Below are 144,179 nucleotides of genomic sequence, written 5' to 3' on the forward strand. Positions count from 1 at the left end.
TGAATTCATAATACAAAACACCACCCTAACATAACATGATAATAATATTGTAGTAATGTGACCTTCAAAGTTGTTTGGGGCTAGAGGCCAAAATATACAACGTGATATGTTTTTTTTTCCCTGCTAGCATTTGCTTCAAGCTTGTGCAGGTGTTTCAACTTTTGTGGTGACAATGGTTGACCGGTGGCTGACATCGGCTTCCCTGATTGGTAGCATCGGAGGCTCAACCCCTTTTAAAAAGCAGACCTGTGATGACGACAGGGGGGAAATTTCATCTCTCCTTCACAATTTAGAGAAATGTACTTAACTACCACTGCGACTTGAGACTTCAGGGATTTAGGGCCCCCCGGTTGTGTCATGTTGTGTCCTGGAATCCCCCATAATAACAGTGGCCATTCAGAATGTGACAGTGATTTAAGAGAGCTTCAAAACTAACGGTAACATGATAAACTCTAGAACAAATATAGAAGCAGAAAAACAAAAACATAATTTAAAAAAAAGTAGTACGCTTTTATTATTGATTCAGAAATACCAGATAAAAAAAAAATCTATAATACTGATTCTGTTACATGACATGAAACAATCTCTCTGTTGGATACATATTGCAGAGGATTCCAGTAACAAGGTCACTCTTGGTCTATGGTGCTCTGAGAAACACATTAATAATTAACTGAGGCTCATATCACGTTATTTGAGCAGCATGTGAAACAGTGTGTGTCATATTATGTATGTGTGCATGTGCCTGCTGAATATTTACTATCTGCAAAGGAACATATTCCTGTTCACACAAAACATCCTGCCGGGTTCAGTGTTGCAGGGCAGGGAGGATGACCCCAGTGCAGGACCCAAAACCCACCCTGTAACCGTCTCTTTCGCAGTGACCTGGTAAGAGAAAAACGCATCTGATGATGAAGCCACTTCATGTTTCCCTCCATCTATTCTATCTTCATCTGACCCCAGTTATTATAACTATAGAAATCACATTAGCTGTTATATATATGGATGTAATTTAATCTTCATTAGGCTTATTGATCTTCGGCCAGGCTTTGGCTGACCGAAACCAACTCATTCTTTATTTTAACCAACTGATAAGAGTGTCTATTTTGTTGTTTCCTGATCAGTATGATGATTTGTTACTTCTAACCTGTAATGGTGATTTCATCTCCATCCCGTAGGAAGGTTCTGGTTTCTCTTCCACCAAGATCAATGCTCTTGGATCCCCTCCATGATAGTTCAAGCATGGAGCCAAAACTCTTTGGATCCTTTTGGGAGACAGTTTATGTGCACTGTATATTAAATGGATACCACAAATGTACCACAAGAGCAACGTTTATGATATACTTCAAGGACCCTATTAGGTCCTTTCTAAAATTCTTATTTTGTGCATAGTATGTAATAAACATAAAATGCAATTTATTAAGGGACGAAAAACATTGAAAGCTATGAAAAGTTCTGAGGGAACCCTGCTCCTACCCTGGCTACCTGGTCCTTAGAAACAAAGATTTCCGTTTGAATGATAATATATATATATATATATATATATATATATATATATATATATATTATGTGAGTAGTCCTTATGTACAAGTAAATTATGAGTAACAAAAAAATATGTACTATTGAACATTTAAAAAATTTAAACTTTCAGCTTTGCTCTACTATAGCCTATAATTTTTAAAGTGAAGCAACAGAATAACTGCAAAACACAACAAAATTCAAATTAGAATATGTAAAACCGAAAGAAAAAAAATCAGCATTCAGATACCGGTAAATATTTAATTGGCAAGATTGGTTTCTTCGGTCTGACATTATCTGCCCTGGTTTTGTGAAGATTCTTTCTAAGAGGACTGATGTTGCTACAATATATAGTCATTGTAGGCTACAGTTGACAAATCACGAGCGTGCACACTGCAGTGCACACAGGAACTGGAGCTTGTATTATTATGTACAAAACACAATACTGTAGTGATATTTTCCCCCCAATTAAGAGCTTGTTCTATTATTTATTTTTATTTTTTTACAAAATTGTGAGTTTTATTTTTTTATATTGCCAACCTCCCCACAATATTGTGATGATTATCATATTTTGAGGTTCATATCGTGATATTTATTGTATTGTGACGTTTGGATATCATTACTTCCCTAGTTACGATATATACAGGTAGCCTATACGAACGAAATGCAACGTCTGTGTCGTCAGACACTTACATGTCCACTAATGGTGCCAGAAGCCAGCAGGTCTCCAGGTCTGACGTTGCAGCCATTGACTGTGTGATGAGCGAGCTGCTGCTTCATTGTCCAGTACATGTACTAAAAACATGGAAGAGATGCGCATTTTATCAGAAGCAGACGTAAAGAGAAGCGTTCAGGATTCACAGGATGTCATCACTGCTTTCTTGACTGGTTTCAGTAAGAGACCTGACTACCTGTCAAATAATCATTTTGTTGCAATATTAGGTGTATCTCTGGCCATGTTTTGGCTAAAGGTTTGTGGTGGTCTTTTTTTTTTTTAAATAGATAACTATTAATGTATGTAGGCATGTAATGTATTTAGGATTACAGTACTGTACTCATTTTAATTTTGGATTTAGGCTTTAGTTAATATCAATAGTTATAGTTAATTTAACATGGAAAATATTACCTTGAAGTTTGAATTGCAGATGTTCAAAGATTCTTTCATAAGTTGCCCTGAAGGAGAAAATTTTTTTATGACTAAACAAGTTTCGCTACATAATACATATAACATATACCCACCAGACACAACATGCACAATCTAATGATGAGTTACGTATGAAATGAACAGTGTTATCATTTTCAGTAGATGTAAAAATGCTTTTCAACCAATTCAGAACATGTGTGCCTGTGTTGGAAAATTATGTGAGCAGAAAGGGTTAAAATACTTTTGGTAAAGAATAGGATGAAGCACATTGTATAATATGAAACCAAGTGTATGAAAGACAGGAAGAATTGTGTAACCCGCAGTGTACAGTACGTGAGTCAGCTCACAGAGCGAAAACAAACTTTGTGTCTTCCATACCTTTTAGTGATACAAACAGATTAATGTTGAATGTGTATGGATCTTCATGTCGGAGGTAGGGGAGTGGTTGTGGGTCCTGCAAGAAGGGATGGTAAATTATATAGCAATCATAAAAAGTCATTCTAGACTTCCGGCCGACGTGTTCGATGTAGGACGTGTGCAACGGGACGTCTTGGGGAATTTGATAATAAATACGTTTATTGACATCATAGCTTGACCACAGTGCGCTGTTGTGAAGTGTTGGGATTGTGACTTGTTACTATACGTCGGCCAAATTGAAATTCCAAGTATGCCGAGTCTTAGAATGAAGACTGACTCCGCCAAGTCTGGTCGCGGTAGGCCGGACCCGCAGCCTGGGTCCCCTGAGAAGCCGAAGGCTAATGAGGAGATGCTACGCTGCATCAAACTAATGATGGACGAGCAACGAACGCCGATTGTCTCCAAATTCGATATCTGTGTCAGTTAGGAAGGCTCGAATCACGACCGCTTTGAAACCGATGGAAGCTAGCGTGCAAACTGAGGTGGGTAAGCTAACTGCGCGGGTCGACTCCCTGAATTAAAAGCGCGAGGATTTGGAGGCACGCTCCAGGTGGAACAATATTCATTTGGTGGGCCTGCCTGAAGGATCTGAAGGACTGAAACCCACACAATTTGTCGCTGAACTTTTACAAGGTTTATTGGGACTCGACGAGAAACCCGCACTGGATAGGGCCCACAGCACACTACGAGCTAAACCGAAGGAGGGCAAACCATCGCGTCCGATGGTCATCAGGGTGACGAAGTTCTTTATTTTGTGAAGTTGAAAAAGATTAGACTAACTTTACCTAAAAAAGCATCGTCATTTCACAAGGTACGAACAAATTTTTTGTCTTCTGTTAACACTGCAAATTGTCAGATTATGCCTCAGTAAGGCCTTTCAGTTCACCTTAATTTCTATTTGTATTGTTTATTCATGCACATGTTTTCTTTATTAATGGCCAGATGTGCATTTGTTTTGTCTGAAATCTGTATTTTATGACTGGTATTTAACTTTTATATGTCCAGGTTTGCCTAGAGTAGGTGGCGGGGTGGGTGATCTGGGATATTTCTCATCTGTTGTGAATACTGTTGGACATTGGCATTTTATTCTATGTGAAAACTCAATAAACAGACGGTTACATTTTTTTAATTCTATTAAATAATTTAACGAACATATAATAATGAAAACATACAATCTACCACAAAATATTAGAAATCTGGCCCATGCTACAGCACACACATCATTATACATATCTATCCATCCATCCATCTTCTTGACCACTTGTCCTCACAAGGGTTGCAGGAGGATCCTTTCCCAGCTGGCTTCGGGCAGTAGGCAGGGTACACCCTGAACTGGTTGCCAGCCAATCACAGGGCACACAGAGACAAAGAACCATCCACACTCACAATCACACCTATGGACAATTTGGAGTGTTCAATTAACCTGCCATGCATGTCTTTGGAATGTGGGAGGAAACCGGAGTACCCGGAGAAAACCTACGCAAGCACGGGGAGAACATGCAATTTCCACCCAGAAAGGCCGAAGCCTGGACTCACGTCCTCTGCACTGGCACGTGCCTAACCAGTCAGTCTGAGTTTTACATTTTTGAGGCGGGATTTAGAATGTAGGTCCAAATGTCTAATTGCGATTTACAACCTATCTTAACCTATTTTTTTCTTTGATTGGCTGTGTTAATGCCCACAATTGTGCAAACTGCCCGTTTCTAACTGTGCCAAGCTTTGTGCATCTGTAAAAATACCAACACTTGGTGTAGCCCGGCCATTGGCACAGTTAGAATTGCGCTGGGCATGAATATAGAGCCTGTAGTGTTTGCATCCACGGTTATGACCTGAATGGGATTCTGCTCCGCAAAGGGTAACAAGGCCTCCATGGGGACCACCCAAGGTGAGATGGTTGTTCCAAAATTCTTCCCCAGGAATGGACCCAAAGGAACATACTCCCAAGCTTGGATGTCTCGAGCTGGAAGAGATTATACATGAGCATGAATGTTTATGGTCTTTTTACCCGGATAGCAAGCAGGCAGGTCAATATTCTTTACATTCAAACCTCATTCCTCATTGCCTCATCTATGAATTTATTGGAGAGGGGAACTAGAAATTGTGTTTGTGTGTGTTTGATGACTAATCTCCAGAAGTAATTGGCAAGCGGCAGCCCCCGCCCATACTCGTAGTGACCCAATTTTTTAGGGCCCGAGCAGCTACTGTTGCGAGGTCCCTATTATTCTTCTTCGTCGTCTTTGTAATTGTATCTCATTTTTGGGGACCTAAACATTTCTGAAAACTCACCAAACCTTGTACACTCCTCGGGGTCCGCGAAAAATGTGATATTACGAAGTTGCCATAACAATATAATAACAAATAGCGCCCTCTAGCGCTAGCGTGGAAAAATATGCACCAATCCCGGCACGTTTGACCGAGGGCTAGAAAAATTGGAAGGCATGTGAAGCGCCCAGGGACACACAAAAAAGTCAGCAGAAGCCATATCCTAAAATGTACAGGAAGTGAGCTATGGATTTTTGAATGTAAAATTTTGGCCCATTTTTGTACATTCACTGTGGTCATTCTTTTTGCCCATTTGCCAACAGTTTTCATCCGATTTACTTCTAACTTGGCATACATCATCTCAAGACCTGGGACAACAACTGGGGAGAAAATCTTGACTTTTTGAAATACTATATGACGGGGCCTCAATTTTTGCCTTTAATATTTCCTTCATCAAAAAAGAGGAAATGCTTAATAACTCCGCTGTACAAGCTCCAAAAAATCTCAAACCTCCCATGCATTTTAATAGCCACGGCCTGAAAACATCTATATGATAATATTTGGTTATACATGTAGCGCCACCGAGTGGTGACAAGAAATGTCATACTTTACATTTTTATCTATTGTGCCGAGCCCGTTAGAGGGATCCAGTTGAAATTTTGTCAGGAAAACCTTAAGATGTTGATCATGCCCAACACAACATAACAGCGTAACATTTCGCCAAAGGGCGTGGCCATTACGGTGCCGTGAAGTCTGATGATTCACCGTAACAATTAAGATGCTTGACCCAGATGATCCTATCTTCTCAAAATTTCACACATTTGATGAGAGTCTAGGTCTGAATACATCTGCAAACTTATATTTATTCGTACTGATAGCGCCACCTACTGGCAATTTAAAAAAAAAGTTTTTTCTTCAACGTTTTTCTCCAACCACGTTAACTGGATCTACCTCATATTTGCTCAGAAGAGTGTTTAGGCCTTTATGATGTCATAACACGAAGATTGTGAGTTTTCGTGAATCACTGTGGGCGTGAAAAGGTACTGTTCGCCAAGAAAACAACGCCAATTTTGAGGGCCTAAACAGGCACAGAAACTCATGAAACTTGTCACAACTTGACCTTGCAAAATGAGCAATATTTTATCATGTATTGTGCTATTGTTACAAAAAATTACTCACTAGTGCCCCCTATAATTGTTTTTATGAAGCAGCCCCGGTTGTACGTTTAAGCAAGATCTACGAAAAAAAATTGGTATTTGAGGGAGCCAAAGACAAAAAAAGAAAAAAAATTTTATGAGCTACAATTTTTGAATGTACGATTTTTGCTTATTTTTTAACATTTACAGGGGGCATACTCTTGCTCATTTCTCCTACACGTTTGATCTAATTGACTTCAATCTTGGCCTGGACCATGTCAAGACCTGGACCAGCAACAGGGGGAAAAATCTTGAGTTTTCTAAATACTATATGACGGGGGTGGGGCATCATATTTTGTGCTTCATATTTCCTTCGCAATGAAAGACAAAATATGTAATAACTCCCCGGTATGCTCCAAAAAAATCCCAAACTTCCCTTGCATGTTTATAGTACTGAAGGTATCTCTATGACAATAGTCAGTTATAAATATAGTGCCACCTAGCCCTTGGGTCGACAAAAAAAATAAATTACGACACCTAATGTATTTTGTCCCAAATTTGGATATGATAACTGTCATTAATGATTTTTTTTTTTTTTTTTACTTTCCACCACTCAAAATGTTCAGTGACATCAGAACAATCCATATATAAAATAACTTTCATTTATTTATTTATGATGCCCTTAAGGGTCTTATCATTGACCAAAAAGCTTTACACACTCATCACACCTGGCAAAAAAAATTCCATATGTAAAGGTTTATTATGCCATTTTCAACGAAATTCTACTTCCAATGTGCTACTAGCCCAATGTGCCACTACCCCAACCTGCAAGTACCTCAAAGTGGCCTGGGCCCTTCATAGATGCCCGCAGCTCTATTTTTAATTAGTTTTTTATTATAAAGATGTTTCCGTACTTGATCAAATTTTAATTGTAAAAACATTATTTCTCTCTAGTAGGGCTGGGCGATTTTGCCTGAAAACAAAATCTCAGATTTTTTAACCCAAAAATTGATTTATGAACCCCCCCGATTTTATATTATTCTTTTTTTTATTATTATTATTATTATTTTACATAAACCAAGAACTTTAACTCTTTCACTGCCAAGGACGTTAAAAGACGTCATCCATTTTTTAAAAAATTCTTTTTTTTTTGAAACGGGTGGAGGAAAGCCTTGGCCAGCTGTGGTGAAAGTTTCAAGCAGATCTCGTTAGCCTAATGACTATTTTTGGCCCCTAGATGGCAGCAATGACTCTCTTTTGACAAGATTGGGTAGGCGTCAGTAGAAGACGTGAGGCGGAGCTAGAGGGGACAATGGCTGGGGAAGGGAAGAGAACATGGCGACCGGTTGCAAGCAGCTCACGCTCGAGCAGTTTTTTTCAAAGACGAAAAGCATCGACCAACGCTAAAGAGCACATTGATGACGACGATGATCATCATCGATGATGATGATGGTGACTCCGAGGTTGGAAGCATTGACGCGGCAGTAGAAGACGTGAGGCGGAATTAGATGGCTGAAGAAGTGAACAATGGCGACCGGTTGCAAGCAGCTCACACTTGGGAATTTTTTTCAAAGACGAAAGGCATCGACCAACGCTAAAGAGCACATTGATGACGACGATGATGATGATGATGGTGACTTCGAGGTTGACGCCGAAGTTGGAAGCGTTGACGACGTCATAAAGGTTCACAGGCTAGCGATGCTAACACCGGAAAACGCGGAGCACAACCGAGCACGCTCAGGCGGACGCTCAGGCGGACGCTCAGGCGGACGTTCAATCGGACGACGAAGAGTGCCCCGAGTCCAATGCATATTCATCGGAGTAGTGGGTACAGTCTGCTACTTGCTATTCCCCGGAAAAAAAGGCCGTCAAGAAAGTGTAACGTCTGCACGCGAAACAGACAATCGAAGTGAAACGTATCTGTTGTGCAAATCCTGCTCCGTCTCCTTGCACGCAGGGCAGTGTTACGAAAAGAAAAACTGTATTTGAAACATCCACATAATTGTAAATAGTACCACAGTTGCACACATTTGTAAATAGTTTGCGAAATTTTTTGTCAAATTGTTACACTGTTGAATGGAAATAAACGTATTTTGCAATCTAAAAACACTTTTTCATTGTTGTTGGTGGTGTATTACAGAAGTAAAGCACTATTTAGGTGTTTGTGGCATCATTCATGGACAAAAAGAAGTGTAGAATTCACTAGAGTGCATGAAATAACATCGTTTCACAAAAAGCTCTTTTTCTGCACTTTTTGTTTCAAAACAGAGCATTTCGGTGAAACTAACCATTTTCTATTGTTGATTACTGAAGAACGGAATAAGGTAGAACAAACTTTTTTTCTGATGAAAGATTAGAGTTCAATCTTTCATTTGGTAGTATGTGTGTTTCCATAGTCCAAACACAACATTTTCTGTGGATCTTGAAAGATCAGTCAAAATGCTTAAATCGGCTGGCACTGGCGACATCCCGTTTCTGAAAACGTCTGGCAGTGAAAGAGTTAAAAAGTTTTGCTTTCATTTTATCAGTTAACAAAAGTAACCATATTTCTTCTCTTGGAATCAATGTGCAAAACTTCTACCTTGAATCAAATACTTCTGGAAATGTAAATCTATGTGTTGATAAAGTAGAAAAGTACAACTTTTTTGGTCAACTTTGTTTTATAAGCTAAACAGTGTTACTTGTGTCCCTCAATGACACAAATAAACATCACATTTTGGCTTTAATGTAGGAACCGAGGTCTGAGCTTTGTCATGCCCTCCAACTGTCTGCTGATTTAACAAGTACAAGTACTGTTATGTAAATTGAGGTGGCTGTTTTACCATGACTGGCAAATTTCCTTTTAGCGTTATTTGATTGGCCAGTCCCCGGATTAAGAAAGTCTTGGCCTGCCGTAAATCGGCTATTTTACCGTGATTAGTCCGCTTCACCAAGTTCACCCCATCCCATAGATCTCCTTTCACTTTTTTTGTTATCAGCATTACCAGCCCACTATACTAAATTTCATAAGGATTTTATGTCGTAAACAACGCAGATGCTGATAAGCGTCACGGGCACGGCGAGTGAAAGTAAGCTTGTCTTTCATACTGCTGTTAGTGCTTGCAAAGTGAGTCCGTCTTGGCGAGATAGCGTACATGTAGCGACCACGCAGCGGCCTAAACGTGCACATTTGTGCTATTCACATATGCTTGTATGTGCACATTTGTGCTATTCACATATGCTTGTAAATGTCTATAAGCAATCAGGATAAAATATCCAATTACAGCAGACTAAAGATTCCTTGCTACGATGATTGACCAATATTGGAGCCGTTAAGAGCAAAACTATCGCTAGCATTTGAGTTACGGCAAAATGACCAATGCCTAAACAAATGGCGTGGGGCAACTTGAGCAATGCACTTGCGGCTAGGTAGCATGAGTTGCACATATCTGGCTTCTCCCGTTTTCAGCAAGTGGTGAAATTGAGTCTTATTAGCGAGGTGCAACGTGTCCGCTTTGGTGATCGCTCTTATTGTGCCCCTTTCTTGTCATGCATGCTTCCTTGTGTTAATGACTCCTCCACGGAACATGGTATACTGTTTGTTTGTTTTTATTTTTTAGCGGGAGTTTGTTTGCTCTTGTTGAGTTCCTCCTGTATGGAGTGTGTGAGGACACGACTAGCAGAGCTAAAGCTACGGAAGCGCATGGGAGCGAAAGCCACGGGCACAGCGCAACGAAAGGGGGAAAAAAACTTGATGTTATAATTTTTGTAATCGTCCACAACAAAACACTCGAACTAATTCAAAAAATAGATTTATTGCCCAGCCCTACCCTCTAGATTGCTCTTCAATCAGAGAGCACGAGAGGCTGCGTCACATCAGCACCAAGAGCTAATCAGATCAAGAAATCTGTGTCTTTCAAGTAAAATAGGAAGCAGGTTTTATGTTCACCAAATAAAAATGCAAATCGATGTGGTTAGTGCATTGAGATGCTATTAGCCATGAAAGATTTTAACCTAAGTCTCCATTGTTTACACTTATGCTCATGGCTTGCTGCTCATTCGAGTTTCTTGTCTTTCAATTTCCTTGGGTATCGTTTGTGGACGGAGTCTGCTGATGTGTACCTGCAAACTATTGTAATCTTTGAGGGTTTATTTGCCCAGCAGCGGTGGTGCGTGTCACCTTTTGGAGGTTTTCCAATTCATAGTAGTTCCCATTCCACGCTTTCATTCTAGTACTCCTATATTGACAAACGGATAACTTGAAATCAGAAGTAAAGGGAAAATAATGACAAGAAGTTATTCAATACTCATGCCCTTAACTTATTGTATGACTGTTTAAGTTACAGATTAGACTTGTGACATCAGCAGGGTTGGGAGGGTTACTTTTAAAATGTATTCCGTTACAGTTACAAGTTACCTGCTAAAAACTGTAGTTAGTAGCGCAATCCAAGTACCATAATATTAAAGTAATGTAACTTGATTATTTTGGATTACTCCAATACCAAGTATGCTCATGAAGACAAAATAAAAATAAACGCTCAGAAAGACAGACAGAGGGAGAGGGAGAGAGAGAGAGACAGACAGAGAGACAGAGAGACAGAGAGAGAGATGGTAGATTGACCACATTCAATATGGCGGAGAGGCTGACGTATGGTGTAACAATTGTTCAACGAGGTGTCTATGGGCACAAATTCAGTAGCCGTAGCCGGTCTGAGGTTGCGTTTACGGTGAGCGCCTCAGAGAAACGTTTGCTGACCAACCGCATGCATTTTATAACAGTTAGTAAGCCAATGACGCCAAGGATGTTGAAATCACTTCTGTTTCAGACAACTGAAACATAGATGAAATAGACTGTATTAAGTCTACAGATGCATAATGGCCGCTATGGGGCTGCTAAACAAGCGCTTAGGAAAGAAATAAGGTGATGGGTTGCACTCTTAAGTCAGCACGAAAAACACCGACAGTCTTTAATCGTTTGCCAAAAGGTGAGAGAGAGAGAGCGAGAGAGCGAGTCACTGAATATAAAACTGATTTATAAATCAATTAAATTGAAAGGTTAGTGCTCATAAGGGGTCTAATCGTCATTTCAAAAGTAGAGTAGAGTAACTGATACTGATGTCCAGGCTTGGGGAGTAACGGAATAAGTACCGCCATTACGTATTCAGAATTTTTAAAAAATGTATTCCGATACAGTACAAGAAAAATCTGATTACAGCAGATACATTTATTAAAAATGGGGATTATTTCGGGAGATTGTAATTTCAACGATGAGAGAGAGATAGATAGCTAGCTAGATAGATAGCTAGATAGATAGATAGATAAGTAGATAGATAGATAGATAGATAGATAGATAGATAGATAGATAGATAGATAGATAGATAGATAGTCATCCAATGAGTTAAAGTAAAGCTTTGTTCGCTAACAAAGCTGTTGTTGCTGACACTTTTGATTGACTCACATACATGCCTCTACCCTGGCCCGTTTTTCCTCCTCCTCCTTTCGCCGCTTCCTTAATGCAGTACCTGAGAGCTTGGACCTTTTCATTGTAAAGGTTTTTGATGTATAGACAACGACATAAGCGAGCCATCCATCTATCAATAGCGCTAACACTCGATACACGACCCCTCCCCCTACCCTTCACTGTAAACAGCAGCAGGTCAGATTCAGGTTGCCAGGTCATGATCTCATAGTATATACTAGACTAGAAGTCATAAAAAAATAATTATTATATAAAATATATATGCAGTATAATATAGCATATATAAATAAAGTAATCTAATAATGTAAAATAAATAAAATATATATGCTCTATAACATTTTGTAGCATCCTCGGTTGAAATAAAGGTGGTCTCTCCAACTGATGGTTCAAAACTTTTTTTTAAACCTTCCTTTGTGTGAACACACTGTAAGAGCTACAGTACAAATAAACAAAAATTGCCATTAATAACTCAAACGGTATGTTTTATGCATCCTTTTACCGTATTTAAACCATATTTTAGGGCGACCATATTCCAATTTCCAAAAAAAGAGGACACTTGCCCCGGCCTTGAAATTGTGGTACCATTTGCAGTTACACAGTGTACTTCACTTCCTAGTATTCACGCAATACCAACCGGACATTTTCATGAATTTAGAAACCCACCAGACGCCCCAACAGGATGTAAAAAAATGATCAGCCCCCTCAGAGGAGGTTGGTCACCCTACCATATACTATAAATTAATTGCCTTAAATTATTACCTTTTATAGCCTTGACAATCTCTTGAGTAGAATTTATATTATAAATAAACATTTTAACCTTGCCCACTGCCTTTATAAATACCTTAAAACAAAAATAAGCCATACAAAAATACACTCTTAGTCAAGAATCTTGAGCAATAGCATTGCTAAATATTTACCAAGGAGCGTTAGCACACTCCAGTGGACGAAAACTGTAACGTTTTACTATGCAGTAAATTACACAATGTACATGAAATATAGCAACATTAGGTAAACAATGAAACATTGCTCCAATACAAACGGTGCTAAAGAATCGTTCACTGAATTAGTTGTAAATTTCCGTTTTCTCTGATTTCCTGTGGCGCGCACACGTCTTCCCTGCACTTGGAAGACGGCGCTACTAAGTACGTAGGTTACTTGTGTCAATTACTACCGGTTTATGAGACCTTTTTCTGTATCCTTCAAAATAAAAGTCTCAACTATATTATAATACCACAATAAAACAACGCAATTCTGCAATACAAAATTGCAAAAACTAAAATAATAGCAGGGTCATTTACATATTTTAGTTTAGAAAACCTGAGGGGGGGAAATAATATTTATCGGGGGTTTTTTTGCCCTGCATTTTGGCGCCCCCTCTACTAAATGGCGCCCTAGGCGACCGCCTAGTTTGCCTATGCCCTGGGCCGGCCCTGCACAAGCACACTGGAACAATTCAAAAGCACTTTTTTAGACTTGTTGTGTTTGCAGTTCACACTTGCTTATTTTTTTACACTTCGGGTCAACCTGCAGCCATCCTTAATGTGGCAATTAGTCATCATGGTAATGAAATCCTCACTCGTCATTGGCCCAGCTGTTTCTGGGAAGGGGTGGCCAATGATTCACTTTCATGAAGCAGGGCTGCTCTCTCAAAAAAGGCTTATTTCAACACGGATGCGTTAAGTGAACTACAATTCTTGATCATGAAGCTATGGAAAAGACAATTTGTGAGAATACATGAGGACTCTTTTAAATTGTAAATAATACAATATACAAAGTGTATCCGTAGACAAGCTTCTTTGACTAAGTAAAGCATTATTCCACACATTAAACGACAAGGCATTAGCAATTTGTTTACTTCTTGATTTAAATATGTCATATTATGTAAAACAATACAGTACAAGATGTAACGTGGAGCACTTTTGGTCCATCTGTCCATCAATTTTCTATTCCACTTATCCTGTTGCGGGTCATGCAGTTGCGCACTCATTTTTACTAAATCCAACATAATGCACTTAACTTACTGCACTGCCCTCACCTACTTATTATTGTGCATTTAATGTTGATGAGTGATAGATGTGCATTCTTACCACTCCAATCGTTCATGAGTACCATGCCAAAGATGTGTTCATGGGCTTTCTCAATAGGGATTGGCTCCCCAAGCAAATTCCTCCCTCCAACAAAGAAAGCCTACACACAGAATAAAACGTGCATATTTTTAGATATTAAAATAAATTTCAATTTAAATGAAGTGAGCGAGAGATTTACAAGCATGCAAGTGATTAGATGAGCGAAAGCTATAATCACCATCTCCAACTCAATGTCCAATTGCTTTGATGGGCCAAAAACAGGAGGTTTTGCTGCGACGAAGGAAAGTAACATTGCTGTAAATTCAGTCTGTATGTTTACTTGTACTGTTCTGTGTTCATTATTCATTTAGATAATGTAATGTAAAATGTAATAATATATTAAAAGGTGAAGGCTTTTTCTTGAACCAAACTATTACAATCTACAGTAAATATTTAACTACACAAACTCACATTGATGGACATTAGTGTGTATGTGGCTCATTTACATTTGGTCAACATTTATCAGCAAAGTCAGTGTAATGAATTTAAAGATACTCTGATCAGGTCTCATCTGTCCCAACGGTCGCCGAATGGGGGTGCCAGAAACAACCACTGATGATGCTCTTCCATGATATCCCACAGGAAGGCTCAACCTGAACAAAATAAAGTGCTGATTAAGAGAAAATAATAAATAATTAAGTTGTTTTAACTGATGTTTTCAATATCATAATAATCTGAGGGACATTCTGAAATATGATTATACAAGTAGAACCAGGTTCTTTAGTGCAACATTAATGTCTGACCTCTGATTTATACTGTTTGGAAGAGATAAAACAGTTTTGTCAAGCACGGATAAAAGTATATAATAGTAAGCTCTTAACTACGTAAATGTTGCACAATTATTGAATTAAAAAAAATGACAGAATGACCATAAAGCAGATGAGAATACTATCCTGTTAAGCATCTTCTCTGCATTGCATTGTCGGAACCCAAGAGAGAGTGATGCTTGAGCATGCCTCCCATGAGAGCCTATGAATAAATGAAGGATGTTTGTGCTTCGCAACTGAGGCAGCCAAAGGCTACACTTATGCTGCTGTGGTACAATGCCCTTGTATTAATATGGGCATCGGCTATATCAATAAAATGAACCTTGGATTGTGCCTGTACATATCATTGATGCAAAGAGCACTGGGCAGTTGGTTCCACTGTCCACACAGTCCTCTCTCGAACAGCGCTTGCCTGCAGATGTTATACCATTGAAGTTATAATAAGTTATAGATTATTTATAGAAATAAAAAACATGAATAGTCCTTGCTACATCCTAGGAGTAATTTATCGACCACCAAATGGAAATTATGTAGACTGCTTTTGATAATCTTTTGGTCAAAAATTTTGACCAAAAGTCAATTGTGTATTTTGTAAATATATCTATAAGAGTTAGTAATTAAGTCATTCATTATTTATTATTTAAAAAGCTGCACTTTGCCATGTAAATCGTAAATTAAATCTTGCCCAGGGTGGTGGCTTGGACTCCTATAAGTTAATAGCTTTTTGGGGCGTCCTTTTTCACAAATTAAAACTAAAATGTATATTCCGTCGTGAGACTTTGTTGATCGCACGGATGTGAGATTGTATTTATGAATTATGTGATATTGTGAAATAAACAAATAATCAAACAAAACAAACAGGAGTATTAATATTAGTTTACCAGTTTGGCATTAGAGCATTTTCCTTTCCACGAAACATGGTGCCAACATTAGTTGCATGATCCCTGGATGAATAGAAGTCAGTGTAATCACCTGTTAAAAAAAAATTCTAAGTCACATAAATCACAGTGATTAACAGGCTGAAAATGTAACAATTAAAGCAAAATGTAATGTTATTTCATCTAGCAGAAACCAGATACAGTATCATGAATCATTTTCTCCCACATTAGAAGAAAACACTGCCACCTAGTGCTAATAAGTGTTAATGAATAAGCCACTCCTAAAATCAAACAGCCCTGCTAATTCAGCAGCTATGTCATTACATTGCATTCATATTTGACCCAAGGTCTTATCTTTTGGCTCGTGACATGTTCGATTTGCCCACTAAGTAACTTTTTGCCCTCTGTTTAATAATGTTCTCCTTCATTTTCAACACCTCTTTGGATTATTAACTTCCACAGAGAGAATCACATGCAATTTGGATTTTTTTTGCTTTTGTGTAAGTTGACCAAATAGTATCTGACACATTTCATTAAGGCACCTGGTAACTGTTTTAAATTGTGAACACGCACATTTTATCTTTTAATTGTTTAATTTCAAATGTAGCCATCCATCCAGCCATTCATTACCTGAACAGCTTATCCTCACATGGGTCGCAGGCGTACTGAAGTCTACCCCAGCTGTCTTTGGGCAGTAGGCGGGGTACCCCCTGAACTGGTTGCCAGCCAATTGCAAGGCATTCACATACAAACAACCACTCACACTCACAATCACACCCAAGGACAATTCACAGTGTTCGTTCAATTAATGCAGGCTTTTTGGAATGTGGGAGGATACCAGAGTAGCCGGAGAAAACCCACGCACGGGAGACCATGCAAACTCCACTCAGGAAGGCCGGAGCCCGGATTAGAGCTCATGACCCATGCACTAGGAGGCCAACGTGCTAATCAATCGACCACTGTGCCACCCTAATTTCAAATCTCCCTGAATTGTAATAATTCTCTGAGATAATTTTCTATTTAGCCAAGTAGTACATTTATTGTGTGTCTGTGTTGATTTTGTGCACATGTGTGTACTGTAGACTTACCAATATCTGCAGGAAGATGCATAATGGCAGCGCTCTGAGGGACAAAAGCTCTGCAGACAAAAAAGAAAAAAGTTACCAGTAAGTTAAAACAAGAACATAATATACTGAGTAACCATAAAGTAATTAATTTAATAATGCATCAGTTTTATATAGCGCTTTTCTAGACACTCAAAGACGTTTTACAATGGAATGGATACATTATTCACGCACTCACACATTCACACTGTGGTGGCGGTAAGCTACTTAAGTAGCCACAGCTGCCCTGGGGCAGGCTGATGGAAGCGTGGCTGCCACCACCAAACATTCGCACCTTCCATATACCAGTGTGAGTAGCACTGGAGGCAATGTGTGTGAAGTGCCTTGCCCAAGGACACAACGACAAATGACTCAGAGAGAGCGGGGATCAAACAGCCGACCTTCTGTTTACTGATTGACCGTCTCTACACCCTGAACCACGGCCGCCAAATTAAATTAAATTAAATTAAGAAACATATTTGACGGCAAAACAAACAAACAATTGCCTAAGAAAAAAATAATACTTCTCTTTTGCATATACTGTGCCAGAAGAAGAGGGGGTGGAAGTGGAGAGTATGAAAAGTAAAAACAAACTAAAAAAAAAAACGACAGAAGAACAAAAGAAAAAGAACAAGCAAACCAAAGTGCACACTCAAGGTGACTAAAACCAAAGTAGCTTACAAAATTACTAAATGAACATGCATTGATAGCGTTTTAAAACATTTCAAATTAAATCAATAGTGTAGGGAAAAAAGCAAAGTTTTTAACCTGGATTTAAAAGCATTTACACTTGTGGCTGACTTCACTTCTGTTGGCAGCTTATTCCATTTGTGTGCAGCATACCAGCAAAATGCAGCTTCACCATGTTTACTTAGAACTTTGGGCTCCACTAAAGAGCTCAGAGCTCTAGTGAGTTTTATATTCAATTAGCATTTCTTTAATGTATTCGAAATTTAGGATCCAAACCAGTCAGTAATTTATAGACCAGTAGCAGAATTTTGAAATCTATTCTACAGCTGACTCAGAGCCTTTAGGAGTGGAGTGATATGTTCGGATCTCTTTGTTTTGGTCATAACTCCATCTGCAGCGTTCTGAATGTGCTACAACTTTCTAATGCTCTTTTGAGAGAGTCCAGACAGAAACAGTCATTTTCACTGAAGCAACCAACCCCCTTCGCTTCCGGCTGGTCTACTGGATTTTGACTGATTTTGCAAGGTCCACAGAATATTCTGTTCTATTGCTATAAAAAAAAAAATATATATATATATATATATATATATATATATATATATATATATATATATATACCAAAGGCAAGCATAGAGTCTCTTCTTTCATCAGGAAAAAAAGTATATTTGTATCTGTTGTTTCCCAAACCTATTGGAAACATTGTAGAGAAGAGCTTATTGCAACATAGCCTTGGCTGATCTACTGTAGTATTCTCTGCTGCCACATGCTGGCCATTTTTTGTAATAGCTACAGTTTTTTTGTAACTACCATTGCTTTAAGCGACCTCTTCAGGTCAGAAGCTGCATCAAAGCCTTTTGTATGCTCTAGCATAAAAAAACAACAACATAAAAAACATATAAATAAGTTTTTGGGGAGTCAAGGACAAAGTATTAAAAAACATATTTATACGTTTTGGGGTTTGAATGAGTTAAGTCTACTGGAGACAAAAGCGTAGATAAGCTTCTCTTGGTCTGCTTGGAGAATGCAGACCTTCAGTCTGGAGAGGTTTTTCAGCTGGTAAGTAGTGATTGATTTGATATTGCTGAAAGTCAGCTATCCGCAATCCGAGATTTCGGGTTTGGTCTTTGGTTTATACAGACAGTGACTGTAGGTGTTTTCTAACAGCAATTCTCTTTTCTTTATTGCCAAAGACAATTGCCCCCATTTTGTTTTGGTTTAGCTAAAGGACATTTAGGTTCAATTCAACCCCACCCAAATTCCCAGCTTTTTCAACAGTAGGCTATATTATGATCAACTGTATCAAATGCTGCACTGTGGTCCATTTAGTCAATGTAATAGTGAATGCATTGGGATTTTGGCCGGTCTTGCCCACTGTGATTTCACAAGTTGTCTGACTTCATAAATATGAAACACAATACACATTTTGAAGGTACAGTATGTGACACTGTTCTGGCTGCTGTGATGGACACGCTGACTTGTTTTGGCACCGTCAAGCATGGCAGGGATTTTACTGCGCTTAATGCCTTGTGGTATAATGTTGTATGTTCACAATCGTACAAAACAGTAGCTTGGTGAAAAAGATTAACTATATAGACTCACCTTCTACATAGAGTGCAGTCATCTCTTAGAGTGCTTTCATTGGCTGAGAGCAAAAACTGCAAAGTGCTTCTCGTCTCCTTCCATGCTTCATATCCCAGACCCATGAAAGCATTTAGTGTAGACTGACATATGGAACATAATATCATATTTACAGTCAAACACAACATTATGTATAAGCATGCAGAATTGGACAAGTCCTACAGTATGTAACATTGATTATTGTTTTAGAGTGTATAATATTATAAGTATTCTGCTTACAGTATGTACTGCTTACGCTACAACTATTGCAAGGTGTACTCATGCTAGGGTTGAAGAATGATTTAAAGAAAGATTACGATGCAACTTGAGAACCCTGTAGACACAGCAATATGTGTTATTCTGCCTTATGACACACGCAGTATAATAGCACTGGGAGTCATACGTACTTGGTCACAACTCCACAATGTTTTTTTGTGAAAATGTTGATCATATAATTTTTAAACTTGCAAAAGTAAAAGGATAATGCTGTTTAATTCTGACTCCAGTAATACTATGGCAATCTTAGTGACATGTTGAGGAAAATACTAGGGCTGGGCAATAAATATAATTAATTAGATTAATCAACATTTTAAAAATTTAATCGTTGAAAATGTGCTAAATCATGAAATCGAGGTGCATATTAACAAATTAGGGCTGTCAAAATTAAAGCGTTAACTCTGGAGATTCATTTAAATTCTTTACATCGTTTAAAAAAATAACTCAGTTAACTCAATTTCATTTACTTGCTGTTAGGGCCACCAGGGCGAAGATGGACAAACACAAACTATAGGTTAGTTTTCCTTTCAGTTTTATTTGCTTGACACTTCTTGGAGAAATCGCAAGTAATTTGTGGACTTTACAAAGCCAAATTCAAATAGCATATTAGTTGTATGTCTCTGGTGTATCATCTCAGAGCAAAATACCCTGATCAACCCTTCTGAAGTGTGCTGCTTGTCGGCAAAACTAAACCTGGAAGCGTTTTGGGAATTCTCTCTATGGGAAAAAAGATGCCGTGAAAAGCTGAGCACATTTGGATTGTTTTGTTCAGCAGCTGTATTTTACAAAAGAATTCTATTCGGCAGTAAGTCAAATAAGTTTCCCGTGAGGGTTGGACTCAGCCAAGGTTGCCCTTTGTCACAGATTCTGTTCATAACTTTTATGGAAAGAATTTCTAGGCGCAGTCGAGGCGTTGAGGGGGTCCGGTTTGGTGGCCTCAACAGTGCATCTCTACTTTTTGCAGATGATGTGTAGCTGTTGGCCGTGATCTCCAACTCTCGCTGGAGCGGTTCGCAGCCGAGTGTGAAGCAGTTGGGATGAAAATCAGCACCTCCAAATCCGAGACCATGGTCCTCAGTCAAAAAGTAGCTAAACCGAAAGGCAAAGCTCTTGATTTACCGGTCGATCTACGTTCCTACCCTCATCTATGGTCACGAGCTGTGGGTTGTGACCGAAAAAAACAAGATCCCGGATGCAAGCGACGGAGTTTCCTCCGCAGGGTATCCGGGCTCTCCCTTAGAGATAGGGTGAGAAGCTCGGTCACCCGGGAGGGACTCAGTGTCGAGCCGCTACTCCTCCGCGTTGAGAGGAACCAGTTGAGGTGGCCCCGGGGACGACCCAGGACACACTGGAGAGACTATGTCTCTCGGCTGGCCTGGGAACGCCTTGGGATCCCGTCGGAGGAGCTGGTTCAAGTGGCTGGGGAGAGTGAAGTCTGGGCTTCACTGCTAAAACTGCTGCCCCCGCGACCCGACACGGATAAGCGGTAGATAATTGATGGATGGAATTCTATTCAAGGATCAAAGAAAACTATCAGAACAGTCTTTGATTCTAAATATACTTTCTATTTGATTATTTTACATTAATTCCAAGATTTTACTATATATATATATATATATATATATATATATATATATATATATATATATATATATATAATAAGCAGAAGTAGAAAAATGTGATTAATCGCGATTAATCATGGAAAATTGTGCGATTAATTAGTTTGAAAATTTTAAACCGCCTGACAGCATTAAACTAAATACATTTTTGCCTTTTCTGGATTATTAAAAGCTGTCATTCTTATGAACTGTTACATCCGAATGTTATTGTGAGTTGTAATTTTGCACAAGTGGCAGAATGCTTTATAGGTGGTTTACAAGACATGTTTACGCTAGATCCCAACTACTTCTGATTCTGAATCAGTATACAGTACATAATTGTTGTCTGATTTATTTTTGAATAAATGAAATCTTTAAATAAATGTTTGTTGGGTTTGTTAGATTAAAATCGATTAAAATCATAATCTTCATCAATCTTCTTCATAATCACCCAGCCCGAAAATACTGTCCTTCACAATGCAAAACAATTACCTTTTGAAAGGCATCTTTATGTTTGGACATTATTGGTCCTTGAAACAGTGAGAGTATCACACCCAGGTCCAGTATCTGGTCTCCAATGGCCACACCAATGCGACGTTTGGGCTGAGGAAATAAAACATCTCAAATTAGCTCTGTGAGTCCTTGAGGACTCATTCTCACATTTTAGCATATACTGTAACAAAGCGTAATCATGCAAGAAAGAAAGTATTGTGTTCAAATTTGAAAACCATGTTTGGTCCTTTCTTGTTTAAATGGTAAATGGGGTGCACTTAAATGCAAGTCCATAGAACAAAGACCAAAAGCACTTACATTGTCCAATGTGGAGAATATGCCATATGGTAGGTTGTGGAAGGAGAAATCAGATGATGGTTGTACTTTTATAAAAGACATTTTCACTCCAGAGTTAGTATTAGTTCAACCTTGCTGAGTTACTGAGTGAGCACTGAGCAACATCTGCGAGAGTTTACAGATGTTGCAGCCTTTGGACCGGCCCGCCTGCTACCGCACATCCAATCACAGGCAGGCAGCCGGATCCACCCTAACTTGGGCCCTCTGAAGTTAATATAAACCAGTTTGTGGAATGACTTAGCACCCCCCCCCCCCCCCCACACCTTCACATTTAAGGAGCTGTGCATATAAATTAAGATAAACACATAAAGTAAAAGTCGTGCATGAACAACTTTACATTGTGATGTTATATGAACAGTACATTAAATGTACGTGCAAGTGTTTACTAAATTCATTATTTAGGTTGACTTCCAACAAATATAAGATGTGTTATGGTTAGTTATTTGTTTGCGAAAGTTGTAACACGTAATGGTTTGAGCCGAGGACAACATGCGTTGCTGGAGACGTGCGAAGTTGGCGAATTTGGCGTTACCACGCGTCAGGGAAAAGTGTAGCGGTCTTGATTTATGCATGTAAAGTTGCAACAGCGCGTTGCCGTGTAATCTCCCCCTAATATTTAAGAAATCCATTCATTTTCTCAATTGCTTATCCTCACTTAAAAAAGAAAAGAAAAACTTTCGAGTTCATCCTCCGCGTTTTTGCGGAAGTTGAATTCGGACATCATAATCATGCGTCATGTAGGTACACACCATACTGCTTGTAAATTGTAGCACAAAATCGTACACTCACTTCGTCGCCATATTTGATGTGTCAAAGTGAAGCAACCGTTTGAGTTCGGGATGCCTCATGCTTTTTTGTTTTTGTTTTGTGGTGCACTCACACGCATATATGTTCTCCCAGGCGAGGAAGCGAACTCACGCCAACCTCCACCCGGAGCCCTGGGATGCCTTATGCTTTTGGAGATGTGCGTTGAAGTTATGACGTAGATCGGATTTGTCAATTGACATTTCTGATATTCCCGCCATGCAACGCAATGAAAATGCTTCCTTTGCACAGTGAAAACGACAGTCGATTGCGTTTGCCTGTGACTAGCATACAAACCAGGAATATTGTTATAGTAGTCAAATGACATTTCATCACATTTTTAAATCAATATATTCCTCACGAATCAAATTACACTGATCTGGAGTCCAATGCTTTTCAATGAGTGGAGAGCTTCTTTTCACCGAGTTGACCACCATTTTGACATGCGACATAAGATCAGAATTGTCAATAGTCAATGCCATTAGGTTGATTAATTACTTTTGATTGTACTTGGCCATTATATCACTTTGCGGAAAGTGAACATTGTCATTTAATTATTTGTTAAATTGTTGATGTAAGTCACTGAATATAAAACTAATTTATAAATCAATTAAATTTAAAGGTTAGTGCTCATAAGGGGTCTAATCATCATTTCAAAAGTAGAGTACAGTAACTGATACTGATGTCCAGGCTTGGGGAGTAACGGAATAAGCACCGCCATTACGTATTCAGAATCCAATTTTTTTTAACAGTATTCCGATACAGTACAAAAAAAATCAGATTACAGCAGATACATTTATTAAAAATGGTGATTATTTCGAGAGATTGCAATTTCAACGATGAGAGAGGGGGGGGGGGGGGAGCGAGAGAGAGAGAGATGGTAGATTGACCACATTCAATATGGCGGAGAGGCTGACGTATGGTGTAATGGACACAATTGTTCAACGAGGTGTCTATGGGCACAAATTCAGTAGCCGTAGCCGGTCGGAGGTTGCGTTACGGTGAGCGCCTCAGACAGAAACGTTTGCTGACCAACCGCATGCATTTGGTAACAGTTAATATTTAATAAGCAAATGACGCCAAGGATGTTGAAATCACTTCTGTTTCAGACAACTGAAACATAGATGAAATAGACTGTATTAACAGTCTACAGATGCATAATGGCCGCTATGCGGGCTGCTAAACAAGCGCTTAGGAAAGAAATAAAGCGAAGGGTTGCACTCTTAAGTCAGCAGGAAAAACACCGACAGTCTTTAATCGTTTGCCAAAAGGTAAGCGAACCCTGACACAAACGTGAAAGCGTTGTTTTATTTTGTTGTTGTTGTTTTTAACAGTGCCGTAAGATTATGTGCGAAAACCGAACACATGTTTATGATTGTAATGCAGTGCCACGGTGGAATTACACATGAAATTCGTATTTTCGTTACACTGACGTGCACTTATTGCTTGTTTTTTCACGATGTTTTGCAACTTCCATTGGCCACTTTTAAACAGTTTAAAAATAACAAAATAAAAAACAATGGCAATTCCATTCATTATTAAAAGAACAACATGGAAAAAAATAAGATAGGTTAAGAAATAAATAGTGGCACATAGATAGTGATACGGGTGGGGATGGGGAATGAGACGAAAACAGTACACTACAAAGGAATAAGAATGTGGTCAAAATAAATCATTTGCCATAAAGACATTTTTTAATGTATACTTGGGAGTTGTTTTTTTTTCCCAATTCCTGACAGCATAATAGAGCATAACTCAATACTGTTTGATTTTGTGGACTTTGTGTGGAAACAGTAATGCCGCCAACATTGAGGGATTTCTAGACTACCCTGCAATAAGTGAAATAGTGATAAGTGATGTAGAAATACCTCATTTAAATATTCTATAGGCATTTTTTTTATAGCATTTACAGCACCTAATGTTTTAAAGGTCTTTAAACACATTTTTACAATCATACAAACACATTAAACATTGAAAATATATGGATAACACATTCATCCATCCTTTTGTCTACAGATTCAGTTTTTTCCAAATTAACAAAATTAACTTATTTTACAATATCTGCTATCTAGTGGTCGAAAATTTAATTATACCTGATTTAAACAAGAGTTATACCAACATAAAAGTCAAATAATTAAAATGTAACAGATCGTGAACCCGGAACTCGCAATGGAAGGGGGGTTACTGTATATTTTCCCTATGATGTCACACATGTTGGAGGTCATTTGAATAAAGAGTCCTCCCGATCTTAACTGTGTTATCATGGTCGACAAACAAATACTGATTACATATTAGTAGAGAGGATGAGTGCCCCACCACAGAAAGACCAGAGCCAACACCATTTCAAACCGAGCAATTTCTAATTGTGAGGCATCAATGGTAAACACTCATCCGACTGTGCAGTTGAGTCTGATTGTCTTGCACTGTTTATTTATTTCAGTTGATCAAACACCCAAAGTATGTGGCTTGCAAACGTATTGCAGTGTTTCTCAGCATGGATGATGAAGTGCACACTGAGGAAATCATCAAAGACGCTTTTAAAGTGGGTAAAAGCTGCTTCGTCCCAAAATATGACCATAGCAGCAACCACATGGACATGCTGAAGCTCAACAGTATGCAAGACATGGCCACACTACCCAAGACGTCTTGGAATATCCTACAGCCTGCCGAAGAGGACAAGAGCAGAGAAGAAGCATTGTCTGCAGGTAGAGTCACTCTGCAAATCTTCCTCTTCCTCATCCTCTATGGATAATAACAATAAGATTTGGTATTGAAAAAAAAATATATCATTGTGGAAAAAGCTACATTGACATTGAAACAAGTATTGGCATTGTAAAACAAGTATTGGTATTGTAAAAGGTTGTATTGAAAAATAAAATACAATTAAACTTTTATTAAAGCCAGAAAAAAAAAACACCCTTCCATCAAGTTACCGTCCGATTTCACAAATTAACACTGATATTAAAATTATCACTAAGGCTTTCGCATCTAGACTAGAAACAGTAATCTCGACAATCATTCATAGCGACCAAACAGGCTTTATTAAAGATCGTCACTCTACTAATAATTTTAGGAGGCTCTTTAACCTTATTAGCATGTCACAGTGGCATGATAAAAAGGCAGGTATTATATCATTGGATGCAGAAAAAGCTTTAGACAAAGTTAACTGGTCCTTCCTCTTTGCTGTTTTAAATAAATTTGGCTTTGGGAAGTCATTTATTCACTGGGTGTCAGTATTATATGATTCTCCTAAAGCTACAGTTACTACTAATGGGATTATATCGCAGAGTTTTACTCTACAGAGAGGCACAAGACAGGGATGCCCACTGTCCCCTTTATTATTTGCAATATTTATTGAGCCGCTTGCATTAGCCATACGCCAGGAAAGAAGGATTCAAGGAATTCACTCTTTACTTTATTTCGAAAAGCCTGCTATTTCGTTAGGGGAAGTATTTAACTTAACTCTTTCACTGCCACTGACGTTTAAAGACGTCAAGTAAAAACCTACCGAGCACTGCCAATGACGTCAAAAGACGTCATCCAATGATTTTATTTTTATTTTTTGAAACGGGTAGAGGAAACCCTTCCGCATGTCTGGTGAAAGTTTTCAGCCTGTCTGTTGTGCCTAATGACTATTTTTGGCCCCTAGAGGGCAGCGATGACTCTCTTTTGACAAGATCGGGTGGGCGTCAGTAGAGGCGGAGCTAGAGCGTCGAGCAGGAGATGAGAATGGAAGACAAAGGAAAAATGGCGGCCGGTCGCGAGGAGCTCACGCCCGAGACGTTTTTTTCAAAGACCAAAAGCATCGCTGAAAGAGCACATTGTTGACGACGATGATCATCATCGATGATGAAGATGAGGGTGGTGACTCCGTGGTTGGGAAGCATTGACGCGGCAGTAGAAGACGTTTGATGGAGCTAGATGGAGGAGGGAACGGGCAATGGCGAGCGTTTGCAAGCAGCTCTACACTTACAAGACGAAAGGCATCGACCAACGCTAAAATAGTACATTGATGACGACGATGATCATCATCGATGATGATGAAGGTGAATCCGAGCTTGACGGCGAAATTGGAACCGCTGACGCGGCGGCTATGACGGTGTCGTAACGCGGAGCGCAACCGAGCATGCACAGGCGGACGTTCGATCGGACGACGGAGAGTGCCCCGAGTCCAATGCATATTCATCGGAGGAAGTGTGTACAGTCTGCTACTTGCTTTTTATTCCCCGGAAAAAAAGCCCGTCAAGAAAGTGGAACGTTTGCACGCAAAACGGACCAATGCGAAAGTGAAAGTAAACTGTTGTGCGAATCCTGGCGTCTCCTTGCACGCAGGAGAGCGTTACAAAAGGAAAAACTGTATTTGAAACATCCACATAATTGTAAGTAGTACCACAGTTGCACACATTTGTAAATAGTTTGCGAAATTGTTTTGTCAAATTGTTACACTGTTGAATGGAAATAAACGTATTTTGCAATCAAAAAACACTTTTTCATTGTTGGTGAAAGCGTTTTACAGAAGTAAAGCACTATTTAGGTGTTTGTGGCATCATTCATGGACAAAAAGAAGTGTACAATTCACTAGAGTGCATGAAATAACATCGTTTCACAAAAAGCTCTTTTTCTCCATTTTTTGTTTCAAAACAGAGAATTTCGGTGAAAGTAACCATTTTCTATTGTTGATTACTGAAGAACGGAATAAGGTAGAAACAAACTTTTTTTTTTCTGATGAAAGCTGAGAGTCCAATCTTTCATTTGGTAGTATGTGTGTTTCCATAGTCCAAACACAACATTTGCTGTGGACCTTGAAAGATCACTCAAAATACTTAAATCGGCTAGCAGTGGGGACAACCCGTTTCTGAAAACGTCTGGCAGTGAAAGAGTTAATAACTAAATTCTCACATTTATCAGATTATTCTATTAACTGGACAAAATCAACACTACTACCTATTACAGAAAATTCATGTTGGCTTGAACTAGAACAGAAGGATTGTAATAACCTCAGACTTCTAGATTTACTCTTCATTACAACATCGATTAAGCAACATAATTGTTTTAAAATCCAATGATTTACGCCACCCTGACTGCCTGGTGGAAGGCACTAGAAATTACAAAAGCCCAAGTGGAGCCCTGCGGGCTTTCTCCCCTATGGCATAACCCCGACTTTCAATTTAACAACCAATCGTTTTATTTAGGTGTGTGGGAGCAGAAAGGAATTACACATCTCCACCATCTCTTCTCATATGATATGTTTATCTTTGCAAGTTAAAAGTATGATAAAGAAACAAATTCCAACACTTCGGGTTACGCTCCAACCGCCTGTTTTAGCTAAAGATATTACCAATCTTTCTCCGACAACAACAAAAAAACTCTCAAAAATATATGTTACTTTCATATACTGATAAAATGTCTTTACCCATCTTGAAATGGGAGACAGACTTGTCTATAGCTCCGGAATCTGATTTTTGGATTCAAGTTTGTGAAAACGTATTTAAAATGACAAAACACACAAATTTACAACTTATCCAATATAAAATTATTCATAGAACATACATTACTAAATATATGATGAAGAAAATGGGACTCTCAGACTCCGACATTTGTCTCCAGTGTTTACAAAACACTACAGACACTTATTTTCATGCTTTATGGTTATGTACTCCGGTTAAGTATTTCTGGACTAAAGTCTTAGAAAAACTTTCCGCTATCTTGGACTGTAGGATACCTTTATCTCCAAACTTGTGTTTGCTAGGTGACCTAACAACAACTGTTACGGTTTTGGGGGTTTGAGTGCGGCTGGGGCTGGGTTGGATGGCGGGGGTGGATGGGGGTCGTGGGGGGAGCGGAGGCTGTGGACCGGTGGGGTGCCTGGCGGGCCTGCAGTGCTGGCTAAAGACAATACTCATGGATACAAGTTCACCAGAAAGTCCTAAACTGTAAGCCACAAGTTTATATGTGGTTATATAATTTACTTGTGGCGTTAAAACCACCATGTTTGAAATGACTTTATGCATCATGTCATGCTAATTTAGCTAACGTGCTAACTGGTTTACTACAGAAACATTAACACTGACACCACAAGGTTGTAGGGAAAAAAACAGATGTACAGGCGGTTTAGGAGTTTCTGGTGAACTTGTATTCATGAGTATTGTCTTTAGCCAACAGAGGCCGCTCTCTCCTCTCCTAAAAAGCTGGAAAGTGTTCTCGCGCTCAAAGCCCCGCCACCAACCACAACCCCGCCCCCCACGTCACAACACTGTCAATAAGTTGAAACTGAAAAAAAGAGAATTGAAGCTGAAAACCGGAGAGTTGAAACTGAAAACCTGTGACACCTGGAAAAAAAAAGTGTAAAAAAAATCTGCAGATTGGCATTGAAAAAGACATAATACAAAAAAATATGCTTAAAGAAAATAGTGGTTTTTAATGCCTGTATTTTATTTTTCAATACAACCTTTTACAATGCCAATACTTTTTTTTTTTTTTTACAATGCCAATACTTGTTTCAATGTCAATGCAGCTTTTTCCACAATGACATTTTTTTTTCAATACCAAAACTTATTGTGGCTCCATACTCCCCCAATACTACCCCAAGACACGTTTATATAAAATCGCAAGATTTGAATGAGAAACAGAGAATAATGAATGATACTTTCTGACCCTTTTTAACAAAAAATATAAATCTGTAATAATCACTATTAATAATATATATAAAAATCACTAATTGAGAGTGTGAAATGATAAGTCAGGCTGGAGCGGCTTCTTTCTTTTTTTTTACAAAAGGTAGAAATCACTGCGTTCTTGTTAATAGTCCTGGCTTTGTTCTTTTCATAAATAAATTTGTGTTTAACTACTAGCACTACCAGAATTTTAAGACAACGAGATCTCCCAGAGCCGTCATTTAGAGTTGAATATAGTTATTACTCGCTGTTATAAAGTAGCTAATAAAATCCCTCTCTTGCTTTTCCGGTGGTGGACCTTTATTGATTTTGATTATCAGGCTTGTACTGCCAAAAATGTCATGACTCCACATCTAGCAGCCTTTTTTTCCTTTATTTTTTTTATTTTTTACTATAAGCCTTTAGTATACCTTGAAATCATCGGTCTCCTGGAGGTCTTAGCCGTATCTCCCGAACCGTACGTCCTACCGGAGACATAAGGGCATCCACAGACTCGTCTCGACGACATTGCGTTCCACCATGGTGCTCTAGCTTGTAGCCTCCGTGATGAATGGCAGTTGCGGCAGCGGCAGCTACTACGGAAGCCCAGCGGCGCAACCCCGCGGGTCCCGGCGAGGTGAAAGATGTACATTGAGAAGAATAGAACTGTCAAAATAACGGCTCTGGGAGATATAAGTACAAATAAGTTTGCCTCGTTCTCCTGGCTGTGCTGCACCTGCGTCCATGTCTGCTGTTGTCAATGCTCGTAGTGGCTAGTAGTGCTACCCTGTAATGGTGCGCCTCTGCCGCCTACGGGTACCTTGAGCCAAATTGCGCATTGACTTGCCACTTGCGATCAATTGCGTTTTTTTTTTAATGCACTAATTTGCTTGTAATTAAATAATCCAGATTAATGCGTTAAAGTTGCTTTAGTTTTTATTTTAACATCTGAATTTTTTCCTTGCTACAAACATTATTTTTTTTTTATAATTTTGACTGTTTAACGACATTTTTGTCGTTATTGTTCTCAGCTTTGTACAGCAAGACAGATAGTGTGAAGAATGAAGCTCCAGAAGCTTTGTTGAGGATTCATGTTGATTATTTATTTTTTCCTTCACAAAGGCTGGCCAGTCGATAAACACACAGACGATAAATTGCCTCATTAAGTAAACGAGGAGCCACTAAAAAAACTTAAAACATTAAATTGATTACTTACAAAAAACATTTTTACATTTAGGCCACTGCGCGGCCGCAACGTGCAAGCCGTCTCGTCGAGACCACTTAGTGGCCGGTTAGCATCACAAAGTCATGTCAACTAGGTGGCGAGTTGCCAGTCACAGCAAATAAACCACTGCGAATTGTATCTTGACAAAACAATATGCAACCGCTTCATATTATCCAACCAGTCTGCTCTATCATATCTGACCTCTTGTAAGCAAACAACCTCCACACGACAAATGTAGCTCCCACTTTAGGCACTATAAATACAACAGTAATATGGTAGAAAGTGCACATCTTTTATTAGAAAGGATAGGAATGAAGACTAAATCAAAAATGTTAAACTTGCATCTTTCCCGTTTGCAGTCGTGTCACACTCTTGGGACCGATCCATTAAGTTTAAACATGTTGCAAATCCAGCTCTGAACAGGCTTTCACTAACAAAACAGTCATTTGAAAAATGATGTCGGTACACGTCCTTCAAAAATAAAATTAATCCAATGTCTCCTCAAAGACTTGGGACGAAGGAAGCAACCACTTTTTCCTGATCATTGTTTACCCTCTCCACGGAGCATTTGCAAGCAACGAGAGAAAAAACAGGTGCAGCCAGCTTCTCAAATTTCAGTAGGCGTGACAAACCTTTACCAGAGGTGGTGCCACTAACCCGAGGGGGCTGGGTCAAGTGCACTTCCGTGTCTTTTTTACGTCACCAAGTCACGGAAGTTTAATCTGCCCATTTGAAGCACACATTTTAGAAAGGGGGAGACAGCTAAAGAAGTCGCGGACAGACACATTTTTTCGTACCTGGTTGGATTGTAGACAGGCCGGGGATGCATATTATTGATAGAAAACCCCACTAAACTGCATTTTCATACTATGGGACCTTTAAGGTGTTTTTCTTTCTTTTTAAATAGCGTGTCTGCCATCTCGACCATTCAGTAAAAGTATTTTTGTGTTGTGCCCAAACTCCACTCAACGTGTAGTAAGCACTCGTAAGCAGATAAACGGGGCTCGTAGCCCTCGATGCCGGTAGAATTAAAGCATACGCCTAAGTCCATTCACTTTCTTCACTTGTCTACTTTTCTAAAATTTTGACAACACTATACTTCATCACGTTTGTCGTGAGAATGTGTGTGCCCCGATAAACAAAACAAAAGTTTGCGATCTTACCGGAACCTGTTGTCGGTACCAGATGAGATCGGGCTGCCAGATTGTATCGGGGTCGCCTACCAATGGCGTCACGCTACAGGATGGCTGGAGATTATCCGTTTACAATTGTTTAATAAAGTTATTTGGAAAAAAATCCGGTTGACGTCAAAACATTGGAAAGAAAATATTAAAGATGTCATTTAAATAACAAAATGTATGAACTGAAATTGTCAAAACGTAAATAAACCTAAGAATATAAAAGCAGGATACTTGAAGATTAAAGAAAAAAAATAGATTAAAGCTCCGTCGAGCTTGCCGATTGCACGATTCAGACGTGTTCACTTCCGTTTGGTTTCTTTTTGAGCAGTTCACAAATCACAATACATCACAAAAATTGTCTTAACTCTTTGACTGCCAGATGTTTTCAGAAAAGGGATGCCGTGGGTGCCAGCCGATTTAAGCATTTTGACTGATCTTTCAAGGTCCACAGAAAATTTGGTGTTTGGACTATGGAAACACAAATACTACCAAATGAAAGATTGGACTCTCAAGTTTGTTTCTACCTTATTCCGTTTTTCAGTAATCAACAATAGAAAATGGTTAGTTTCACCCAAATGCTCTGTTTTGAAACAAAATATGGAGAAATCAAGCTTTTTGTGAAACGATATTATTTCATGCACTCTAGTGAATTTGACACCTTTTTTTTCCATGAATGATGCCACAAACACCTAAACAGTGCTTTACTTCTGTAAAACACTACCACCAACAATGAAAAAGTGTTTTTTGATAGCAAAATACGTTTTTTTACATTCAACAGTGTAACAATTTGACAAAACAATTTGGCAAACTATTTACAAATGTGTGCAACCGTGGTACTATTTACAATTGTGTGGATGTTTCAAATACAGTTTTTCTTTTTGTAACACTCCCCTGCGTGTAAGGGGACGCAGCAGGATTTGCACAACAGATTAGTTTCACTGCGATGGCCCCTTCGCGTGCAGACGATACACTTTCTTGCTGGCTTTTTTTTCTGGGGAAGAGCAAGTATATACTGCAGTGTGTGTTTGGCCATGTTGCCATCAAGTCTACTCCCAGGATCATGATACGGTGACGTTACGGTGGTGTTACGTCTGGCTTCCTCATGTCCTTCTGTTCCTATACCGGGTGGTAAGAGATGCTCTGATCCATCGTATCCACTCCATTCATGGTGGCATCGTAGTCCATAACCAGTGTCTTCTCCGTGATCAGACTGTACCCACTCCTCCGATGAATATGCATTGGACTCGTCGTCCGATTGAACGTCCGCCTGTGCAGAAGTGCTCGGTTGTGCTCCGCGTTTTCCGGCATTAGCATCGCTAGCCGGTGAGGCTTTATGACGTGATCATAGCCGCCGCGTCAACGCTTCCAACTTCGGCGTCAACCTCGAAGTCACCATCATCATCATCATCGTCGTCATCAATGTGCTCTTTAGCATTGGTCGATGCTTTTCGTCTTTGAAAAAAATGCTCAAGCGTGAGCTGCTTGCAACTGGTCGTCGGTTGTGCTCCGCATTTTCCGGCGTTAGCATCGCTAGCCGGTGAGGCTTTACGACGTGATCATAGCCGCCGCGTCAACGCTTCCAACTTCGGCGTCAACCTCGGAGTCATCATCATCATCATCATCGTCGTCATCAATGTGCTCTTTAGCATTGGTCGATGCTTTTCGTCTTTGAAAAAAATGGTCAAGCGTGAACTGCTTGCAACCGGTCGCCATTTTCGCTTCCCCAGCCATTCTCCCCTCACACTCTAGCTCCGCCTCACGTCTTCTACTGACGCCTACCCAATCTTGTCCAAAGAGAGTCATCGCTGCCATCTAGGGGCCAAAAATAGTCATTATACTAACTATATCTGCTTGATACTTTCAGCACAGCTGGCCAAGGCTTTCCTCCACCCGTTTCCAAAAAAAAAACAAAAAAAAAAAAACATAGTGAACGTCTTTTAACGTCTTTGGCAGTTCGCCGTAGGATTTTACTAAATGTTATTTAACGTTGTTGGCAGTCAAAGAGTTAATGATAATAGGACCACATTAGCAAACTGACAATATTTGTCACATCTCAGGCAATTAATTTGTGTATTTATAATTTATTCAATCTACCTTATTCAATATATCTTGCTTATATATTATTAGGTTTATTTATGTTTTTACAAATTCATCCCGTACATTTTGTTATTTAAATTGCATCTTTAATATTTTCTTTCCAATGACGTCAATTGGATAATTTTTAGCCAATCCTGTAGCGTGACGTGCTAGTTAGGCGACCCCGATACGATCTGGCAGCCCGATCACATCTGGTACCGACACCGGCTCTGTCAAAGGACCCCGGCTCAAAAATCGTCTATCGGTAAAACTTAATATATTCCCCTTTATTAAGTGGCAAATTTGCAACTTTATAAAGCCACGAATTTGCGAGTTGTTTCTTGGAATATCGCCCCCACCCTCTAAAAAAGTATATATTTATACGTGGCCCTAATACTCCGTCGTAAAAGGCTCTTATGTTAACTGCCTTCTTTTCTCTTCTTTTTTTTTCAGTGTATGACTCCATTTGCTAACATTCATTTCAAACCAATACTTTCTAGGAGGTCTGGATCTCATCTTGATGCCAGGTCTGGGGTTTGACCTGTCCGGGAAGCGTCTGGGCAGGGGCAAGGGTTTCTATGATGCCTATCTGGAGCGCTGCTTCCGACACCCCAAAGGGAAGCCCTACACCATCGCTTTGGCCTATAAACAGCAACTGTGTCAGGACATCCCTGTTGACAATAATGATGTACTCATTGATGAAGTCCTTTATGAAGATGAAAATTAAATATTATGGTTATTTATGCTGCTCAGCACTGCCACAGCATATTTTTTCATTTAAAAGTGTCACAGAGATTTACAGCTGTGAGTCAGCAGGTCATAGGTGTTGAATCTTAAAAGTGTTCTTAAATTCACAAATGAAAAGTGTTATGCCATGACTCGATGTACATATAGGCAGGTTAGGAAGAGTAAGATGTAAACAATAAAATTATTTTCAATCTTCTCTGGTCTATGCTTTACATTTGATTTGATTTTTAAGTACAATATTAGTCTGATAGTGAAAATTGCTGAATTTGTGTTTGGTCTTCAAATAAATAAGCGTTAAAGACCTCCGCCGTACAGACGGAAATCCGTCATTTGGAGAAATTAAGGGGCGGGGGGTTTCGCTCGGGCGGTGGTGGGAGTCAACCAGGCACTATACATAGTATTCACTGACATTAGGGGATTGCGAGTCCGCCCCTCATGGTGGGTCAACTTTCCACCGGTGTCAACTTTGCTTCTATTGTATTTAGACCGAATGTTCTTTTATTATTGATGAATGTCACCCCCAGCTTCCTGTAACGCTACTTGTCTAAGCAAGATGTATGCGGAAGATTTAGCTCAACATTCTTTACTGCGGTACACGTTGAAACGTTTGGTTTGTGGGATCAATTGGATTACAGACATTTGCGGACCGGACTACATGGCAATGTATGCTCTAAGGTAGGATGGCTCGGCTCTCAAATCGCGAACATTCTTACGTCTTCTGTACTTTCGGCTTTTATTGGTTGCTATGTGCATTTATCATTTGTGAATTTAAGGTGAAGAATCTTGGGTTATTTTTAAACCAAGTTAGCTAGTTCCCCGAAGGCGCTAGCTACTTGCGCTAGCATGTTACAACAACAATAACAACAACTTTGTTGATTTACATTGATTTTATTTTTAAGTACAATATTAGTCTGATAGTGAAAATTGCTGAATTTGTGTTTCAAATTTATTTTATTTTATTTTCGTACACTTTAACAACAGTTTCAACTTTTGGGCTGCTGGGAAAGAAAAATAAGAGACCTTAAGGAGGATATTTGGAGAGATTTCAAAATCTAATATCTTTGACCACAAATCTATTTTTAGCCAGAGCTAGCCTCGGCTAGCGACTCGCATATCACAATCGCATTATGGTAAAAGCATTTTTACCACCTTACAATGACACTTACCTTAATCAAAATGGTCACAACACACTTTGGTAGACTTTGTCGGTTGGAAATTCTTTCGATTTATTTTGCAATCCCGGACACTTTGTCGTTCCCATTCGACATTCCATGGACCAGTGTACACACAGAGCCTTTGTCACAAAGAAGTCGCATCTCCAATTTTTGGAACACGCAAAAGATGACAAATTATATCATCATTTAACAAATGGTGAACCCCGACGAAAAAAGGACGTTTTGCGAGCTGGGCGTTCACGGACGGGTAGAATTCCAGGCCATATTAATTACGGAAAGTGGACATTTTATCCACGTTTTAGGAATTCTGTCTGTTTGGGGGCGCTGCAGCTGGTATCGTCTTGCAAAATTACATTGGAGATGGAATCTATGTGAGAAAGGTAGTGGTGAATTTTGAAGTCGTTTGGTTGGACGCGAAGTCTCTGATTTTGGATTTTACCACGGTGTTTGAACTGTACACGTACGTTGTGGCGGAAGCATTGTTTACGGAAATGCTGTCACGTTGGATTATACGCAATTGCTTAGGAAGTCAGTTTGGGAAACATTTTGTTTTTACAAGACGAGAGATACTTGGAGAATTGATTTAGAATCCTTGTATATGGGTGTTATTATACGCAATTGCTTAGGAAGTCAGTTTGGGAAACATTTTTGTTTTTACAAGATGAGAGATACTTGGAGAATTGATTTAGAGTCCTTGTATATGTGTTAAGATGAGGGGAAAACAGTTTTTAACGAGAGGTTCTTGGATGAATTTGAGGTTAAGATTACAGATTTCCATAGCGGTTAGTACGCCCGCTGTTACGGAATCGTAATAGGTCCTTGAATAAGATATATTTACTCAGCTTTTGGAAAACAGATTGACATGAGCGGATTTAATACGCCGCTTTGAGAGCAATCAAGAGGTCTTAGAGTGATTGGATATTAATATTCTTAGACAAGATTGTTCAGCTGAAAGGAAAACAATCATCCGGATTTTTATTTGTTTTTGTGTGTCGCAAAAGGGACATTTCATGTTTGTTTGTCTTTTGTACAATAATCGGACGTCATTATTATTATTATTTTAAAGGGAGCGCGATGAGCTATTTTGTTGACTAATAATAGTGTATTATAAGTGAGACGTCACTGCATTTATAACTATTAATACGACTTAAATATGATAATGACTATAATATAATAGGCTATAAACTACAGAGGTCAATAATTAATATAAATTATGAAAGCTCTTTTGACCGCGACAAAGAATGTTTTGCACTTCCAACTTCATGAAAACAACATGAAGTTGCTAACGCATGCGCAGTAGCTGTCGGAGCCATGCCTACGGAAAAAGCCGTGAAATTAAAGACGAATTAAACGAGTGGATGCACAGTTGCTGTGAAAAAGGTTTTTCCCACCGTTACAATCTACGGTGTGTTTAATATTGATGAAAGCCATTGAACTTGCATGTGTAAAAACGTCATGCGCTGGACGAACTCATACGAGACACATCTGTAATTTCTTCGAGTGGAAGAAAAGCGAGACATTATCGTGGATTCGTGGATAAAATGATGAATAATGCTAGAATGCTAGCTTTGGGTATTTCTGTGAAGTTATAACTATTTATATAACTTTAATATAGTAATAACTAGATAGGTTAATGTTTAATATAAATTACGGGGGCGCTTTTTGTCTGAAAAACCGAATGGGGTGACCTGATAGTACTTCCGCTATACGTCTTGAGAAACTTCCGGGTTAAGTAATCGTCCGTCAAATAATGACTTAAAATGTATTTAATATTGAACCACTGGATTTAAATTTATTGTGGAAAAGGTTAGTTTACTCCAATAAGATCTGGGGTTTGTTTGATGTCTTTAAAGGCGGCAGTTTAACTGTATATGTACGTAAACGCCGATCGCTGGTTAAAAAAAAAAAAGTGTTAGAGATATATGTATTTTTTATATAGAGGAAAAACCCGGACGTAACTGTAAGAAAAGTGTATTAAATGATGATTAATGCTGAAATGTTGACTTTGGATGGTTTTGTAAAGAAAGCTTGTATGGTTTTGATTATATCTAAGTAAATAGCTTTCAAATTTTCTCGCTTTACAAATAAAAACAGCTGTAGACGACGAATTTACGTAATAAAATAAATAAAACCGTTTAGTAAAAGCTGAACGGGATAAATTGATTGGGACGGTAATATTACTAATAAAAATCTCCAACGCGACTCTGTTGTACAGGCTGCGAACGTCAGTGCCTACGTTAAATAATTAGACGACGTTACATAAATTGTGGCCGTAACTGATTTTCTAAGGCCCTCAATAACATCTCCTAACGACTAATGTTGATTATCTGGCTTCACAGCGCACATGCGTCATATCTAAATTATGTTTAATACAAATCGAACGAATAACAGCACATAACATAGATGTACAGTGTCAAAATATTACAGTCCCTGAGACTGGACAGACCATTCCATGAGGGAGCCATCTGGGAGAATCACATTTTTGACATAATTTGAGGTGATATGTAATTAAAAATAATCTCTGACTTGATGTTTGACCAAAAGCTGACAAGGGGGCTGCGGCCTTCATTGACCATGCTCTTGTGGAATATTCATTGAAAACTGGACACTTGCCAATTGACTCTGTATTATATTTGTAAATTTTTAGAGCAAAGCTGTCCTATCTCATCTTAAATATTATTTACAAAGGTATGCAAAACATATTAAATTAAATATTGTAAAACATAACAATACTGAATTATAATTAGTAAATATTTAATTGCAAACTTTTAGAATTTTATTTTTTTAAATTTTTTTTTAATTATTTTTTTTTTTATATAAAGGAGGATTTTGTTCTTCCGACTTTTTACTGATATGTCATCACCTAATAATGTTGGGGCAGATTTTATTATGTTTCAGTCAGGTGCCTTTCATTAATCAAGATCATTGTCTCAACTAAGGTCAACTGCCTACTGGACAAATGACTGTAAATGAATGCAGACAGCAGTCCCGGCCGCCACCTGATGAACAGCAACGGTTCCTGGCGCCACCTGGTGGACAGTTACCACAATCACTGCACCCTGAACTCACATGCAAAAGTCTTAAATGAAAACAAACTACTCCAATACACAGTGCTCCACACAGAATTCCTTGCATGCATTCCTGCGCCCCGAACTGTCCTGAGAATCCTATGGGAAAGGATCTGCTCATAAAAACATCCACTGCACTGGTGACTCCGCCCCCACCAAGAATGTTTCTTTGAGTTAGTGATCTCAGACCTTATGATGCGGTATCTGACTGTGTACACTGCACTCTATTTTTTGACAGGTATAAGGTGATAACATAAACGGTGAAACATTCCGTACACAGAAGCAACTGATTGGCAACGCTCTATACACACAGATTTATTATATTCTAAAACTCTTGATGCCTATTTTGATTTAATCTGATTTGTTTGTCTCTATGTCTATTTTAGAACAATCAGTTTTTTGGACCGACATCAACAAGGGGGACTAGCAAGCTTGATGGTGGCATGTTAAAACTACAAAACTAAACTAAACTGCGGCACTATTGACCCAACTGATGTGGGCCTGTCTAAAGTGGCTCTAATAACTTTTTAAAATTAATACCCCACTCCGTTTGGGTGCCTCATTATTAATGATAAATGAAGGGCGACTTCATATCTTAATAATAATTGATGGTTGGCTAAAAAGGGGGTTCTTTGTAAATTTATGGGCTTAAGCTACAATATTTCAATTTTTTTTTATAGTAGAAAAGATAATACTGGTAAATTTCGTGTGGTTTCGGAAATTGAAAACAGCTTATGTGAATAAGGATAGGATAAAATTTATTTCAATCTTAATTATTATATTTTCCGTTATTTGACCCTTGTTAAATTTGGTCTTCTAATATTTTCCCAAATTCTCTTTTGAAATTTAAACAATTGCTTGGGCCTCTTTGGCGAATTTAATGGTTAAATTAAAAAAAAAATTCCCCTCTTTTTAAAGCAAAAATTTATTTACTGCTGCAGTTCTATTTTTATATATTAGTCTGAAAATGATCTGAGTCGATCTTTTTCAGATGGGGGAATTATTGGTCTGTCTGGGTATATCGTCGCGAAGGACACAAACAGTCCATGTTGAATTGAATTAAATATAGAATTATAAGTTAGTCTCAATGTGATAATTATATAGTCCGTGAGAATGAATGAATTCACAGGAGGACAATTGAGGATTGGTGATTGGACCTACAGACATGGAAGAGAGTAAGTTTTGGCAAAGACGGCGAAAATAAGGTGAATATGTTCTATTTTATCTCTCCCTAGGGTTCTCACGGTCCGGCCGGACGTGGCCCTGGGGTCAGATGTTATCTTATGATTTTACTTGCTGGTGATAGTTGCATTTATTTTATGGCTGGAAGCACATTCATGCCATATCTATAACAGCAAATATTATGGTAAAACATTTCATTAATCATTATAAGCTGTAGACAAAAATTGGCCTCGTCAGATTTAAATTGGCTATAAGATTTTCATTGTTGCATTAATGAATGTGCTTAGGTCATTAAACTCAGCCAAAGGCTGGATTTTGATTGAATGTCACAACAAACAGAATTTTTCCCCAGGACGGACCTACAGAACTTCACTAACATTTACTAACTCCAAACTAATAAAAAACTACCAGATGCTCTTTCAAAAAGAAGGGATGTGAATATGTATGTTTATTAGTGACTAAATGAAAATGTTCTGCACCCAGATGAGGTGAAGGAAAGGTCAATCTGGTCCAGTTCACTGGGGGCACATCGTTCCACATCTTGCCTATCAGACCTGCCGGGTCCGCCTTCTACTCAACCCCCACCAACGGGAACGACCTGACGAGCCAACTGGAAAACCAGCCAACTGCTTCCAGTGTCCACCTGACGAGCTGAGGACATCATTCAATGGAGCTGCTCTCGCTGAGGACATCACTCAATGAAGATTGGAGGCACGTGTCCTTTTCCGGGCATCATTCCACAAGGGTTGAGTCACACCTTGGGAAGACAAATCCCGGTGATCCATCCTTGCATCTCTGGCAGTTGACGTGGGTTCTAAAAGAGCTGAAGGACCCATCCATCCATCCATCCATTTTCTTGACCGCTTGTCCTCACAAGGGTCGTGGGGGTACTGGAGCCTATCCCAGCTGGCTTCGAGTAGTAGGCGGGGTACAACCTGAACGGGTTGCCAGCCAATCGCAGAGCTGAAGGACCCTCTTAAAAAAACGAAAAAAAGAACAAAAACGGAACTGACAAACGTCCTTCTCATTCAACAAAGAGCTTCATCGCTCAAAACAAAAACACGTCTTCAATTGCGTCTTCAAATGCGTCTTCAATTGCGGTTACATCAGGACACTCTTTCTCATACTGACTGTCATGCCAATCTGGTATTTCTGGGATCCCCTCGCCACAACTTTTGAACATAATCACAACACATCGTCTTCATATATGATATGCTTATTTTACTGAAAAAATCTTTTAATGAATCACATTGTTTTTGACATATGACTGACCTCCTCTCCTGCTAAAAGAATGTTTTCATTTTCTCTTATTCTAATGTTGCACCAACCATTGTGACGATGAAGATCCCGCTGGAATCTTTTGGTAAAAATGTCCAACAGAGGGACTGTTATACATTATTAACATTTTTAATTCTTTATTTCATATTTTAACCATGTTGAATTTAGTTATAGGTGTGTAGAGCAGGTGTAATAATGTTAAACTCAGTATAACTTGACCTTAACCTATCTGGTACCTTGTTTTTGTCCTGCGTGAGAACATATTCTGCTTTGAGAGAGAACACACACACACGCTGTATGTCAAGTTCAATCTGTTGACTGAGATTCTGTTTTGGGAAAAGTACGAGCTGGTACACGGAAGAGTATATTGTCTACAAAGGGAACACAGGTGCGAACTGTGTACTAAAATTCTGTTATGTAACATATTGTGTGAGAACCAATCTGTTTTACTTATTCATGATGGGAGGAGAAAAGGCGTTTTACTTTCAAACTCGATTCTATAAAGAGCTGTCTTTCACAAGGGAGGGGGCACGCACTCTTGGATTGACACACTCTTTACGTGATATTCAATTGGTGTGACCGGAGATCTCCGTAATAAATCATCCTTCGAAGGAGCCTTTGTCACAAAGAAGTCTCATCTCCAATTTTTGGAACGCGCAAAAGATGACAAATTATATCATCATTTAACAGAAGCAACACACAAGGCTGTACGGTCTCTTCAACACACCTCTTGTCTACCCGGGGCCTAGGCAATAAGTGCACCTGCATCGATGGCTGACCGTGTCTGCGACCTGAAAGTGCGAGTGTGCGCTTTCATAGCGGAGTACGACCTTTCCTTCACTTTGTCCCAACCTTTAGTGGAGCTCATCCAGGCATGCTCTGTTAATAAATATGCAAAATTATCAAAACTGTCAATATCAAATGCACATGCGTCATACCTTTGCACCCATGGTATATCTGCTAGCTACAAAGCTGAACTTGTCTCGAAACTGCAGGGTGTACATTTTTCCTTAAACATTGATGAGACAACAAATGAACATGTGGACCGCATTGTAAATGTCCTCATCAGATTTTTTGATGAAGGTGATGTGTGTCACCTTGCCTCCTGGAAAGCCAATATTGCAGACTCAAAATTGCACACTCAAAAACACTTATGAATACAGTGTCCGACATCCTGTACACATACTCCATAAAGTAGGGCCAGGCAGTATCAGTTCTTCTGGATTCTTGTAATCTTATGAGAGGGAAAAAATCTGGAGTGGAAACACTAATAAGAAAAGAAACCCTACCCTCTTTGACATCAGTGGTGACATAGTTCACATGGCATCAAATGCAGCTAAGGGACTTTTTACTCCATTTGAAGGATACGTGGAGAGCTTTTGCCGGCATGTCTACTGTGACATAGAGAAATTCCCAAAGCAGAAAGCACTTTTTTCAGATCTTCAGTCGCTGCTTCATTTGGAATCCAAGTCCCTAATGCGTCCTATCAGCACCAGATTCCTACAGATGCTGGACAGGTTACAGGAGCTTCTCGATCCACTAATTGTTCACTATTACAGCCTCTTGTCTCCAGTGGATAAGAACAAGTACAGGTAAATAATTTCCTCATTCTTGGCATTACCCTTTTAAAAAATATATATTTTTATGTGCATGTTACTGCAACAAAAGTATGTAATTTTATTGTGCTAACAATCAATCAAAGTAGCACGTTTCAAACACATTTTATTCTAATGCTTTATCGCAGAGCATACATTTATACGTGGCATTAATATTCCCTCCACAACATGGCCTCTATAATGCTCTATTTGTATGAATGAATTCATTTTATTTTTCAAACACACATATTTACAATATGTTCATTATTGTTTTGAATTGGGGCACATGCAAGAATAAATTTTCCACTTTTGTGTGTGTGTGTTTTTGGCTATTATCTGATTTAAAACAACAACAACAACTTTATTTTACTTATTTTATCTAGAGGCCTTCTGGACCAAATCTTACAAAAGCACCATGTTGGACCAGATGAGAAAGCCAGGATCTTACAACAGGAGACCCAGAAATCTGCAAGTGTGGGAAGCAATGAAACAAGAGGAGAAAGGACAGCATCTGTCTACTCTTTTGGGAACATAAGAAGCTCATGTTGAGGGTCTTCTGCCCAAATTTAGTTATAACTGTTTAGATTTAGTCATAACTGTTTTAATTTCCTCAGTAGAGCTTGGTGAGTGTTTGAATCATGTCTGAAGGGCCTCCTCTATTTCCACAACAATGGACCATTTATCTGTGGTCGAAGTCATGTGTATTGAATGCTGTAAAAAAAAGATGGAGTAGGTATATGGCGGGAAGAAGGTAAATGTATTCCATCTCAGAAACAATTGAAAAATCAAATTTTTGAAGCCCATGGAATATGCCATGTAAAGTGTGGATGAAACACTGAGACGACTACACACCTGATGGCATCCTTTCATGAGACAAATTGTTTAAAGTGAACTGCAGGACTGCAGTGTTTGCCGCAGGTATAACAGTATGCCTACAGCTAAACCTCCCCATGGGCACTCACGATCCGGCCGGACGTGACTGCTCCTGGTCAGGTGGTTTTGATGGATTTCATTGACATGATAAAACCAGTGTCAGGATACAGATATTTGCTGGTAATAGTGGATTCCTTTTCAGGATGGCCAGAGGCATATCCTTGCAAATCTGAAACAGCAAATATCGTGGTAAAACATCTGATTAATCATTACATACCATCACATGGGTTTCCTAGAATTTTTTTATCAGACAATGGAGCCCATTCCAAAAACAAACATCTACAAGCAGTAGAAAAAGCATTGGGGCTAAAACACATTTGGTTCAGTGTATCATCCCCTATCCCAAGGACAGGTTGAGCGAATGAATAGAAATATTAAAAAAAAATTGGCTAAAGCACTGGCCTCATCAAATTTGAATTGGCTACAAGCTCTTCCTGTTGCATTAATGAATGTGTGAATGTCACTAAACTCAGCCAAAGCCTGGACTCCGAATGTCACACCAACAGACCATTTCCGACTCCAACAGCTCCATTGGAAGAGACGCACGTTCCAGGACCTCCAGAACTCAAACAACTAACATTTACTAACTCCCAGCTAACAAAAAAACAACAACAACAACCAGATGCTCCTTCAGAAATAAATGATTGTGAATATGTATGGTTGAAAGTGATTAAACGAAAATGGTCTGAGCCAAGGTGGACTGGACCCCACAAGGTGACGGAGAGAGCATCTTTTGCAGTTTGCCTGCACGGAAAAGGTGATAAGTGGTATCACAGCTCCTCCACCCGACCGGCAAGGACACCTGCTGGAGCAATTGTCCCTGCACCAGGCAATCACCCAACAACAACCGAGAAGCAAGCCCACTCCTACTGGCATCGTTCTATTAAAGGTTGAGTTCACGATGTACGGGCAGAATAATCCCGGTGACTCATCCTGGGACCAGGTAGTCTACCCTAAGAGCCTGAAGAAGCTGACAACGCCCTTTTTTCTTCAATCCAAGAACATCATCTCGAGATGGCTTCAAAATGGGAACGCATCTCCATCTGCTGCTACATCACGACACTCTTTCTCATATTGACTTTTATGCCAATCTGGTATCTCTGGAAGCCCCTCAGTACAACCTTGAACGTAATGACAACACATCGTATAAAGTGAAGTATTGATTCTCCACACATTCCCTGGCTCATATCCTGGATTTATAATAAGTCAATAACAGTGACGGTGGCCCCAAACACGAAAAAACCTTAGTTTCCTCTATTTTGATATTTATCGCTGTATTTGCTGCTTTGCTAACCACATGCGGGTGTGCTGTATTCCATGTATTCGTTCCCTTTGCCAAATAATTATTACCACTGCTATTGAAAAACAGGACATACAAAATAAGTCTTCTTATATGATGGTTGAGTCTATCGCTCCCCCAAAAGAGACCACTGTTGAGGCATCTGACGAAGAGGACGAAGATCCCACTGGGATTTTTCTCTGTAATGCTTATCTGCTTGCGTCGGACTCTTTTGAGTCCGAAAGAAGGATTGTTGAGGGTCTTGTGCCCAGATTTAGTTATAACTGTTTAGATTTAGTCATAACTGTTTAGATTTAGTCATAACTGTTTTAATTTCCTCAGTAGAGCTTGGTGAGTGTTCGAATCATGTCTGAAGGGCCTCCTCTATTTCCACAACAATGGACCATTTGTCTGTGGTCGAAGTCATGTGTATTGAATGCTGTAAAAGGTCTTATCTACTTCCGGCTGTCGTCATGTGTATTGAATGATATATGTTTCCTGGGGGTTTGGGGGCTTGAAGATAGTATAAGAATGTTGTGAGTCTGCTGTAACTTCGCACTTGCGAGAGGCTCCCACCATTGCTGGGAGCTCGCTTGTGCCCGGAATATTCTGTAGAAATAAAACCTTCGAAGGAACTGTTCACCGATCTCCAGCCTGCATTCGGATAACCAACATTCTCACTACCCGAAAAAAAAACGGAACACGCAAAGAAAAAGATTATTTTTTTCAACACTCACCACCCTGATTGACCTATACAGAGGTACAGTATATGAATAGAAACTTAAAGGACCACCTCAGATTCTACTGCTCCAAGCAGAGTCGCTACCTCAAACTCCTCTGCTCCTACAAAAGCCTCCACCTCCTCAAACGCCACTGCTCCTGCAAAAGTCTCCTCAAGCTCCACTGCTCCTGCAAAAGTCTCCTCAAGCTCCACTGCTCCTGCAAAAGCCTCCTCAAGCTCCACTGCTCCTGCAAAAGCCTCCTCACGCTCCACTGCTCCTGCAAAAGCCTCCTCATACTCCACTGCTTCTGCAAAAGCCTCCACCTCCTCAAACTCCATTGCTCCTGCAAAAGCCTCCTCAAACTTCACCGCTCCTGCAAAAGCCTCCTCAAACTCCACCGCTCCTGTAAAAGCCTCCACCTCTTCAAACTCCACTGCTCCTGCAATAACCTCCTCAAACTCCACGGCTCCTGCAAAAGCCTCCTCAAACTCCTCTGGTCCTACAAAAGCCTCCTCAAACTCCTCTGCTCCTGCAAAAGCCTCCACCTCCTCAAACTCAATTACACCCCCAGTTTCAGGAAAAAAACATAAGCGTGGGTCTGGGATGGCCATGCTTGAAGCTTTTGGTTTCACTGCTAAAAAACAAAAAAAGTAAAAGTAAAATTTGCTTTAAAAATGCTATTTGTTTTTACAAATACTTTGCTGTTAGTGTTTTATTTTCAGTGGTTTCTGAAATTGTTAAATAAAAGAATTAGCTTTTCTTTTCAAATATTCTTTAAATTATTAATATAAACAAATGCCGTCTACCCATTTAAATTAATCAGAATACACAAAATTTTACTTAAGAAATATCAGCGGGAGAGTCCCCATATTGACAATGACATTGTTTTCACACACACACACACACACACACACACAAACACACGCACACACACACACACACACACACACACACACACATATATATATATGCAATTATTGTTCAATGTTAGTTGACAGAACTATACCAGTATTGGAATCTGGTATTTGTTGACAAGACCAGCATGCTCTTGATCCGCAACCAGCAGAGCACCAGCATATGCGGGTCTGTGCTAGTGTCACCAGCGAACAGCATGGACCAGCACCAGCATGCTGGCACCAGAAAGACCAGCAACAGGCATAAACCAGCATATGCTGGTCTATGTTAGCGTCACCAGCTACCAGCATGGACCAGCACCAGCAAGGCCAGCAACCAGCATAAACCCGCATATGTTGGTCTATGATAGTGTCATCAGATACCAGCATGGACCAGCACCAGCAAGACCAGCATGCTATTCACCAGCAACCAGCGTATGCTGGTCTATGCTGGTGTCACCAGCTACCAGCACCAGTATGCTAACCATGCTGGTCTATGCTGGTGTCACCAGTTTATCAGCATGGACCAGCACGAAAACACAACATATGCTGGTAGTACCCATGCTGGTCTATGCTGAGTTTTTATTTGCAGGGATGTGTCTCCCTTTTTTACCGGATGAGCGAAATGGCTGTCCCTTGAAGACATTTAACATTTTCAATTTATATTTTTACTGTTTATGAATTTACTTATAAACATATATTGGAATATAACTGTGTATTGTAATGAATAACACTGGGATGATGTTGTTGTGAAGTATATTGGAACTTTTCACTCCCTTCCAGCTGGTGAGATAGGAATGTACATGGGAGTCAAGTTCTCAAGTTCTCATGGAGATAACACTGTGGGTCTGAGGGAGTCAAGATCGCATGGCATTACCTGTCTAATCATATATTTCCGGCTTTGGACGGGGAACTGGAGTAAACATGTCAGTAAATCACTTGTCTGTCTATTATAATTACTAACCCTTTGTCCAGCCTCAGAGGAGGAGTATGCTTTTTTCATCTATAAAGCGACTGTGTGTTTTCATATTGACACACTCGAGGCTTAACATCACATTAGAATGTAAGCATTAAATCTTGTGTCTTTTAGGAGCTCCTAAAATAAATTCTCTTTGCAAAGAAGGCTTCTTCATCAGATCTCTTATCCAATTATTTTGAACACGCAAAGATTACACTTAATATAGTGATCAACTAATACCTTCACCCTTCAAAAATATGTGGTCAAATGACTAACTTCTTCCAAAGTCCAATTTAGTGGATTCCTTATCAATCGCCATTTCCTCAAATTACAAAATCAATACTAGGATATTTTAACAATTATACTCCTTAGTTGTTGCATGGATTCCTAATACAGACGCTCCCCTACTTACGAACATTCGTGTTACGAACAACGGTACATACGAACATGTCTGCGCGCATGTCAAAAAATGTTCGGAAAGAGATGCTGTAAGTTAGATTTTTTATTGCGCACCTTTTTCCAAGTACTGTAGTGCTTCTTTCCGCCGCTAATACCGACGCTTGGCGCTGTGAGAGCTCACCCAGCATTGGAGGCTCAGCAACGTGTCGAGGAGGGGGAAGAAGAAGAAACGCCTGTCGCTCATAGATAAAGCCATCGCACTCTTCGAGCAGCAAGACCCAAATATTGAACGTTGCACAAAGGTTGCAAATCGATTGAATGATGCCATACAGTGCTACCGCATCATTTATGATGAAAAAAGAAGAAAACTGTGCAATCGTAGTTAGATCGCTTCTTTCGGCCAGTTTCTAGTAAATCCTCCAAGGAAGATACTCATCAACCCTCATCTTCTTCTCCGCGACCCTCAACTTCTTCCTACATTGAAGTTACGGAGGAGGAAGTAACTTTTGAAGCCCATTCCAGCGACGACGAAGAACCTCTCATGATATAAAATCCTCCTCTTCCTCCTCCTCCTCCATCAAATCCTTAAGCATCGAGTACATCTTCCAAAAGTAAGTTAAACTTCATTTTATTTATCTTATTACGTACATGTACATACTGTGTGTGTCTCTCGCTCTCTCTCTCTCTAACATACGTAGTACAGTACTGTACGTATTCTCTTTAAACATAAATTATAATACAAAATATAGCACTGAAGCAACTTACGAACAAATTCACCTTACGAACGATCACTCGGAACGTAACTCGTTCGTAAGTTGGGGAGCGTCTGTATATGTTTTACTTGCAAGGGTCTCCTGGAATAGCAGGAATTGACACGTATTCCTTCCTTTCACGTCACATCTTAAAGGGATAGTTTGGGTTTTTAGACAAGAATCTGTATGGCGTCCTCATCTAAAGTGTTGTACAATCATCACTTACCGCTGACAGCATCCTGTGACCCGATATCTGTTCCGGTTTTGGTCGAAACGAAAGCAGTCTGGCAAGTTGGCTGGGGTCACAGAAATAAAGCGTTTTTCTTCTAAAAACAATTTGTGTTCAAAAGAGTTATACATTTGCATCACAAAACTGCACATTAGAAAAAAGTCAAGACTCCATTACCACCAGGCTCTATTTTTCTGTTCGTATCATTGCGCGGCGCACTGTATCCAGCTGACAGACGTGCACAAACCAAGTTGTTTGGAAGTGTTTACCTGGCGCTGGAGAGCGAGAGCCATTAGTATATAACGTTGCGATTATATAAACTTGATAAGCTTGTATAACTAAGGTGTGTTGTGTGTTCCTGTGTTGCACATTCTGTTTTGTATTCTTGTGTCCGAGTGTTTGTGAACGCATCGCTCGTCTGACGGTGGAAAGGGAAAATCCATACATTGTTGGTAACGTGTGCTGCTAATTCGGCTTGCGAGTAAAGTTTCTTGTGTTCGGCGTTGGCTGCAGCCAACAGTAGTCGGTTGTGTGAATACTGTACAAATAAAAAGGTGAGATTACCAACCACGTCTGCTGGCAGCGTTCTTGTGACACGTCACACTATATTATATTCTATATGTGAAAATGGTGCGGACGCGTGATTTCCCGGGCTGTACCAATAAAAAATTAACCTGAATCTCCGCACACTTATTACCGCTTTCCGAGCACTTCAAACAAGTGCACCCCATTTGGCAGTGAGTCACCCGCTCTCTCAGAGCTAGCTGATCAAGTTGTACCACTTCTCTATCCCTCCTTGCTCTCGCTCTCTCTTTCTGCCTATAATAGTTTTATCTGACGAATATCGGCATCATTATATTCGGGTTCATAAAGATAGCCCCTTGGCTTAGTGCTAAGGACATTGTCATTGTAGTCAGACATGTTATCGTGAGTTTTCAAAGTTATAATTACAGTGTAACGCGCGACTGTCAGCTGTATATGCAGCCTACCGCGCAGTGATACGAACAGAAAAATAGTGCCCGGTGGTAATGGAGTCTGAGTTTTTTTTTAGTGCAGTTTTGTGATAAAAAATGTATCACTCTTTTGAACACAAATTAATTTTAGAAGAAAAACGCTTCATTTACGTTACCCCAGCCAACTTGCCGGACTACTTTCGTCTCGACCAAAACCGGACCGGGTCTCGGGTCACAGGACGCTGTCAGCGGTAAGTCAGTGCTGATTGCACACCAGTTTAGGTGAGTATTCCAGACAGATTCATGTCCAAAAACCCAAACTATCCCTTTAACTTCTGTCGGCCATCTTGTTGTTGGTGTTTTTTTTCCCACTTACAAACGTTGACCACTGGATAGCAGTATATGTCAAAACACACTAGTGTCCACTAGAATGGCTAATGGCCAACTGTGACAAAGAGATTCATTTATATAGGAGAAAACAACTTTTTAATAGCTGTCCACTGTAGTAACCACTATCAGTGAAAGGGTTAAGTGCAACTTAAAACTCTACTATGCAACGCAAAATCCGTTAATGAACAACTTCTCTGTACCCTAGCTCAGCTAAGATGGACTGATGCAAAGTGGTTGTCTGAGAAGTCCACATTTCAAATTGTTTTTGAAAGAGGAACCGAACCATCCGGACTGTTATGACCCAAAGTTCAAAAGCCAGCATCTGTGGTGTATGGGGCTATGTTAGTGCTATCGACATGGGTAATTTACTCATCTGTGAAGGCACCATTAATGCTATCAATGAAATTACAGTATCAATGAGCAAAAGATACAACCATATTTGTATTAGGTTAACATTTTTCTACTTTAATTTGATATACATATACTGTAGCTATATGAATGATATACAGTATTTCAGTTCAAGTGTTGTTTGTTGGCCTAAATTTTGACTTTATAATCTGGTTTAAGAGTCAAAGGCCCATCAGAAACCCATCAGAAACACTGAAAGTTGGTGACAACGCAGGTTCCTACCATGGTAACAAAATAATAAAACTTTGGAGAACTACTATTTTCAGAATTTGTTTTCTTTTTAATGTTGTGAAACCAATCCATAACTGTTTCCTGATTGGTAGCTTGGCAGGTAGATATGTGATCAGGTTGGATATTTTTGACATGGCTTTGTGTGCAACTTGAACTGACCCACAAAATGTTTATATCCAAGAGGCGCCCCTCCCATAGTGACCTGGGTAAATATTCAGCAGTAATCTGAACTGAGCTGGAGGAGATGGACACATCTGGAAAAGATTAATCAACCAGCAGCCATTTCAATGAGCTCAGCTGGTTCAGTAGTTAAACAAAAATAAAACTTCAGTCTTTGCCAGTGGTGTGTAAGGATTTCAAACAATGAAAAGGAAGTGTTACAACAGCCCTGTATTTGTTATACACCATGAATTGATCCAGGCCAACTGCCATGTGCATGATGGTAAATGATCTGGTATTAAAGAACACCTTTATTTTGTTTATTTTAGTACAATATATAAATTATGTCATCTACTTCCCCCCATGAGTTATGTTGCAGTTTGTGAGTGAAACGTGACACTTGCTACTGCCTATTGTCTTACATATGAGAGAAGACTGGAACAAAATTTTAAGAACACAACACAGATTTTTCAACATGCTTGTTTATTTATTATTTAGACATGCTATATTTTATACTGGGTTTTCACTGGACAAATTCACATTGGACCATTCGCGCGACGGGATCCCATATAGAGTCAGTAAAGATGGCGCGCTGCAAAACAGAAGTAGATTATGAGAAAGATGTGTATGATGCGACGTCAATCAGAAGAATACATAAAACACCTCACATTGTACTATTTGCACAACATGATTACATATTAAGTCATACTAAAAAAAATATATGTCAGTAAGTGATAAAACAATGCAGTCATACTAAAAAAATATTGTAGGCTGGCAGTGGTACCCTCGAAGTTTGAACATAATTCGTTCCTGTGAAGTGTTCAAAGTCCGAATTAACCAAGAGGCTGACTCGAACCGAATCGTTCCATTATAAAATTGAACCGTCCTTTTATCGGATCGTGCCCCATGTATCGAGATGCGTATCAAATCGTCTATACATATATATATACAAATTTATATATACACTGCCCACAAAAAGTTGGAGATATTTGTCTTTCAGGTGAAATTTCAGGACAAGCCTAAAATGCATTGAAACCTTTACAGGTGAATTTAATGTGACTTTCTCTAAGCTTTTGAATGCACATGTCTAGTTTAAATGTTTCAGTACTTTTTGCACAAGTTGCTGTTCGTTAACGAGAAGCTTAACGGCAAAATTCACAAATGACAATGCTCCAGCTCATCGAGGCCACATCATCAGGGAACGGCTGTTGGAGACTGGTGTACCTAAAATGGAATGGCCTGCACTTTCAGACCTGGATCCTATTGAAAACCTGTGGGATCAGCTGAGTCGTCGTGTAGAGGCTGGAAACTCTGCACCCCAGTACCTCAATGACCTGAGGGCTGCCCTTCAGGAAGAGTGGGTTGCCATGCAGATAATGAGTCGACTTGTGAACAGCATGAGACATCGTTGTCAAGCTGTAATTGTTTCATTGAATTGTTTGAGATGAAGAAATCACCAGTGCATCCTTCTACCAAAATGATGATATTATATCACTGTAGCGTGAACCTTTTCCATTATCCATAAATTTGATTTGAAAGCCAAATATCCTGGGCCTGCCAATTCATTATTCCTCATCCCAGCAAATGTTTAAAGTGGTTCTTTATAAAGTGACATATTTTGTTTTTATTTGTAAAGATGATTGGAGAAATTATATCCTAATATAAATGGTCATATATCAAGTTCAATACTGTGTCTCAATGAGAGTTTTTTTTTCTTTCTACTTCTTTTTTTTTTAACCTCTACAGCGTAGCAGTTTTGTGCCAGATTTATTCAATTCTGTGACTAAAAGGCATATGAAGACAAAGGAAAAAAGAATAAAAACAAAATACATTATAAAAATATAGTTAATAGAATATTTGCATAGAATAGAAAGAATTAAACAACTTGTACATCATGATTAATTCATTGCAGCTCCTTCTTTTGTGCACGACTTGGCCACTGTGGGGCAATGTAATACCGTCATACTCAGCGGTGTAGATAGAGAAAGTTTGGCCAACTCGGTTTGAGAGCTTGTGATTGGTCAACTGCTGGTCACATGACATAAGGACGCCATGTTGTAAACCTAGCTGCTGCAATTATGTAATGTATTGCAATAGTTTCTATTGTTCTTATCACTAACATACTGCAATCATGCCTTGTTGCTCAGCACGGCTTTGTTCGCAAATAGGCAGTGGCGTTATGATGCATCGGTTCCCTAGAGATCCACAAAGGAGGAAATTGTGGGAAGTGAAAGTAAAACGAGAGGGCTGGAAAGCCAATAACACATCATTCTTGTGTGAAGTAAGTAAAATAACACAATTTGAAGTAGGTGGGACTGCACAATGCAGCCTTCGACCTTGTCAAATGAGTGAAGTGTACTGTGTTACTTTTTCAAAAATTTTTTTTAAAGACTAGATAAATGAAGTGTTGGCAGACCAGGGCCATGTTATATCAAGATATATACAAACTAAAGGCGACGCAAGATACACGTGAAAAAACCTGAACACTATCATACAAAAACTATGACTATGGCGAGGCGCAACAAGGATTCAACAAGAGGTACAGAGAATAACTTGACACACAGCAGCGAGCAAAGAATAATCCGACAGGTGACAATTGTTCCTGGAGTCCTTTTAACTCTTTGACTGCCAAAAACGTTAAATAACGTTTAGTAAAATCCTATGGAGGAGTGCCAAAGACGTTAAAATACGTTTTTTTTTTCAAAACAGAGGTGAAACTAACCATTTTCTATTGTTAATTACTGAAAAACGGAATAAGGTAGAAACAAACTTTTTTTTCTGATGAAAGATGAGAGTCCAATCTTTCATTTGGTAGTATGTGTGTTTCCATAGTCCAAACACATAATTTTCTGTGGACCTTGAAAGATCAGTCAAAAATGCTTAAATCTGCTGGCACCCACGGCATCCCTTTTCTGAAAACGTCTGGCAGTCAAAGAGTTAAAGTCCATTGATTAATACGCCACAGGTGCAACGCTGGCGAAAACGCCCCCCTCACTCGCTCACTAGAAAAACACTAGACAAAACAGACTGAGAGCAGGATCATGACATTGTTGTTTGTTCACCTTCCCGTTTTCACTTGATTAATTAAAGAAATCACTAAGGATGGCAGAAATGGAACATTGAAACAATCAAATCCTTTGGAACAATTGATTCAGAAAAAGAATCGATCTTTTGGAACATTTGAAACATCTCCCCACAGCGACATCTGGTGGCCAATTGTAAAATATCACAATCAAACAGTAGATTAGAGAAGTGTTGCCAGCACTCATTTGCAATTTGACATTTTATCATTTAGGGTGATGAATTCGCAGCCAGGGCAACTTACAAAGTATACTTAGGATTTAAGACATTTTTATATAGTGCAATGATAGGATTTTATTAGATTTTAGAAAAGGGATATGTTCACTTGCTGAAACAATATGACATTTGGAGGCGTAATGGAACGAGAAAGGCAGCAGTCATGTGATTCTGGGACAGATTTAGGAACGCGTTTTGAATCACAAGTTCCGCCTGGGTTTCGGTATATACTGTTGGTAGATGCTTTTTCCTCCGCGTGTTTGTTTAATTTCGGGTAGTGAGAATGTTGGTTATCTGAATACAGGCTGGAGACGATGAACAGTTCCTTCAAAGCTTTTATTTCTACAGAATATTCCGGGCACAAATGAGTTACAGACAATGGCTGTAGCTTCTCACAAGTGCAAAGTTACAGAGGACTTACAAAATTCGTATACTATCTTGAAGGGCGGTACCACAAAGTTTCCAGTAAACAGTTCAACAAAGTTAACCGGACGTGCAGAGATACGCGATAACACTCACACTCAAGGACATACCCGGCCACAGAACAGAGCTCAACTGAGGAAAGGAGGAAGTTATACAATCATGACTAAATCTGGGCAGAAGACACACTTCAATACCTAAACACAGTTTTGACTTTGCCATCACTAGAAATCGCATTGGACTTTCTCCCTGCCTGATGCTTTTGCTTCACCGCACTTGGGTTCACCATCCCTTAACCACACTGCAATCGTAACACATGGAAGACACAATTGAAAAAGAGTTGCACAACTGCTGAATTGGTAAGCTGAAACAATGAATCAAACTTTATTTATACTTTTCACACAAACTACAAAATAACTCAAAGTGCTTTACATTTTTGCAATGAATGACAAAAAGACCAGAGGCTGGCTTCAGACGTTTTCTAAAGAAAACACTATCTCGTGGAGCTGTCTGCAAGAGGACCAGATCACAGGCCACAGCTGCAACCTTGCTGCAGGCGACTGCATATACAGTGACTTGGGACCCATAAGGCAAAAAACAGCCCACCACAGATCCCGGAGCAGAGGGCGCACTCTGAGACAACACGGAAAATAAACTACTGCTTAAATAAAGATTGACTTTTACCATGAGTAACTAAGTGGCACTGGAGGCAATGTTTGGAAGTGTTTTACCACAGGGCACAACAACACATGACAGAGAGCAGGACGGCAGATCCTTCAGTTACTGGACGACACCTTCTATATCTCCTGAGCCAGAACTGTCACTATTCGTTGTAGTATTAGATTTAGTTGTTGTTGTCGTTTTTTTTTAATATATGGAGAATGTTAAGTGCAAGATAAAAACGTCACGAAGTATTGTGGTTATACATGAGCCTGGAACGCTCACATATTATATTAACTCATTCAAACCCAAATACCTATAAATATGTTTTTAATACTTTGTCCTGCACTCCCAAAAACGTATTTATACAGTTTTTTAAATTTTATTTTAGAGCATGCAAAAGGCTTTGTTACAGCTTCTGACCTGAAGCTTATAGCAATGGTAGACTGCGTGCTCCAAGCAGACCAAGAGAAGCTTAACTGGGCTTTTTATCTCCAGTAGACTTAACTCATTCAAAGTCAAAAACGTATAAATATGTTTTTTAATACTTTGTCCTTCACTCCCGAAAACGTACTTATACGTTTTTTATGCTAGAGCATACAGAAGGCTTTGATGCAGCTTCTGACCTGAAGAGGTCGCTTAAAGCAATGGTAGTTATTACAAAAACGGCCAGCAGGTGGCAGCAGAGTATAAGAGATCAGCCAGGGCCATGTTGCAACCAGCTCTTTTTGGTAGTGTTTTCAACAGGTTTGTGAATAATGATGAAACATAGCTATATTCTAATGCTAATTGCTGCTAAACGGAAAAAAAACTATAAATATACCTTTTTTTCCAGATAAAAGAAGAGAATTGTATCTTTCTTTTGGTAGGTTCCATGTTTTTTATAGCAATAGAACACAATATTCTGTGGCCTTGCAAAATCAGTTGGTTGCTTCAGTGAAAATGGCTGAGAGTGAAAGAGTTAACTTAATAAATTTGACCTTTTTTAAATGTAATAGGCCCATAACCTAATAACTAACCAATAACATAATACAAGTCATGAACCTATGTTCTTATAGCAATAGAACAGAATATTCTGTGGACCTTGCAAATTCAGTTAAAATCCAGTAAAATAGCCGGGAGCAAAGGTCGTTGCTTCAGTGAAAATGGCTGGGAGTGAATGAAATAATTGAAATAATTTTAATGAAAAGCAAAGACATTCTAACTATAATTATAGTTAGTTTTATAACCATAAGTTTTAGAGTCAATTAGTTTTCCTTTTGTTTTAAATCATTTAAATTTTATTTCATTAATAATTTTATTATTATTTTTCTTTTTATTTATTTATTGTATTTCCTTAACTACAATACCCTTGTTTGTTACAAGAGCTGGACTAGTGATAGTATATTAGTTGAGCAGCAGTGTGCACCCCCCAAACCGCCATGTTGACCTAATGCCCCCTGGTTTGATGTGGTCCGATACAATTCATGTGAGATTTCTACAATGAGGAAAAAAACATTCAACAGAAAACCTCTCTCTTGTATGACTGTGGCATGTGGAATATTGGTCCACTCCTTTACAATGGCAGGAATCAGAACTTGCTGTTATTCTCATCAAGCCAACGCATCAAAAGCACAAAGAATTACTCGCCAAACCACTGCTGTCAATACATCGCACCCTTCCATCTGCCTCGTATTGGAGTAAAACGCAAATGCAGTAGTAAAAGCTGAGGGGAAAGGAGTTCGGTTGAACTAACCCACAATGTCCACATTCTGTCTACAACTTCACACAAGTTGGCTACTGTACAAATTTTAATTAAAATACATGGTCAGATTATGCTATATGAAACATAGTAATAATAAATGATAATTTCTGTAAGGAAATGTGTAACAATACAAATTTTATGGAGTTAAATGTAAACTGTTTGAAGACATCTTTGCAACATTCTGTGTTGGGAAACTTAATTTTCTATACAAACTGCTTCGAAGTTCAGCTCATAAATTAAAAAATGAACTAGTTCAGTTAATAGTTCAAGCTTTCTGTCAGCCAAAACTAAACCGCCAGATTTATTTTGTAAATACAATGTCAGAAATGATCATTTAATCACTTGACTTTGTCATCTGTCAGTCACGATGAGTCTCGACGTGATGCGAGTTGGAGGTTGTGGGTTCAATCCCCCACCGTTGTAACCATGTTGGGTATTTATATTGGATTGACCATGTAGTAAATGCACATTTGCAAGGGAAGCATTATAAAGCTAAATATTTTGACTCATTTGCGCTCAAAAATGTATACATACGTTCTATTTTATATGTTTTAAGTGCCCCAAATACGTATGTATTTTATGCTAGAGCATACAGAAGGCTTTGATGCAGCCGTTGAAGCAATGGTAGTAATTACAAAAACGGGCAGCAGGTGGCAGCAAAGCAAAAGAGCTAAACCAGGGGCCATGATGAAAAAAAACGAATTACTCAAATTTCGAAATAGATTTGTTAATAATAATGAAACTTAGCTATATTCTAATGCTAATTGCTGCAAAACAGAAACAGATAGAAATATACTTTTTTTTCTGATGAAAGAAGGTAGGTTCCATTTTGTAGCAATAGAACACAATATTCTGGGGGCCTCGCAAAATCAGTCAAAATCCAGTAAAACAGCCGGGAGTGAAGGGGGTTGCTTCAGTGAAAATGGCTGTGAGTGAATGAGTTAAGTGCCACATCTACTCGCATAACATAATTTGACTGTTCAAATATCGCAAATACATAATAATGAACATGACAAAAATGTTTGCATTAAAAATATATATTTTTAATACCTTATGTTCTCTTTAAAATAAAACATTTTAAAACAAGGACAGTCTAATGTGGTCTTATTACATTAAAAATTCTAGTTTGTTTATTTCACAATGTCACACAAGTCATAAATGCACTTCACATCTGTGCGATCATCAGAGTGTTCTCATAACGTATATATACCATTTGAGTTTTACATTGTGAAAAAGGATGCCCCAAAAATGCAATAAGCTTATTAACCGGGATTGCAAGACACCACCACCCTGGGCATAATTTAATTCACGTGGCTAAGTGCAGTTCATTAAATAAAGACTGTCACTATTACATCATGCATGCGTTTTGATGTAAATTGATTTCAGCAAGCTTTAGAAGACCATACCTAAGAAAAAGTACGGTGGCCCTGAAGTGCAAAACGCGAAAACAAACAAGTGAACACGACCAAAAAACACAAACTGAATAAAAAACACAATAACAAGAAACAAAACACTAGAGCTGGGGTGGCCAAGTTTGGTCCTCGTGTCCACTAACACACCTGATTCTTGATCAGGATCGTTATCAGGCTTCTGCAAAGCTTGCTGATGAACTGATCATTAGATTCAGCTGCGCTGAAGGAGGGAGACATGGAAAACAGGCTGGATAGTAGCTCTCGAAGACCGAACTTGGGCACCCCTGCACTAGAGCAAATTTTAAAAAATCACAAAAAAAGGTAATGCAAACACAAAAAAGTAATCACAAACACAAATAAAAAAACAACACAAAAAACTAATTGAAATGTGTTTTGGGGGTTTGTGTTAGTTTTTTAAAATTTATTTGTGTTTGCAATTACTTTTATATTTTTTTGTTTGGCTTTTTGTGTTTGTTTTTTTCAATTTCTTTGTGATTACTTTTTTGTTTCGCTTTTTGTGTTGTTTTTTATTTGTTTGCGATTACTTTTTTGTTTTATTTTTTGTGTTTTTTGATTTGTAATTGCGATTATGTTTTTGTGTTTGCATTACCTTTTTTGTTTTTGTGATTTATTTTTTTTTGTTGCTTTTTTGCTCTCGAGCTTTGTTTCTTGTTTGTGTGAGTGTGTGTGTGTGTGTGTGTGTTTATCCGGTTTGTGTTTCTTGGTTTGCAGACGTGTTCACTTTTGTTTTTGCATTTTTGCACTCCATGGCCACTGTAAAAAAGAAAAAGAAAAACGCATTTGTTGGAGAATTATGCATAGACCGTGAGAAAGCTCTTATATGGCTTTCCAACTGCAAATACTAAGCAAATACAGAATACTGCTAGAATCTATTTTCCTATACTTGTCCATCAAAATTATGTCTCATGTGTGACATAAAGACATTTGGCAATACAAAAAACAGCAAATGTGCAATTTATGATAAAACGTTCAAAACAAACTCTTTCAAGTAAACTCAATAGCATACTGTAATTGCTTTCAGATTAAACAGATAAGTCAGAGTTTTCATAGTCATCATACAAGATTTCATGACAACTTTTGAGAAGGGCCATGCACTTGTTTACCACAGAATAAAGCATCTCCTCAAGATACCATACTTAAATGTGCCTACTACGAAGAGTAGGTTTTCAGGATCTGAATTGTAATTAACACTAACCTTGAGGGATGCACAGTTGTGGTATGTAGTCCTTATGCTGGCAAGAAAAGAAGGCATTGAGGACAGTTGCATAAAACTGGTTAAACAAGTTTCTTGTCACATGATCAGATATATTTGAAAAACAAAACATCTTCTCGCTACTTCAGGTCTTTTTAAACAAAAGTTCTTGGTCATTTCTGAATACCGACATGATATCATCGTTTTGGTGATGCCCGTGGGCTCGTCTTGACTCATCTGGAAATTCTGTTATTCAGATACTCTGCCCTTGTCATTTGGTGTCTTAAACATTTCGGACATCAGCAGGAAACCATCACATATCTTCATAGAGCAGCATCCCATTGAAGATGGTAAGTGGTTCCACAGAGTGGGCCAGTTTTCCCATCACCAAGTCGATGCAGACTGTGTCCTGAGTCTGTAGAGGCAAGATGATATTGAAAACAGCTAGCGAGCCTGGAGAGGTTTTAACTTCAGCCACCGGGTTGTTCTCCAGACCCTCAGGCTGATAGCCACCAGAATCCACGCGGGCCATGCCATAGTTCGATTTAGAAAGAACGGCCTCTATCTTCTCATTCTTGTGGCCTGTTAGAATGGCGCTGAAAAAATAGTGTCCATCAACTGGGGCAGTAAAAATACCTGAGAGGAAGAGATTAGCATTTGGTCACTGCAAAAATATTCCTTGGGGACATAATCATGCATTGTACATTGAACTGACAGTTGAAGATTTTGAGTTATTTAACTCATCAGGGACCAGGCCAATTTTTGGTGTAAATAAATCTCAATGGTCAATGAATTCTCTCTGTACATGTTTTTACCTGTTCTGGGGTCATAGAAGTCGCCTTCATTAACAAAGATCTTGTCAAAGATAATGGTCCCTGGTGTCTCCATGGGAACGGTAAGGGCAGCAGAGAAGGACAGTTTGGGTGAATGAGCATCAGCACCCGGTAGTCCTGAAAAATAAACATATATATATATATTTTACAATTAGTATCTGATTTAATTTCACATACAACTCATTCAAATTCAAAAATACATAAATATATTTTTTAATACTTTGTCCTGCACTCCCCCAAACGTTTTTTTCCACTTCAATTTTTTTAAAATAATTATGCTTGAGCATACAGAAGGCTTTGATACAGCTTCTGACATGAAGAGGTCGCTTAAAGCAATGGTAGTTATTACAAAAAACGGTCAGCAGGTGGCAGCAGTGTATAAGAGATCAGCTAGAGCCATGTTGCAACAAGTTCTTTTTTGCCAGTGTTTTCAACAGGTTTGTGAATAATGATGAAACTTAGCTATATTCTAATGCTAACAGAGATAAAAATACTTTTTTTTCCTGATGAAAGAAGATAATCTAATTTTTCTTTTGGTAGGTTCCATGCTTTTATAGCAATAGAACAGAACAGAATATTCTGTGGACTTTGTAAAATCAGTCAAAATCCAGTAAAATAGCCAGGCGTGAACAGGTTTGCTTCAGTGAAAATGGCTGGGAGTGAATGAGTTAAATAGAAAAACAGTGACTGTCTCTATTTTTATGACTGGTGCAAGTCTGGTGTGGTACACAGTTTTTTAAGTGCCGTATTTGACTGTGTGCTAGTAGTTTCACAGATGCACGTAAACCGGCATATTTAAAAAAAAAGTGTTTTTTGTGCCGTTGTAGGCGTGAACACAGCATACTCCATGTGTCGCCAATCAAAACTGTTTGCAGACCTTATGTATCTACAGTTGTGCTTGAAAATTTACATACCCTTGGGGCAGGGGTCAGCAATGTTTAGCGTCAAAAGAGCCATTTTAGGCCAAATAAATAAGCAAAAAATGTGTCTGTTTTGAAGATTGTGACGAAGGACACAGTGTGTTAGTGTCAGTCTAATGTACTCAGGGCCCAAGAGCTAATTAGAGCTGCACCACAACACAAAAATATGACTGCAAAATCCAGTACGTACACATTCATTTTCTTATACCTTTGATAATATGTATAACATATACACACCTTGTTCTCCTTTGGGACCTATAAAAAGCACATCAGTAAAAATGTTCAATAGGTAACAAACAATCACTTTATTACAATATATTTTTTACACTCTGAATCACCATTTGTTGAAATGAACTCCTCAGGCCTTTTAAAGGCTCTCAATCTGCAGCCTATGGACTTGTTTTAAATTCCACTTCCACAATGATCCACAAAAGTCACACCATGAACTGGCTACATTAGACATAATACATAAAGCCAGTACAAAAAGTCAAGAACACTTGCCAGTATTTTTGTTTTCTTAAAAATATAACACAACTGATGTTGAAAAATCTGGAAAACGCATATGCGAAAAAGAATGAAAGAATTTCACAATAGACCCAATATACCCAAACACACTGCAAAAGTTAATTTATACTGTACATCTAACTCCATAGAACAATGGCTTTACCAGAAGAAAATGTTTTATTAGCCAGAGCCCAGACCTAAATACAAATGCAAATCTTTGAGGCGACATGCAGAGGGTTGTGCACAGGCAATACCCATATTTTGAAAATATTCATTTTAAACGAAAATTGAGAAATGCCATGCTGATCGACCCCTTCCCCCAATTCTATAATAAAATCCCAAGCCACTGCAACAAAGTAACGTCTACAAAAGTTGCTTCGCAGCCTGTGTGCCAGTGCCAGTGTTCATCAGATTTCTCATGCTTAGTATTGGAGAATAAGGATATAACTGTTCTACCAGGTTGGCCACGTGTTCCACTTTCTCCGGGTCTTCCGGAAGGTCCAGGTGGCCCTTGCGGACCTGGCAGCCCATTGAAGCCTCTCTCTCCTGGAGGTCCAGGTGGGCCTATAATATTATGACACATATACATGTTGTTGTTGTTATTATTCTTATTCTTATTCTTATTCTTCTTCTTATTATTATTATTGTTAATGGCGGCACGGTGCGTGAGTGGTTAGCACGTCCGCCTCCTAGTGAAGAGGACGTGAGATCGAGTCCGGGCTTCGGCCTTCCTGGGTGGAGTTTGCATGTTCTCCCCGTGTTTTCTCCGAGTGCTCCGGTTTCCTCCCACATTCCAAAGACATGCATGGCAGGCTAATTGAGCACTCCAAATTGTCCATAGGTGTGATTGTGAGTGTAGATGGTTGTTCGTCTCTGTGTGCCCTACGATTGGCTGGCAACCAGTTCAGGGTGTACCCCACCTACTGCCCGAAGCCAGCTGGGATAGGCTCCAGCACCCCCCGCGATCCTTGTGAGGACAAGCGGTTCAGATTATGGATGGATGTATGGAATAATAATAATTTGTTTTAACTTCTCTGGTTTTGCCCTTTTGTGTATTAGGGTCCAAACCAGTACCTGACGCACTCACTTTTTCTACTGATAAAACGGGTCCAAATATGCATTCAGGCATGAGCACAGTACTAGTTATGGTTAACTACTTTAATTGTATGTATTATTAATGTCACATTTAAATTGTGACCCATTTTCCAAATGGATCTCTATGCAGTTTACATGTCGAAGGAAAACGCCACAGTCCGGAAATTAGGATCACTCTCAGACTTGACCGAATCACGCCTCTTTGGAGGTTGCAAATGAATTTCCAGATTATGCATGTTCGGTGTGTTAGAAGTCTGAATGAAGGAATTGGCACACCTTGATAGTGTGCAAGCCAGGTATTAATTAATGATTGTGTATTTTGAGGCGGTGTCACAAATGATTTACAAAGTTGAGCAAGAAAGTATTTTCACTTATCTCAACAAGAACGTAGCTACTGTGTGGTTTTGGGTAGATAGACAACATATGAAGAGTAGGTGTACATTTAACTCTTTTACTGCCAAAGACTTTAAATGACGTTCTGCAAAAACCTACGGAGGAGCGCCAAAGACGTTAAAAGATGTCCACCCATTTTTTTTATTTATTTTTTTGAAACGGGTGCAGGGAAGCCTTGCGGAGCTGTGCTGAAAGTTTCAAGCAGGTCTAGTGAGCCTAATGACTATTTTTGGCCCCGAGAGGGCAGCGATGACTCTCTTTTGACAAGATCGGGTGGGCGTCAGCAGAAGACGTGAGGCGGGGCTAGAGTGTTGAGGGGACAATGGCTGAAGAAGCCATAATGGCGGTTGCAAGCAGCTCACGCTAGAGACGTTTTTTTCAAAGACGAAAAGCATCGACCAACGATAAAGAGCACATTGATGACGACGATGATCATCATCGATGATGATGATGATGGTGACTCCGTGGTTGGAAGCATTGACGCGGCAGTAGAATACGTTAGGCGGAGCTAGATGGAGGAGGAAGCGGACAATGTTGCAAGCAGCTCACAGATGGGAATTTTCAACGCTAAAGAGCACATTGATGACGACGATGATCATCATCGATGATGATGATGGTGACTCCGAGGTTGACGGCGAAGTTGGAAGCGTTGACGCGGCGGCTATGACGACGTTATAAAGGTTCACGGGCTAGCGATGCTGACACCGGAAAACACAACCGACCACGCTCAGGCGGACATTCAATCGGACGACGAAGAGTGCCCCGAGTCCAATGCATATTCATCGGAGGAGTGGGTACAGTCTGTTACTTGCTATTCCCCGGAAAAAAAGGCCGTCAACAAAGTGTAACGTCTGCACGCGAAAGGAGCCATCGCAAGTGAAACTAATCTGTTGTGTGAATCCTGCTCCCTCTCCTTGCACGCAGGAGAGCGTTACAAAAAGAAAAACTGTATTTGAAACATCCACTTAATTGTAAGTAGTACCACAGTTGCACACATTTGTAAATAGTTTGCAAAATTGTTTTGTCAAATTGTTACTGTTGAATGGAAATAAACGTATTTTGAAAACTAAAAACACTTTTTCATTGTTGGTGAAAGCGTTTTACAGAAGTAAAGCACTGTTTAGGTGTTTGTGGCATCATTCATGGACAAAAAGAAGTGTAGAATTCACTAGAGTACATGAAATAACATAGTTTCACAAAAAGCTCTTTTTCTCCTTTTTTCTTTCAAAACAGAGCATTTCGGTGAAACTAACCATTTTCTATTGTTGATTACTGAAGAACGGAATAAGGGAGAAACAAACTTTTTTTTCTGATGAAAGATGAGAGTTCAATCTTTCATTTGGTAGAATGTGTGTTTCCATAGTCCAAACACAACATTTTCTGTGGACCTTGAAAGATCAGTCAAAATGCTTAAATCGGCTGGCACTGGCGACATCCCGTTTCTGAAAACGTCTGGCAGTCAAAGAGTTAATTGTCATATTTCATTATCAAAAGTATTTGTTGATCAAAGTAAGACCCATTTATCAGTTTAAACTACTTGTGAGAAATCTGAGAATGTTGAATACATTCTCAAAATTGCCTTTCCAGTCAACCTGCCAATTTATGCCAATTTCATTGCATACTGTACACTTGTTTGAAGGAGAAAGATGGCCACTGGTAAACTCACTTCAAATGGGTCCTGCAGTACTGCAAGAGCCAACTCTGGAAAGATCACGATGGAATTGCAAATCCACTAACAACATGGTGTGGCTGAAAGGAACGACAGACTATTCTCTTTTAAGAATGTCATAAATTTTGAATACGCTGAAGTCAACAGTGAAACCACTGTAAACACCCTTCGAGTTAATTGAGAACAGACCATGTTTAAAGTGAATCAGACATTTACGGCCATACAAGCAGGTGAGGCTAAACAAACCTGTTGTTGAACAGAGCAGCCAGAAGTGGAATGAACAGAAGAAAGTGATGGTTTGAGAAACACAAAAAAATGGTTTGAATTTTAATGAGCTGTAATTATGTGATTTATGTGCTTTTTTGTGTCCAATCTGGCCATATTATGCAGACAAATTATGTGGGTATTGTAGATAATAGGGTTGAATTGAAAAAACTCAAATAATCGATATCGAATCGATTATTTTAATATCTCTTTTTTCCCCATAATTAACAAGAAAAAATAATTTTAAATACCATTTTTTTTGTATCTTATTGATTTCTTGAAATGTACTGTTCACATGAATTTAAAAGTATTTTCTTACATTTATAAAATACTTGACTTATTGCACTTTAAGACAATTCAGATTTTTTTTAAATTTATATTTACAATTATTGAATTAAAACTATGAAAACATTTTCATCTCATCCATGTTTGTGTAACACTTAAGGGATTATAACGCGATATTTTCATTAATAAATAAATAAATAATTTAACCAGTTAATGCCGCTGCAAAATTTAATTTGGAATTTAATGTTTGTGGAATTTTTTTTAAGATTTTTTTTAAGAATTGATGTTCCATAATTAATCAATATCGGATTGAACTGGAGTGAATCGAATTGAATCGTAAGAAAAATCAAAATCAAATCGAACTGAACCCTTGTGAATTGAAATTGAATCGATTGAGGAAATTTGAATCCATACACAGCCCTAGTAGTTTATTAAATACGTAGGTATTGTTGTTTATTAGTGATGAGCGAGTACCGATCGGTGCTAATACTAGCCTTATTTTAAGGTATCGGTACTCTTGACTGTGGCTAATACCAGTAAATGCGATCAGGAACTAGAAATTAGACATTTTTAGGAATATAAAATTGCAGAAATTCAAACAGTATCTGCTTCTCCCTCTGGTCGCTGAATCGGTGAAGGCTCGTGTCTGTGGATCTCACTCTGCTTCATCTATCCTTCCTTCCTTTCTTCAGTCCTTCCTTTGGTCTCTTGAGGTCTCCCTAATTTGTTGGAATTTAGATGTTTCTGGGGTTGGTGAAAGATTCTGGTTTGTAACCCTGTGGGTAGTAGCTGGTGTCTGGTCGGTGCTGGATTTCAATTTTCTTTCTTTTCTTTGATCCCTCCTCGGGTATCCTGACAACTTCACGACTCTAGCGGGATTCTGAAGTATTTGGTTTAGGTAAAGGGTATGGGATTTTTAATAGGTTTCAGGTGAATTAATGATCACAAACTCACACGCACACACACACACACATACACACACGCACACACACACACACACACACACACAAAAAAAAGAGAGAGAGAGAGCAATGATGATGATATGTTGAATCGGTAAGATTACCGAATGAACAATACTGAGCTCTCTCAAAACAAAAGACGAAAAAAAAGAAGGAATATAAAATTGCCATTAATGTTGAGCAATGTTAAGGGAAAATACTATATTTGGATATATAGGTCAATTTTTTGTTTGAGGTGAGGATTTCTTTATGAACTAGTGGTATCGGTATTTGGTATCGGTGACTACTCAAGAGTTGAGTATTGGTATCAATCAGAAAAAAAAAGTAGTATCGAACATTCCTATATTTTATAGACATTCACCAATATATACAGATCTCTGGTCATATATAATACTGGAGCTGTTTTAAATTGACATAAAACTGCAAAATAGTAATTGCTGAAAGAAAGCGTATACGTACTGCAATATTTTTTTACTTGTGTAACTGCTGATGCTGTATTAATAAAATAACACAAATGAAAGTGTCAAGTCATTAGCCTTTCATAGACATTTCTGTCACATTTCCAGTCTGTCGACTTTAATATATAAACAAACAAAATTATCAAAGAAAGAAAAATATGATAATATACTGAAAAACCTAAATAAAAGGACATTTTAATCAACACTAACTACTGTAAACGTTTGTCAAATATTGACACGTCTTGACTCACATTATTTTAGCCGCCTAATGAATATCATGCCTGCTGTTTTTCCCCCCCTTGGGGTTAAGAAGAAACTCCTTCCCAGAAATTATTTTATTAAAAACAACACAAGATACCTTAATGGATCCAGCACCAGAAATCAGTTGTCAGTGTAACGTGTACGGCTCTTTCAACTTTTTAAAGCAATATCTTTCAATTCATAATTTCATTCACATCTTGAGTACTGGTTCCCTTGCCTGATGCCTGTGCAGTTTCCACTCAGTGACAGTAATAATAATAATAATAATAATAATAATAATAATAATAATAATAATAATAATAATAATAATAATAATAATAATGGATCAGATTTATATAGCGATTTTTTTGGACACTCAAAGACGCTTCACAATGGATACATTATTCATGCGCTCACACATTCGCACTCTGGTGGCAGTAAGCGACCCTGGCCCTGGACAGTATGAATGGAATGGTGTGATAGTCAGGTGCTGTCTCCGAATACAGCCCGTTACTGAGTGGCAACCAATCCAGGGTGTGCAACACCTTTTGCCTGAAGTCAGATGATATAGGCTTCAGCTTCCCACAGAGCTGAACAAAGTAAGTGGTGTAAAAAAATGGAATGAATGGAATGATGGCTGCATGGATGGGTGGATTATCTTAAAAAATTGTGTTTGTGATATGTTTTGAAATGTACAGAAGAGGATTAGGGCAAGTGAAGAGGGGTAAAAAAGTGTTGGTAGGATTCTCACTTTATTCTCAGAATTCTGACTTTAAAATCAGAAATCTGAGAGTAAATCATTTAATATAAATAAAATATATTAAACATAAATAATATTGTCAGAAGTCACAAGAGTAAAGCATTTAATAAATGTTTGCGTATGACATTTAGAATATTTGTTCATGTCAAAATATTGTCATTTTTTCCCCATTTTAAATTATTCAAGTAATTCATTGATTAGAAAAAGAGGAGGATGAGTGTGTGCAGTAGATCAAAAAATGTTAAAGACATCCTCATAACATCCATCCATCCATTTTCTTGACCGCTTTTCCTCACAAGGGTCGCGGGGGTGCTGGAGCCTATCCCAGCTGGCTTCGGGCAGTAGGCGGGGTACACCCTGAACTGGTTGCCAGCCAATCACAGGGCACACAGAGACGAACAACCATACTTACAATCACACCTATGGACAATTTGGAGTGTTCAATTAGCCTGCCATGCAAGTCTTTGGGACGTGGGAGGAAACCGGAGTACCCGGAGGAAACCCACGCAAGCACGGGGAGAACATGCAAACTCCACCCAGGAAGGCCGAAACCCGGACTCGAGCTCACGTCCTCTGCACTGGGAGGCGGACGTGCTAACCAGTCATCCACTGTGCCGCCTCCTCATAACATTAAATGTCAAAATAATCAAAACATAACCGGTGCTCTTCAAATTTGGCGGGGGAAAAATAAAGATAAAAAAAGCATTTCTTATTAAGTGATTAATCGTGATTTTGACTTTAAAGTAAATGCTTTATTCTCAGAATTCTGAGAATATTATTTATTTTATATATATTCTATGTATTTATTTTATACTATTTATTCTGAGAATAAGGTCAGAATCCTACCAACCTTTTTTTACCTATTCACTGGCCTTAATCCTCTTCCGTAGAAATGCAAGGTGTTTTTATAGTGTACTTGTTATATTTGCAATAGTGTTTATTTCAGTGTAATTATTTTGAGATCGGAAACAGGCAATAAGTGCAGTAGAAGAGGGTCAAACTGTCACTGCCTGTACTGCAGTGGGAACGACTAGATCCAGCCAAGTCACGAGCTGACCCACGGCTGAGCGGAGTGGACGGAACGGGGGTTTCCCAGACAAGTGTGATTGCGATACACTTTTTTTTTTTTTTTTAGCCATGTGCCTTTCTGCTCTTTTCTTTCACCACCTTAGCCTTTTAAAGTATTTCAGATGGAGGAGCCTCAAAGTGAGTCAGCTTTATTTTATTGTTCCAAGGTTCCTTGTTCGTCCCATGGTGATGGCAGAAGAGCAAGACCAGAAGGGGCGACTTTGGGTAGTGGAAAACCCTTCGCTTTCAGAAAAAAATACGCCATCAGCGTATTTGAAGCAGAAAAGCTCCTTAGCTCCCTAGGTCAAAACAGGTCTGCTTCTGTCATTATTTTTTGCCACTTGACATGACATTGTGCAATGATCCCCACATATATTTATTTATTTTTACACAAGAACCACATTAACAGAGCAAGTCAAGTCAAGGGGGAAGCCACTTTTAGCGGCAATATATTAAATCACTGGACCCGACAGGAGCACATTGTGTGGCCATATTTGACAGTTACCTCCTTTTTGAAAACATCAATTGAGATGAAAGGAGACTTTTAAGGTATTTCCATGTTTGTCACGTAAAGTTCGTTATATGTTTATGTAGCAGAATATTTAAAAATGTATTGACTGTTTTCATATGGTTCTAAGCTCCCACTAGGCATTGGCCGTTATTACATTCTGAATTAACAAATACAAACAAATATCGCTCTGTCATGGTACTAAAATGTGTGTTCCAATACCATTTTTGGGCCCCAAATCACAGCGCAACTGTTTTCTGAAGCTGAGCTCTGATTGGTTGTTACCTGAGACCTGAGCGACCGTGATGTCATTTTCACTCGCCAGCAAGTGGTAAATGGTAAATGAGTGCCTTTTGATATTGATAAAAACTGCTGGATTTTGCTGCTTAAAGTCCTTCTCACACGCCCAGTGTGAAAGGTTGCGCTGCCGTGCGGAAAGTCGACGTCACCACAGTGGCGCCAGCATGCCCATATTTGGAAGTGCTGAATTGACACCCCACTAGGAAAGTAAACACCGATGAGTATTGTCATTGGTTCTGACAAGAAGTAGTCCGCATATTCACAAGCTATATTGTGTATTGTGTATATTGGCCGACTGTGTTTCGATGGTTTTGACCCAGTGTAGTAGCCAATAAAGTAACGGCCCATAACGTGATAACAATAACGTAATAACAATCCTGGACCTATAACGAAATAATTTTTGGCCAGTAACGTAATAACTTTCTACGTAATTGGATGGTCATTACGTTATTGGCCTTTTTTTCCTTTTTTTTTTAACCAGGCCAAGAATGTAATAACCACCCAATTATGTAATAAATAAATTGTTACATAAATAAATAATATTACAATTATGTAAAAAATTACAGAAGTAACTTATTACATAAATGGGTGGTTATTACATTATTGGCCAAAAAGTATTACGTTATAGGTTTATTATTTTTATGACGTTATTGGTAAGTTATTATGTTATGGGCCTATTATATTTGAAAAAAGGTCAAATTTATTATGTTAACTCATTCACTCTCAGCCATTTTCACTTAAGCAACCAACTGATTTTGCAAGGCTCACAGAATATTGTGTTCTATTGCTATAAAAACATGAAACCTTCCAAAAGAAAGATTAGAGTCTCTTCTTACTTCGGGAAAAGAGTATATTTGTATCTGTTTCCGTTTTGCAGCAATTGGCATTAGAATATAGCTAAATTTCATAATTATTTACAAACCTGGGCAAAAGAGCTTGTTGCAACATGGCCCTGACTGTTCTCTTATACTCTTCTGCCACCTGCGTGCCGTTTTTTGTAATAACTACTGAAGAGAAAAAAAACATGGTTTGATATGTCCTCATGAAACCTCTTATATAAGGATATGTTGTTGTCCTGAACTGTTGTACGAATCCAGGTGCCCAACAATTTGTAAATAAAGGGCGGGATCAGCCTGGGAACTCTTCCTTGTTTATACTACCGTTTTCCCTGCTTTGCAAAACATGCTTTCGAAAGTGTCTGAGAAAGGGCTTGGCTAGCCCGGTTTCCCACGCTAACGGATAAAAGACGGAGCGGCGCACGGTCCGGACAGAGTCAGCTGCGGAACACGTACAATTGCCCAGCCGTTTTGCAGCTCGTTCTACCCGGACCGTGGGCTCTCCGGTCTAGTGTCAAGGTAAGCGCTGATGAAGATCATATTATGCTGCTTAACGTTGTAGTGTATTGATTGCTGTTTGCGGGGAATAAAATATTCTAGCAAATCGAGTTGTGATTATTGCTGTTTGCGGGGAATGAAAGGTATAATCATTCTAGCACAGCGCAGGTGTTGATAACTGTTTGCGGGGGATAAAACATACGATTATCCTTGCACAGTAAAAATGTTGATTGAAATGTCCTTATGTGCGAACAGGAGAAAATAGCTTGGTATGAACAGATGATGTATTAAATATTAGATCATTACTACTTTTTGCATTATTAAATTCTGACCAGAAATAGTCCAAAGCAGTTAGTTTAACACAAATACATCTTGACAAATATATCAGCAAATGTTGAAAACATGAAATTCCGAGCACCTGTGAGTATATTTTGTGATTTTTGTCTTCCAGGGACTGGTCAACAAGACTGATCATTGCTTAATTGTTTCTAAAATAGAAAAAAACAAAATCCTACCAGTCAGGGTGTGGTCTGCCAAACTCTGCATATCTTTCAAGATGTGGTTCAAGCTGGAATTAAGGTTCTTTATCCGGCTCTGAACATCATCCTGGTCCTTCTGAACAAAGTCCAGAATCCCTCCATGTTGAATGATTGAGTTGTTTAGACCCGAAAAACATGTCCATAAGCTAGATACATGTTGGTTCAGTCCTGAAAATGGTATACAGCAGGGGATGCAGAATCACAAAACAAGACAATGAATTGTTACAAAACAAAAGAAGGTATCTTAGTTACATTAACGAGTCCATCAGCAATTTACCTTCCTTGATTTTGTGGATAGAGTCATAGACTGTGTCCAGCCTTCCACAGACTCCTTCAAGCTTGGACAACCTCTTCTCAATCCCATCGCCTGATCTCTTACAGTCTCCCATCTCTACCAGTATCGTGCTCTCAAAACGTCTGACATCTCGGTCCACCCCATCCAACCGGTCCCGACTTTCCTCAATGTGTTCTGTCACCTCTTGTTGTATTTTGTCCAGTTCAGAGATAATCTTATCCTTTGTGTTTCCTGTCAATTGTTAGAGTATTAGAGGGTCACAACACGTTTTGTGAATGAATGCACGCAGAGTCAGTTTGACTAAACTGAGCTCACCCAGGTCAGTGATGACGCTGCCATGTTTCTGTACAGTGTGTTCAAGACCCTTGAGGGTGTCGTTGATAGAGCTTAAGGTCAGAATGACCTCAGACAATTCACCCTGCAGAGTCTTCATCTGGTTGTTGTTCATGGAGCCGCCAATAACACTGTGACCATCTAAAGGCCGCTCAGCATCCAAACGGGGTCCATCTCCCCTGGTACCTCCATTTGCACCAGTTGAACCCGTGCTACCAGAACCTCCACCTAAACAGTGAAGAAGCTGATTACTAAAGGTCCCATAGTATGAAAATGTACTTTAATGGGGTTTTCTATCAACAATATGCATACATAATATGCTTGTCTACAATCCAACCAGGTATGAAAAAAGTCCTTCTGTGATTTCTTTAGCTTTCTCCTCCTTTCTAAAATGTGTGCTTCAAACGGGCAGAATAAACTTCAGTGACTTAGTGAGGGTCAACAAGAAACGGAAGTGCACTCGACCCCGCTCCCTCGGGTTAGTGGCACCGCCTCTGCTAAAGGTTTGTCACACCCACAGAAATTTGAGACGCTGGCTTCCCCTTTTTTTTTTTCTTGCTCACATTTGCTCCGGGAAACAGCGAGCAGAAAGAAAGGGTTGCTTTTGAAGGACGTGTACCGACAAAATTTCTCGAAGGACTGTTTTGTTAATGAAAGCCTGTTCAGAGCTGCATTTGTAACTCGTTTAAAAATCAGTCCCAACGGTGTGTGACACGACTACAAACGTGAAATATGTAAGTTTAACCTTTTATTTTGTTTTAGCCTTCCTTCCAATACTTTCAATTAGAGCTATCACACCTTCTACCATATAACTGGTGTATTTTTAGCGCCTAAAGAGGAAAGCTACATTTGTCGTTTGGTTACAAGAGGTCAGATATGATAAAGCAGACGGTAGTTGGATTAATACTTAAGCGGTCGCGTATTGTTGGCCAAGATACAATCCGCAGTGGTTATTTTGCAGTGATTGGCAACTCGTCACCTTGTTGACATGACTTTGTGATGCTAACCGGCCGCTAAGTGGTCTCAACTAGACAGCTTGCATGTTGCGACCACGCAGTGGCCTAAATGTAACCTGGCAAAAGCCAGATTGATATTGTGATTCACTCAGAGGAGTTCTCCACAATATCAATCTGGGACTGCTCCGCGTTGATTTGCTCGGGAAAGGCGGGACATTCTGTACAAAACTTCGAGCTGATTAGACGATGCGGAATTGTGCGCGTTTGTTTTGACCAATCGGATGAAAATGTCGTCTTTGGTATCGTCGAAAGGGGGAAAAAGCACAAACATCTTTACCAGCTAAAAATGCACAAAGCTCCTCTCGCTGTTGAACAGTCAACAAGGAAACAGTGAGTAATTCTGCAAGAACATAATTAATTGCAGCGTCCATTCGTCCATGTTAGGTTTATTTATTTTCCCCGGTGTCGGCGCTGGTTTCCTGGTTTCGTCACAGCTTAGCTGCATATCACGCCCCCAAACACAATATCGCTCTGTGATTGTGGGTCGTGGAAATCAACGGGCTTAGTACAAGATGTATTCTCAGGAGTTTGTGAACTCACAAATACTGCGAGAATACATCTTGCAGAGCAAGGTTAGCCTGAATGTGCACATTTGTGTTATTCATAACCCCTTGTAAATGTATACAAGCATTCACGGCAAATCAGAGACATTTATGGTAAAATAACGCTCACAGGAGTGTTGCCGGTTATGGTAAAATAACCACTGCCTAAACAATCGCAAACTAACGCTACAACATAGTCTCTGTAGTAACGTTATTCTACTTTTTTGTACGGTAAAACAATATGCCACTTTTCCACTTATTAAAATAGTTCTGAAATGTGTAAAAGACATGTGTGTCTGGCTCAAATTGGTATGGTTGTACCACACTGCATCTGCTCGCCATGGCTGAGTCGTTGCTCATTCACAACATTAGTACATGGCTACTGGAGTCGAAGCCACAGCCCCTTCGAGTGAGAAGGGTATTGCCTGGGCGTGTCCTGGTGCCGCTAATTACATTAAAGTGACACGCCTCTAAAACAGGCAGTTTTGAACAGAGCGTTTTTATGCTGATTTAGGGACTGCAAAAATATTAGATTGAAAGTAAATTTTAACAAATACATGTCACAGACATGTCTTTTGCACATTTTAGAACTATTTTAGTATGTGGAAAAGTTTAATATGAGACCTCTAAAAGCCTGGTTCACATGGGAAGATTTTTAAAATTTGTCGGCCAACTTCCAAACTGCGAGAGACCCCACGTGACGAGGAAAAATCACGGGAGTAACAGTGTTCAACGTACAGAATGTGGTGTGCAGCCACACGACACAATCAACACATCACACACAAACCAATTTCATTCATGTGTGTTCCCTGGTTAGACGACAAATCTCGCAAAACCTCTCGAGATTAAACATCAGAGTAAACAAACATGGAGGACCAGTCGCGATGTGTTTTTAGCAGAAAAACAGCAGTCGTGTTTTTAGCAGAAAAAAAGTGACATAAAAGGAAAAGCCATTGTTTTAAAAGAGTGTAAACAGCACAAGTATAGACTTTCTGTTGCACCGTGACTGTTTTGATTTTGGATTCCCACCACCTTCCTTGCCGCCTCGCTTTCTGATTAGCTGCACGTCACCGTCAACCGGTTGCGGGCTCATTTGTTCTCAGGGTATACCACACACGGTGAGAAGTTAGGCCAAAACAATCCAACATGTTGAATATTCGTGATTTGAGATCGGAGCAGCCCAAACGACCTTCCGAGCGGCCGAGATCGGTCTGAACACACCACACATGGCAGGATTATCTGTTATGATGATCTTTTGGATATTGGCATGTCCTTACAATTATCGTGAGGGGCGATTCGGGCCTAAAATCTGGCTAATTCTCCTGCCATGTAAACCCGGCTTAAGGAAGAAAAACATTTTTCTTCCTCCTGTTCTTACAATACATGCATTGCAAAAGTTTCCATCAAATCAAACCTTATAAATGACCTTATGTTACCTGAAACCTCATCATTGCACTGATGATTTACTACAAAGCAACACTGCAACAAGCTGTGCTGATTAAGAAAAAGGGGCACACTTAGGGCCTCATTTTAGTGTCCAGCACAAACCACAGTCACAGTGCGCATGAGTGTAGTTTTCCTTATGTTGGTATTTTCTTAGACTTTGCGCAGTTAGAATTGGGCATAACAGGGCCTTTGTGCCATTGTGCATCTTTGAGGAACGGAACGAAACCTTTTCCTGATCACTAGTTGCAGCTCATCTCTCATTTGCATTAAAACCGGGGCCTTGCATGACATTGTCAGGTAAATTGCAAGATGTCCCCTTTTAAGGGATGATTATGTTGGCCGTGCAATTGAAGACCGCATTGCACCCACGACTAAGCGTCCTTGTTTAACCGATGTGATTCAGAGAGATTGACCCACATTCTTGTCATATTTTTTTAATGAAATAGATTACATCTACCACACCCATCCACGGACGAGTGGACGAGCCCGTGCCTCCATGAAATCCACCAAAATTATGTTACGCCTCCTTGCGCTGCCATTTACACCTGCTTTTACAAAGTCTAAAATCTAGTTAGTTTTTGCCACCAAATTTACAGATACAGGGCAGGTAGCCCGGTGCGCCCAGGGAGCATAGCGCGTCTATCAAATTCCCAAACACGCTCTGGCACGAAAATAGAGATGGTTGCATGCATATAGTTGACATCGAAAAAAAAATTGCTGGCTTTTGTCTTGTCAACTATATTTCGGCCATATTTAGTATTCAAAGTTCTGAAATGTAGAACAAATTTTCTTGTTGGCGTGAGCTGACAACTATTTGCTGCATATCTGCGGATCATAGGACTTAAATAGACTTAAAAACTATTTCCATCAGTGATGCCAGAAAAGTACTGCACATCCAGTCAGAGTTCATCTCAGCATTTACAGATTTTTTAGTGTATTCCTACTGCATTACCTTGTAATTTGAGTAATTTCTTAGTTCCATCACAGAATGAAAAGTATAGAGCCATTTTTTGTCAACACATTTTACATTACATTACAGCTTACATTTATTGGTGCAACGTGTGACATCCTCTCGCAGAAGACGAACTTCATCCTGCAAGTGAGAGCATATCTGATTACAGGCACCCCCGGAGTCCACACTCAGCTGAAGTCGGTTGATGTGGTTCTGCAGTCGGCCCAGAGCATCCCTGGAATGATTCCGCATCTTGCGCAACTCATCCTCCACTGTCCCACAGATTTCGCAGTCTTGCCCTAGCAACTCCACCTCAGTCACAATGCGGTTGAAGTGTTCACCGTGGTCACCGGTCAAAGCCTTGATCTTACGGATGTCATGGCTCAGGTCCACTACCTAAGTGATGAACATTTACATGTTAATATTCACGTTAGAAATCTTCTGCATGCATGTGTTTTTGTGATAGTGGTTTACAAGAAGATCTGAGGTTTACCCTTATCACATTTTTTACAGAAGTCTTAAAATTGAACACAAGTGGGGTTACATTGAAGCAGAACCCAAGTTTCAGAATTGAGTCGTGCAGCTATAGGTAGTATTCACATGACGTAATTTGCCCCACATTGTGTGCTGTTCACGGGTCCATGGAATGTCGAATGGGAATGGACAAAGAAGTGCCCAGAATTGCAAAGATAAATCAACAGGATTTCCATCCGACGAAGTCTACCAAAATGTGTTCCGACCATTTTGATTAAAGTAAGTGTCATTGTAAGATGGTAAAAATGCTTTTACCATAATGCAATCATGATATATGTGAGCCGCTAGCCGTGGCTTGCTCTGGCAAAAAATAGATTTGGTGGTCAAGATATTTGTTTTGACATCTCTTCAAATACCCTCCTTATGGTCTCTTATTTTCCTTTCCCAGCAGCCTAAAAGTTAAAATTGTTGTTAAAGTGTATGAAAATAAGTGATGAAATCAACAATGTTGTTTTTGTTGTAACATGCTAGCATTAGTAGATAGCGCGGTCGAGAAACTAGCTAACTTGGTTTAAACATAACCCGAGATTCTTCACCTCAAATTCACAAATAATAAATGCACATAGCCACCAATAAAAGCAGAAAGTACAGAAGACACAATAATGTCTGTGTTTTGGGAAACATCGTACCTCTGAACATACAGTACGTGTTGTAGTCCGGTCGGGGCAGTACCATCGGCTAATGCAATCCAATCGATTCTACTAATCAAACGTTTCAACGTGTACCACTGCAAGGAGTGTTGAGCTAAACCTTCCACATACGTCTTGCTTACACAAGTAACGTTAGAGGAAGATGGGGGTGACATTAAACAATAAGAAAAGAACATTTGGTGTAAACACAATAGAAACACAGCTGAGTCCGCTGGAAAGTTGACCCACCATGAGGGGCGGACTCGCGATCCTGTGACATCCGTGAATACTATCTGTAAATGGAACACTGGCAACAATTGCATTTTGTTTTGGCAATTGGCATGTTGTTACTGCGATAAATGCTGACAGTCATTGATATGATCTCAAATGGTCAGGGTTGGGGAATCCAGGTCCAGAAAGTAAAAACCCTGCCACGGATTGGCTTTAGCCACAGGTGCTTCTTCTTAACTGGCAGGTAAACAAGCTCAAAGAAGCACCTGTTGAGTAGAAGCACCTGTGGCTAAAGCCAAACTGTTTCAGGGTTTGTTCTCTTTGGACCTGGATTCCCCAACCCTGCAAATGATCATACGATAAGGTTAAATTGTTAAAAATGTAGACTTGATTACCTTATCATTAAGAGAATCTCCAGATACGGACAGGTCTTTGAGTTTTGTGTTAAAATGTCTAATTTGATCCTCATTTGCAATCACTCTCCACTCGAGTGATTTCCTTGTTGAATTATCTTTTTCTCCTCCTGTTGCCGGTAATCCTCCTCCTCCCACAGTCCCACTTACAACATCTACACCGGTGCCACCACTGCTTCCACCAATGCTACCTTGACTTCCATCAGTGGCAGCTCTTCCACCATTAGTACTACCTCTGGCCCCAACAGTGTCACTGACACCACCAGCAGTGTCACCGCGGCCTCCGCCATTGATAGTCGTCCCCCCTCCTCTTCTTCCTGTCATGCTCCTGCAGCCGCAGTCCTCCAGCTTCCTGTTCAAGAGGGAGGTTCTGTTTTCAAACGTTGATAGTGTCTTGTCATGTTCATTCACCCTTTGCTTCACAAGTCCCACATCCAGCTCCACATCTGTAATCCTGAAGGCCTGATCATCAAAGCGATCCAGCAATACAGTCCGAAGGTCACCAAGTTCTCTGTGGAAATAATCCTTTAAATCATTTTCCAAATATGCACAGCTTTGTTCAGTTTTCTCCATAGTCCCATTGATTCGGCGTTCCAAATCCTTCAGTCGATTATCTAGTTTATCCTCAGTTAGTACTGCATCGCCACTACTACCTCCTCTTCTTCCACCTTCAGCACCAATCGCCCCTCCTCTGAAGCCTCCATCCTTATTACTGCTGCCACTTCCTCCCGTAAGCACATTGTTCAGGCGGTTGTGCAGGACATCAAAGTTCTCTGATGCTGAACTGATTTTACGCTCAGCATCTGTGACGCGGTTTCGGAGGTCATTGATGGTGTCACAGCATCTCTTTGAGCTCACTGCTTCCCGCCGCAATCCGTCCATTCCCTGTTGATAACGAACATCCATTGCATTCAGCTGCTTCTCCAAGGCCCAAATTCTATCCTGGTCTTCCTGCTGCTGCCTGTGCAAGTCCTTCACACCAGCCTAAAAAACATCCAAATGTAAATGCATTTTTCTGTGACAAGCAGTTGTCATGTTTCAGTTCTGTGGGGGGTTGTTTTTTGTTTTTTATGGGTGTTCTTGTTTATGTCTGTGGTTGGTGTTTTTTGTCTTGTGTTCCTGGTTTCTTTTCCCTTGTCTCGTTATGTCTAACCAAGTCTCCAGGTGTGTCTCATTAGTGTTGGTGTATTTAGTCTGTTGTGTTTGTCCAGTCGGTGTGGCTCCATTGCCTATGCTATGTGTGGAAGTTCGTGTGTCAAATCTTCGTCACAGCCAAGTAGCCATTGTCACAGCTAAGTAGTCGTCTTCATCACAGCTAAGTAGCCATTGTCACCGCCAAGTAGCCATTGTCACCGCCAAGTAGCCTTTGTCACCGCCAAGTAGCCTTTGTCACCGCCAAGTAGCCTTTGTCACCGCCAAGTAGCCTTAGTCACCGCCAAGTAGCCTTCGTCACCGCCAAGTAGCCTTCGTCACCGCCAAGTAGCCTTCGTCACCGCCAAGTAGCCTTCGTCACCGCCAAGTCATTGCCACAGCCAAGTCAGCGCCACAGCCAAGTCAAGTTCCACCATTACAGCGGTGTGATGATTAAGTCAGAGAAGACTAATAGCCTACCTGACAGGAGGAACATGACAGTGAAACCCTTCTCTCAAGCTCCTCAAGGATCTCCTCCTTCAGTGAATTTAGACTTTTTCCACTCAAACTTCCTCCAGGAAGCCTTCCTTCCAGATCATTTCCTTTTCCATTTACCAGATGATTGTTGATGCTTACAAGGGTTTTATCATGAGCCTAACACAAAAGAACAACAATTAGCAAAATGTTCGCTTTCTTTTAACAGCAAAATAATGAAGAAAGAATGAATAAAGCAATGAAAACAAATTACAACCAGAGCTACTGCAAATAAAGACCTGTTATTTTGCTGCTCTTAAATGGGTGGGGTGTGGCTGGTATTAACTCATTCAAACCCCAAAACTTATAAATTAGTTTTTTAATACTTTGTCCTTCACCAAAAACATATTTCGAAGTTATGTTTTTAAATGCTAGAACATACAGAAGGCTTTGATGCAGCTTCTGTCCTAAAAAGGTCGCTTATAGCAATGGTAGATATTACAAAAAAATGGCCAGCAGGTGGCAGAAGAGTATAAGGGATCAGCCAGGGCCATGTTGCAACAAGCTCTTTTTGCCAGTGTTTTCAACAGGTTTGTAAAGAATGATGATACTTAGCTATATTCTAATTTCTGTAAAACGGAAACAGATAAAAATATACTTTTTTTCTGATATAAGAAAAGACTCAAATTTTTCTTTTGGTATTTTCCATGTTTTTATAGCAATAGAACACAATATTCTGTGGGCCTTGCAAAATCAGTCAAAATCCACTAAAACAGCCCGGAGCGTAGGGGGTTGCTTCAGTGAAAATGGCTGGGAGTGAACAAATTGATCATTGAACTGGTTTAGTTAAAATAAAATAAAAAGGAATCTTGGAAGCTCTCCATTGTTGCTGCTCACTACACACTGCGTTGGAAATGCAACGTGACCAAGATCTCCCATTCCAACTGTACTGTGTTCAATTAAAAGGTAGTTACTGTGGCACTGGTATTCATAACAGCAGTAGTAGGAGTAATAATGACAAATCTGGTACCAACCTGTGTGCGATTGTCAAGCTGATCCAGTTTGGTCTGAATGCTGTGGATTGTCTCTTTAATCTCTGGTTGAGCTGCATCAGCAGGATGTCTTGGTCCGGAGGCTATACCATCGCTGCCGTTAAGACCAGGTTTGTCAGCACCTCCCCGGAAGTGCTCGTTCATAGAGGTAATGGTAGATTGCAAGTTCTCAATAGTCTTAGTCAGTGTGTGAATCTTTTCCTCCAGCTGCCTCATCTTTTCATTATCGACCTTTACTGCAGAAGAAAGAAACAACAACTTCAGTGTTCACATGACACCAGAGACATGCCAAGAAAACAGAATTGGACACAAAAAAAAAGAAAGGCACTAAAGATAAGTTTCAAGTTTACTGAGTTTTCAAGTTTACTGAGTTTTACTAATATGTTTCAATGTCTCTGTTATTCAAACATGGTTTCCTCGTGTGTCCTATTAAATGTGGTTCCTGTGGTTGCATAATTGTGGTAGTAAAAATGAGAACGGATTTACCACTGTGTCCTCCATTCTGTCCAAGGCCAGTGTTGGTGCCTCCTTGTCCGGTGCTCATCCCACTTCCACCATGTCCTGGCTGGAGTTGAGGCCTTGAGTTAGTGCTTCCTGTCCCACCAACTGGACCATGGCTACAATCCTCGCCACTGTAACCCTGGCAACACTTCCATTCCATCTGTGTCACCATTTTATAGGCTACTTTGTACCTAGGCCTCATGTAGGTACGATAGCTGTAAAGGCATATAAGAAAAATGAAAATGTGGTAATCATCATTCTAACGAATCAGAACGGAACAGTCATTAGCTGCTGCCACATCACAAAATGTTCCTGCTTAATTTCCACAATGAAACTATACACACCTGATTTGGCTGTGTGGTGTTCTCCCAATTAGTACGTGGCTCCATTGACCAATGCAAATAGGGCTGCAACTAACAATTATTTTGATAATCGATTTATCTCTCAATTGTTTTATCGATTAATCAATTAATTGGATTTAAAAACATATCTTTTTGTGACAGCACAAAAAATGATTTGAGCATGATTTTTTGGGGATGATTTTTTTACTGGTTTGGTCTGTAATGTCACAAAATTGGCAAAAATATTGATCATTGCTTTCCAAAGTTGAAGCAGCCATTTTTTTAAATGTCAAATTGATTCAACACAATGAAAATAATTCTGAGGATTTAAACAGTTAAAGGTCTCTAAACGATTAACCGATCAAAAATAATTATCTATTAATTTGATTAGCGAGTCGTTGTCGATTAATCGTTGCATGCACCTCTAAATCCAAACAGTTCAAGGCAAGAAATGCCAGGTCTTGTAGATTGGTATTTTCCAAGCTTGTATAATTTCGGGGAAAAAAGGGCCAATTATGTACAGTAAAATATTAATTCCAATCTCAAACTGTTAATGATATAAAAGTTGTATTCACTGTACTGACACTATTTGAAGTAACATTAACATTTCTGTCAGAGGGGTAGGAGAAATAATTATTGCGCAATGCAGATATGAACAATTCTAAATCAATTATTACATTTCATTAAATGAGTATTATATAACATAATGCATCAGAACAAAAAAAAAAGTTAATTGTGGAACCAATCCAGGGTGTAATCTGCCTTTTGCCCTAAATCATTTGGGATAGGCTCCGCCAACCTGTGACATTGAACTGAAAAAGCCATATAACAAATGGATGTGTGGCGTATCATTAGAAAAGTACATACTGTAACTAAACATGGGAACACTAGGACAACATAAAAATGAGACTCTGATTGATAACCCTTACTTATATTAATAGTGGTCAAATAAAATCTGATTATGATTGAGACATATCACTGAAGTCAGTATGATGAAACTAATACAAATAATTCTCATAAGCTTAAATATAAACACCGTTATAATGTTTTTGCTGCTAATTTAAATTCACAATTGAAACATCACAGTTTTTTTTTTGCAGTGATGAGAAACATATGTTGGAAATTACTGCATTCCTATTTATAGCATCTTTCACTTTGTAGGTGCCACTGTTTATTTATTTTTTCCTTCAGGAACTTTGTCCTTCTTCCTTCAGTGACAGACCTGACTATGACCTCAACATGTGGCTCTCTGGTTTCTTATTTTTATTCTGACGAGAGTAGAGATGCTGCAGTCCACCACAACTATGTTTGACCCGATCTCGCAGCCAATTGGGTCATCTGAAAATGGAGAGTGGCCCTTGATTGCATCAGATTGTGAGGTTGAAAAGACAACTCACGAATAGCAGAGAATTAAAACGGAAAGCAGGCCTTCAACAAGAGCAGATGTTAAAGTAATTGAGCAGTCTGTATCAGATTTTCACCACACTCATATAGACATTGACACAATGTTTTATTTAACAGTATTTTTAAACACCTAATGTAAGTCAACAGGAAGAAATAAAAATATTTAAATAATAGATTTTTGTGTGCGTGTGTTTGGGGGCGCGCTGATGAGCGTGTTTGTGTGTGTGTGGTACTCACACGACCACACGGTTGCACTGACCGCTGCCCCAGGCACAAGGATGGTAGTCTGGTTTCACATATGTCTCAACTCCATCTTCGACGACACAACTTATTGTCTTTGTTGCCACGTACGCACACCAATTCCTGGGGAACACACATTTTGAGCTCTCATTCGAGTTGTCTATTGTCACCGTGGGAGTCTCAGTAATAATAAAGGTTCACATTCCCCCAAAAATACGTGACCTATCCAAAAGCCACATACTACACTGTAAAACTTTGCTGTAAAACTGGATTTCAAATCTGTCACAGTAGTATACTGCACTTTGTTATCCACTATTTTACTGTAAACCGCAAATAAAGTAGAGCATTTTTACACTTTACTGTAAACAGTGTTGCATCATGGAAAGGAGAAAAAATATCCTGGCTGTTTTGTTTATTCATTGCAAATTATTATTTTTTTCAACTCAACTGCCGCCTGACTAAGTCCTGTTTTTTTTCTTTTTTTTAACCTAACAATGTCGGGTAGAAATTTAGAAATTACATTTAGTAGCTTCCATGGTTGAGTGGGAACATAAATGGATTATCTTAATCTTACCATTACAATTACAAAAGTTAGCAAAAATTGTACAGCCCTTTTCATTTCAATAATTTGTATATTCTTTGCTGATTTAGAATACTGACAACATAACTGTAGCTTGTGTTATTAGAGATAGACAATTTGTACATCAAATGTATTCCCTTACAGATAACCCTGTGTGAAATTGCTTTTTGCCAGGCAAACGATGAGTCAGTCACCACCTGCTGCGGGTGCTGGACAGGTAGCGTTCATCTTTGTACCTTGATTTAGCTAATTGTGAGTGTAATTTCCACAGTGGAGCGTACATAAGTATGCTGTCTATGTATGTCAGCACCCAACCTTATATGATAAAGACAGCGTTTTAATGAACCGTGCAAGAGGCTTGGCTCAGCTCTACTTTTTCTGACGAGCGCTGCTAAAGCAAATGCATAATCATTCAACATTCCAGCTTATGTCTTATTTTTATGTGATTTGATTTTTAAAGAGAAATTTTCAGTCTGTGTTGTGTGTGTGTATGTATATATATATATATGTGTGTGTGTATATATATATATATATATATATATATATATATATATATATATATATATATATTAATAGTATTTTCGTGAATGTATTGTTATTGTTGTGCATTTTATTATTTTATTTTACTAGGGTGACATTTATGATCTTTATGACTGCAGATGAAAAATAGCCTTTTGGCTAATTCTGGCATACTTACTGAAATGTTTATTAATATGTACTGTCCCTGATACAAATAAATCAATCAATATTTAGTGCATCACTAGTTGACACACGAGGAAGGGCAGGGTTACACTTAACCAGACTAAGGGAAACACACAAAGAAAAACAGAACACAAAAGATCATGACAAAAACTTAAAGGAACATGACAAAATCATCCCAGATGTCCTGAAATACAAAAACAAAGCAGTACAAAACAGGGGGAGGAGAAGGTGGCACGGAGGCAGGAACACGGCCCAGCCCGCAGAGTCACTTCAAAAGGGGTGTCTGAAAGCAAGGAAGTGCTCCATAGGACCAGTCACGAGAGCATCACAGATGGCAGACAAGAGGTGCCAGTGTGGCGTCGGAGACGCCCTCCTGGCCGGCACTGTCGGGGTCCTCTCCTCTGGTGTTGGGGACGCCCTCCTGACCATCCTCGCAAAGCAGCCGCAACAAGATCCGCGCCACCTTGCTACGGAGAGTAGAAGACGATAGCAGATCGTGCGCCGCTGGACGAGGACCAGAAGACGGCAGTAGGTTGTGAGCTTCCAGACAAGGACCAGGAGACGGCAGCAGGCCGTGCACCGCAGGACGAGGAGATGGCAGCTTGTCGTGCGCCACCGGAGCAGGATCGTGAGGCGGTCGCAGGAGGTGCGCCACCGGAGGCGGATTCGATGCCGGCCTTGGGGCTCGCGCCGCCGGAACAGGAGCAGAAGGCGGCCGCGGGGCTTGCCTAACATGCTAACATGAGAACCATGTCGTTGTTTGCGCAATTCCTCCCCCCCCCCACAATAATTGCAAGAATTGTTAGAGGAGATCCTGAATACAGTGACAATATCTTTAAGTGGACAACAGTACAGACAAGTTGCTGGTTTTGTTTGCTTGCGCATCAAAATAAAAGCGATGCATACTTGACATTCTGTTTTCACTGTATAAATGCTGCAGAGACAATGGCTGGATGTGGCTCACAGGCCCTACTTTGCCTAAGTCTTTAAATTGTAAGTCCGTGAGGTCGGTGGGTTGGGGAAAAAATTAGCATAACCGTTGGTGCTAATTTGAGAATCACACCAAAATTTTTATGTTCACCCCTTAATATTTTAACCTTGCGCTGCAAGCTAAATTCTCGCGGGATTTGTGAATTCACGAATAATACATCTTGTACCGAGCCTGCTGATGTTCACCGATCCATACACTTTTTGTATGGGCCAATCACAAAGCGGTATTGTGTTTTGGGCAAGATATGCGGCTGTGACGAAAACCAGAAGCGCCGAACCGGTGGGAAACAAATAGATCTAGCATGGACGCTGTAATTAATTAACTCTCCAAGTTTCCTTGTTGAATAAAGAACAGCGAGAGGCGCTACGTTCATCTGGTATAGATGTCCGTGCTTTTTTTTTTCAGCCTACGACGACGACAACATTTTCATCTATGGCCGTGATTGGTCAAAACAAAAGTTTGGTAGATGTGCACATGTTGCATATTGCTCAATCACCTTGAAGTATTGTACTGAATGTCCCGCCTTTCCCAAAAAGATCACATTGGAGCAGTCCCAGATTGATATTGTGGAGAACTCCCTTGAGTAAATCACTATTATTCGTCTAGGTATTGCCAGGTTATAATATTGATGCCATTTGAAATTTGAATTGCAGGCGAATAGTGTTGCAAAATTGCAGATATAAGATAAGAACACCATGTTGTACCACAGGATCCTTTGCAACAAAACTGACGTGAGATGAGAGATCCACAATTAAACAATACCTAACTATATTTATAGTTTCATATGTGCTGTTATATATCAAATGAACTATTATAAAAAGTGCCCAATAAAGAAAAACTCATGGCCAGAGTACACTTTTTTTGTTGTTGCTCTAAGCACATATCATAAGGTATTTAGCAGCTTCACACAGCAGAATTGTCATGAAAGAGTACAATTGTGGGTTCATTCCCAAGAAATGCTTAGCACATGGTGTTCTGGTGCTTCTGTCATTACTGTTGACTGATGAATGCAGTATGTCAGCACATTGACACAACATTTTGTGTTCACTGCTTGTTGTTGACGGGTGTATTGTGTGTAGGGCAACCACAAACGATTATTTTGCTAGTCGACTAGTCACTGATAGTCAGCTAATCAAATCATACATCATTGTACGTGAAGCAGCATATCGCACCAGCAGGCAGCTGCTCATATATAAATCTCGTTAGGTTCCAGTTTAAATTCTTTAACTCTTTGTATAAGCCCACACTGTATTAAGCAACGTTGACTCATGACAGATCTATGGAAAAATATGTTTTCATGCATGTCGTGAGTGACTGATAAAGTGTTTGTCATGTTAAAAGAGCATCAAAAAAGAGAGAAAAGACGGTAGGTAGAAACAAACTTTTTATGTGATGAAAGAAGAGTCTTATCTTTCATTTGGTAGATTCTGTGTTCACATAAAACAAAATATTCTGTGAGCCGAAAAAGATCCGTCAAAATGTTCGAAATTGGCTGGCACTCAGATGTTCTTTTTTTTTTTTTTTTAATTAATGGATGGCATTCAAAGATTTACAGCTAAAAATAAAGACAATTAAGATGATACATCAATCTTTTATTGAAGGTGAGGTCTTTAGTTTTCACTCATAAATAAACACTTCTTAAACACTGGATGTATACACATGTAATCCTTCTCAATCAACACCTCTGGGCTTTTGTTAATGTGTGGTGGTGATTTTGTCATCATCAACCACCATCCCAGCCTGTATTTTGCCATTTTGTTGTGTTTTACCATGAGAAGGACATTTGTGGGCGGAAAGTCTATGTTTACCCCTCCAGCCAATCACAGAGCGGGGGGCGTGTCGCTGAAGGCAGGCGCAATGTTGACGAAAAGAGTGGGGGTTGAGCCATGGGAGTAGTCAATTTTGAATCGGTTGTTTACAAAAACAAATGATTGTGTTTACAAACACAATCTGACAAACATAAAGACCTTTAAGATTTGCAGCTTGAACTAGCATTCCTAACATGTTTATAAATAATGGTGCAACTTAAATTGAAGGTGATACTGTTGCCTTAACATTCTTAGCTGAAAAATGTTTAGTGCATTTTAAAATGGAGCAAAAAACTAAACAAAAACAAATCTATGAATGGTACACAGTTGCACTAATACTATGAAACTATCTATAAATACAAAAACAAATACTTGCAAACATAGTTCAATCTTGTAGAAGATAGTGAAGTCAGATGAGTAAAAATCAGGAATAAGTACTGTGCTACAGAAAACTAAAACATAGTTTTTTATTTTGTTTTGATTTAATCTTTTTTTCTGAATTGTTTTGCTTTGCTTTAATACTTAGTATAATCTAAAACTATTACAATTATTACAATTCACTGTTAACCTGAATAAATCAGCAGAACGGGAAAAAAAAGTGAGATAATCGTTTGCCTAAATTTTTTGTTGTTGTTGCCTCACTTTTTCCACTGTTTTTCGAAACTTCCATGGTTTGATTACACCCAATTTATTTTTTGATAGTAGAAGTTTTCTGTTACAGCAACTCAATTATTCTCAGTTACTAACTTGTAAATGGTAGTTTCAAAACTACTGGATTAAGTTAACAGCAGTACAAACCATAAGTATGCTGTGTCCTTAAGAGGGTCACAGAAATGCTGAAGCCTATCCTAGCTGTCTTCGGGAAGTAGGCAGGGTACACCTTGAACTGCTTGTCAGCCAATCGCAGGCTACACACAGACAAACAACCTAGGGACAATTCAGTGTTCAATTAACATACCATGCATATTTTTCGGAATGTGGGAAGAAACTGGAGTAACAGGAGAAAACCCATGCGGGAACATGGAGAACGTGCAATCTCCACCTAAGGAGGCCGGAGGGCCGGATTTGATCTCACAACCTCTGCACTGGGAGGCAGACGTGCTAACCAGTCGGCCATCATAAGAAGAAAAGAAAACTGAGAACAGATGATCATTTTCAATGTCAACTGCATAATAAAATAAGGCTAAAAGAAAATTACAAATAAACAAATATATTATGAAACATATACAAAAAACATAAAACAAAACATAAAATATTAAATTACATACATAGTTTTATCTTTAGTATGTGTAATGAGTATTGCCCGTCACCCTAAATTATAATTATTTTTTGCCTTTTAAAACGTTTTTCCCTGGGGAATGTTTTTGCGTGCCTTCGATGGATTAACCCTGTGTTTCCTCAAACCAACCAGAGACAGTTCAAAGAGGAAAAACTCTTTGAGCTTCCCTCCAGCAAGAGACTAAATTTCATTTTTACAACCCACAGGAAATACATTCTTAACCCCCTGTAGAGATCTAAAAGCTTGTTTAGCAAGCAGACTCGCGTTAGAACTGCTTATCAGTTCAGTACACTTTTATTGCTGGTCCGACTACAGGTAAATCAGCCAGGCGTTTTATCTTCAACATTCCTGGAGACAGTGGGGTCCAAGCGCCCCTCGGATGTTATACGGTACAATAGTGTCCTCCAGCGGTCACCATCGGTATTACCCTCAAGAATCCTGCCGCTCATAATTAATCTAAAGTCTACATAATTCTTCACATACAATAGACCGTGTGTATCTGAACGACATCTACATATACAAAGTGTTAAAGTTGTATGTCTACCTCAAATGAATTATGTGTGTAACTTCTGCAGCCATCTAAGTTTAGCTAATGAGTAGGGCTGGGACAAAATATAATTTGGCAATACATCGTGATACTGTCCATCCCGATACGCAGTATCGATCCATTAGGTGAGTATCGATACTTTTGGATACCTTATATTGCCGTGCAGCACCTGCACCACCCACTGCTTACAAGGAGCCTGTCATATCTTAATCTGCCAAGCCGATAGATGGCAGCACTGCGCCATCGCAGTTTAGAAGCAATTTAAAAAAAAACACCAACTATTGGACTATCGGAACAGGGGAGCTCCAGTGAGGAGGCTCTCCAGCTTTGTGTGGACTATTGTGAGGAGAAGCAGTTCGGAAACTAGAATAATGACTACTAGACGTGTTTAAAAAGTAAATTCTAACCTTTATAGATTAAATATAATATATAAAAACCTGCGAACAATTCAGTTGAAGCATTGATTGGGCTCATATCTTGGGGATTTATTATAGAAAGAAACATGTGGGCTGCTCTTTTCCTTATTTTTTTTCTTTTAAATCAGATGTGGGGTAGCTAATCGTTTGATGTTTAGTCTAAGTGGGCATAAGGTGGAGATGGCTGAGGTAATGTTGGTCCGGATTGAGAAACGTTTTTTGGAAATTCTTAGCAATGTATGTACAGTATGTGCAATGATTTTGAATGGAAAACTTTTGTCTGATCCCCACTTTTACTGATATTATTTGTTTGTTTGTTTGGGGGCCGGGGGGCAGCAGGGGCAGGGCTGTGGTGGGTGTTATGCTTGCCCTGTCTTGAGTGGGGGTCGATGGCTCCCCTCTTTGGTGGAGGTTTTTCATGCATGCCAGATCCACCACACCAGCATCTATCAAAATTCTTCCTCTGGTCGCTGAATCGGTGGAGGCTGATGTGTGTGGATCTCACTCTGCTTCATCTATCCTACCTCCCCTTCTTTAGTCTTTTCTTTGGTCTCTTGAGTTCTCTCTAATTCGTTGGAATTTATATGCTTCTGGGGTGGGTGAAAGATGGGGTGGGTGAAAGATGTGTTGTAGGTGGTGTCTGGTCGGTGCTGGTTTTCCCTTTTCTCTCTTTTCTTTGATCACTCCTCGGGTCTCCTGACAATTTCACGACTCGGGAATCGGGATTCTGAAGTATTCGGTTTAGGTAAAGGGTATGGGATTTTTAATAGGTTTCAGGTGAATTAATGAGCACAAACTCACACACACACGCACATAAGCACACATTCACACTCACACACGCACATATTCACGCACAAAAAAAAAAGAGAGAGCAATGATGATGACATGTTGAATCGGTAAGATTACCGAATAAACAATACTGAACTAGCTCAGAAAAAAAACATCCCGCTCTCAGGCTCACGAACTGCTCCTGACCATCTCGAGAGATGTGTTCACAGAATACGTTGAGCGTGACTATGTGGCTTCTTTCTTTGAGCCCTGGACTTGCAACCACACCGTGCACCCCAAAGCGCACATCACGCAAGGACGGACTGTTCCTGCCAAGAGCCAATCCACCTACCGTTCGCTCTCTGAATCACGCGGCTTCCGGTGAACCTGGACCCACGCCGCATGTGACGCACTGCCCGCAACACACGGCAGGCCAGCCAAACCAACTGAACTGGACTCCACCTGCCTTAGACTTCGCTGCGGCCATTCTAGCCGCGCGCGCACATCACCACCAACCAGAGACTTTGCTGCTACCTTCCAGCTGCACGCGCGCCCACCGCCCTCGCCTCCAATGGGACTACAGTCTGAGTTTTCTTCAACTGAGGATCATCGCTCGCCGAGTCCCTCTCTCCCGTACACCTGAACCGGTCCATAAGTGCGCCTTCATTGCAATCATACCATTCAACTGGCGCAACGCTTTGATCCAAATATAAAAGGATTGAGAGGTCAAAATGCTTTCTTTTCCCCATTCACCTTTAACATTACCATTTTATCTTAGTTCGTTTGGTTGCATGTTTTCTTTTCATCTCTTACTCACATTTTAATTCCGTTTCATTAATAGGTTAGGCTGTGACTGTGTCTGATATGCGTGTGTTTACTAAATAAATTTGTTGTCTAGAAATTAAATTTCTGCCGAATCATTGGTGTTTTCTGAGTGGATTAGTATTACTAAAGCAAAAATGTCCATAATTAACTATAACAGCAACTTCAGATTATGAATACTTGGTAATAGGATTTTCATTGTTTGTTTTGCTTCTAAAAAGTCAAAGTCAATGTGCTGCCCCCAGAGGTTGCTGAAGAAATTACAACTTTCCTCAGTACCGTCAAAATTACTTATTCGCCAGTATGGCAACCCAAATAATCGCTACATATTGGTGCGGCCCGTGTGAGGCTTTATAAAAAAGGATGTCCACTCAGAGAAACGCATGATTCAGGTTTTGAACGACTTCACGCAGTATGTAGATTCACCTCTTCAGTGTTGCCAAGCGTCGGCCGAGCCACCTCCTTGTATGTGTCGTAAGGGCGTGGCTAGCCGCCATCTTGATACGGGATAAAAGTGAGAGGCTGGGCCGCCATCTTGGACAGGTGAAGTACATAGTGAATTGCGATTGTGAATGAGACTTGTATTTTGAAGACATACGTAATAGAACTCAAGTTTTGCAACATGAAAATTTCAACTGGTTGAATTTGAAGTTGTGTCTTTGTTTCCTGGGAACTTGTATTGAATTCGCTGTGCACCGCGACGTGACAAGGCTCTGTCTTATGTACCTGGGAGTAGTTACCCGAGGTTAACATAACAACTTTAGAGTATTGTCCCCGTTTTTCCTCCCGACCGTGGGAGACGTATTGGGTGTGATCGTTCATATTGCGAGCTCAATAACCGCTCAGCTACCGGGGTACCCCTGTGCTGGGACGCCAGATGTGTAGCGTGCACGCCCGCTCACAAGGTTCGGGAGAGGCTTCAAAGGCCCCAAAGGCTATATTAGACGAGTGTCTCGTGGCCCACCGGCCGCGACAGAGAACCGCTAGTGTTCCGCTCGTTAGCCGAAGAGCTAACTGCCAACGGCGCCGCTAGCTGCTAAACTATCGCGCCATAGCGAGCGTTAGCCTGCTAAGCTGACCCAATCGCCGTAGCCGCCGTTAGCCTGCTAAGCTCACCGCTGCTGCAAGCGTTAGCTTGCTCCTCTGGTAAGGATCAAAGACTGTTGCTAGCTACATGTGCTAAATCACTAACTCTATTGAATTACATGAGGAATCATATGCTACGCATACATCACCTTTGATTTCAATCCTGTGTTGAACCTCTTCCTACTATGAGTGGCTTCTAGCTACCGTGTGGACTCGTGAGATAGTAACGATTATCTGCAGCGATTAAACATTTGTGGGCTAATTGACTGTGTTTAATTACTATATTAATAACCAATCGCGTTTTAGCCTCCTTCAAGACATATCACATAGATAAGGCCGCGGTTGAAGAAAAGCAAGGCAAGGTCTTACATCTACGCTAGCTGATTTGTAAGGAGCGTTACGCTCGCTTGCATAAACAACATACACTGTGGGCTAAGCCAATTAAAATAATTATTTGCACTGTTGTGAGTTACCTTGATCTAGCTTTCTTCTACTACTGCTTGTCTAGCTCTCGTCTACCCTTCCCCTTTTAATGTTTTGTTGCTTATTGGTTTGTTTATTTTGTCATTGCCATTGTATTGTTTTCATTATTTTAATTTAATTCAAGTTTAGATTTGTTTTATAGTTAATTAAGAAGGTTGTGGGTTACAAGTGACATATTAGGGATTCAGCTCTAATATTTTTGTACAGTTTTACAGTTTTCATCTTTAACCCCATCATAAGAGACATTTGCATAGAACTGTACTTACACTCCAACTATTTAATTTGACTAAGACTATTGATCCATTTTAAATGTATTTACCCTTCCTGTTTTGTTTTTTTATTGAATTCAATTTTAATTTTAAATTTTATCTCGGCTTTCAAATTTTTATTTATTTTTGCTTTTGGATTGGCAACGCTTCCTAGTTCCTTATTTAATTGGAATACCTTTGGTGAGTGAATCAAATTGAATTTACATGGACTTGAGATAGATTTCTCACAACTTGAGTAGCTTTTGGGGTTGCGTAGCCTTGCTCTGTGTTCCCTCCTCCTTGCTGCAAATATTCTCTTTGTTTTGTCTGTTTCCTTTCTGACAGCTTGAACCCAGTGTGTATTGTTGACAATAATACTTGATAGTGGTAGTTAGGTAGCTGCGTACGCCTAGCTGATTAACTACTAAACGCCTGTAAAAAATTTATCGTTAATTGTCAAAAGAGTTAATTGTTGACATGGCCGCATTACGAGAAACTCCCAGCCCATGTGAGAACCTTGACTTCCTTGCACTGCTCATTCAGATGCTGACCAAGGACATACATACCCACTGTGTATTGTTGACAATAATACTTGATAGTGGTAGTTAGGTAGCTGCGTACGCCTAGCTGATTAACTACTAAACGCCCGTAAAAAATGAATCGTTAATTGTCAAAAGAGTTAATTGTTGACATGGCCGCATTACGAGAAACTCCCAGCCCGTGAGAACCTTGACTTCCTTGCACTGCTCATTCAGACGCTGACCAAGGACATCTTACCGGGATACACGGAGTCCTTTAAAAATGTGAATGTTGATACACTTAACAGTAGCCTTGCGCAGCTCATGGGCGAAGCTGAAACAACATCCCCAAGAGATAAATCACTCCTTCGAATGGTCGGATGTCTAACAGTGAATTTTGTGGCGCAGCTGAAGTTGACGATGCGGAAGATTGCCAGGTGAAACACTAGCTTGAAGTGGCAAAACAGCAGAACCGTGAAACAACGGCGCAGCTGGAAGCTGCCAACGATCGAGTGACCATTGTTGAAGCCCAACTGGTTGGCGTTAGCGCACAGTTAGATGGCGAAGATGCCGTGCATTCCGAGACCTCAGACAGCGATGCAGACGAATTTGCATCCAACGATGACTCTCCTCAAAAGATTGGTGAGTTAAGCCGAGCTCTCAAGTCCGCCAAAGACACAAATTGAGAGCAAGAAAGACTGCTGAGAACCGCTGCTGACAAAATTCCTAAAATGAAATCAGAGGTGACCTGACTGACCGACAGACAAGAGACCAACGTCGACAAACCGAAGCAAATTACTTGCTGGTTAGTTCACTGCTAGCTCAGTCATCCAATGATGTGAAGCGCCTCCAAGTACATGAACACAATCTTGAAGTAGATGGCTCGTATGACCTGCGAACAAAGTTAGCATTGACTGAAACCGAGGTTACCCGCCTCCGACAATGCCAGCAGGACTACGAGGCAGAGCTAGCGCATATTAAACATGAGTTAGAGCGCGCGTAGCAGTTAAATAATGTTGTCAGAGGAGCACCCCTTTCGGGAGCTCCACCTGCAGGCAGACATCCTGTTCCCAGAGCCACAGCACCACAGCTGAAACTGCCGCCTGAGCGTGAGACCGGCTGGAGGACGCCGCCAGTGACCACGGCCACGTTAGGCATGGCACTGCCACTAGTCGTGTCACCACGAGGTTTGGGACCATCATGTGCTGACAGTTTCCAAAGTGGACCCATGTCGACTCTCCCGTTAGAGAGACACATGGGTGCCAAGTTCGAACTGAAACCAGGGGGTTCCCAAAACACATCAGAGTACCTGAAAGACATTGACTACCATCTCCAGAGGTTACCAACGGCAACCGAGGAAGATAAGTTGTATTTGAGACAAATGATGTCCAGCCGCGCAGTCAACTGACTGCTGGAACAGCAGGCTGCTGATGTGTTGTCTGATCCCTTGGCTCTGCACCAGGCCATGGCACGTGAATTTGATGGCTCTCCTGAGTTGACGGGCATGGAAGTCACCATGTTCGTCAAACAGGGAAGACAGGAGCCGCCTCAGGCTTTCTATAGTCGTCTTCACAGTGCCTACTTTGGGACTCGTAACGAGCCCAACATGGACCTGAGTTTTGTCCGGAACCTCCAACCAAACCTCAATCACTACCTGGGATTGGCTTTGTGTCCTCAGACACTGAATAGCTCGCAGCTGCGCGATTTAGCAGCTAGGGGCTATGCAAAATTAAAAGTTTCAACCCCGGCGAACCAGTCCTGCAGCCTGCGAAACCGGAGGCCGCGCTCCAAAACCGACAGCCCGCGTAACGAGCGACCGGACGGAGAAAGGCAAACTGACGACCGCCGTCATTCTAGAACCGCTAAAGGTATGCCTAATTTGCGCTTCATTCCAAAACATGATGAAACTGAACGCGCAACGGCAACCGATTCTCGGCGCAAGTCCCGTAATCGCCAAGACGACTCCGAGACCGACCACAGCGCTCTCCTGAAATTGTCAAAAGACCAGTCTTTGCAACGAGCCGACAGCCGGACACCCACTGATGTGACCCACCAACAGGGGTCTCGAGCGGGTCTGCCAGAAGCGGAAACTCATAAACCGCATTCTGACTCAACGGTACTGATACTTTGGGTTGACTCCAATACTACTACTGAGTTGTGCGAATCGCGATCTACTGACGATATGCAACCGTTACAACAGCTTTTAGGGAAACTCAGCACCTGGGGGATATGTTGTAAATTATATCTGAGCGTCACCCTAGAGCGAGCTCTGACCTACAAAGCCCTTATAGATCCTACTGCAGACATCACGATGATGTCGACCACGGTGTTTGAGCAATTCCATCTTTAGTTAACAACCGGCCGCCCCGCCTACAGCGTTGGCTACTAACCATTCGCGCCTTTTCAACTACTAACACACAACTGGAGACTGTTGCAATGGTTCAGCCCCATGGAATTCATCCCTCCAGTTTATGTGGGACCCATTGAGTCGGTCCCCCTTCTTATGGATCAAGACCTGTTGGTTCGCTTCCAACCCATTATCGACTACCAGAAACTCCAGATCTGGGCCCAGGTACGGCAGGCTCTGCCGACACCACTCCCGGGCCATGACCGGTCTCAGCTATGCACTGTGACTCGGGCGCAGCCATCACACATGGAAGCAGGCATAGGGAGCTGGGACACAACACCTTTCCAGGCAAGACCTCTCACGTCTCCTTTGCGACATCTTGTGTGACCTTGATCCGCCACCGGCCGATGCAGGCGACGCCCCTCGCATCATCGGAGGTGTCCAGGTGCAAGGTATACCCGTCTTTAACGCTGTCCTCGCCAAATTAGCCATTTCTACAGCTTTTGCTGAAAACTTGAGCGACCCAAACATTTATTTTGTCTCCCTTTCATCACGGAACCCCTCTTACCATTTCTGCAGTGGGCATGTGCGCCTTAAACCTGCAGTGGAATTAGCGCTCACTGACCCACAACTTTCTGGATGTCCCGGACACGCCCCACACCCTTTTGGTGGATGCAGACTTGCTTGTCCGCCATGCCGTCCACTATCAACAATGTACTGTGGTCCCTCACCAACTCGGAACCTCTTGCGCGTGTTCCCAGTCTTCCAAACAGGAAGTCTGGACAGACCATCACAGACGCTTGCGAAGTCTTGACCCAAGACAAAAAGATTGCCCCGCTACCATGGTCAACATTCCGACCCGCTTGGTGGCACGAGCGAACCAGTTCTTGAATGCTTGCTCCGCTTTTTTCCAACCCTCATTCATGAACCTATCATTGTCATTGGAGGCCACTCCCATTGTGGACGTCTCACTCACAACCACGCTGATCTTGGTTCACAATCCCATGTCTTGTGACGTTTGCATGCCAAAAGCAACCCGCCTGGGCCTGCTTATCCGTTCTGACTTCCACGACTTCACTCTAGCTGTTCCCGTGATTGGACACATTCCACCTCATTTGTTCTTGACGCTAAAGACGCTGACGGCCGAAGACTCACTAGGCCATCTCAAATTGTCACGGTTACTCCTGCCGGTCCCACCAACGATGAAGACATCGAGTGGACCCCAGGGATCAATACAAGTTGGCATTCACCTTCGTCAACTAACAATACACTTTCACCTGGTGTCCATTCGGCTACGCTAACTCGCCGGCCGAACTTAACATCTTCCTCAACCAGGCGTGCCCGGCCGCCAGAGGCAACCTCATTTATGTCGACGACATAATGAAGAGAAGCTCCTCTTTGGATGATCAGTTGGTGGAAATCGACCACGTTCTTGGACAGCTGTCTTCCGCAGGCGCTAAGCTATCCCTCCTGAAAGGTCAGTGGTGCCTCACAAAGGTCAACTACGTGGGGATCTTGGTTGGGCCGAATGGGATGAACCCCAATCCAGCCATATTCAAGACCTTCTTGACATCAAAACCCCCACCGATGTTGCGAAACTGCGCATCTTCCTGGGCGTGTGCAGCTATTTGTGCCAGTTAATCGAACACTTTGCTGAAATAAATTTCAAGAATATTAATAACTATTTGAATACTTTTACACAACCTTTCAATATTACTGTAATTTCAGAAACATAATATTGAATATTGGTTGAATATTGAAAAAGGAATATACTTTGAATTTGAGGGCTATGAACTTGCATATACGTTGATAAAGTATTAGATTTTAAGGTTGTTGAAGGAATGACATCTGTGGTGGATAATGTTCTTGAATATCTATCAATTGAGATGCAAACAAAACTGCAAAAAATATTTTTGTTAGAAGTATATATAGAACACCGGACTCTAGCATTGGGATGTTCAGTGAGAGGATGGAAAGGATGTTTTCAAACATAGGTAGCAAAATTGTTTTTATATGTGCTGAACGGAACATTGACCTGTTAAATGCTAATAATCATAAACCTACAAACGATTTTAAATACAATGTACAGTATGAGCTTTTTTCCTAGAATCACCAGACCCAGTAGAATTACACCCATCTCTGCTACTCTCATTGACAAGATGTTCACAAATGTCATTGATAATAAGGCAATTAGTGGATTATTGATTAATGATATTAGTGATCATCTCCCGGTATTTACAGTTCACAACACAACACTTAAAAATACACATAAAAAAAATTGAGAAAAAAACGGAATACAGACAAGTAAAGACAGAGGAATCCATAAACTCACTAAGAAATTAACTGTTGGAACAAAATTGGGAAACGATATTTAACAATAATAATGTTGACCATGCATACAATGAATTCTTTAAAAAATTTACCCTATTATATGACAAGCACTGTCCAATTAAGAAACGCAACAAGAAACCAAAATATGATATTTATCCATGTCCAAAATGTCTGTAAAAAGAAGAATACACTTTCTAGAGATTTCCTTCGACAGAGAACTACAGAGGTGGAATATAAGTATAAACAATATAGTTAACTAATATTATAGGAGTCAGTAAGAAAGATTATTATACAAGGATATTAGAGGATAATAAACATAACATCAAAAAAACAATTTAAGATACTCAAGGATATTATAGGAAATAGCAATAAGAACAATAGTTTGCCTAAGTATTTTATTGATGCGGATGTAGAGAAGTATAACATGGCTGGAGTATCTAATAGATTTAATGAATTCTTTGTAAACGTGGGACGTGAATTAGTGAAACAAATACCTGATACTGGAAATTATGAAGAATATTTACCAGAGAAAAATCATTATTCTCTATTTCTCAAAGCTGTGACGGAACAAGAAATAGTTGACATAGTAATTTAAAAAATAAATAAAAAATCTACTGATTGTAATTATATTGATATGTCACTAGTGAAAATGTTATTAAAGGCCATTTCTAAACCATTAATATACATATCAATTTGCTGTTTCAGACTGGTGGTTTTCCAGATAAAATGAAGATAGCCAAGGTCATACCATGATAAAAAACTGGGAACAAGCATCACTTTACTAACTATAGACCGGTTTCTTTATTACCACAATTTAAAAAAAAAAACAAATACCGGAAAAACTCTTGAACAACAGATTAGACTCATTCTTGGAAAAACACAACATCCTTGCAAAAAATCAGTATGGATTTAGGTCTAGATCAACAACACCGGCAATAATAGAAGCAATAGAACTAATCACAAATGCTATAGATCACAAGAAATATGCTGCAGGGGTTTTCATAGACTTGAAGAAGGCATTTGATACAATCAACCATAACATATTAATTAATCAACTAGAACGATATAGTATCAGGGCAATAGTGCTTGAGTGGGTAAAAAGTGATTTAAGTGGGATACAGCAGTTTGTTAAGTGGTGTGATTATTCCTCATCATGTTTGGATATTGTTTGTGGTGTCCCCCAGGGATCAGTATTAGGCCCTTAACTCTTTATTTTGTATATAAATGATATGTATATGGTTTCCCAGATACAGCATTCTGTGCTATTTGCTGACACCAATAGTTTCACTCAGGAGGATAACAAGTACAATTACAGGAGAAAATAACTAAAGAAATGAACAAATTAAAAACATGGTTTCACAGCAATAATTATCAAATTTAGGGAAGACAAAAATAATGTTATTTGGAAATTGTAGAATGAAAACTCAGGTGAAGATTAAAATAGAGGGGGTAGAAATTGAGAGAGTTCATGAAATAAATTTAGTCTCGTAGCCAATTTGACTTACGCACAACTGAATGTTTCACATCATGTCATGTCTATGAAAAAGGAATGTCATATGTATTTCAACAGGAATGATGATTGTAAACCCAAAGATTATTTAGTTACTCCGGAAAGAACTAAATGATCTCATGATGTGTTATTAGTTGATATGTGTAACGATACAATGTTTTGCTTGGAACAACTTGACTTGCCAGCCTGACCAAATTGAATCCTTAATTATTAATTCTTTAAATAATTTGGAGCACCCCCTTGTGACGGACACGCCCCACAACTTTAAAACAGCCGGCGCAAACTTTATTCAGCCCTCTTGTTTCCGGCCCTCTGTTCCTGCTTCATCCACCTTTTTCACCTCGTCTGGCCCAGAACTGGCAAAAGTCCCGACTCCCCGGTGCCGTTTTGCAACCACGTGGCATCTCTGTTCCCTGAAAGACCAAGTGCCTCGGACTTGGCGATCGCACCGAACCGCCGCCGTGTTCCAAACCCAGGCGCGTGCCCTCCTGCCAGACGGACTTTTTGCTCTTTTTTTTGTGTTTCGTCCCACCTCGGTGGCACAAAGTCGCCGACGAATTTTTCCGTGACCCCATGTGTCACCCAGCGAACACAGTTTGGCAGCACGCAATCCCCGTGCATCAACCAGTACCTGCTCCATCCTCCGAGCGTCCCGTCGCGGTGCGGGCTGGTTCAACGGCTGGTCTGCCTCGGGACTCAGGCACGCAGCGGATCTCGGCCTCAGCAGCGGGATTTGGGTATCTGAGACGCGGACCGCCTCGCGCGCCGAGAGTACAACTCCGGCTGAAGCCACCGACCTCGCCTGAAAGTGCCATTCAACTTGAGCCCGAGCTGCGTCACACCTCATCCAACTGCGGAATATATATATATATATTTTTGCCTTGCCTTTTTGGGAGCAGTTTTTCTTCAATCGACTTTCCCTTTGCTAGCTCGATTCAACTCACTCCAGTAAATTGCACGTCTCGTAGCCAATTTGACATATCGCTGGTGCAACTTCCATTTCAAATATCTCACAGATTTGGCAAGTCAAACCTTTCCTTTCTACCTCGTTAAATTGTTCCTTTCTTATTTTTATTAGCTTTATTTTTTATCCCATTTCTTTTCACCGTATGATAGTTAGGTAGGCAGTGTTTTGATTCTGTGTGTGTAACCGTAGTGAATAAATGCATGTTTTTCTAAATCTAGTTCAGTCTCAATCGTGCTTGTGTCCGCGCGGATTAGTAATTCTTTTATTAATACAAAGAACCATGAACCTTGAATGTGGCGACTTCAGATTATGAATAAATAAATGAGGATTTGGATTTTATTCGTTGTGTTTCTCCAAAACTGAAAGTAAACAGAATGTGGTGCTCCTATAGGCGATTGAGGGAATTATAACTTCCTCAAGCGCTGATCAAATTACTAATTCGACCAAAAAGACAACATCAACACAAAATCGCTACACGTGTATTTAAATAATGTTGAAATATTCGAAATAAACTTCCGTGAACCTGAACCAGTCCGTAAGTGCGCCTTCATTCCAACCTGACCATACCACTGGCATAACACTTTGATCCAAATATAAAAGGATTTACAAAATGCTTTATTTTCCCCATTCACATTTTACATTACCTTTTTATCTTACTTCGTTAGGTTGCATGTTTTCTTTTCATCTTTTACTCGCATTTTAATTCCGTTTCATTAATAGGTTAGGCTGTGACTGTCTCTGATATGTGTGTGTTTACTAAATAAATTTGTTGTTTAGAAATTCAATTTCCGCCGAATCATTGGTGTTTTCTGAGTGGATTAGTAATTGTCCTACTAAAGTAAACATTTCCATAATTAACTATAACATTAACTTCACATTATGAATACTTGGGAATAGGATTTTCATCGTTTGCTTTGCTTTTAAAATAAGCAAAGTCAATGTGGTGCCCCCAGAGGTTGCTGAGGAAATTACAACTTTCCTCAGTACCGTCAAAATTACTCGTTCACTAGTACGGCAACCCAAATAATCGCTACATGTGTACTATATAAATACATTTTATTTGTAAATATTACTTTTGAAACAATGGAAACAAGATATTAATTACGAACTAACTACATTTTATTGTTACAGCTAATTAATGTTTTTAAGTTATCTATACCCCAAAACTAGTACAGTATAGTTCAATTAAATAAAAAATTATTAGTGCAAATTATTCATAAAAGCATACAAAGTTACACAAACTTAAAAAAAGTTTGTAGTTTTTTTATGAAACTTTGAGTATAGCATACTTAATCTATTTGATGTTTGGGTTTTACGACGGTGTATTAGGGCCATGTCTAAATGTGTTTTTTTTAGCGGGTGGGGTTAATATTCTGAAAAAAAAAACCTCACAGAGGCAAATTTGAGAAAAAAAAACTCACAAGAAATACACAAATATAAAATTGGATGTTTGTGCCAATACTTTTCGGTCAGGTTTTTAAATAAGGAGATAGTAATTGCTTTAGCAGAGATTAAGCATATGATGTTAAGTAATTTGCTCTTTGTAGTGTTGTGTATGGCCAGCGAAAAAAAGACGCTTCGCTTTGCGAAGGTCTACACCCTTTGGATCAAGCATTTAAATTAATTTGTTAAAATGTATATTTACTTGTCCATTTATGTTTCTAGAAATATTATTTACACATTCATACATTTTGGTATTTTTAAGTAGCTAAATTGATGTGTCGAATCTGCTGCTGATAGGGGATCAGGAAGTGTTTTCGCTCTAGCTGCCGTGTATGACGAGTAAAGTTTAAATTAAGAATGAATCCGTCTCCATCTTGCCTTTTCATTTTATAAAGTGTCTCATTAACCACCAACGAATCCTCACATTAGACTATAGCTACGCGACGTGTATTTGTCATAAGTTTCTGAGTTTTCTTCTCTCGCAAATCCTAAAAAAAGCCTGTACTGGGGGAATGCCAGTCGCAATACAGCAGACACGTCCACGTCAAAATTTAGCAGTAATACATTTAATAATAATGCATATATTTGTGGACACTGGGAACAAGTTGTTTAAAAAAAATTTTTTTTTAACAAAGTTACTTCATGTTAAAGATTATATAGCTCTTAATATGAAAAGAAAAATACACTGAGCTGTCACCGTTTTACAAATGCAATTATGCCATCTAGTGGCAGAAAATGACTTCAACACAAATCAATATCACACTTACAGTGCAGTACAACTTTTTAATTTATTGCATTTAGAACAGATATAAAATTTGCGATTAATCGTGAGTTAACTATTGAAGTCATGCAATTAATTAAGATTAAAAAAAAAATCACCTGACACCCCTAACATTTGAATTTGGCTCTGCAAAGTGTGCAAATTACTTAAGAGTTCTCAAACAAGCACCAAGCAAGTAAATCAGAAAGCAAAAATGCCTATAGTACATGTTTATTCATCAAGTTTGGCTGCACACTGAGTTAATTTTTTTTAATGCTTTAATGAATTTCAATTAATTTCCAGAGCTAATGCTTTAGTTTTGACAGCCCTACTTTACATATTTTGTCTAGCAACTGCGCATAAATATTATCTTACATCTTACCGATTGAAACCTTATCAATCTTGTGAAACTTAATATAATTTCCCCCCATTTTTCTTTCTTTTTTTACTTTTATGATCATTATGCACCTTAGGAGGAGGGGTTCACACTTGTTGAGTTATGTATTAATTGGGGGGCAATACGCTCCTTGTGTCAAGTACATTATGTGCTTTGTGTATGACATTATGACAATGAAACACGTTTAAAAAAAATCAGACAGACAGAAATGTTCTGTGTATAAGAATCAAACCAGTAGTAGTTAGTACTTATTATTATTATTATTATTATTATTTATTTTTTTTTTTCTGGGAGATCTCAGTATTGATCATTTGAAATGTCATCATCATTGTTCTCCCTTTTTTTTTTTTTTTTTTGTATGTGTGTTTGTGCGTGCGTGCGTGTGCGTGCGTGCGTGCGTGAGAAAGGAAAAAAAAAAAGAATTCCCATACCGTTCACCTAAACCGAACACTTCAAAATCCAGCCAGAGTCGTGGGGCCGTCAGGAGACCCGAAGGGGGACCAAAGAAAAGAAAGAAAAGCGAAGCCCAGCACCGACCAGACACCACCCACCGGGCCACTAACCTTCACCAACCCCAGAGACATCTAAACTCCAACAAATCAGGGAAACCTCAAGGGCCCAAAGGAGAAACTGAGGAAAGGTAGAAAGGACAGACGAAGCAGAGTGAGATCCACAGACACCAGCCTCCACCGAATCAATGACCTGAGGGAGAAACAAATTGTGTCTGAGTCTCGATAGATGCTGGTGTGGTGGATCTAGCATGCATGAAAATCTCCACCAAAGAGGGGAGCCGTCGACCCCCGCCAGGACAGAGCAAGCGCAACACCTCATGGCCCCCCAGGCCGCGGCCGCGCCAAAGGACGACCCCCGGGCCCCGCAGGGGCCACCGGCCGGAGAGCAAACCCCGGAGCAGGAGCGCCCCCCACCCCAACGCGGCCCGCGCCCCCAACCCAACGCAGCAGGACGGGGCACTGCAGGCCCACCAGGCACCCCACCGGCCCACAACCCCCGCTCCCCCCACGACCCCCCACCCCCGCCACCCACCCCAACCCAGCCCCAACCGCCCCCAGGTCCCCAAATCCCCAGACACCCTCCCCACCCCAGCAACCCCCACCCCGGCACCCCCACCACCACCCCCCCACCAACCAAGCCGCCCCCGCCCCCCCGCCCCCACCAACCGACAGCCCCCCAGCCCCCGACCCCAGACCCCGGGGACACACCGCACCCAGGCATCCGCGCCCACCCCACCACGCGGAGGGACGGAACACCAGGGGCAGAAGGGGAGATGGGGGCACCGGAGGACGGGCGGCATCCCCGAACCCCAGGCCCAGCGGGGAGAGGCCCCGGTCGTCACCCCAACGATCTAAGTGAAAAACTAACCCTGTTACTAAGTTCGCCAGCTCGCCGACTGGCGAACTCTACCCCTAAACCGTGAGTGTGACCCCACCCAGTGTATATACATAAGTGGTACACACGGACAGGCGACCGCAGCACTGCTCCATACTGCGGCCTGCCCCAACCGATGCCCCCCCCCCCCCCAGTTGTGTGGTGCATTAAAATTTGGAGGGGAGCTGCAGGGCGGAGACGGTGTCTCCACCCCACCCCACTCCCCCCCAAAGTGTGTTATGTGCCCTATGTATTGTGCAAAACTAGTGCAGTGAGTTAAGAGGAGCGACCAGCTGGGCCCCCCCCAACCGGGCGGGGGGGGGGGGGGGGGTGGGGTGGTGGCGCACCCGCCCACCAAAACCCCCACCCACCCCACCGGGACCCCGGCGGGGCTCGCCCCCCGGATACCGGGGCCCGCCCGAAGTGCCCGGAGGCCCACCGGAGCGGGGCGGGCACAGCACCAATCCCGCCCACTCCCCCGGCCCCCGGAGCGCCGAGACCCGGGCCACGGATGGAACCCCCGGCCTAGGGGAGGGGGAGGAGGGCGGACAGGGGAGGGGGAGGGGACGGGGGAAGGAGACGACAGGAAGGGCAGGAGGCAGCGGCAGGGCCGCAGAGAGAGGGGGAGAGGAGGAGGAAGGGCGACGAGGGAGAAGGGACAGGGAGGCGGAGGACGGGCGGGGAGAGGTGAAGAGGGAGAGGAAGCAAGGGGGAGGAAGGGGGAGGGGAGAGGGAACCACGGGGCACCCCGGCGGCCCACAGGCCCCGACCCGCGTCGCCGGACCCAGAGCGACGGACCGCGCCGGGGCGGCGCCGCCCCGGACACCAGGGAGAGCCCCGCAACACAGCACCCCCCACGAGACCCAGGGAACGACCAAGACGCAGCCGCCACCCAGCAGCCAACAGAGGGGCAGACCCGCCCACGCCCAGCCAGGGGGGACAGCACCTGTAGAGTTAGTCCCCTGGCATGCAGTGAATCCGAATATTAGCCCTTAGTGCCCATTGGAGGTGAATCTGCTCGATCCTGTTGGCAGCAACTGGGTTCCTGACTATAAAAACACAACCATTAGTTACAAACTGCCAAATGCAGAGACATCAATGTAAGTTATCACGATGTGGTGGCTCTCGCTAACAGGCAGAATTAAATAACCAGAATTAGGTTAAAATATTCTATATACAGTACGTAGACCATATTTCTATGAATTTTGATATTTGTTTTTTATTTGAGGCCGATATTTTTTCCATTAAAATGTGATTTATGAGGAGGTTAGACCATTGGTCGATATTCAGAGTTTGTTTATTTTTCCAGTTAACAAGAATTGTTTTTTTAGCGATAGTAAGGGCTACAAGTGTAGATTGAAATTGTTTATGTGGTAGGTCAGTTGTTGTTAGGTCACCTAGCAAACACAAGTTTGGAGATAAAGGTATCCTATAGTCCAAGATAGCGGAAAGTTTTTCTAAGACTTTAGTCCAGAAATACATAACCGGAGTGCATAACCATAAAGCATGAAAATAAGTGTCTGTAGTGTTTTGTAAACACTGGAGACAAATGTCGGAGTCGGAGAGCCCCATTTTCTTCATCATATATTGAGTAATGTATGTTCTATGGATAATTTTGTATTGGATAAGTTGTAAATTTGTGTGTTTTGTCATTTTAAATGCATTTTCACAAACTTGAATCCAAAAGTCAGATTCCAGAGCTATAGACAAGTCTGTCTCCCATTTTAAGATGGGTAAAGACATTTTATCCGTATATGAAAGTAACTTATATATTTTTGAAAGTTTTTTTGTTGTTGTTGGAGAAAGCTTGGTAATATCTTTAGCTAAGCCAGGCGGTTGGAGCGTACCCTGAAGTGTTGGAATTTGTTTCTTTATCATATTTTTAACTTGCAGATAATGTAAAAAATTTCCGTTTGTTATTTTGTATTTTTGGAGCAAAGATGTATATGATATAAACATATTATCTGAGAAGAGATGGTGAAGATGTGTGATTCCTTTCTGCTCCCACACACCTAAATAAAACGTTTGGTTGTTAATTCGAAAGTCAGGGTTATGCCATAGGGGAGAAAGCCCACAGGGCTCCACTTGGGCTTTTGTAATTTCTAATGCCTTCCACCAAGCAGTCAGGGTGGCGGAAATCATTGGGTTTTTAAAACAATTATGTCGCTTAATCGATGTTGTAATAAAGAGTAAATCTAGAAGTCTGAGGTTATTACAATCCTTCTGTTCTAGTTCCAGCCAACAGTTAGTATCTCTGTTGGGTTGTGCCCATAGAACGATATATTGTAGCTGGTTAGCTATATAGTAGTACATAAAATTTGGTGCCTCTAGACCACCTTTGGATTTACTTTTCTGAAGAGTAGATAGACTAATCTTTGCTTTTTTTTTTTTCCAGTAAAATTTTGTAACGGCTGAGTCCAACAACTGGAACCATTTAGCCGTAGGTTTAAATGGAATCATTGAGAAAAAATAGTTTATTTTAGGTAAAACTTTCATTTTAACGGTGGCTATTCGTCCTATTAAAGAAATAGGAAGATTATTCCAGCGTTCCAAGTCACTATGAATGTTATCCAGAAGTGGAGAAAAGTTTAAATGAATTAAATCAGTTAATTTAGGTGAGATTTTTATGCCTAAGTATTTTAAATTACCTATAGGAAATGAGTAATGTGGGTCCTGGCTTGCAGGGTTCCATGAATTTTCTGTAATAGGTAGAAGTGTTGATTTTGTCCAGTTAATAGAATAATCTGACAACTGTGAGAATTTAGTTATTAAGTTAAATACTTCCCCTAACGAAATCGCCGGGTTTTCTAGATAAAGTAAAATATCATCGGCATATAGATTAATTTTATGTTCTGTTACCCCAGAGTGAATTCCTTGAATCCTTCTTTCCTGGCGTATGGCTATTGCAAGTGGCTCGATAAATATTGCAAATAATAAAGGGGATAGTGAGCATCCCTGTCTTGTGCCTCTCTGTAAAATAAAGCTCTTAGATATAATCCCGTTAGTAGTAACTGTAGCTTTGGGAGAATCATACAATACTGACACCCAGTGGATAAATGATTTCCCAAAGCCAAATTTATTTAAAACAGCAAAGAGGAAGGACCAGTTAACTTTGTCAAAAGCTTTTTCTAGTTAGTACTTATTAACAACTTATATAACTATTTCAGCTGTGATGTTCACTGGTTGATAGATTTTTTTGTACACTAGACATGTTTAAAATGTCTTTATTGTCTGGCTATGTAATATAATCATGTATTGTAGCTGTAATAAAATCTCTTCTTAAAAAAAAAATCTACAGGTGTCCTAACCTTGATTTTATGTTAATGACTTTTGAGACACTATTTTAACAGAGCTGTGTCTAATGTAAATACTTTCAAAGGATTTTTTTTGTAATGTTTTGAAATTCTATGCATCACAAACTGTGTCAATTTGTAAATGCTAAAATTTAAGACAATTTTTTGCAGACATTGTTGAATTTGTACAGCCATGTTTTATTAAATTCAGATAAAGCAGTGATTATTAAACTGCAAAATTAATTAAAGCTGCTAGGCCAGGCCTTAAAGTTTTGCGATGTGTTAACAATTTCAGTCTCTTCCTCCATGTCCGCCCAAATCCTCCTGACTTCTGTGGCAGCTGAACAGAAAAGAGTAGTAATATCATAAGGTCATGTAAGAAAATGCTTTTCCCATGATGCTTAGAGTACATGGGTTATGTGGTCTAAAAATCTCTGAGGATGAATCATACATTTGCAGTATTGCAACATCAGTCACTTGTGTGTGGAATCACTGTCCTTTTGGCACAGAGGGGACTAGGATGTCATTAGAAGCGAATTGAACTGTGTATAGGCCCAATGATACATTTCCTGCTCTGGGTCTAACATAATTTTTAATCAATCAATATATCAATTTCATTCATTGGTTAAAATAAAAAAAGACAAAATAAAGCAATATTCAAATTCAAAGTAAAGTAAAATAAATGAAAGGGGACAGAAAAAGTAAAACTTGTTTGATCAACACTAAAAAACCCACACACAAAAACAACACAAAATGAATGACAGCGAGCGGTTAAGAAACTTTCAGTTCAACAATACTACTCACACACACACGCGCGCGTATGTGTGTTTAGGTGAAATTATGGATAATTGGCAGCCACAAACAAATTATTATCAAAAATGATAATTAGCTCTCTAGTGCCACCTGGTGAATTACGGCTTTTAAGACTCTCGGCTCACATTTTTTATTTTCTGGCTTTAGTTGAAGCCCCACTGAAGGGATAAATTGGGTAATTGTGGGAAATACGCGATAACACATCAGGTGTACAGTGCATCAAAAAATATGAAAAATTATGATTTATAATGGGAGTCAATGGCGCCAGCTGCTGGCGATTACCGCTTCGCTATGTGAACGTTTGGCTTCCACATACAACAATGACAATACCAATTTAGAAATGTTGGATGGTGCCATTTTGAACTTCAATCAATCAATCAATCAATCAATCAATCAATCAATCAATCAATCAATCAATCAATCAATCAATCATTTATTTCATTTGTAAAAGAAAAAAAGATCATTTAAAGCAATATTAAAATTCTAAGTAAAAGAAATGAAAGGGGACAGAAGGAAGTACAACTTGTTTAGTCGGCCCCTGATCAACTCAAAAACACACACAAAAACAACACAAAATGAATCACAGCGAGCGGTGAAGACGCTTTCAGTGTAATAATCCGAATAATTCAAACTAATTCAACAATTAATTAATTAATTAATTCAGTCATTGTGCTATATATACTTTTGCAGTAATTGTGCTTGTATAAAAAAATTTTTTAAATACAAATGGACTGAGAAGATTTTGTTTTACAATCCAGATTGTTTTACAGACTGACACCTTGAGTTGAAATACATCTTTCTTTTTGTTTTGATCTATATTTCGGTTTAGAAAAAATGTCTGTTCCTCTTAATTTATACTCACTTTCCCTTTTTATAAACTTGGTTTGTATATTAACTGGTAAAATTTCATGATGGGCTTTATACAATATTTTAAGGTGGTTAAACTCCATCAATTCAATTCAATTTGAAAAGTTTTTAGTTGTATAAATAATGGATTAGTGTGGTCTCTGTATCCACAACCTCAAACAACACGAATAGCACGTTTCTGTAAAAGAAAGATGGATTCAGTGTAGGTTTTGGTCAGATATGGAACAATCAATGAATTATACAACAATAACAAAACATACTTATTTAATGATACTTTAACCTTGTGTAACACGGCTATGGTTTGTGACACCTTAGATTTGACATATTCTAAATGCGCTTTCCATGTTAAATGTCCATCAATAATAATACCTAGAAACTTAATTTCATTCGTCCTTTCTATTTCTATGTCTTACACAGTCAGTGTTGCTTCGACCTCCATATTTCTACATTTGAAAATCATAAATATGGTTTTACTAATATTTATAGACAATAGTCTGTTAGAATTGAACCATTTCATAATATTCTTAAACTCTTTCTCTATTACTTGTAATACAATATTTTTTTGGTGTCATCTGCAACATACATTTAAACAATTTCGAAATATCATTCATCATTATGGGTATTTATTTTGTGGGATTTTGCACTTAAACAACTCTGCTGTATGGATGCTCCAAACAAAGTTTTGTTGTTCCTTTGTGACAATGACAATCAATATTCTAAATATCTGAATATCATTCACATAAAGAAGAAAAAGTACTGACCCCAGAATTGATTGACTGATTGATTGAATTGACTATTGAATTTGACATATTGTTTTCAATTTTTTTTTTAAATAACTGGCAACCCATTGATGTGCGACACCTCTTATACAATATTTAAACAATTTATGCAATAATATTTCATGATCTAAGGTGTCAAATGCTTTTTGTAAATCCACAAAAACGCTTACTAAAATATGTATTTTATCCATGGCTGTGAATATTTCTTCAGTTAACTCCATTAATGCCATGGTAGTTGAGTGATTGGAGCGAAACCCATATTAGCTATTACTTAAAATTTTACACTTAAATAATAAATAATGTACTGTATTTAATCTTGTCGCATACAATTTTTCCAATATTTTAGAAAGGTTATTTTAGCGCATGTGGGTGCAAAGTTTCAGGAAAACATCATGAAGTTTGGCGTAAACTGCTAGCATTTTATTAGAGGCTAGACACTCTCTTTAAGCTTAAAGGAACACAACATTTATGAAAAACTAACCAGCTATTCTGTGAAATGGTTTATTTAAACTCTTTCCTGAAAAAAAATCATCAATTTATGTTGAGCAATTATGATTTTATAATACTTTTTATTCATATTTTTGCATTAGGTACAGTAGCGGCCATTTATAGACAGTCACGTGACCTTCGTGACGTATCGTGTGCTGTAATCACGCAAAAAACAACATGGCGGCAAATGACTACAAAGAGACTCATGAGGAATTAGTTCATCCCACGCTGAACATCAGAGAGAAAATTCTGCCCTATAGCAAAGAACCACTTCATCAAAAGCAGGACAGCCACAGGGGACTCACCAAAGATTTTGTGTCCAGCCGACAGTGAAGATGAAACTGGCCAATAAGCACGCATTGAGCCGACCCATAGCGTGTAGAAGTTGGGGACTGTCTGCAAGTTGCGTGTTACAGGGAGATGTATGTGGGACTCAAGTTACCATTTACATTGGTCACACTGGAAATGTAAGTTGTTGGACGGTGCCTAACCTGGACGGTAAACATCCGACTGACTTTTACTCGCTAGGTTAGCTACATGTGCTTACCCCATCTTATGTTCTTAAAAATTATTATAGCCTGGTAATTTTACTTTTCCAGTGTTTCCTCAGAGGGAGCCCTCTGCGGCAGAAGCTAGGGTTGGGTCTGCAGCCGCAGCTCTTGGCCTTCTCCTGGCGCAGAGGGCTCCCTAAGATTGTGTTTTTGTTGCTAGGTTGCCCTGTGCTGAGCATTAGATCATCTGTTTTGTTTTGTTTTGAATTATGCACCCTTTTTTTTATGTGTCGATATTGTGTGGGTCGGTGTGCTGGGGATTTGATTTTAAACTATGTAAAGCACTTTGAGTTGCATTCTTCTGTATAAAAAGTGCTATACAAGTAAAGATTGATTGATTGATTAATTGATTGATTGATTGATACTACAGTAGGCATGACGACATATTTTTGGCACTAACGGAACCCCATATTTTAGTGCTGGTCAGTCGATAGACATCCGACACGGTCACAGTCAGATCCTGTGTAATTTTTTTTTTAAAAAGGTCACCGATGCTTACTGCCGAGGCTGAGTGAAGCGCCGGAAGTGAGTCATTTTGTTTACCTGAACGCTTCTGGAGTTATCAGCCTTTAGCGCATAACCCCCATTTTGACGTTCGATGTAAGCTCGAAATTGTCAAAATAGCCAAGTCCGCCGCTCCATAAACGCAGACAATTTATTATCATTGCACGAGAAATGGCCGTTTGCTCCGGTCAACGAGAAATCGGGCGGCATACCGCGTGTCGTCGTTTATAAACACGCACACGCACGCACACACACGCACACACACACACACACACACACACACACACACACACACACACACACACACACACACACAAACACACACACACACACACACCACCATCAGATGTCTCTAAAGTAATTGTAACAACTCTGGCCATTTATCGTCCATAAACAACCTTCTCGCGACATTTCACGATCTCCTCTGGTGAGAATTATGAGATCTCGCAAGATGGGATATTACGATAATTATTTCTCAGTAGTGAAACACTCTTTAATGGAAACATCTACGAGTCGAAATTGTACTTTATCAAAATTGGAGAAATATTGTGAAAAACTGCAATGGAAACACAGGACTGAGCAGTGGGCAATGAACTGACAAGGATTGAACGAAAACGGAAATAAATACACACCAACTAGAAACACGAGAGACACCTGACACAAGTGGCTGGAGGGAGCTGATTTGATGACACAAGGAAGGGACCAGCATGACAAGGACAAGTGGATATGATAAAACTTGACGAAACAGACACTGACCAAAAGGACAAATGACAACTAACATCTAACCAAAACCCGAAATACATCATTACTCCAAATGCTTGAAAAATATTCATTTATCCAAGTTCGATCCTTGAGAGCCCCTATCTAGTCTGTTTTCCATGTTTCTCTCCACTAACACACCTGGTTCATGATCAAGATCATTATCAGGCTTCTGCAAAGCTTGCTGATGAGCTAGCTGATCATTAGATTCAGCTGCACCGCAGGAGGGAAACATGGGAAACAGGCTGGATAGGGGCTCTCGAGGACCGGACTTGGGCACCACTGTTATACACTATAGGTGTCAGACTGATTGTATATATGTATATGACAATGTGTGACTTTTATGCCATTATAAGCCATCTATGATTAAGTATACATGCCACATACTAGGGTTCGAATCCACATTAAGGTGATGACAGTGGACGTTGATTAATTGATGACATCATCATTCAATAGTTTTTGCAAGTCGCTGTATACGCCAATGTAATGAATAAGTAAATAAAAATTACTTTGCAAACTCCAAGCACAGGCTCACCTACTCAATCACATTTTACGGCTGATGTCTTGAACACACCAAGCGGGGGGTGGGGTGTTGGCGGGGGGTTGCGTGATATAATTCTGATTAATATATTGTAACCAAAAATTAAGCATGTTTACTTATTTTAAGTATATTATCTATACACTAAAAAAACAATGTTCATCAAGTTAAACATTAAAAAAAGTATTGTTGTTGCAAGATCTGACATTTAAGAAGAACGCAGAAGTCATTTGTGAAAGGGGAATTGGAAGGAATGCAATGCATGTGCCTTGAGGGTGTTTATACCACATCTGTTACAGCTACCCCAATATGCAAAAAAAAGATAAGGAGTAAAGATATGTGCATGAGACAACAAAACTCCTTCAACGCGATCCAGAATGCAATTTCAGTGTAGTGACATCCTCCCTTTGATTTAACAGGTGTGTTCCAGGTAATTTCCCAAGCATGTCCATGCGTGTGCACGCGTGTGTGAGAAGCTTCAAGAAAACATGTCACCAACTATTAGTAAAACGACAAAGTACCACTGATTGTCACACACACCCAAGTGGGGTTGTCCACATTTGACCCACCCACGGAGCGGTGAGCAGTGGTGTCGTGCTCAGAAATGATTTGGTGATCTAGCCCCCCAATTACAACTCTTAATTCTTAAGTGTCAAGCAGGGTCAGGCAATGGGTCCCATTTTTATAGTCTTTGGTATAACATATGGAGGACCAAAACTGCCAAAACTAAAAATGACTAAATAAATGACTAAATAAATGACTAAATAAATGACTAAATAAATAAATGAATAAAAGTGAAAATAAAAGTGGATATTAAAAATATAATTCAAAAATTAAATACAAAAAATAAATAATGCATGCATTGTTTAATGCATATATATATACATTGCAACAGCGAAGCCCAACCCATGACAGGCTTAGGACCGCCCCCTCATTTGAATAACATTTTGACCTGACGGTGTCTGCAACATGAAATGTGAGAGCAGAGCATTTTTATTTATTGATTGATATTTAATTTTATTTATATATTTATTTATTTATACATTAATTTTTGCATTTATTTTTATTTTTTGAATCTCGCTTTGTATTTATTTTTACTTGTATTTGTTTATTTATGGATATATACAGATTTTGTTGTTTTTTATATCCGTTAATTATATTTTTTTATACCTGTTTTTATTTTTCACTTTTATTCTTTCATTTATTTATTTAGTCATTTGTTTATGTTTTAATTTTGGCAGTTTTGGTCCTCCATAATAACCTACACGGGAATTGAAACTACCACCCAGTCTCAGGGCGGACACTTAACCACTAAGCTGGTACAGAAACCTGAGTACAGAATCACTCGTTCGTATCCAGGGACATACAGTATCTGAAAAAAAAATTATACACCATGTGCATATGTGTGCAGGGAGGTAATTATTTGAACACTTCTCTAATTCTATGTTTAGTTTAGATTAATAAATGTCCTTTACATTACTTGAGATGAGATAATAGTTTTCACTGTTCCTTACAGCATTCTTCTGTTGACAATTACCAACACTCTTCTTGGCAACATTCTCCACTGCTGCTTTCCAGCGATGACATCTCTTCTACACCATATGAATGTACAGTAAGTAGTGTAATACTCTGCCAACATTGCTGCATGGGGCTGTTTTGGATTGCAAATGATAAAGTTTTTGTTATTATCAATCACATACACTCAACAAAGCAGAGTTGTGTCCAACTCTATTAGCTAAAATCGTGACTAAAATATACACTGGACCTTGCCATAGAGAGCAATGCTATGAGCGTTTAAGCACGAGGTACAGCAGGATGACATCACAGATTATTTATATCTCCGAACACTCAATGGCAAGAACAAGGATCTAATGTGAATGGTATGTTGTGGTCTTAAGACATTCAAACAGTGGTCACAAGATTGAAGAGGCTGCTTTCACTAATTGTTTAAGTTCCGATGCCTACCATATGACACAACAAGAAAACAAGAAGACAACTCAACACAAAATACTTAATAACACTGAAACAAATCATTGAAATGTGTATATCAACTCGATATACACTGTAAAATTTAATGTAGCCACAAGGGGGCACAGGCCAGTGTCTTCTTGTGGCTGTCCCAAGCCTGGATAAATACAGAGGGTTGTGTCAGGAAGGGCATCCGACGTAAAACTTTGGCCAAATCAAACATGCGAATCAAATATATGACTTCCATATCGGATCGGTCGAGGCCCAGGTTAACAACGACCGCAATCGGTGCTGTTGACCTACAGGGTGCCGGTGGAAACTGGACTACTGTTGGTCGAAGAAGGAGAGGAGGAAGGTGTGTTTGTAGGAAGAAAGAGAAGAGGAACACCAAGAGTCTATGACTGAGAGTAGGGGTTTTGAATGTTAGAACTATAACAGTAAAAGGTAAAGAGCTGGTTGACATGATGCAGAAGAGGAAGGTGGACATACTGTGTGTTCAGGAGACCAGGTGGAAAGGGAGAAAAGCTAGAAGTTCAGGAGCGGGGTTCAAGTTGTTCTATCATGGTGTAGATAGGAAGAGAAATGGAGTAGGAGTTATCGTGAAGGAGGAGTTTGTTAGGAACATGCTGGAGGTAAAAAGAGTATCATATACAGTGATGAGCCTGAAGCTAGGAATTGAAGGTGTGATGATCAATGTTGTTAGTGGGTATGTGCAACAGGTAGGATGTGAGCTGGAGAAGAAGAACTTTTGGTTGGACCTTGATGAAATGATGCAGAGCATCCCTAGAAGTGAGAGAGTTGTCATTGGTGCAGACTTCAATGGACATGTTGGTGCAGGAAACAGAGGTGATGAGGAGGTGATGGGCAAGTTTGGTATCCAGGAGAGGAACACGGAAGGACAGATGGAGGTTGACTTTGCCAAAAGAATAGAAATAGCTGTCGAGAATACTTTCTTCCAGAAGAGGCAGGAACATAGGGTGACCTACAAGAGTGGAAGTAGGTAGGCAGGTAGACTACATCTTGTGTAGACGGAGTAATCTGAAGAAGATTGACACTTTGACTGCGGGACCGCATCGCCGCGGCGCCCCAAAACTCCACTCGAGTGCTGTGGTCTGCGTGAACTGTGGGGCAGGCGACGCGCTTTAGCCGTCTGACGGCGGCAATACACTGTAAAAAAAACACCCCAAAAAAACAAAAAGCACGCTGTAAAAAAAAAAGGAGGAAAAAAAAGCACGCTGTAAATAATCTGCGAAACAGCAAGGCCGCGAAAGATGAATCCGCGAGAAACGAGAATACCGTACTACATTTCAAAGAAGAGCTGTAATCAAAAATACAAAATGATACACACAACTAGAGAAAGTGCAATTTGTGCAGAAATTGTGTGGGAATGCTGAAAAGCCTAATGCTATAGCTGAATGCTAAGATTTGAATTTATGTGCTTAAATAATTTCAGTGAAATTATAATCCATTTCCTGATATGATAGTTAATTGGTATCAGACCATCGAATGTACTACAATGTGGTCCAAGCAGGATTTGAACCCATGTACTCTGTGGTGGTAGGCACTTGCTCTAACCACTGGGCTAATTTGACTTGGCTAAAATCATGGCTAAGGCGTATTTCTTTTGAAAAATGTCATTGATGCTGAAAGCTAACGTGCATTTAATCATTTCAGTGAAATTATAAGCCATTAACTGATATGATAGTCAGTTGTTATACATGTATATCACTTAGCATAATGTCCATGGATATTTTTGCAATGTACAGTCGGAGGTTAGAACTCGCAACATTCTGGTTGCAAGACAATGCACTTTACCAACTGCGCCACCAAGCAGAATTAGACAGCTGGTAATAATGATAAGTTGTATGTATGGGAGTGGGCGTGGAAAGTGGGACTTAGAAAAAGTTCAATGTCTGTCCCATTGAAAATAAATGGGTAAAATATGATATTTAACGTTAAATTGTGTGAATACTGTAATTAATGTGGAATCAGATGATATTATGCCCCAGGAGGCGTGAATTTTTGAAGCTAGTTGAAATTCGAACAATGTAAATCGGAAGTATTATGTGGGAGTTATTGCATGGCAAAAAAGTGTGGAGAATAAAAAGTGCCTGAAATAATAATACAAGTTAGAACCAACATAAGCATTCCCACAATAAAGGTTAGAAACAACAACACAGAGTCCGGCTTTTGGAGTTAGCAAAATCTTAAATTCTGGAGGGAGACGGTAATTTAGGACTTTAATTGTGGACCAGAGGTTTGCAATTTCAGTCTCCTGTCTGAGCATAGTCCAGGTACGGTACGGTACGGTACGATGCGATGCGATGCGATGCGATGCGATGCGATGCGATGCGATGCGATGCGATGCGATGCGATGCGATACGATATACTTTTATTTTCTCCGTGGGGAACTTTTTCCTTGATGGTGTCCTTGAGATAGTCTGTAAATCTTATAACTGCTCAGTGGCATGCCAACATCGAACTGCATCATCATGCTGGCATCACTTCCTTGCCTGCAAGTGTATGAATTGGATCTTTGTGTTGTCTAATGCAATTCCCAACTATTTTGACAACATGAGGCATTAAGCATCATGCCAAACCTGTGACAGACCAACAGCAAATTGTTTGTATTGTTATAGTAATATTTCTATAAGTTGCTAACCAGAAAACTGCTTGAAAAACAATGAACATTATGTTTAATGTCAATAAAATCTGTGAAAATAAAGTAAGTGGAATGGAAAATCACTCCCAAGGCTAAATTCATCATTTAATGTTATCTCTCTGAACACTTACTGTCATCACATGCAGTCAAAATGATACTGTACACAAATTTACAGGAAATGAAGATGGACGAATAATAGTATGGTCCCCCTTTAGAATCTATAAGGCCTTCTACCCTGATGAGAAGGGGGAAAAAAGTGGGGAGAAAGGTACCTAATGTTGAATGAGAGTGCCTGCAGGACTCACTTCGTTTTAGATGCGTGATATGTTTAAGATGAGAACATTTTGTGGGACAGTCTGAGTCTTGGTATTCATCATCACTAGACTAATCCAACCAACCTTTTGATGTGTAGGTGAGCTAAAATATTACAACTTTTATGGAAACAGGAAATGGCCTAGACATTGGTTAATTTATTGAGATATGTGTTTTACAACTTTTGTATATACAGTATGTTGTATATAAACATGTTTAGCACAAATGCACAATTTAAAACAAGAAGACTGTACTGATTAAGGTGTAAAGGCAAGGTTTTACTTGTTTTTAATGGCAGTGTGTAGAATTAAGCGCCATTTATTGGTGAACTAACAATTCATTCATTTTAAAACCTTACTATTATTTCAACAACATGCACAAAAAAAGTTATGTCAGAGCCATTGGCTATTACGGTAACAATTGAATCTGACAACCACTCCACCAAGCCACCCCAAGCCTCACATCCAAACACATTCCCTAGTACTAGTAGCCTGGCTTAGTTAAAGAGATCAGATAAAAGGGCAGCTTTTTGGGCTTGTATGGCTGCACTGTCAAGTGAAGTTTATTTGCATAGGCCTTTAAACAAGAGTCTAAAGGGGCTTCACAAGCCTAAGTTTGACAAATATTAGTGACATCATTAGGCAAGTTTCCACTAAGTGATACACTTCAACTGGGTTTACCACAGATGATTCGAAAACCGTAATGTCTGATCTGGCATACGTTTTTACATTGTAGGGTGCTTAGGCAGACTGTCATAACATGACATCAAATGGCCAAGATGCCACACAGTTTAAGAAAGAAACACATTGCATGCAAGATCCCCCCCTCAAGATGGACATAAAAATACACTGGTGTAGCAAGCAGCAACTTTGAGAACGTGATAAATTTCAAACTAGTGTGGTTCACACTTTGAGGTTTGAGCACAGGGAGTTAAATGGGAGTGCCACATGCTACACACAAGTGGTCCTCATAAGACCGAGGTTCCTTGCAAAGAGTACATGTGCAGAATGTTCTTTTCAATGGGGGGTAGGTGTTTACTTGGCCTTGTACAACCGGAATATTGCTATACTAATCTAGTTTTCAAAGGAATAAATTATTGACTGGATGTAAACATGAGCACTGCCAAACGAGTGCATTTACCATACATAGGTGATTTGTATAATGTGCCAATAGTTCTTCTGTGATGTGGGAGGTAAATTAATTCTTGTGTTATGGTCCACCTGTTGATGTTTCCATTCAATCACACATGCTCAAAAATGTGAATGAACGCCAAACTCTTCCTTCTCTATATTGGAAAAAATATATACTTTGAATGGAAAATTCAATCATTTACAACCAATGGTTAGTACATTTTAGTGTAATTGATTGGATAAAGAGGTGTTTTCAGGCATCTGACTAATTCTATACATAGATAACACATAGAAAAGCAGAATTACCATCACATATCAGTCATATGCCGTTTTACCTGTGTCTGCTGGCGACTCGAGCACCTTGAGCGTGCGCATTCCCGCCGGCGTATAGGTTATAAGAGGTTCGGAGCGGGAACGCGCTTTTGGCGTCCACACAGGTCAAGAGAGCCAGCAGAGGCAAAAGAAGTGCCATCCCGCTGATCAAGATGCGACCAAGAGTTTCGTTACAATTCAGCGAGGGAAGGCTGTCTCAACTGGAGATGAATATCCCAGCTCCATGGAGTAAAAAATAATAGACGGTCAAATTATTTTCAAGTAAAAAAAAAAAAAAAAAAGTTCGTCCTATCGATCCTGATCCATAGCCTAATCCTAGTAATGCAGTTGACGCGCAGTTTAAACTCATCTGATCCGCTCCGGGTCCCGCCTTTCGTCCACGTTTACTGCGATCTAACTCGACAGATTTTATCCATCAGAGTAATTCGTGTCGCATACGAAACAAAGAAAAGAAGAAAAGGTTGCGACATAGTTGCTACAGACTGAACCAAGTCCAGCTGCTCCTCCTCTGCATCACCGCCCCGCAGAATTGCCCCCGCCCCTCCCGGAGAAGAAACCAGACACATCCAACACCAACAACACTACTGTTAGTGTTGTACTGCTACAGACCACTCTTGAGTTAGTGTAATTACTGTCGTCAGAGAGAGAGAGGGAGAGAGAGATTTTAATAAATTATTTATATATTCGATTTTAATTGACATCCTTCAATTATATTTATTCTCCATAAGGAGCCTGAAAAATTACCAAGTTTTGGATATCCCACTACTTTTCAAAAAAAGATACATTGACATCATGTATTGGCACTGAAAAGCATGGCTTTGAAAATTAATGCTGGAAAATTGCTTAAAAAACAAACAAAAACTCAGTAGTTTCGACTACTAACCAGCCACCTTCCCAAATACATTCAATTAGTATCTGAATACACTTTCCATGCTTTCGTTAGTTCCAGTAACACAAGTCTGCAGGCTACCGCTAATTACAGAATTTAAGAACAGTTTTGAATTTAAAAGAAAAAAATGGCTATAAATTTTAGAGGTCTAGTGTGATGTGTGAGAGTGTGTATGTAAGTGTGATCCCAAAAAGGCAGACCAAACTCAAAGAACAAAAATACTAACTTTAATGAACAAAAGACGCGAGGAAAATATCCAGAGCAATTTCAAAGTATCAAACAGTCATAACAATACCTAAACAATTGAGTATGTTAATAACCAAAAGTGCAAGGAATAATCCAAGAAGTAATTTCAAAGTACCAAACAAACACAAACTAGCAAAAACAACTAACATGTCAAATATCATTAAAAAAAAGCGCACAAGTGGGGAGAGCCGCTGCGGACAAGAAAAAAAAGATACATAGCTACGGTAGTAATATCAAAAACAATACTTAGTGAGAAGCTAGATCCAAGAGTCGCGTAAAGGCAGCGAGACGAATAACCCGATGCCTCCTGTCGACCAGATCTTGAGTGGGTGACAGTTTTAGCTTCATGGCAACTGGGTTGATGATGGCCTCGATAATGAATGGGCCGATGTAGCGTGGCCCCAGTTTTCGGGACTTCCCGGCTAACTGCAGGTGCCAGTCCGCGATACTGGCCCCAAACTTACTTGGTATTGGATCGATACCAAAATTTGCAATATCGCACACCACTAGGGCATACTCCACCAAATGTATAGGTGTAGCCCATGTCGAGGGATGCTGTTGGCATATGCATTGAAGAGCCGCCTCCAGGACGTGGTTGGACCACTCAGTTTGTCCATTAGTTTGGGGGTGATACCCCGACAAAACACTAGAGGTGGTTCCCAAAGCTTTGCAGAAAGCTCTCCACACACGGGAGACGAATTCTGGGCTCTGATCCGAAACCAGGTCTACTGGTATGCCATGGAGCCGAAACACCTCTTTCATCAGTATCTTTTCAGTCTCATGAACAGAGGGCAGCTTTGGCAGGGCTACAAAGTGGACCATTTTGGAGAAGCGGTCAACCACGTTCAGAATGACAGTCTTGCCATGAGACTGCGGGAGCCCAGTCTTGAAGTCCAACGCCACATGAGACCATGGGCGAGAAGGGATGGGGAGTGGGCGGAGCAGGCCTGCTGGTGGCTGGTGAGATGACTTTTTATGAGTGCAAATGGTGCAGGCGGAGACAAATTCTCAAATGTCCTTACGCAGCCCTGACCATCAGAATCATTGGGCAATGAGGAAGTGAGTACAGGTGGCAGGCCACTTTTGACGAATGTCCCCATTGAAGCAATTCTTGGCGCAACTGGACCGGAACAAAGAGTTTGTCAGCCGAGCATTCGTCTGGCGCTTGAGTGTCCTTCATGGTCACTTCTTCTCCACCTCCAACTGAAGGGCCCCCACCATTCAGTTCACTGGGACTATGGGTTGCGGCCTTACGTTGTCCTTCGAGGGCCCAAACATTCGCGACAGGGCATCAGGTTTTGAATTACATGACCCAGGGCGGTAAGTAATGATGAAGTCAAATCGTGTGAGGAACATGGCCCACCATGCCTGGCGGGAATGAATTCTGTGGGCTGCCTTAATGTTGGTCAAGTTCTTATGGTTCGTAAAGATTTGGAATGGCGTGGCTGCCCCCTCAAACCAGTGCCTCTACTCCTCCAGTGCTAACATAATAGCCAACAATTCTGGGTTACCCACGTCGTAGTTACTTTTAGCATGGCTCAGGTGACGAGAAAAGAGAGCACTGGAGTGTAGACGCTGGTTGGCTGGGAACCGCTGGGAACCGCTGGGAACCGCTGCGACAACACTTCCCCCACAACTCTATCCGAAGTATCAACCTCTACAATAAAAGGGAGATCAGTGTTAGGATGGACCAGAACTGGCACGCTAAAAAATAAACTCTTTTGCCGAGTGAAGGCAGCCTCAGCTCTTGGGGTCCATACAAACCGTTCCTTACCTGACGTAAGCCATGTCAGAGGTTCAGCAACCATGTTGTAGTTCCGGATAAATCGCCTTTAAAAAATTGGCGAGACCCAAGAACCTCTACAATTACTTCTTTGTTGTGGGAGAAGGCCAATGGACCACAGCCTGTATTTTGGCTGGATCGGCTCTGAGTTGACCCTCCACTATGAACCCCAAGAACTGAATAGAGGTGGAGTGAAATTCACATTTTTCGGCATTCACATATAGGTTTGCTAGCAGGCGTTGCAGTACTAGCTGGACATGCTGGCGATGTCCGTGAAGATTTCTGGAAAAGATAAGGATGTGGTCAAGATAAACACAACAAAATTGATTAATCACATCTCGCAGAACAATATTGACTAGATTCTGGAACACAGCGGGTGCGTTGCAAAGCCCGAACGGCATTAATAGGTACTCATATGTCTCATGGGTGTAATAAATGCAGTTTTCCACTCGTCCCCCTCCCTCACCCTAACCAAATGATAGGCACTGCGTAAACTTTAACAACAGCAGTGGGTATTTGTTTTTTATGGTAATGTCGTTCAGGCCCCGGTGATCTACACATGGTCTCAAAGTTTTGTCTTTTTTATCGGTAAAGAAAAACCCTGCTCCCACTGGGGAGGTCGAGGGGTGGATAAGCCCTGAGGCCAAAGAGGTAGAGATGTTAGTCTAAAAATTCTCCTGTTCTGGTTTAGAGATCTAATCAAGTCTAGCGTTGGGCAGGGGTACATTTGGAATTAGGTTTATAGCACAAATATAGGGGCGGTGAGGAGAAAGAGAAAGTTCTCAATCCTGAAGACTTGCTGCAAGTTGTTTAATTTCTAATGGTTTGTTCATGGGACGATGTGCTGGACCTGTAGGCACATACTCACAGTTAGTCGAGGCTGGAGGCCTTTGTCCTCCGGTCGGGTCGGGCGGGATACCCAGCCAAGCGGTGTCTGGGCTGCCCGTAATCAATCTTTGTTTTTCCGCGGGAGAGAGCTATCCACCTGCCAGCTGCATGGCCTCCTCTGTAAAGCATATTGGTTGGCTGGCAGGAGATGATGGGACAGGTGGCCAATTTGGTGACTGATCCTAAAAGGAAAAAACAAACAAAGACTCTCGAACTGGGTCACCACTTGCAGCCCTCAGCGGGCCATGTTTTCTGATAATGATCTATATAAAAAATAGTACGGAAATAGAGGTAACTTTCGATTAAATTTTTGTGCGTAAAGGGCTCCGCACACGGGAGGCAATGTCACTCGCTCTCAATTCATTTCCTTTGGAAAACGGGCGACAAGGTGAAAATCGTCTGCCCTCCTCCCACAGAGCGACAGGCGACATTCGTGCATGTGAAATTTCGCGCTCGTTCACACAGACATCCATGATTAAGTTGCGACACAAAACTAGAAAGTTGAAAATTGTTCAGCTTTTGTTGTTCGCTGGGAGCTACAACCATTCAGCGGAGGTTTCATTGATGATCCAATGAACGCAGGGCATGCAAAAATGGAAGAGCTAATAATATGTCCAATGTCCAACTTTCCCATTTTGTACGATACTTTATGCAATGATTTGTGTGACGTCAACAAAAAAGCGGATGCAAGGGAGCTTGTTGGTTCCAGGGTTCATTTGTCCAGGAAGTTTTCATTAACATTTTAGCAAGAGTTAATATAGTATAGATTAACATCTAACTTTGTTTAGTGAACAGCCCATCCTCTATATTTAATAATAATAATAATAATAATAAATTCAGAATCTTCATACTAGAATTATGTAGTAAAACTTTTGTTTACAATGAAAAGGTTTAGATTCTCTCCAATTTAATAGCCAATCAATCTGTTGTAAACAAGCTATGCAAGAGGGTGACGTCTGTGTCGCTGCCGTCGTCACAACTGCTTATCACATCCCGTGTGTTGAGTTTAAACCTGGGAGGCCTCCCGTCTCTCGAACCAATAACTACATTTTTTTGCAAAAAGGCACATAATGCAAGGTTCCACTGCAATAAATTGTTCATAATACATTTTTCAATACATGTATAAATGATCTAAGCCTTCAATGACGAATAGTTTGAAACAACAAAGAGTTTGACGCAAAGGACAAACTAACAACATATTGTGATTTTATTTTTCCAGCGCAAAGGGCTCCCGCATAAAAATTACAATTCAAGGGTGGTGCAAAATTGCTGAACAGCAAACCAACATTATAAATCCAAGAACTAATGTCTCTAATACACTTTTGTGTATTTTTTCCAGAAAAAAATCATCAATTCACACATAATTGTATTATTAGGAACTATGTTTGTCCTGTATGCCATTCCAAACCTACTAATACTTGATTTTACTCACAAAGCCTACACACAGGTGTGTGTACAGCGGCCGCCATGCGCCAAAAGTGTAATACATCACAACCTAAACAACATGCTCTCTACCTATCGGTGGCAGACATGCCCTGAAATATTTTCACTGACAGCAGTGGGGTTGAAGGTGGGGCTGGTGCATGTGTGCATGTATTCAGGGACGGGACTGAGCGAGAGGAGGCGGGTTGCCGTGACAGGACTGAGCGAGAGGAGGCTGGTTGACGTGACGGGACTGAGCGAGAGAAGACTGGTAGCCATGACTGGACTGGCTTGACAGAACTTGGGAAGCTTAGCTGGACGTGGAGAACTTTGCAGGACGTGGAGAACTTAACTGTGACGAGGACGACTAGACTATGAAGAGGACGACTAGACTGAGACGTAGACAACTAGACTAAAACAAAGACGACTTAACTGTGACGAGGCTTAGCTTGACGCAACGGGAAACACAGACTCCCACACAAGACTTTGACAACAACACGAGACTTCGACACCTGACATAGACAAAGATCACACACCGACTGGACAAACACAATAGACTAAACACACCATCACTAATGAGACACACCTGGGGAACACAATAGGAAGAGGGCATCGATTGGTCAAACACACTGGGAAAGGAACAGGCACACAGGTGGACATAATCAGACATAACGAGACAGGGGAAACAAAAGACAATTTTTTTTTAATTTGATTAAATTTAAAGGTGCATTGTGCCGTTTAAAAAGGTAATATTACAACTTTTTCTACATCATGCATGCTCCACCAATTCCCAGATGAGTATGAAGAGCCCTGACTGTTTTAGTCTGACTGAATCTATTAGCTTTTATCTTCCCTTTATAGTAGCGTGTGTGGACGTCACACTCCACAGTTTCTTTGAGGAGGGGCGGAGTTTTTCTTACCTCATTTGAAGTCATGTCTTTGTTTGTCAACTGTGGCTGTCGCTTTAAGATCATGCACGTACTCGCACGCACACTAGTGATGTGCTTCTCGGGTCGAATCCCTGAAGCGTGTGCCGACTAATGTAGATGAGTGGTTCATGAATGGTGAGTCGATGCATGTGTTGATGACGTACGTGGTGACGTTTGAAGCCCCGCGAAGCGGATGTACAACGTGACTGATTCAGGAAATGATTCGCTAGGTTTGAGTGTAGTTCGAAATAAAAGCGGCAAAGAAACGCTATGGATTCCTCTTCACTTTTTTGTGTTTTCGGGTCCCTTATTGCGCTACTTTTTGGCATTCAATTTGACGAGCTTCTTTTTTGCGATGGAACCAGCAAGAAAGAGGAGATTTTCCCCTGTTTGGAAGCACTTTGAGCAGCTTTCACCTCAGAAGGTAATGCACTTCAATGACTATTTAACTGATTCCAATAATGAAATAAAATAAAATGTGACAACACATAAAATTCACATTTTTATTTTCTGAATACTTTTAGGTGAAGTGTCTGGTGTGTTCCAAGGTGCTTAGTTATAATAATAACACCTCAACTATGCTATGGCACTTTAGAGTCTTGCATGGCAACGAGGAGACCAACCAGGTTGAACCCATTTAAATTCGTAGCCCCACACTACACTGTATGGTTTTTGTTTGTTTTGTTTTATTTTCTTATTTTCTTTTTTTCTTTTTCTTTTTGGGAGAGCTCAGTATTGATCATTTGACATGTCATCATCATTGTTCTCCCTTTTTTTTTTTGAATGTGGATGTGTGTTTGTGCGTGTGTGTGTGCTTGTGTGTGTGTGCGTGCGTGCGTGCAAAAAAAAAATCCCATACCGTTCACCTAAACCGAACACTTCAAAATCCAGCCAGAGTCGTGGGGCCGCCAGGAGACCCGAAGAGGGACCAAAGAAAAGAAAGAAAAGCGAAGCCCAGCACCGACCAGACACCACCCACCGGGCCACTAACCAGAGTCCTTCACCAACCCCAGAGACATCTAAATTCCAACAAATCAGGGAGACCTCAAGGGCCCAAAGGAGAAACTGAGGAAAGGTAGAAAGGACAGACGAAGCAGAGTGAGATCCACAGACACCAGCCTCCACCGATTCAATGACCTGAGGGAGAAACAGATTGTGTCTGAGTTTCGATAGATGCTGGTGTGGTGGATCTGGCATGCATAAAAATCTCCACCAAAGAGGGGAGCCGTCAACCCCCGCCAGGACAGAGCAGGCGCAACACCTCAGGGCCCCCCAGGCCGCGGCAGCGTCAAAGGACGACCCCCGGGCCCCGCAGGGGCCACCTGCCGGAGAGCAAACCCAGGAGCAGGAGCGCCCCCCACCCCAACGCGGCCCGCGCCCCCAACCCAACGCAGCAGGACGGGGCACTGCAGGCACCCCACCGGCCCACAACCCCCCCCACGACCCGATATTTGTTTTTTATTTGAGGCTGATATTTTTTCCATTAAAATGTGATTTATGAGGAGGTTAGACCATTGGTCGATATTCAGAGTTTGTTTATTTTTTTTTGCGATAGTAAGGGCTACAAGTGTAGATTGAAATTGTTTATGTGGTAAGTCAGTTGTTGTTAGGTCACCTAGCAAACACAAGTTTGGAGATAAAGGTATCCTACAGTCCAAGATAGCGGAAAGTTTTTCTAAGACTTTAGTCCAGAAATACATAACCGGAGTGCATAACCATAAAGCATGAAAATAAGTGTCTGTAGTGTTTTGTAAACACTGGAGACAAATGTCGGAGTCAGAGAGTCCCATTTTCTTCATCATATATTGAGTAATGTATGTTCTATGGATCATTTTATATTGGATAAGTTGTAAATTTGTGTGTTTTGTCATTTTAAATGCATTTTCACAAACTTGAATCCAAAAGTCAGATTCCGGAGCTATAGACAAGTCTGTCTCCCATTTTAAGATGAGTAAAGACATTTTATCCGTATATGAAAGTAACTTATATATTTTTGAAAGTTTTTTTGTTGTTGTCGGAGAAAGCTTGGTAATATCTTTAGCTAAAACCGGCGGTTGGAGCGTACCCTGAGGTGTTGGAATTTGTTTCTTTATCATATTTTTAACTTGCAGATAATGTAAAAAATTTCCGTTTGTTATTTTGGAGCAAGGATGTATATGATATAAACAAATTATCTGAGAAGAGATGGTGGAGATGTGTAATTCCTTTCGCTCCCACACACCTAAATAAAACGATTGGTTGTTAATTCGAAAGTCGGGGTTATGCCATAGGGGAGAAAGCCCACAGGGCTCCACTTGGGCTTTTGTAATTTCTAATGCCTTCCACCAAGCAGTCAGGGTGGCGGAAATCATTGGGTTTTTAAAACAATTATGTCGCTTAATTGATGTTGTAATAAAGAGTAAATCTAGAAGTCTGAGGTTATTACAATCCTTCTGTTCTAGTTCCAGCCAACAGTTAGTATCTCTGTTGGGTTGTGCCCATAGAACGATATATTGTAGCTGGTTGGCTATATAGTAGTACATAAAATTTGGTGCCTCTAGACCACCTTTGGATTTACTTTTCTGAAGAGTAGATAGACTAATCTTTGCTTTTTTTTTATTCCAGTAAAATTTTGTAACGGCTGAGTCCAACAACTGGAACCAGTTAGCCGTAGGTTTAAATGGAATCATTGAGAAAAAATAGTTTATTTTAGGTAAAACTTTCATTTTAATGGTGGCTATTCGTCCTATTAAAGAAATAGGAAGATTATTCCAGCGTTCCAAGTCACTATGAATGTTATCCAGAAGTGGAGAAAAGTTTAAATGAATTAAATCAGTTAATTTAGGTGAGATTTTTATCCCTAAGTATTTTAAATTACCTATAGGAAATGAGTAGTGTGGGTCCTGGCTTGCAGAGTTCCATGAATTTTCTGTAATAGGTAGAAGTGTTGATTTTGTCCAGTTAATAGAATAATCTGATAACTGTGAGAATTTAGTTATTAAGTTAAATACTTCCCCTAACGAAATCGCCGGGTTTTCTAAATAAAGTAAAATATCATCGGCATATAGATTAATTTTATGTTCTGTTACCCCAGAGTGAATTCCTTGAATCCTTCTTTCCTGGCGTATGGCTATTGCAAGTGGCTCAATAAATATTGCAAATAATAAAGGGGATAGTGGGCATCCCTGTCTTTGTTTTGTTTTATAACACTGACATGTAATTTAATTTAGCTGAGAAGGTTGACTTGGCTGAGCTGTTGGTCGATATGGTAATTGAGGATTCCCAGCCGTTTTCCTTGGTGGACGGCAGTGGATTCAAAAAGCTTATGAAAGCTTTAGCTCCTTCCTACGTTGTACCTACACGGCAGGTATGTATGTCACAACATGAAGCACTATATTATCGGATTAACCATTTCAATACTTTTCAATTCAATAAATTATACTTTTTTTTAGACTTTGAAAGCCATGGTGGAAAAAAGGTACAAGGAAACCAAGGATAAAACAAAAGCCATTGTGGCAAAAGCATCTGTATGTAGTTTGACATCAGATATGTGGACTTCCATCAATACTGATGCCTATCTAGCTGTGACATGTCATTTCATTGATGAAACCACGTCTCTCCAATCAGTTGTACTGGGGGTGCAACATTTCCCTGAGGCACACACTGCAGCAAACATGGCTTCTATGAAAACTTCGCTAATGTCTGAGTGGGGTATCAGTGAAAAAGTGACATGTCTAGTGACTGATGGTGCAGCAAATATGGGAGCTTGTGCCAGAGAGCTTCATATGCGTCACACTATTTGTGTGGCACATACTCTAAATCTTTTGATAAAAAAAGCTCTTGACCAATGTCCTGAATTATTCCACAACTGGACAAACTGTCGAAAGATAGTAGGTTATTTTAAGAGCAGCACTACAGCAAAGGTAAGCTCCTTACTTGTCCTATGTAACATATTTTATTTTTTTCTATATATTGATTTGACACTTGATTTTGTTGTAGGAGAGACTAACTCAGATGCAAGTTCAAATGGGCTTTCCGGTGCTTAAACTTATTCAGGAGGTTGATACAAGGTGGAACAGCACTTATCTCATGCTTCAGCGTATGTACACTTTGAGAGAGCCTGTCGGAGCAGCTTTGGCTGGTCTACGTACTGATCTGACAGCCTTGTCTGCTGAACAATACAGAATTATTGCTGACTGTTTAAAAGTATTAGAGCCATTTAACTATGCTACAATTGAGCTGTTGTCCATGTTGCATCACTCTCTGGAAGAAGAGGAGATTCGACTGCTTCAAACTCCAGAGAGCACATCCATGGTTGAGTTTCTGCAAAGACAACTAAGAGAGAAGCTGAACAACCTCCAGTCTATGAACATTATGTTTCTGGCTACTCTGCTTGACCCAAGATTTAAAAAACTAGGCTTCTTTAGTCCCAATAAAGCAGCAGAGGCAGAAAAAAGGCTCACGATGGAATGCGCAGCTATTATGAGGCGCACAGCGTCCTCATCGACTTCATCATCATCACCGTCATCATCATCATCATCACCGTCATCATCATCATCATCATCATCATCAGAACCTTCCCAGTCTGTTGGAGGTATTTAATATTTCCTAATTGTGCTAATATTTAATAATAATTACTAATATCTGTTTATCTTTTCTAGGAAGCAAACTGTGGCATCATTTTGATACCTCAATTCATCAAGCAAGAACCACAAATGTCACGGCAAATGCAACAGTTGAGGTGCAAAAGTATCTTGGAGCACCAAACATCCCCAGATGTGAAAGTCCCCTTCAGTACTGGGAATCACAGAAATATACGCTTCCAATTTTATACAAATTTGCTATCTCACATCTATGCACCCCTGCTTCATCAGTACCATGTGAAAGAGTTTTTTCAAAAGCAGGTGAAATTCTCTGCAAAAAAAGAAACCGCCTAAGTCCAAAAACTTTGGAAAAAATATTGTTTTTAAATAAAAATGAATAAGCACTTTATTTTACCTCCTTATTTCACATTTTCACTTGTTGCATAAGCACAAACATAGACAAAGTAACACAGAACAATTCATGTTAAAACACTCTTCAAATATATATTTTTTTGTATTCACAGCATGATTTACACCCCACCATTTTATTGCATGGACCAAGCATGTTATACATTTTTCTGTCCACATGATGGCGTAGTCGAGGAAATGAATCATCTTGAAGCCCCGACGTGTGTGTGAAGTATTGCCTGCAGGGCTTGGCTGCTTTGTGGGGCTTCATTTTGCCATCACTAAGTCGCACACCATGAACGAGCCTGACACAGATGCTGCAGTTACGCTTTAGGCCAGAGGTGGCAGTTGCGAGTGAAAAAGTGACAAACTGCTCAAAGATCCTTTAAGTTTAAGCCTCCCTTCAACATGGGCATTCAACCAGTATCCGTGATGGTCAATATAGCCCAAAAGTTGTGGTCATGGAGGTTGTTGTTGACTTCCAAGGACAGCATGCCAAAAATAATAGTTTTTAGTGCAGGGTTCCCAATTCCGGTTCTCAAGGGCCAGAGTCCTGCAGGTTTCCACCCACTTGCACACCTGATTCATATAATCAGCTCATCAGCATGCCTGATAACAATTCTGAACATTAGTATCAGGTGTGTTGGTAGGCGGAAACATATTTTTTTAATTGTATTTATTTATTAAAAAAAAAAAAAGTTTCTTCTTTTTTTCTTCTTGGTAGGTGGAAACATCTAACCTGCAGGATTCCAATCCTCGAGGACCAGAAATGGTTGAACCCTGTTTGAGGGCCTCGACTTTGTTTATAAGCATCTCCAGCTCACATTTTGTTAAATTCAGTTTTTTTTTCTTCTTCATTTGTGACTCATGGATTTATAATATGATTATATGATCATGTAGTAGAGTTGGACCGGTTCACAGAAGTCACGGTTCAATGTTTGGATTGGTCAATAATTTGTAAAAATAACACCCAGAGTGGGGACTGACCAAAAATATATATACTGTGCATATGAAATTTACCAAATTGTGACTCATGAGAGTTGAGCCCAGCTATATATTAAATGTAATAAATAAAATTTTGATTGAGGAAGTGACCCTCGGGCAGATTTCAAACAAATGGGATTTACATTTTAAATATATGTTCATTGTGTCATTGTTCATTCATGTGACCTTATAAGATATTAAGAAACATTCAAAAGTATTCACCTAGATATTTGCCTGTTCTTGTATAGTTCATTTTTATCATGTGGTGCCTGAATCAAGATGTCAATGTCCTCAGGCGTTTAAGGACCCAGAAGGGGGCTAAAGGGCCTGGGTTGGGTGCCACAAACTTTTAGGTCTTAGCCTTTCAAAAATGTTAATAACAAAGCTTAACTATTTCAGCTGTGTGTTGAAGAATCAGTGTTTTCTTTAAAATAGCAAGAACAAGTAGATATGTTGGATTGTTTCCTTTATTTAATTTGTTTCCTTTAATTAATTTGACACATTCTATAACATTGTCTTGTCGTTAATAATATTTTTATGATTTTCTTGTATTCCGAGTGCTTTTGATTTTCTTTTTGACAAAGTTTGGAGTTAAAATTGTTTTTGTTTTTTACAAATTAAGCTGGTGAAACATTTCTTCTCCTGCCGACCCTTCCAAGGAAATGGCTGACATGGGGGCTATTTTTGTACATAATTCCTCACTGCAGCATTATTTTTTCTTACAGCCTGTTATCTGTTTCGTTTCACAGTAATGCAACTAATGCTAAAGAAATCACAGCCAGTGTTTGCAAATTGTTTTGATTCACCAAAAGGGTACACGGGAAATGTGGATGTCAGCATGCTGGGATATTTATTACTTTTCCAAGGAAGGTTGTGATTTCATCACCACTTTTTTGTTCAGCGTATCAAATACAACTTACGTTATAATTGACTTGTGAGATATTTGATAAATATTAGCACCAATGGTACCAATTATACAGTAAATCTTCAAAAGCTTCCCTGATGACTTAGAGACCTAAAGTATTCCTATAACAGGAAATACAATAACTGTAACAACATGGCTCAGTTTCAATAATAGAGATTCACTGTGAAAAGGTTTTTGTCTACAGTGTTGCAACAGGATAAATACATGCACGCACGCACGCGCACACACACGCACACACACACACACACACACACATACACACACACACACACACACACACATCTTTCTAACATTGTGGGGACATCTCAATGACATTAAGCATGACCTAGCCCCTTCTCCTAACCCCAACCATAACAAAAATGATTGCCTACCCCCATTCCTTATAAGATAAGATACACCTTTATTTATCCCACAGTGGAGAAATTCACAGCGTTACCAGCAGCAATACACATCATCACACCATGATCATATACTGTATAAATAATATGTATCACAAAAAATACTTATGTAGGCTACAATTAAATAAAAACATTATCGTAACCTCAACCCCAACCCTAAAACCAAGTCTTGACCCTCAAAAAGAGGTCTGAACTTGTGGGGACCACAAAAATGTCCCCACAATTTTAAGTCGGTCCCCACAATGGTAGTTCAACCTGAAAAAACATGCGTGTATGAGCCCCACAAGCGTGTATGGGCCCCACAATATAGCAAAGACAAAAAAAAACACTTACTTGAACAGAGGACATCACACACATGAGAAAAAAAACTGACAATGTCTGACCTTCAATATAGGATAGTGAATGGGCCCCACAATGTAACAAAGACAAAACCACTTACTTGAACAGAGGACTCACACATGAGAAAAAACCTGACAATGTCTGACCTTCAAAAAAGGATAGTGATAAGATTATTATTATTTTTTAAACTTGTTTGCATTTAACCTGAGAAGAACACAACCTTGTAGATTTCTTGTAGCACAAAAATGTCATATCAGTGACTCTACTCCATGCCCACGAACACACGCACACACGCGCGCAGGCACGCACGCACGCACACACACACACATACACACGCACGCACACACACCTACACACACGCACGCACGCACGCACACACACACGCACACACACACGCACACACACACACACACACACACAATCTGAACTGTCTCCTGCCACTGATTGTTATTGGGGTGTGTTGTATTTCAGGCATAAAGCTTTACGTCAGTAACTAAATAGATGCCTAAAACCTCCAGCTTTTGCAAGTCCAGTGAGAATGATCTCAACTGGTTTTGCCCTTTTCTGATATTCAGTAATGCTACCTGTGACATAGATCAATAATACAACTTTGGACAAGGTAACCTGAGAGAAATATTTCCCGAACCACTTATCTGACGAAGGTCGCTGGCATGCTAGAACCTATCCCAGCCGTCAATGGGTGGCAGGCAGGGTACACCCTGAACTGGTCACCAGCTAATCATGAGGCACACATAGATGAACAACCATTCACAAACTCTATTCAATGGAGCTTCATTTTCCATCACTATTTGCAACTATTTCAGCAGTGTTGAGCAGTAACGCGTTACTGTAACTTACTTTTACTTTTTGTGATACTTTTCACAATAAATCATACTCTAACGCATTACTTTCTTAAATACAGTAGCTCAGTTACCGTTACAATATGGTGTGTTAGTCAGTTACTTCATAAGTTATTGAATTTAATAATTTTATTGTGCGACATGAGGATAAGCGGTTCAGAATCAAATAATGAATGGATGGCTGCTGTGTACTGTACAATGTTTACAATGGATTGCCGCTGCCGTACTAACGAAAAGACACATTGTGGGCAGGTATCGGACTCGGCGGTCATGGAGAGTCGTGTTGAGTGCAAGACAGGTTTTTCGGCGTGGAAATATGCTCATTACTTTACTTTAGTTAAGCATAAAGGAAAAAACATTTTAGCCAAATGCACTTGTGTCTTTCTGATTCAAAGGTACTATCAACTGCTACAAACAGCAATTCGAATCTGCTGAAACACCTTCACAAGCTACATGCCTCGACCAGGCTAGAAGCTAACCCCGCAGTAGTGGACATGCTCGAAGTGAATCAAGCACCTCCAACAAAACAACAGCGACTAGATTTTAACAGGCATTTTAGCCAGGAACAGATCAACAAAACAATTGCACAGTTTGTTGTTGAAAGCATGCAGCCGCTCTCTATGGTGGAGTCACCCACATTTATGGAGCTCATTAGCATGTTACCATGCCCAAGCAGCACCCAGCAAATGGGATGAAAAACTTTTTCGAACTACTTGGATAAGTAATATTCCAAAATTTGAAGAACTTGGCTACATCGCGACAACTGCAGACGTATGGTCTGTCCACAACAAAAGCTCCCTCGGGATGATGGCTCACTGGCTTGACACGACTATCTTTAAAGAAAGAAAGCTGCATTGGTCTGTAAAAGGATCAAGGGTAGGCATTATTGAGTAAATTTATTTTGTTTGTATAGACATTAGACCATAATGAGTATAGTGATGTGAATGCAAAAATTGTACTGTTGATCAACAGTGTATATTCTTAAAAAAAACCTAAAGAGTTACTTTTAATAGTAACACAATACTTTTTTTGTTTAAGTAATCACCAGTAATTGTTACTTTTAAAATGAAGTAACTAGTAACTGTACTTAATTACTATTTTTTAGTAACGAGCACAACACTGTATTTCAGTCTCTTTGTGTTATATAAAACCTAGACTTGTGCTGTTTACAATGGCCACTTGTGCATGCTCTTGTGATCTTCCAGTGAATACTTGCTCTAAGCCAGTTGTACTGTTTTTATTTAAAATATGATCAATATATTTTTTTTTATTTGTTTAGTTTTGATTTGAGATTTGCAAAATAAATGTTGTTATCCAAAGTAAATTTATTCTTTCATTGTTTTTTTTAAATCCATTTAGCTTCTATAAAGGACTATGTAAACCAATAAGCAAATTATATATATATACAGTGGTGTAGTCCAGGGTTTACGTAGTCCAGGGTTTATGAAGTATACCCACTTCTTTTTCAGTCAGCACTGAGTATAGCCACTTCTTTTTTAGTCAGTATTGAGTATACCCACTCAGACACGGCGCTCAGCATACGCTTATCACTAGGGATGTAAATATATTGGCAATATCGTGATATTAAAACTGCCACAATATATCGTCGAGGGATCACACTCCTCAGCCTCCCTGATAAGTTCTTTTCAGAGGTGCTGGAGAGGAGGGTCCATCAGGAAGTCGAATCTCGGATTTAGGAGGAGCAGTGTGATTTTCATCCTGGCCGTGGAACAGTGGACCAGCTCTTCACCCTCTACAGCAGAGGTGGGCATCGAGGGCCGAAGTCCTGCAGGTTTTGCATGTTGCCCTTCTCCAATACAGCTGATATATGATCAGCTCATCAGCAAGCTCTGCATAAGCCTGATAACAATCCTGTTGATTGGAATCAGCTTGTGTTGGAAGTGAGAAACCTCCAAAACCTGGAGGACTACGGCCCTCGAGGACTGAGATTGCCCACCTCTGCTCTACAGGGTCCTCAAGGGTTCGTGGGAGTTCGCCCAACCGGTCTACATGTGTTTTGTGGACAAAGGGTGACAAAAGGCGTTCGATCGGGTCCCTCGGGGAGTCCTGTGGGGGGTGCTTCGGGAGTACGGGGTACCGAGTACGGGCCGTAAGACTCATGTACGGCAGAGCTTGGTCCGCATTGCCGGCAGTAAGTCGGATTTGTTTCCAGTGATGGTTGGACACTCCCCAAAAAATCAAGGTCGTATAAAATCATAATAGTAATTATAATAATATCAGTATGTAATGTTTAAACTCCTTCGTAAGTCATAACCTTATCGTGGTGGAGGTATTTGCATGTCCGAATGAGCCTAGAAGCTATGTGGTCTGGGCCTTCATGCCCCTCGTAGGGTCACCCATGGCAAACAGGTTCTAGGTGAGGGACCAGACAAAGCATGGCTCAAAAAGACGCCTATGATGAACGTCAATTTTGGATCGCGGTTTTCCTTGCCTGGACGTGGGTCACCGGGGCCCCCTTCTGGAGCCAGGCCTGGAGGCAGGGCTTAAAGGCGCGCGTCTGGTGGCCGGGCCTATACCCATGAGGCAACGAAAAGGCAACGTGGGTCTCACTTACCATGGGCTGACCACCTGTGGGAGGGACCAAAGGGCGTGGGTGCGCAGTGAGCTGGGCGGCAGCCAAAGGCGGGGACCGGCTACTGAAGCTAGCTCTGGGGACATGGAATGTCACCTCTCTGGCAGGGAAGGAGCTTGAGCTGGTGTGTGAGGCATACTTATTGCCCCCCCGGGTAGGCGCCTGTCTGTTGGGGTTTGCCCCAGTCGACGAGAGGGTAGTCTCCCTCCGCCTTCGGGTGGGGAGACGGGTCCTGACTGTTGTATGTGCTTATGCACCGAACAGCAGCTCAGAGTACCCACCCTTTCTGGAGTACTTGGAGGGTGTGAGACCTGGACGGGCGTGATTGGGAGATACGCACCCCCCAACCATAACTCGAGTGGTGTTTTGTTATTGGACTTCTGTGCTCGCCACAGACTGTCCATAACAAACACCATGTTCAAACACAAGGGTGCCCATATGTGCACTTGGCACCAGGACACCCTAAGCTGCAGTTCGATGATCGACTTTGTAGTCGTGTCATCGGATTTGCGGCCGCATGTATTGGACACTCGGGTGAAGAGAGGGGCGGAGCTGTCAACTGATCACCGCCTGGTGGTGTATTGGCTCCGATGGCAGGGTAAGATGCTGGTCCGACGTGGCACAAACGTATTGTGAGGGTTTGCTGGGAACGTCTGGCAGAATCCCGTCAGAAAGAGTTTCAACACCCACCTACGGCAGAACTTCTTCCTTGTCCCTTAACACTGTGTATAGTGGAGATGGGGTGCTGCTGACCTCGACTCGGGACGTCGTGAATCGCTGGGGAGAATACTTCGAAGACCTCCTCAATTCCACCGACGTGCTTTCCTATGAGGAAGCAGGGTCTCGGGACTCTGTGGTAGGCTCCCCTATCTCTAGGGTCGAAGTCACTGAGGTGGTTGAAAAGCTCCTCGGTGGCAAGGCCCCAGGGATGGATGAGATCCGCCCAGAGTTCTTAAAAGCTCTGGATGTTGTTGGGCTGTCGTGGTTGACACGCCTCTACAACATCGCGTGGATATTGGGGACAGTGCCTCTGGATTGGCAGACCGGGGTGGTGGTCCCCCTTGCCGGAGGTTGTATTCCAAGTATAGATCACACTCCTCAGCCTCCCTGGTAAGCTCTATTCAGGGGTGCTGGAGAGGAGGGTCCGTCGGGAAATAGAATCTCGGATTCAGGAGGAGCAATGTGGTTTTCGTCCCAGCCGTGGAAAAGTGGACCAGCTCTACACCCTCAGCAGGATCCTCAAGGGTGCATGGTAGTTTGCCCAACCAGCACACATGTGCTTTGTGGAGAAGGCGTTTGACCGTGTCCCTCGGGAGTCCTGTCGGGGGTGCTTCGGGACATCCTGTCCCAAGTGGAGGAGTTCAAGTATCTTGTGGTCTTGATCATGAGTGCGGGTAGGTTGGAGCGGGAGATTGATAGGCGTTGTGGTGAAGAAGGAACTGAGTCAAAAGGCAAAGCTCTATACCGGTCGATCTACGTTCCTATTTTCACCTATGGTCGCGAGCTGTGGGTCGTGCTCGAAAGAACGAGATCCTGGATACAAGCAGCCAAAATGACTTTCCTCCGCAGGGTGTCCGGGCTCTCCCTTAGAGATAAGGTGAGAAGCTTGGTCATCCGGAAGGGACTCAGTGTCTAGCAACTACTCCTCTGCGTTGAGAGGAACTGAAGGCATTATTTGATTACTTTATTAAGTGTAATCTTTTGCATGTTCAAATAAATCAGAATTGAGATCTCATGAAAAAGTTTCCCTTGCAAGGATTTTATTAAGAGCTCTTAAGACACAGGAAAAAAGCTTACATTCGAAAAGTGATGTTAAGCTCCCAGTGTGTCGAATATGGAAACACACAGTTGCTTTATACTAGTACAAAAGTTTCTCTCCGCCTCTCAAACTTGACAAAGAATTAGTGTTTTTAATAAGCAGAAATTATGATACTGATACGATTATCTCAGCTCCCCACCAGCCTCGGAGAAATGATGTAGACAGGCTTTGACCTTGGACCTTCAGTTTTTACGACCAAATGACTAATGACATGAGAACTTGACAACATACACATTCTTATCTCAAGAGCTGGCAGGGAGTGAGAGGTTCCAATATATTTCACAAAATCATTATCACAGTGTTATTCATTTAATTACACATAGTTATATGGCATCTATATACCTATAAGTAAATTCAAAAACAGTAAAAATATAAATTGAAAATCTTAAATGTCAACAGTCTCTCAATTGAACTTGTAAAAGTTCATAACAAGACATTTAACCCTTAAAAACAATCTAGAGAAAAATTCCAGCAGGATCTTCATCGGATGTCGCAACAGCGGTCAGAGCTTTAGAAGTTACTGATTCTACCATCATATAAGACGACTTGTTTTGAACATCTTGTTTTTCAATAGCTGTGGTAATAAGTCGTTGACACAAAGATCTGATACACGGAACGCAGCAGCACCCACAAGTGGTCAAAAAAGCCGCAAATACAGACACAGAAATTAGAATTGATGAAACCAAGGTTTTATATCTACCAAAAGCATTCATCCAGATATCCCAAATTGACGTATCGATACCGGAATGCTCTTTCATCTTTTTATTAAGAGTTCGGAGTCCCTCAATTGCAATGGTTAAACTTCCATCTGGTGCAGTATTATTAGGAATAAAAGTACAACATTGTTCTCCAAACATTGAGCAAACACCACCCCTTTCTGCAAGCAACATATCAAGTGCGATACGATTTTGGAATGCCATTAAAGATGTGGCAGACAATTGGCCGTGTACAGCCTCAAAACCAGATTGAGTGCAATTTCCTAGCCTTTGAACATTGTAATGTACATAATTAATTATATCTACATTTTTGTTAATGGTGCACCACCAACAAATTAGAGATTCAAATCCTGAGGCTACTTGATCAGCCAATTTATACTCATCTGGGACCCCACGTGGTACCCCAATCGCATCTACTGTATGTATGTGGGAACATTTTGATCCTGTCAAGTGGATCTTTTGACCCTCTGAAAAGAAAGAGCAAATTTTGGTTGCCAAGTATTAACAATTTGCAGAAGGTTATCAACCGATGTAGGGAAAATATCTACTGGCAGAAGGAGGGTGATGAGAGCACAATATCCCTTCATATTCAGAGGTAACTTATCAAATATCCGGCTGTCTCCGCACCACCACCATATGTCCGCCCTGGATTGAGGCTGGAATTTATGACCCACATCTGTTGCTGAAATGCAGTGAGTGGTGTGATTTAGTTTTCCCAATTGTTTCCCAGCACCTGTAATTTTAATACATGAAAAATTACCATCCACAACTTTATTTGAAAATATTGGTTTAGTGGTTTGCCAATTAACAAGTGGATACACTTTATCCCATTGAGAGCATTTAACATTGGGGACAGTTTTATTCATAAATTCCATTACACATTCATCCTCTATTTTAGCAGGGATTACCCGCAATAAAGGTCTTAGACCCACACATACGACGCAATCTTCCCCCGAGGCACGTGCTGCCTCATTTGCTAACAGTAGCCAATTATTACTGCCACCAGACAGACCTGTTGTAGCACGAAACCATTCAACTACACCATCAATTTGGAAACTAAAAGCTTCCACCCCAGACTCCATTGTGTATTTAGTCATTTTTGGTTGTTCTGACTTACTCACAGCTGTATCAATACAAATCAAAATTGGAAAATAGGGATCAGTTCCGGAGAACCAAGCCCATAACATTAGCCCGAAACAAGAGGTATTATTTATAGTTACATTCGGTGGCCGTATATTACCTTCAGGAAGAACAAAAATTAATTTGAGTTGACCTCCCATTTTACGCAATGTTACTCTTTTGCTAAAGAAAACTACCTCCACGCTTGAACCTGACGGCCAGTATCGTCCACTTTGGGTGGTAATCAGGGTACTCCAGTCTAGTCGTAAAACACTCCCTGTCAAATACCACCAGTACCTGAGCCAAAGGCCTCCCTTAACTCTTTCACTGCCAGACGTTTTCAGAAACGGGTTGTCCCCAGTGCCAGCCGATTTAAGCATTTTGTCTGATCTTTCAAGGTCCACAGAAAATGTTGTGTTTGGACTATGGAAACACACATACTACCAAATGAAAGATTGGATCATCTTTCATCAGAAAAAAAAAGTTTGTTTCTACCTTATTCTGTTCTTCAGTAATCAACAATAGAAAATGGTTAGAAAACGGCTTCCGCTTCCGGTCACGTTGGCGCAGCACGTCTGCGACACGGGCTCCGTGGAAAAGCTGCAGTTCTTCCAACTTTTCCTTATTTAACTTTTAATGTTTTACTTTTTTAAATTATGAGCCACTTGCTCAATCTGTCCGCGACTCCTACGCGAGTTACAGCACACGTCGGGGGTGAACGGAGCCTAATCGAACAATCTAACAAGATCAAAGGAACGACATGGCTTTGGCTTTGTTGTCATACGTCAGAGACGCGCTCTGGGCCCTCCGTTCAACAGGCGACACACCACCCCCCGACCTGCCGGAGGAGATTCGGCGAGCAGACCGGGGAATACGCCGCCGGAGAAGAGGACAACGAGGTGGAGCACGCCAAAGGCTCCGGAGGAGAGGATGCAGACCAGCGCTGCTGTGATTGCTGCTCGGCAACGTGAGGTCCTTAAAGAGCAAGCTGGATGAGCTGAGGAGCCTCACCTCAGCCTGCCGCGAGCACCGTGACGCCTGCGCCATGGTGTTCACGGAGACATGGCTCCACAGCGAATCCCAGACTCTTTGTGTGAGATCCAGGGATTCTCACTCATTCGCGCCGACAGGACTGAGGCGTCGGGAAAAAGCAGAGGTGGGGGCGTCTGCATTTACATTAACGACAACTGGTGTCGGAATTACACGGTGCGGCAGACCACCTGCACCCCCGACGTGGAGCTTCTCTGCTTGAGTCTGAGGCCGGGTTACCTGCCAAGGGAGTTTGGAAACATTTTCCTCTGCGCCGTGTACGTTCCGCCCAGCGGGAACGCCGTCAGCGCCGCCGCCTTCATCTCCGACTGTGTTCAACAACAACTGCGACGGTGCACGGAGGCCCCGGTTTTCATCTTAGGGGACCTCAACGACTGCAAATTGGAGCTGTCTCTCCCCGGTTTTCATCAGTATGTAAAATGTGGAACAAGGGGAGACAGAGTCCTGGACAAATGCTTTGGGAACGTGAAGAACGCATATGTGAGTAGAGCCCGCCCCCCCCTCTCCAACTCTGACCACAACACAATTCACCTCATCCCCACCTACAAAACAGCTCTCAAACGCAGCAAACCACAAAGAAAGACTGTTAAAATCTGGTCTGATGACAGCATTGAGACCCTTAAAGGATGTTTCCTATGCACAGAGAGGAATACCTTTGATGGGCTGGATATGGATACTGCTGCTGTGACTGTAACTGACTATATTAAATTCTGTGTGGACAACATCATTCCTACAAAGGAAATAACTGTTTACCCCAACAACAAACCGTACATTACTAAGGAGGTTAAAGACTGTATTAACCGCAAAAAAAGGGCATTTAAGAACCAGGACAGAGCCCAGCTCAAACTGGTTCAAAAATAACTCAAACACATGCTTAAAGAAGCAAAAAGGAAGCACAAAGAGACTATAGAAAAACACTTTGCTGCTAACAACTCTAAGAAAATGTGGGACACCATGAGGAGGATCACCAACTTGACTCCTGCTCAAAAAGGTCTCAGCACTCTAAATGACCTCCAGAAGGCAAGGGAGCTGAATGACTTTTATTTAAGATTCGAAACCCAGGACTTCTCCTCTGAATGTGGGGAGGTCCTGAGGTCCATTTCAGTGAATGAGCAGGACTCAAGGCTGGCCATTCATCCCCATGACGTCCAATCTGCTTTTAGGTCTGTCTGCACAAAGAAGGCCTCAGGACCAGATGGGATAGATGCCCTTCTGCTAAAATCCTGAGCAGAGGAGCTCAGAGCGGCATGGCAGCCCATCTTCCAGAGATCTGTGGACTCACACTCCATTCCCAGTCTCTGGAAAAAATCAGTAATCACCCCGGTTCCTAAAAAACAATGTCCTGTGGTCAATAATGACTTCAGGCCTGCGGCTCTAACTTCCATTGTTATGAAGTGTTTCGAGAGGCTGATGGTGACTCGGCTCAGGGGGGAGGTGGATGCACACTTAGACTCCCTTCAGTTTGCCTACAAGCGGGGTCGCGGCACTGACGATGCTATCAACAGCATCACACATCTGGTCAGCAAACATCTGGACGTCCCTAAAGCTTATGCACGTGTGTTGTTCGTTGACTTTAGCTCAGCGTTCAACACAATGCAGCCGCACCTGCTTTTGGGTAAACTGAAGGAGATGAATGTGAACCCGTACATCTTGAGGTGGTATCACTCCTTCCTGACACAGCGCACACAGCAAGTCAGGGTCAGCAGCTCCCTCTCGGAACCCAGATTGATAAGCACAGGCGCCCCGCAGGGCTGCGTCAGCTCCCCGGTCCTCTTCACATTGTACACAAATGATTGTGTGACATCACACCCTGAGAACTTTATCATTAAGTTCTCTGATGACACAGCTATCGTCAGCTTGCTGCAGGCCGGCGCTAGCCCACTGGACTATTTCTCAGAAATAGAGAGATTTGTCCAGTGGTGTGACCAGAATCATCTTGTGCTCAATGTGGGGAAGACAGAGGAGGTGATATTTGATCCAAAAACTGTGGGTGACCACGGGCCAGTCGTCATTAAAGGCAATCACATCAGCCAGGTGGGTTCATACAGGTATCTGGGGGTCCACATTGACAACACACTCAGCTGGAGGGTACACGTTGGAAGTCTCTGCTCCAAACTCCAACAGCGTCTCTATTTCCTACGCAGACTTCGGGTCTATGGAGTGGAGCAGAGGACCATGCTGTTGTTCTACCGGGCTGCATTGGAAAGTATCATCAGATACGGCATTGTGGCCTGGTACGGCAACCTGACTGTGCAGTCAAGGTCACAGATTGCCGGTCTGGTGCGGACTGCCAAGAAGATCATGGGGGTCAGGAATCATCCTTCCCT

At 40.4% G+C, this 144,179-nt stretch overlaps 3 protein-coding genes and 1 pseudogene across 9 annotated transcripts; 2 read left to right on the forward strand and 2 right to left on the reverse strand.

Moving 5' to 3' along the window:
• Window positions 1–486: 486 nt before the first annotated feature.
• fah (fumarylacetoacetate hydrolase (fumarylacetoacetase)) lies at window positions 487–22,083 on the reverse strand. Its single transcript, XM_077564249.1, has 14 exons — window positions 21,798–22,083; window positions 21,480–21,590; window positions 19,096–19,217; window positions 16,792–16,841; window positions 15,707–15,797; window positions 14,554–14,651; window positions 14,237–14,289; window positions 14,020–14,119; window positions 4,906–5,036; window positions 3,038–3,113; window positions 2,642–2,688; window positions 2,209–2,310; window positions 1,145–1,262; window positions 487–882 (listed from the first exon to the last, which is right to left on the reverse strand). Exons 1-14 carry the CDS (start codon window positions 21,876–21,878, stop codon window positions 806–808), a joined length of 1,257 nt encoding a protein of 418 aa, XP_077420375.1. The 5' UTR covers window positions 21,879–22,083; the 3' UTR covers window positions 487–805.
• A 1,532-nt stretch (window positions 22,084–23,615) lies between these two features.
• mthfs (5,10-methenyltetrahydrofolate synthetase (5-formyltetrahydrofolate cyclo-ligase)) lies at window positions 23,616–34,718 on the forward strand. Its single transcript, XM_077563853.1, has 3 exons — window positions 23,616–23,911; window positions 25,081–25,345; window positions 34,276–34,718. The coding sequence occupies exons 1-3, from the start codon at window positions 23,801–23,803 to the stop codon at window positions 34,500–34,502; spliced, it is 603 nt and encodes a 200-aa protein (XP_077419979.1). The 5' UTR covers window positions 23,616–23,800; the 3' UTR covers window positions 34,503–34,718.
• A 5,212-nt stretch (window positions 34,719–39,930) lies between these two features.
• On the forward strand, window positions 39,931–46,629 carry LOC144050267 (uncharacterized; annotated as a pseudogene).
• A 5,013-nt stretch (window positions 46,630–51,642) lies between these two features.
• On the reverse strand, window positions 51,643–120,370 carry emilin1b (elastin microfibril interfacer 1b). 7 transcript variants are annotated; one of them, XM_077564257.1, is made up of 15 exons: window positions 119,925–120,370; window positions 83,533–83,658; window positions 81,536–81,765; window positions 81,032–81,285; window positions 80,004–80,177; window positions 78,375–79,376; window positions 76,898–76,981; window positions 76,678–76,726; window positions 72,612–72,857; window positions 72,279–72,527; window positions 71,978–72,169; window positions 62,586–62,693; window positions 61,863–61,880; window positions 60,688–60,822; window positions 58,269–60,508 (listed from the first exon to the last, which is right to left on the reverse strand). In XM_077564257.1, exons 1-15 carry the CDS (start codon window positions 120,059–120,061, stop codon window positions 60,186–60,188), a joined length of 3,327 nt encoding a protein of 1,108 aa, XP_077420383.1. In that variant the 5' UTR covers window positions 120,062–120,370; the 3' UTR covers window positions 58,269–60,185. The 7 variants fall into 7 exon arrangements, with proteins under 7 accessions (XP_077420385.1, XP_077420383.1, XP_077420379.1 ...); XM_077564253.1 differs by having other exon boundaries at window positions 76,678–76,981; window positions 81,539–81,765; XM_077564252.1 differs by having other exon boundaries at window positions 76,678–76,981.
• Window positions 120,371–144,179: the final 23,809 nt, after the last annotated feature.

Source organism: Vanacampus margaritifer, chromosome 4 (assembly GCF_051991255.1).
Source record: "Vanacampus margaritifer isolate UIUO_Vmar chromosome 4, RoL_Vmar_1.0, whole genome shotgun sequence".
Classification (NCBI taxonomy): Eukaryota; Metazoa; Chordata; class Actinopteri; order Syngnathiformes; family Syngnathidae; genus Vanacampus; species Vanacampus margaritifer.

What these genes read in the sequence shown, in the direction of transcription:
- fah (XM_077564249.1), bottom strand. Translation starts at nt 21,878, where the DNA reads ATGTCTTTTATAAAAGTACAACCATCATCTGATTTCTCCTTCCACAAC. An exon ending in TGGACATTGAGTTGGAGATG is followed by an intron (nt 14,120 to 14,236) that starts GTGATTATAGCT and finishes TTCTGTGTGTAG; the next exon opens with GCTTTCTTTGTTGGAGGGAG. An exon ending in TCTGTTTGTATCACTAAAAG is followed by an intron (nt 2,689 to 3,037) that starts GTATGGAAGACA and finishes TTTCTCCTTCAG; the next exon opens with GGCAACTTATGAAAGAATCT.
- mthfs (XM_077563853.1), top strand. Translation starts at nt 23,801, where the DNA reads ATGGCCGCTATGCGGGCTGCTAAACAAGCGCTTAGGAAAGAAATAAAG. An exon ending in CTTTAATCGTTTGCCAAAAG is followed by an intron (nt 23,912 to 25,080) that starts GTAAGCGAACCC and finishes TATTTATTTCAG; the next exon opens with TTGATCAAACACCCAAAGTA. An exon ending in AGAAGAAGCATTGTCTGCAG is followed by an intron (nt 25,346 to 34,275) that starts GTAGAGTCACTC and finishes AATACTTTCTAG; the next exon opens with GAGGTCTGGATCTCATCTTG.
- emilin1b (XM_077564252.1), bottom strand. Translation starts at nt 120,061, where the DNA reads ATGGCACTTCTTTTGCCTCTGCTGGCTCTCTTGACCTGTGTGGACGCC. An exon ending in CACACGTTGCACCAATAAAT is followed by an intron (nt 72,858 to 76,677) that starts GTAAGCTGTAAT and finishes TTCACTGTTTAG; the next exon opens with GTGGAGGTTCTGGTAGCACG. An exon ending in GGCAGACCACACCCTGACTG is followed by an intron (nt 62,694 to 71,977) that starts GTAGGATTTTGT and finishes ATAATATTATAG; the next exon opens with GCCCACCTGGACCTCCAGGA.